The sequence below is a fragment of the Triticum aestivum genome, chromosome 7A, assembly GCF_018294505.1.
Source record: "Triticum aestivum cultivar Chinese Spring chromosome 7A, IWGSC CS RefSeq v2.1, whole genome shotgun sequence".
Classification (NCBI taxonomy): Eukaryota; Viridiplantae; Streptophyta; class Magnoliopsida; order Poales; family Poaceae; genus Triticum; species Triticum aestivum.
Window position 1 is genome coordinate 97,176,153 of NC_057812.1, and position 144,179 is coordinate 97,320,331.

Sequence of the window (144,179 nt, forward strand, 5' to 3'; positions counted from 1 at the left end):
AATACGCTTGATAAGTTTTTTCAATGAATACATACCTTGACAAGATTTTGAAGTAGTTCAAAATGGAACAATCAAAGAAAAAGTTTCTTGCCTGTGTTACAAGGTGTGAAGTTGAGTAAGACTCAAAGCCCGACCACGGCAGAAGATAGAAAGAGAATGAAAGTCATTCCCTATGCCTCAGTCATAGGTTCTATAAAGTATGCCATGCTGTGTACCAGATCTATTGTATACCATACACTGTGTTAAGAGAGGGAGTACAATAGTGATCTAGGAGTAGATCAATGGACAGCGGTCAAAATTATCCTTACTGGAATAAGGATATGTTTCTCGATTACGGAGGTGACAAAAGGTTCATCGTAAAGGGTTACGTCGATGCAAGTTTTGACACTGATCCAGATGATTCTAAGTTTCAATCTGTATACATATTGAAAGTGGGAGCAATTAGCTAGAGTAACTCCATGCAGAGCATTGTTGACATAGAAATTTGCAAAATACATGCGGATCTGAATGCGACAGACCCGTTGACTAAACTTCTCTCACAAGCAAAACATGATCACTTTTTGGGTCTTAATCACATAGCGATGTGAACTAGATTATTGAATCTAGTAAACCCTTTGGGTGTTAGTCACATGGAGATGTGAACCAATCACATAAAGATGTGAACTATTGATGTTAAATCACATGGCGATGTGATCTAGATTATTGACTCTAGTGCAAGTGGGAGACTGAAGGAAATATGCCCTAGAGGCAATAATAAAGTTATTATTTATTTCCTTATATCATGATAATTGTTTATTATTCATGCTAGAATTGTATTAACCGGAAACATAATACATGTGTGAATACATAGACAAACAGAGTGTCACTAGTATGCCTCTACTAGACTAGCTTGTTAATCAAAGATGGTTATGTTTCCTAACCATGGACAAAGAGTTGTCATTTGATTAACAGGATCACATCATTAGTTGAATGATCTGATTGACATGACCCATTCCATTAGCTTAGCACCCGATCGTTTAGTATGTTGCTATTGCTTTCTTCATGACTTATACATGTTCCTATGACTATGAGATTATGCAACTCCCGTTTGCCAGAGGAACACTTTGTGTGCTACCAAACGTCACAACGTAACTGGGTGATTATAAAGGAGCTCTACAGGTGTCTCCAAAGGTACATGTTGGGTTGGCGTATTTCGAGATTAGGATTTGTCACTCCGATTGTCGGAGAGGTATCTCTGGGCCCTCTCGGTAATGCACATCACTTAAGCCTTGCAAGCATTGCAACTAATGAGTTAGTTGCGGGATGATGTATTACAGAACGAGTAAAGAGACTTGCCGGTAACGAGATTGAACTAGGTATGGGATACCGACGATCGAATCTCGGGCAAGTAACATACCGATGACAAAGGGAACAACGTATGTTGTTATGCGGTCTGACCGATAAAAGATCTTCGTAGAATATGTAGGAGCCAATATGAGCATCCAGGTTCCGCTATTGGTTATTGACCGGAGACGTGTCTCGGTCATGTCTACATTGTTCTCGAACCCGTAGGGTCCGCACGCTTAAGGTTACGATGACAGTTATATTATGAGTTTATACATTTTGATGTACCGAAGGTTGTTCGGAGTCCCGGATGTGATCACGGACATGACGAGGAGTCTCGAAATGGTCGAGACATAAAGATTGATATATTGGAAGCCTATGTTTGGATATCGGAAGTGTTCCGGGTGAAATCGGGATTTTACCGGAGTACCGGGAGGTTACCGGAACCCCCCGGGAGCTATATGGGCCTAAGTGGGCCTTAGTGGAAAAGAGAAGGGGCAGCCCTAGATGGGCCGCGCGCCCCTTCCCTCCCTTGGTCCGAATAGGACAAGGAGAGGGGGCCGGCCCCCCTCTCTCTTTTCCCCCCTCCGCGAATCCTATTCCAACTAGGATTGGGGGGGGGGGGGGAATCCTACTCCCAGAGGGAGTAGGACTCCTCCTGGCGCGCCTCTCCTAGGCCGACCGCACCCCCCCCCCTTGAGCCTTTATATACGGAGGCAGGGGCACCCCAGAGAAACACAAGTTGATCCACGTGATCATATTCTTAGCCGTGTGCGGTGCCCCCTTCCACCATAGTCCTCGATAATATTGTAGCGGTGCTTAGGCGAAGCCCTGCTGCAGTAGTACATCAAGATCGTCACCACGCCGTCGTGCTGACGGAACTCTTCCCCGACACTTTGCTGGACCGGAGTCCGGGGATCGTCATCAAGCTGAACGTGTGCTAGAACTCGGAGGTGCCGTAGTTTCGGTGCTTGATCGGTCGGGCCGTGAAGACGTACGACTACATCAACCAAACGCTTCCGTTGTCGATCTACAAGGGTACGTAGATCATACTCTCCCCTCTCGTTGCTATGCATCACCATGATCTTGCGTGAGCGTAGGAATTTTTTTGAAATTACTACGAAACCCAACAGCACAGCCATACCTCTTCTACAAACATACAACAGCAATGAACACTTAGGTTCTTAGGTTCATATCATTTCATATATCAAGACAACATTAACCCGTAGCATAGATTTTTAAACAAAATCCATTTATGTTCAAAGGCTATAATTAACATCATTGCGGCAGAAGATTGAAGATAACAACAAGCCTCCCATCACGCTCTTTGAAAGTTATCAGTACCAAGCTGTTTACTTCAATAGACGATGCCTGGAGAAAATCACTGAAACCTTCCTGTTTGAACACCATTCTACTACCCAAGCCAATGAAGTAGGAGCAAGGAATGCTCACATATACATCATCATCACCAGATTCCAAAGTAACTTCAAGGGTTAAAACGTCAGTCCTAGGAAAAGTCACAAACTCCTTCAAACTCCTCACAACAATACCAGGAATAACCTGACAAAAACATCAAGTTATCAGAAAATAGAACAAAAATTTTAAACTATAAATAGAAGAGATAATAAAAATAAATAAATAAACAAAAACAAAGAAAAAACAGTGGAACAAAATCTGACCATATGATAACCATTAACATTCATGGAATTAATCCTGTGAACAAAAGGACAACACGACATGTAGACATCATCAAAGAGTTGACACCTCATGAAATACATCTGCTGATAATTAAGAAAAACACCACGGGTGTAATAACAACTCCCAACAAGTTCCATCTCAGAGTCGCTCAAACCATCAAGAGCTACAAAATATAATTACACAGGCTCAAGGGAAAAGAAAAATTATCATGTGCAATAAAACAAGCTAAAAACTTCCTTAAAAATAAACCTTACCAACACAAGGTAAAGGAGACAACGCATCTCCACGACCAACACGATAAAAATCAATACCAATCCATGTTCCATAGTGTTCAAGCATAATGGTCATTATATCATGAGGACGAACACCATAATCACTGACCAATCGTTCCCAGGAAGGACCATGGAATTTACTCCTCAACCGACCATGACTAAACAAAACACCATACAAATTACCCTCATTGCACTGAAAAGCAAGATCAGTATCTTCGTCACCCCTCCTTATGGCTAAAGCCCTGCACTCCTCGATGTAATGAGCAAAATGAGCTCTAACACTGCACGGAACATACTGCAGAACAAATCAAAATAAGGATCATAATCAAAACCTAGACAGCATGAGCAGCACCAAAAGAAATAAACGTGTGTGCCAAAAATTGAACAATTATAAAATGGTATTCTTACAACACGCCTCCAACAACGCCGATCAAGGACCACACTGAACCCATCTACAGAAGAATCAACAGAAGAACACGGGCCACCAGGCATACGGCAAAAAGGACAAGCCATAACTGCAAGGAACACAATGATTATCAAGAACTAATCACACAAAACCCAGTTGAAACTTGACATCTGATAGTGTTGGTAGTCCCCACCCGTAACTACCCCATAAATCTCCATATCCCGGAAATATAATGGGAACAAAAAGAGAAACGTTAAAGGGAAACAGGGAACCCACGAAGGCAACCGGTAGGGAACGGCGATCACGCGAACAGGGAAGCGCGGTCGACGCTAAAGAAGGACCGCCGTAAAACCAGGCAACAAGCGCGACGGCCGGGACAGGGGCCGCCGTAACCACGCGACAAGAGCGGCGGCCGCGACGGACAAAGACGACGGCAAAGAAAGAATAGTGCTCCACGACGGTTCACCCACACCAGAGAGAAAACAGATCAAAAGGTTTTACAAAACATTAAAAGTATAAGGACTAAAGTGAAAAAAGGAAAAACCAGAAAGGGAAACCAGAAACCGAAAAACACGGGAGACGCCGTACGCGCGACAAGTGTCGCGCGCGGAGTGCCTCGGAAAAGTCTCCCGACCGCTCCGCGCGTGACACTTGGCGCGTGCGGAGCGCTCCCCAACTAATCGTTGCGAGGAGCGCTCCTCAATTAGTGATTTCGCTATTCGCTCGATCACATTTGAAAAAAAGGAAGTCGTTGCCACAAAACGGAAAATATCATGAATTCAAAAAAGTTTCATGAAGTTGAAACAGTTCAGCAATTTTTAAAAAGTTCATCAAATATTTCAAAATTTCATCGAACTTGAAAATACTTCATTCAATAAAAAAATAATTAACGTAAAAAATCAAAAAATTTGAAAACTTTATTGTTTTTTTATAAAAGTCCATCGAATTTGAAAAAAAGCAAATCGAATTTTGAAGAAGTTCATCAAAATTGAAAATATTTTATCTAAATCAAAATGGTTCATAGATCTTGGAACCAAGTGCATCAAATTTTTAAAAAGTGTATGAAATTGAAAAACAGTTCATCTAAGTTTAAAAAGGTTCATGAATTTTTTATAAAACCCTGCTTTTAAGAAAACAGAAAAATTTAAAGAAAAAGAAAAGAAAAAGGTAAATAACAAACCAAACTGTAGAACGAAACGAAAGTAAAGAACTAAGTAAGCTTACACAAGAGGGTTAGATGGCCTGGTAGTTGCAGTCCTTCGTTTGGAGGGATGAGGTTGCAGGTAAGATCCCGTCGTTGCACCTTTTTTCTGAAAAATATTAACAGGTAAAAGAAGAAGGAGAATGGGCCGGCCGAGATCAGAGCAGTAGTGTGCGCCCGTTTGCGAATGTGGAAGAAACTGGCACCTGAAGCACTGAATAGGATATACCGCCGAGGTACTCTCACATAGAGCACTACATAGCCGCGGCCGGAAAGATAAAAGCAGCTATGTATCGGTTGACGTGAGACCAAAGCAGGTCTCGCTCAAGGTGCTCTCCGCGTAGCATTATTGGGCCGCCACAAGTAGCTTACTGCAGGTTATTTCATTTTATTGTTCGTATTATCAAAACAAATAATCAAATATTTATAATCCAAAAATATTATTCTAAAGATAAAAAAATAAAATTAAAATATTAACACAGTGTAATTAATATGTTAGTGTTCCTTTAAAAAAGTGGATAGAATTCAATAGTTTTATATATTTAAAATGTTTAACTATTTTTAAAATGTACATGAAATTTGTCAAAAAAAATTATACAAGGTAAATAAAAATGTTCCTATAATTCACCGAAAGGTATGGTACATATAAAAATGTTTTATCCAATGCTTATAAAATATTTTCTATTTTTAAAGAAAATGTGTCAATATGTATCTGAAAAATATTTAACACACATTCAAAAAAGTATTTTAAAACATGTATTTGGAAAAATGGTAAACATGTATTTGAAAAATGTCAAAATTGTACAAAAATATTTAAAATGTATATGAAAAAAATACAATGTGCATGAGAAAAAATAGACATCAAAAAAATATGTTTGAATGTTTCCTAATCATGTATTGAAAAATGTTAAATGTGTATGAAAAATGTCCTGATGTATACAAAAAATATAAGATGTGTATGAAAAAGTAGACATGTGTTGAAAAATAAAGAACAACACATCACTTTTTTTAGAAAAAAGTTAATAGGAAAAACAAGAAGGAGAATGTTGCGGATGTCGAAGAAACTGGCGCCTGAAGCATTGAATAGGATATGCCGCCAAGGTATTCTCACATATGTAGCCGCGCCCGGAAAGATAAAAGCAGCTATGTATCGCTTGATGCGAGGCGAAAGAAGGTCTCGCTCAAGGCGCTTTCCCGTTGCTATTATTTGGTCGGCACAAGTAGCTCCGTGCAAGTTAGTTTATTTTTTTGTTCATATTTCCAAAATAAATGCTGAAATATGTATATTGCAAAAAATATTTTTCTAAACATAAAAAATCGTCAAATTTGAAATATAAACACCATGTTATTAATTTGTTAGTCATTTTAAAAATATTGATAGCACCATAGCAGAATTTTTTTACGTGTTTTAAAAGTTTATGTTATTTTTTTTTCAGAAAATGTTTATACAAGGTAAATTAAATGTTATTGTAATTCATAGAAATGTATGGTACATTTGAAAAAAATGTTATATGCAATGTACAAAATTGCGCACACCACTTATAAAATATTTCCTGTTATATTAAAAAATATTTAACACACATTGAAAAAAGTATCCAAAAATGTATTTGGAAAAATAGTAAACATGTTTTTTTTAAATTGTACAAAAGTTACTTAAATTTTATATTAAAAACTTTTATTGTGTATGAGAAAAGCTAGAGATTAAACATGCATTAAAGTTTTGAATCATGTATTCAAAAATTGTTAAATGTGGTATTAAAAATGTCCTGATGTATATAAAAATATACGATGTGTATGAAAAAATAGGCACATGTAGAAAAAAGTTAAAAAGAAAGTAAGGAGAAAATCAAAGAAACAAAGGGAAAAAAAGAAAATGTAAAACAGAAGAAAACTAAAGGATAGCGAAAGAAAACCGATGAAAATAGAGATAACAGTTTTGAAAATACACAGAGTAAACAAGAAATAAAAACTCAAGCTAAATGCGCTATATTTCTGGGACGACCCATTCCCTTGCGTCTAGAGGCTAGACCGAGCTACATCTGGCATTTCCTAAATGGCACTTGAGGCACCCGTTCCTTCACTATTTGCAAAGGGGGCCACCCCCTCCCCTCCCGATGGGCCGACCCATTCTCCCTTCTTTTTAAATGAAAAAAAATTGCGCAAGGTAGTAGTGTGATTTGAACCAGCGATATCTGGTTCTATTAATTTCCTTATTTTCTTCTTCCTTTTTCCTTTTTCTTGGATTGGTTTTCTTTATATTTTTCTTTTGCTAAATTCGTTAACTTTCTTTAAAAGCTACGACATTTTTTTTTAAAAAATGATGAAATTTTTAAGAATTTCGATGAACTTGTTTTTTCCAAAATAGATTATTTTTTTCAAAATCGATGAGCTTTATTTAAAATTGATGAATTTTTCAAATTTGAGAACTGCTTTTTCAATTTTGGTTAACATTTCTAAAAAAATCGACAACTTTTTTCCAAAACTGATGAACTTTTCAACTTTGATGTTTTTTTTGATTTTTTAGTTCTTGTTAATTGTTTTCAAATACGATGAAAAAATTTCAATTTCATGATTTTTTCAAATTCGTGAACTTTTTCTGCAAATCTATGAACTTTTGTGAAAGTTCAATGGTCAACGGTCGCCCAGTTAACATAACCATTCAACTTTTTTTGAGGGGTACAAAATGATTTAACTAAGCGAAGGAGACCCGTGCAGCTTGAGCATGCGGTTCGAACGAATTTGGAGCACCTGGTCAGAAAAAGCCCTAGTGCAAAACGAAGGGCCTGGTATGGGAGGTTGCATTTCGTGGGTTCTGGGCTGAAATGGCGCAACATAGCTGTACTTCAATTTCAGGTTCTTTCAGGTTATTTTGAGGTCCTTTTGTATTGTTTTATTTTTTAGATTTTTTAATATTCATTCTTCCATTTGAAATTTCAAAAACATTTTTTGGGTTCACTATACTTTTTTTGAGAGCGTGCATATTTTTTAATTTTGCGGATTTATTTTCAAATTCGTTTTTTTTCTGTTTTGCGATTTTTCCCTTCCGTTTTGTTTATGAATTCGTGAACATTTTTGGAACATAATTCTAAAAGTATTACAAATATTTTTCAATTTTACAGATTTTTGAATTTGCAAACGTTTTTGCCCTTTTCACAACTATTTTCTTAATTCATGAACATTTTTGAATCTGTAATCTTTTCTAATTTAACTTATATATTTTGATTCATGAACCTTTTCGGTTCACAAACCATTTGTTGAATTCGTGACTTCTCAATTCATGAACATTTTTCAAATTCAGGAATATTTTATTAACTCATTGTTTTTAAAAATTTGTCAACACTTTTTTTGAACGTCAATACTTTTTGAATCACCAATCATTTTTCAATTTACCAACATATTTTGAGTTCACACATTTTTTTCAAATTAGATTTTTCTTAATTCATGATTTTTTTTTGAAATCATGATTTCTTTTTGAATTACAAACTTTTTGTACCTTTTCATAAATTTTCTAAAATAATTTATTTTTTTACTTTTTCTTGAAATAAGAAATACAAAAAAGACGAGGAGCATCAGACTGTGACCTGTCTGTGGTGCCAATCCCTGTTCAGCGGTTAAGGCATTGTTCCCTTTTGTTAAGTGACACATCGCTCACAGGCTTCCCATACCGGGCCGGCCCATATAAGCCTCTTGCAAGCATAGATTTTCGCAAGCTACTAGATATGCACCCCTGACAAAACTAGATACAGTTCAGTTTTTATGTCTTTTTTTCGTTTCATTTATTGGGAATATGTTTCAAATTCATGAACTTTTCTAAATTTGTGAACACCTTTTTGATTCCATGTTTTTCTGACATATGTTTTTTTTACAAATTCATGAACTTTTTCGTATCCGTGTTTTTTTAAACCCATGAACCTTTTTCCCCTAGATGTCAATGGTCGAGCGGTGAATTGTGAATCGACAGAGCGAGCAGCTAGCGTATTGGGTAGACCAATGCGAGCGGGGCGCGTGAGGGCTGCTTCGTTAGCTGGCACAAACGGGACCGAAGAGGATGTCTTTTTCGTGCATAGATAAAGCGGAAACCAGTCACGGAATGTAACAATGAACCATGGCCAGCAAACGAGGCCCACTACGCGTCGTCCAACACTGGGGTGTGTGTGTTTCCTCTCTATTGTTCGCGTTACGCGCGGAATAGGAGTTCTCGGTCTGAGACTAACATGATAAACAACTACACCACCCAGACATTTATTCGTCAGATAGATGTAGGGAAACGATGTTACATGTAAAAGGGTACCTATTAAGACTTCAGAGTTTAATGAGATTTGTAAGCTCAAGTGGACGCCTATATATTTTTATCATTGGAGATACTACAAAAACAATTCTTCATACCAAGCTACTATTCCAGATAGGAGATGCATGGGACGCTGATAATTATGGTGCAAATAAAAGAATTTGTCATGAACACTGTAATTATCTACTATTGCAGATAGAACATGCATGGCACGCTAGTATCTTCTAAGTTTCTAGATGAGGATAATTAATTTTTTCATTGTGGTCGGACTCTATTATGGATTTCTAACTACATTCTTCATATGTCCGTCTTAGATCTTCTTTCTACAATCTTGGATTAGGGAAGAAGGTGCAAAATTTAGTGATAGGATCACAACGCGTGTTACATATCCAAATAATCTTGTCATGGACTAAAATAAGTTATCATGAATTATAAAATAGAATACAAATATTTTTATAACTCCAGCTGTGATTCGACATGAGTGTTGCTCAATTATATAAAGCAACAACAATGATTTTAGTGTGAGTGGCTTAACATCCCCCCAAAGCAGTAAAAAGGAAGATTAATTATATATAACTCTTTAGTTCAACATAGTGGTCATTAAGGCCACCTCAATTTTTGAATAGTACAAGAGCGATATGATAATAATGTTTTATCACACCGCAAGAAAGTTGTCCAATGATCATTAAGATATATAATGAAACCATTTTTTACTATGACCATGTAGTGGATTATTAATAATGAGAAAATAATTTTAATGGCATGTCTGAAATAATGTAGGCAACATGTGTTGGTATGATAAGTTTGGCGGTGACATTGCTTGTACCTCGAGGCATATTTTTGGTGGATCTATTTATTCACGTATTAATTTTAATATTTATGTTGAGGAAGTAAGAACTATTTGATAGGAAATATAGGATTTTAAAAACAAAACGTTCGCCATGTTGACAGAAACGAAAATGACCCGACATAACGAAACCGGATCCTTAGTGAAGACCATATAAAAACTTGTATAAGAATTAGCATGCAAAATTCTCTACAAAATTAAGAAATTGATAATATCTCTGCAAATAATATTAGTTGTGAGGAAATTTGATATGTGTTCATCTGAATGTGTCGGTAAAAATATATATTGTTGTTATCTTTATCGTCTCTTGTTCGGGTATAATTTGCATTGTGTTAGTGTTGATTTATTAATGTTTGCAATAAATAATTTCCATGACAAAGGAGTAATTTTATCAATCACCAGTTTAGACAATAACTAATAAGATGACCAGATGCTAGGATGGTACAAACATTTTCCATTTAATCTTCAATTTATGTTGAGAAGACGCTACCACAAGTAGAACCGATTTATCAATATAGTGCTACATCATCATGTTGTGTAAGATCAATATAATGTTAGATGAATCAACACAATTACTCCTTTTACCGGACGGAGTGGAGATGTGATAAACATAAAATCGTTCTACAACATGATCGAGGGTTGTTGAGAAGTGGAACAAACCCAAAAAGTTATAATTTGTACACAACCCACATCCATTTTCATTTACTTTTGTTATTGGAAGAAGGGGAATTACGATGAAGATGAGTTAATCTATCACTATCATGACTTCTGGTAGAAGTATAAAATTTTCTGTAAGTTGCGACTACCTATTAATTAGCAACATACAAAGTTGTATTTAGTGTGAATCTATAAGCACCATAAGCTGGCACGTCAATTTCTCGTGGAAAAGTCATTAAACCTAGCCATGTAATAGTCACATAGAGATATAGTGAATTGGGCTGGTTTAAAGAAGATATTTCCCGGATAACTCAGGTTGACCATTACTAATTCTTAACCATTACTAAATGGATTAGACTATAAGAAAAATTACTAGCATGTTTTCTTTTTTGAAGTTTCTGAGTTTGTTCTAGGATCTGGTTGATAGACATAGTCATTCATATAAAATAGCGCTTTAGTTACTGAGAGCGGCTATCTGGCTCCCGAGTTCACCTGCACTCGGTAAACATTTTTTTAAACTAGAATTAAAAAAAAAATCCATTTTTTTGCATGGAAGATGTTTAGGTGCGTGAGGCCCATGCCAATTTTCAGCTCGTTCGGACATCCGAGTAGCTCTCAGCTTAGTTATATATAAATTTCATGAAAATATAGTTTTTTTGCTGCAAAGAAGGAAAATGTCCAGATAAAATTCTTGAATTCTACCAATACGCGTTTGCGGAAGGAAAAATGGGGCCTTAGACCATCAACAAATTTGACTACAAACGGAAAATGATCATTTGCAGATTTCTTAAATTACTTATAGGAGCTTAGCTTTCTATCTAGACCAAGAATTTTAATATCTAAGTCGATGATCCTGAATATTGATACACTAACATCGACGAGAAATTGAGTTTTTGTGTATTTCAGAAATTTTTATGCAACACTCCAAGCTTCGTGGTGTACAATTTGGACGTGTTACAACCTATATTTCTCAATTGACACTCAGACACCATAGAAATAGTAAATCTAATTATTTCCCATCACTGGTTTTGCCACTGATATGGGCCACTCGTAACTTGAGAAAACCAAGCCTCTTCAAATGGCATCTTCCTCCCCAGTTGTTGGCATAAACATTCCGCATGATCTAAAGTTATATTATCCAACCTTCTGATCAATCCCAATAAGTAAATAATTTGAGTGAAACATGACCTTGTGGAGTGCTGGACGCGATGATCAACGCGGAGACCCACACTCCCCATCCCTGGTCGATATATCTTATAAAATGACAAAAGCAGCCATGTTTGACGGCAAGTTGATGATAAATAAGGGCCAAAATTCACTGGTATGTCCCCGCGCTAGCTCAACTGCCGGCACACGCACGCATGCATCTGATTCATACATGCATAGGAGTTTCCATGACTTTTGATATTTTCTCCTTCCTTATTTTCCGTGATCATCACGATACAAAGTCTCAACATAAAAGGAGCCGGGACACAATCTCCTTACATACACCCATCGTTTGTGATCAGAGCGATTATGCCGATCAGAAGTGACTTCTGATCTTCTCCTGACACACACACCCAGCAGCTTGACACCGAAAAGGCACACTAGTTCGGCCAACACCTATGAATGCAACTCTGGCTATCCTCCTATCCTATCAGCAAACATGTGGAGAACGAAGAAGGACATGCATACGGGGCTATGATTGGGCATCGATGGAGTGAGAAACAAGCATCAACTTTTCCCGGTCAAAAGAAGAACAAACTTCAACTTTTCGAACCAAAAGAAGTCGAAAAATTTCGGAGCACGTACGGGACATGGTGTGAGAGACATGGGATCTATTCTACTTTCCGCGTTGTTTATTATCTGCATCATCTCACACACTACGAGCACCATCTCGATCATGGCGGAAGCTAGCCCACTCCCAAATATTTTAAAACGAGAGCAACGAGTTGGTTAATTAGGTTCTGTCAGCACACGATGGCTCACGCTTGCTGGATTATCTGCAGGCAGTCATTTCGATGGATTATACTAGACAGTTGAACAGCTTCTTCTACGTATACCGGATGCCACTACTCCAAGGAATAAGGAAGCAGAAAGAAAAAAAAACAAAACAAAAGGTGCAAGCATATGACCAGCAGAAGATGATGTTTTTCTTTCCTTTTCTATATGACATGGGGCCGAGGAGTCCCCTCCCTGGTTTTCTAAAATGACGGCCTTTGCATTTTCTTGGGTTTAATGAATTTGGGAAGTTCCGTGTACCAACAGACATACAAGCATGCAACTGTCGGGTGTGACACTTGATAGGTTAGTGCAAAAAGTATACGTAAAACAATTCATAATGTTATAAGAAAATGACATGGACATTCTTAAACTATAAATACGCTTACACTCTGTTTGGATGTTGATATTTAAGGCCATGAAATTGAATTGGGCTCAATATCAAATCTCCCTGACTTTGATATTGACATTGAACCCAAATTCTGTTATTCAGATGTGCAAAGAATTCTCACTTGGAATTCGTATGAGAGACTAAATTTTGAAGATTGTTTGGATGGCCATTCGACACATTGGAATTGCTCATTTCTCAGATGAACATTGTACTTGATGCAATATATGAATATTTTTGTGAATGCTTATATATCAAGAATACAAATCAAGCATCAAGTATTTGTATAACATATGAATCAACAAATTGTACAATCAATCAAGCATGAAAAGGACCAAAAGCAAAAAAATAATATCAACATCACACGGCCAACAGACCAACATCATGCACAACCCACATCAAATACTTTGGATCTGCCTGTTGTGGATCCATGCTCAAATCCATTGACCTGCAAAAGGAAAAAATCTCAGCATACAAGCACATACGGTGTAGTCACTACAAGTATGGATTAGAGGAGATTAGAGGATTAGGGTACGGTGGCCGTGGGGCTAGAGGAAGAAGCATCCATGTGGGGAAGAGGCTGTCGTGCCATCGGCCATGGGGGGCGGGGGCGTGGTGGTGGATCATGCAGATGGTGGCCAGCGGAGGTGAGTGCGCGTGGAGGTGGGCGCATGCGGGGGAGGGGTAGATCCGCCGGAGAGAAGAGAGAGAAGGAGGAGGGCGAAAAGGGACTGACCTGCACCGTCGGGAGCTCCACGTCGCACCTTTGTCCGTCTCCTCTCCTGCTCGTTTGCTGTTCCTTTCCCTCAACCACGATGAAGCGGTAAGTCGAGCACTCGATCCCGAATATTAGCCGAAGTCGAGCTACTGACCTCTGATTTCGGGAATAGCTACGCAGGCTGCGAGAGCGGGCCAGTGAATATCTCGGGCCTATTCAGCGACTCAATTCCGTGACCATTCAAACAATGGCTTAGGACATTTGGGAAGTAATCTATTGGTGGAGCAATTGTGTAACTACTCAAAAAGTGGTTATTATTAGAGAGAAGCTAGTGTTTAAGTAGTACAACAATAATTCGATAATTATGTTTGGCATGGTACTAGGCGAGAAGTAGTTTCTATTAAAAACCAGGAAACTTGCCTCATTGGACAACAAATCTACAATGAAGGCCAAGGATGAGAGGCGAATCCCTTACAAGCGCCTTAAACACCAATTAGCAAATAACCCCTATCTAAGAAGGAAGGAATTCTCACCTTGTGACTCATCGGTTCATCTTTGACTTGTGTACCATGATGGACTCACCCTCCATAGGTCATTAGTCTCTACGCCCTCTGTAAGTTACGACTAGACCTCCACTTAATGTAGCTCACCCTGCGCTTGCCACGATTTTTGACATGAAATTACCTCTACCTGGCCACGACAGGGACTCCGTTGGTTCCGCTTACCCTCCATCAGCTGCAAGTCACCCTACTGAGACAAGAGACCGTCTCCCCTCATAATTGAAGGTTGCACCTCCCCTATGTCCCCTGAGATGCCTTAGCCTCTTCATAGACATGTACATGTAAGCTAATGGATGGAGCATGAACCTGAACTTCTAATGCCCACAGTTTACTACCATTACGACGACAGGCAAGCATATCATTTTTCCCAATCTTTTCACAAGCTACATAAGAGAAACCATAGATTGATCACTAGGCAATGTTCCCTAGCATGTATTCTAATGCGACATGTTATTGTACTATTTCATGATAAAATTAGCAGGCTCCGTAACTTCAACACCACAATGGTGCCTAGCTTAAGTGACTGTAGAAGTGTCAGAGTATCATTAGGTTAGAGATGCATTAGGCATGAAATAGAGTGATGGTCATGAAAATGATGAGTTGTTGACATATGACATATCCACATTAGTGCTATAAGTATGTGGAAATTAGACTACGAGATGCTCATGTAAAGTCATATTTAGCAATTTACCGTACATAACATGGGATATTTGATGATTCTCGTTTGATACAAACTGATCATGCCAACCGCCATGATGTTGCATTATCGATTGAACATGAATTTGAGCTTGGCAATGATGGAGGGAGACATGATATGGAAATTTAACCTCCTTCGGTTGATTTGGACAACTTCATTACACTTAAAAAGAGAGCTACAAGTGGACCATTTCATGTGAGTATCATTTTCACCATAATTCGCTTAAAATTATATAACAATCACTGACTGGTATGAGTAATGAGTGTTATAACATTTAGAGTTCATCATGTAAACCCGATTGTGATGAGAACTTAAAGCTAGCTGTAGGTATGGCATTTGAGAGTGTGGAATTTGTCTAGAAGTTTTACAAGGCTTACGCACACAATGCGGGATTTTCAATATGAAATGGGCAGAACTGGACTGTAGATGATGTGGTGGTCTGAAGGCATTTTCTTTGTTGCAAAGCAGGTTTCCGAATGATGGAGGAGGAATGCAAGAAGGATTTAAAGCGAGAGATGATAAGAACACATGCAAGAAATATTATTGTGTGCTTTGTGAGGCCATGGTAACATTCAAGTGTATGCATGATGGCAAATACTCTATATAGTATATTTAATCAAGTATAACAAAGTCAACGAGGAGGCCAACACCACACTATTCACATATCATGAAGCTAGCATTGGCACATCTTTGGTAGTTATCATACACAGAAAATATTGGTTATGCTATTTCATAATTTGTTTATCCATTCAAACTACGATCTAGCTGGGTAACTTTAAATTTCAGAAAACAAAACATTTGCCCCTTTGCCGAGGCTTGCTGCAATAATAATGTGAAGATTTTATTCCCCAATTATAATGACAAGATCCACAGTTGTAACAAGCGAAAAGGATTTGATACACCATAGACTATTAAAAACTAGACGACATGACTATCAGGTAAAGACACTAGAACAAATTAAGAAACTATTAATGTTGTCTTTAAAAATGGTAATGGTTGTAAAGTGATTTGATGTATATGCATTTGAAATTGCCGCTAAATAATATATTATAGCTATCTTTATCATGCTCTCCTGTTCGAACGTACTTTACATTCTATTAGTGTTAACTTATTGATGTTTGCATCTTTTTCCAATTAAATTTGCCATAGAAGGAAGTAAAATATATCAATCATTAGTTTCTACCATATAAAGGTAACCATATAAGTTAGTGTGTTATATATTCACATTTTTCTTGTTAAATTTCAAAGTTGCAAATTGATGTTGAGAAAGACCTATCGTAGCTGGATCTGATTTATTTATAGAAGCACAAGTGCATTACATGGATTAAGATCAAGATACACGTCGGATGGATAAAAAAGATCTATTTGTGATCAACTAGTGGAGATTGAGAGCGATGTGAAAGACGTAAGATGATTCCGCGCTAGCTCCACTGCCAGCACACGCAAGCATCTGATTCAGGCATGCATAGTTTTATAACTTTCATTTGGGGTGCCGATCAAAGTGAGAACAACATTTGTCCCTTTTATGAATTTTAAGTTTGTTATGTGCGCGGAATGGGCCAGCAGGTGTACTGGTGAAAAGCCAAACGAGTTCGGCTGGTTCCTAACCTAACCTATCCTATCCGCAAACATGTGAAAGACGAACGAGGGCGAGACATGCATAGCCATGACCTATGAGGCTATGATTGGGCATCGATGTACTGAGAGACAGACATCAACTTTCTCCCGTCAAAAGAAGAACAAACATCAACTTTGAAACCAAAATAACCCCAAAAATTGGGAGCAACGCACGGGCACGGGACATTGATCGGGCCGAACTGCTCTCATATCGGCGTTCTTAATTATCCGCGTCTCCTCGCACACTACAATCGCCACCAACTTTAATCCACTTTATTCTCCATACCATACCACCACCACCACCACCACCACTGATCAGGTTATTAAACTTCGGGGTAGGGCTCGGCCACGCGTGCGGGGTCGCATGCCAGTAGCACGATCCGCACATACCCGATTGGGTGCAGGGAACGCAACACGCCAGCTGCCGATGTGCGCTAGCTTCGACTTCAAGTCTCCCACTATCCGGTTAAAAATAATAGTCTCCCACGTCCATGCTCGCTCGACCATTGCGGAAGCCCTGCCCACTTACAAATATTTTAAAACGAAGAACAGTTGGCTAGTTATTAGTTTTTGCCAGCACACGATGGCTGACGCTTGCTGGATTATCTGTTGGCACTCATTCCATGGGACTAGAAAATCAAACAATTGATCGAGTGGGGCAAAGATTCTTGTAATGGCCTTTTTATTTCACACGGCACACTACTGTATACCGGACGCTAATGCTCCAGGGAATAACGAAACGGAAAAGAAAAGCAAATGCAAAACAAAAGGTCCAAGCATATGAACATGATGTTTCGTTTCTATATGAAATGGGGCCGGGCCGCACCGGAGAGTGGATTTTTGGATCCCGAGCTCCATGGAGCTCGAAATTTAGAAAAATTCAAAAATCAATTTTAAAGTTTGAAAAATATAGAAAATTTACACATGTGTATAGTGATGTGTACTTCATCTCTGCAAATTTTCATGATGAAATACGTTTTGATTTGGTCTACAAAAAAGTAGATTCAAGAAGTTTTATGGTGAATAGTACATGTGTTAGAAAATCATTTTTTTGTAGCTCACGTCAGAATGTATTTCATCGTGAAAATTTAGAGATATGTAGTACACATCCCTATATACATGTCTAAATTGTTTTCAGATTTTTTTTTGAAACTTCAAAGGTTGATTTTTGAATTTTTCAAAAATCAGGCTCCATGGAGGCTGAGCTCTATTATCACTTTCCGGCGCTGGGAGTCCCCCGCCTGATTTTCTGCAGAGAAAAAAAAAGTTTAAACATATGCATAATGGATCAGACTAATAATATCGCTACTTGTTTCACTTATTTTAACTACTTGTTCTCTCGAAACAGGACGGACTGTACATGGTGTTGAGAAAATCCTCATACAAGCTAATGAAAGATAAAACTAGACTACACACAACCAACAAAACCAAAAAGGCACCATAAGTGCACTGCTGGATATTGTATGCGTGCCATCGAGTAGAAGTACAGGAGTAGTCGAACCACAACTAGAAGAAACCTAAGAACCAACACTCAGTGGTCTCGTGTCTCATGGAAGAAACTACCAGACTATGCCTCCAAGTCTCCAGCGAATCATTGCCGAAGAGGCCCCTCTATTCTCCCGCTCAGGATCGAGGAGCCCCACCTCTGCTAGCAAACAGAAGGGACCGACAAACTGGAAGATGCAGTTACATGTATAAGGGAGGAGACCAACAAGGATGCCCACCGCCAATGCCGAGGAAGCCTCAGCACATGATCCAAGACATCCCAGGAGGGATATGATGCAATCACGCTGCCCTCAAGTTTGTAGGCATGGATGTGGGATTTTGCCCGTAGTACGAACATAGAGAGCACATACATCTATGAAAAATCCCCAAGGGGGACGTGACACCCTGAAGGTGTCGCCGATGACAACACTAAAGTGCTGAGGTTTCGCTCGGGACCTCCAGCATACCATGTCGCAGATCCCATCCACCAAGCCAACCCTAAGGAGAGGCCTGCCATGATGGATCTAGGCCTCCAAACTGGTACCGGCAAGAAACCGGAACCCAGATCCACGCCTCAACATATCTGAGATGCAGTGCCATGCGTGGGAGCCTGAAATGCACTTTAGAGCATAGAGGAGTAGGGGAGGACGTGGATCTCCCCAGCTGCAGTCCGGTGACAACGAGGAAACATGGCCTGTTTGAGGGGAAGTTTAAGGGGCGGTTGACGACCGTTTCATGAGTTGCATGAGCAACCCATGAGCCCAGGGTTGTTTTCTCCTCGTGATCTCTAGTTTTAACATCGAATTGTAGTGAGTCAGTCTAATAATATTAACATGGTTCATTGCTCTCCCTTGTGCTCCTAATTTATTGGAGCTAAGGAACCCCACTAATCACTTGGAAACATGGAGTGAGTTCTTTCAGAAGGGTTTTCTAATCTAGTACATCATGGGATACTTGGATTTGAACCCATGTCATTTTTCGGAGGGAGAAGATCATGACTTATAAGGACGAGAGTAACCCCTCAATCATGGTAGTCTTTTGGGGGAGGATGTCTCTTATAACCATGTGTTGCTTGCTATGTGGTTGGGCATGGACATATAGACATGCTGGTAATGGGGACGTCTTGGTTTGGGGAAGTTACCTGATGGATGAACGAGATCATGGTTTGGGGAGGATATCCAATGCATGAGATACCCAATAGATGACTGGGGCCATGGTGGGGAGGATAACCGATGGATGATCATGTGCGGAACGGGGAGGGAGGGGGCTGTTTTGCTTAGTCCCATGTAGTTTTTTAGTGGTGATGGTGGTTTGCTAGTCTTTTTTGAATGAGTGAAAGAGCAAAAGAAAAAGGGTTTTGGTGTTCATGTTTAGAGTGTTTAGAGAATATTTCATCCGTTACATGAACACCAAAACCTTTCTTTTACTCTTTTCTTTATTTTGTGCACCAAGAAATCACTATGAAGGCTAAAAATGGTGAAAATGCGGTATGAACATTTCTAGCAAAAGTATTGAATGCATTTCTATTAAAAAATTAAAAGGATATATATATATATATATATATATATATATATAAACGAAAGTATGGCAAATGGTTTAAAAACAAAAAAGGAGAGTTGGAAAAAACATGAAAAGTAGAAGATATAAAAAGGCAAGAAGAAGATGAAAAAAAGGAAAGAATAATCACTTACTAAGGGTACGCCCAACAGGATTATCCCACATCACATCTAGTGGAGACACATGGAGCATTGCATGCTAGACACAAGTTGCCACTAGGTTGTATTGGTGGGATTTTTCCATCCAACCAGGGACAAGAGGGACTGCTCTAAGTGTTTCTTTTTCGGGAGTCAAATTTCATGTTGATATACTTTTGAACCGAGCATCAAATTAAAAATTGTTTTCACCATGGCGTTCTTTGCCGATGTCTTCAAAGCTACATATCATATTGATAGATTTTGATGAACGTTTTTGACAGAAGGTGTAGATCTCATCATAGTATACTTGTACTACCACTGAATATACTTGTACTTCTTATATTAGTTTGTGTACTTCCATGTGTTAGTGTGTTCACTTTTGTGAGTATATACTTCTCTTTCTGTTTGTGTGTACTTCTCGTGTTAGTATGTGTAGTTCCAAAATTAGTGCGCATACTTCCCATTTGTTTGTACGTGTACTTCTTGTGTCTGTGTTCATATTTGCCGCATTAGTGTTCGTAGTTTTGTCCAAGTTAGTGTGTGTACTTCCCAAATCACTCCGTGCACTTTCCATGTATTTGTATTTGTATGGTGTTTGTTTATTAATGTGTATTAGCAACATAGCACACATGTAAAATATAAATTTATTGCATAGGTAACGAGAACCAGAAATGGAAGGGTGAAAACGGGAAAAACTAAAGGTAGATGGTTAAAATTTAGAAAAAATAAAAAAAAACCAGGGAAACTATAGAAAAAGATGAAAGAGAAAGAAATACTATGAAAATTCAAAGAAACATACGGGGGAAACAGTTAAATACCCAAGGCAGAGCACTGCAATACAACACTCAGAAGCTACATGAATTGCTTCACATGCCCTCCCGCACCCTCCATAGAGGGCACCCTAGTTTGGTTGTCCCAAGGCAAATATGTATGCATAAATTTTTGATTGATTGGGTTGGCCCAAAATCCCAAAAATCTTGAGGTGTACACATATCGGTTTTATTACCCGCCATGAGCCGGGATTAAGATATCATATAAGCATCTATTAATTTATGGTTAGACTTGGACGAGCTTGTACATTGATAGAGCGAGCTTGTGACACGAAGAGGTTGGACACTAGTTTAGCGGCCTAGAATAGCGTAACACATTCTCCTTACATCCACAATGTAAGTGATATTTGTTTTGTCTCTAGGTCATAATGTTTGACCAAGCTTATTGAAGTACAATATCAACAATACAAAATGAATGGAATGAAAAATATATTTCATGATGTATCTGTTGGCATTAGTTTTGGTTTTCATTTATAGACGTTGGTGTCATTTTTTATAAACACGGTCAAACTTTAAAATGGTTGACTTAGAAACAAAGCAAATATACTTACATGTTCCTCTTTGGATTGAAGAAATTTCATTGAATTTTTTTAGAACTTCAATCCATAAAATCTTTTGGATCATAGAATTTTTTTCACCAGATTCCTATAGAATACATCTCTATGCCCTTTTATTCCATAATATGAATCTCAACATAATCTCTAACCTTATTTTATTTTTTTCTTTGAGACGTCTGTGACGCCCCCGATTTAATCGTACACTAATCATGCACGCAAATGTGTACGATCAAGATCAGGGACTCACGGGAAGATATCACAACACAACTATAAAACATAAATAAGTCATACAAGCATCATAATACAAGCCAGGGGCCTCGAGGGCTCGAATACAAGTGCTCGATCATAGACGAGTCAGCGGAAGCAACAATATCTGAGTACAGACATAAGTTAAACAAGTTGCCTTAAGAAGGCTAGCACAAACTGGGATACAGATCGAAAGAGGCGCAGGCCTCCTGCCTGGGATCCTCCTAAACTACTCCAGGTCGTCGTCAGCGGGCAGCACGTAGTAGTAGGCACCTCCGGTGTAGTAGGGGTCGTCGTCGACGGTGGCGTCTGGCTCCTGGACTCCAGCATCTGGTTGCGACAACCAGAAAGAAAGGAAAGGGGAAAAGGGGGGAGAAAGCAACCGTGAGTACTCATCCAAAGTACTCGCAAGCAAGGAACTACACTACATATGCATGGGTATATGTGTAAGGAGGCCATATCAGTGGACTGAACTGCAGAATGCCAGAATAAGAGGGGGATAACTAATCCTGTCGAAGACTACGCTTCTCGCAGTCACTCGTCTTGCATCAAGTAGAAGAGAGTAGATTGAAGTCCTCCAAGTAGCATCTCCAAGTAGCATCTCATAGCATAATCCTACCCGGCGATCCCCTCCTCATATCCCTGAGGTAGAGCGACCACCGGTTGTATCTGGCACTTGGAAGGGTGTGTTTTATTAAGTATCCGGTTCTAGTTGTCATAAGGTCAAGGTACAACTCCAAGTCGTCCTGTTACCGAAGATCACGGCTATTCGAATAGATTAACTTCCCTGCAGGGGTGCACCACATAACCCAACACGCTCGATCCCATTTGGCCGGACACACTTTCCTGGGTCATGCCCGGCCTCGGAAGATCAACACGTCGCAGCCCCACCTAGGCAAAACAGAGAGGCCAGCACGCCGGTCTAAACCTAAGCGCACAGGGGTCTGGGCCCATCGCCCATAGCACACCTGCACGTTGCGTACGCGGCCGAAAACAGAACTAGCCCCCTTAATACAAGAGCAGGCTTACGTTCCAATCCGGCGCGCGCCACTCCGTCGCTGACGTCTGAAGGGCTTCGGCTGATACCACGACGTCGGGATACCCATAACTACTCCCACGTAGATGGTTAGTGCGTATAGGCTCGTAGCCGACTCAGATCAAATACCAAGATCTCGTTAAGCGTGTTAAGTATCCGCGAACGCCGAACAGGGCCAGGCCCACCTCTCTCCTAGGCGGTCTCAACCTGCCCTGTCGCTCCGCCATAAAGATCCACACAGAGGGCCGTCGGGACAAAGGTCCTTTCAGCCCCCAATCCGTGAATCACTCGCGGGTACTCTTCGAGCTGACCCGACTTTAGTCACCATCTGTATAGTATGTATGTATGTATAGTATATACCCGTGATCACCTCCCGAGTGATCACGGCCCAATAGTATAGCAAGGCAGACTGACAAGAATGTAGGGCCAATGATGATAAACTAGCATCCTATACTAAGCATTTAGGATTGCAGGTAAGGTATCAACAGATGTAGCGACAATGTCAGGCTATGCATCAGAATAGGATTAACGAAAGTAGTAACATGCTACACTACTCTAATGCAAGCAGTATAGAGAAGAGTAGGCGATATCTGGTGATCAAAGGGGGGGGGGGCTTGCCTGGTTGCTCTGGCAAGAGAGAGGGGTCGTCAACTCCGTAGTCGAACTGGGCAGCAGCAGCGTCGGTCTCGTAGTCTACCGGAGAGAAGAGGGGGAAGAAACAATGAATACCAAGTAAACAGATGCATATCGATGCATGACATGTCAAGAAGCGATGCTAGGCGTGCCCTAACGTGGTATGAGGTGGTACTGGTTAAGGGGGGAATCATCCGGGAAAGTATTCCCGGTGTTTCGCGTTTTCGGACAGATGAACCAGAGGGGGAAAGTTGCGTGTTTGATATGTTAGGGGTGTGTGGTGGACGAACGGGCTGCGTATCCGGGTTCGTCTCGTCGTTCTGAGCAACTTTCATATAGAAAGTATTTTCATCCGAGTTACGGATTAAAAGATATGATTTTCTAAAGATTTAAATCATTTTCTGATTTTATTTAGTTATTTAATTCCAACATTATCCAAAACAGTGAACGATGACGTCAGCATGACATCAGAGTGATGTCAGCAGGTCAACTGGTCAGTTGACCAGTCAAACCAGACAGGTGGGTCCAGTGGGACCCACATGTCATTGTCAGGGATATTAACAGAATTTTAAAACTAACTAAATTGGGTTAATTAGTGGGTGGGGCCCGGTAGTCAGTGAGAGATTAGTGTTTAATTAATTAATTTAATTAATTAGCAATTTATCTCTTTATTTTTATTCGTTTTAAGACATGGGGCCCACATGTCAGTGGCAGTGGCTGCCACATCAGCGTAGTTGACCCGGTCAACTTGGCCAGTTGGGGCCCCAGGCCCACAGGCAGTGACCCAGGGGGTGAACCCCACGCACGCCACATCAGCCGGCCGGCGTTTAGACGCCGGCGAGTCCGTTTTCGTGGCGGCGCGGCTCGGGAGAGTGGCGGGTTTCGCCCATAGTGCACCAAACCGAGCGGGACCGGTCGCGTTCGAACGGCAAGACGACGGCGAAGCGAGTGGGGGTGGTTGTAGAGGCGGTGGTGGCCGGAGTCGAGCGCCACGAGCTTGCCGGCGGTGAGGTGGTTCGGGCGCGAAATGAAGATGGCGACACCGCGCGCTTCGGGGCTAGCGGGAAGGCCAGGGGGAGCTGCGCGACGCGCTGAGCACAAAGGACTCGGCCCCGTGACCATTTGGTCACCGGAAGGGCGCCGGCGACGCGTGCAGGCGGCGGCGCGGTCGGGTGCTTCGGCGGTAGCTAGCTAGGGCACCGTGAGGCGAAGAAGGAGAGGGGGAGAGGACGGAGTGGAGCTCACCGAGCGGTCAAGAAAGACCCGTGGTGGCTTAGGAGCAGCAGAGCTCGTCGGGGAGGAAGGGGATCGCCGGCGGCCGTCGAGGAAGCAGACAACTCAATCCGTGGCCTGCGGTGCTCCCCGAGCTCGATGGCGAGGCGTAGCCGAAGCAGAGGTCGTCGGCGCGTCTCGTGGACGTGCAAGCGAGGCGCGGGGTGGCCGGTGGCCGCGGTTATGGCGCAGCCATGGCGACGGCGGCGCTCGGTTACGGAGGGGAAGGAGGGGGAGATGGATCTGGAGGGGAGAGGGAGAGGCGCGGGGGCCGAGGGCGAGCGTGGGGGCGAGTGGGAGGGGAGACCGAGGGGGCGCGGCGTCGGCGTCCTTATCCCCACGCCTCGTCGCCGGCGAGGTGGGTTCGGCTGGGACGCGCCCTGTTCCGACCCGAGTCGGGGGAACAGGGGAAGGGGACGCTGTGCGGGGGCTGGGCCGGCTGGGCCGGCCAGGCTGACTGCGGGCCAGGGGGTTGGGTGGTGGCCGTGCGGGTGGTTTGGGCTGCCTGGTCCAGGGGGCTCCCCCCCCTTTTGTTTTTTTTTTCTTTTGTAATCTCTTTCTTTTATTTATTTCCCTTTCTGTTTTATTTAGTTTTAGGGCATTTAGGCATTTTATAAAATGGTGTTTGCTTCACCATAATTACCAGTGCAATATTTGGCAACCCCCGAACATTTTCGCTTTGCCTTTTGAAAACTTAGGGTGTTTGTCACTAATTCATATTTTGAATTGCAATGATTTTGAACTACCATTTGATTAGCAACAGTAACACGGATGACATGGCATCATTAGAAGAGTTTTACTGTAGCCTAATTATCCGGGCGTTACAAATCTCCTCCACTACAAGAAATCTCGTCCCGAGATTTAGGAGGTAGAAGGAAACAGTGCGGGGTATTCATCACGCAGGCGATCCTCACGTTCCCAGGTGGCTTCATCTTCAGAATGGTGCGACCACTGGACTTTGAGGAACTTGGTCGCCTTCTGGCGGGTGCGGCGTTCAGCTTGGTCGAGAATGCGGACCGGATGCTCTTTATAGGAGAGATCCTGTTGCAATTCGAGCACTTCATGATCCACTGCCCGGATTGGGTCCTTGAAGCAGCGGCGGAGCTGTGATACATGGAACACATCGTGAACCTGAGAAAGGTTCGGCGGAAGCTCCAGTTGATATGCCACTTTTCCACGCCTTTCCAGAATAGTGAATGGGCCAATATAGCGAGGAGCTAGCTTGCCCTTGATCCCGAAGCGGTGAGCACCCTTCATTGGTGTAACGCGAAGATAGGCCTTTTCGCCAGGTTGATAGACCATGTCTTTATGATGACGGTCATAATTACTCTTTTGGCGTGACTGAGCAGTCTTGAGATTCTCGCGAATAATGCGGACTTGCTCTTCGGCATGTTGGATAATATCCGGACCGAAGAGTGGACGTTCCCCAGTTTCTGACCAGTTCAGAGGGGTTCGGCACTTTCGTCCATATAACACTTCGAAGGGGGCCATCTTCAGACTAGCTTGATAGCTATTATTATAAGAGAACTCAGCATACGGAAGAGATTCCTCCCATTTCTTGCCGAAGGAAATAACACAAGCTCGAAGCATGTCTTCGAGAACTTGGTTGACACGTTCAACTTGCCCTTGTGACTGAGGATGAAAAGCAGTGCTGAAAGACAGATGAGTGCCCATAGCTTCTTGGAAACTTGCCCAGAATCTTGAAGTGAATAAACTGCCACGGTCTGAACTGATAACCAATGGAATACCGTGAAGCGAGACAATTCTGGTCATGTAGAGGTTGCCAGCTGACTAGCAGTGATCGTTTCCTTGACAGCCAGAAAATGTGCAACTTTAGAAAGTCGGTCAATGACGACAAGAATAGCATCATTACCCTTTTGCGATTTGGGAAATCCAGTAACGAAGTCCATCTCGACATGGTCCCATTTCCATTCAGGAATAGATATAGGTTGCAGAGTTCCAGCAGGCCTTTGATGTTCTGCTTTGATACGACGGCAAACGTCACATTCAGCAACATAACGAGCAATGTCTTGCTTCATGTTAGACCACCAGAATCTCTGACGAATGTCTTGATACATCTTCGTACTACCAGGGTGGATACATAGAGGCGTATCATGAGCTTCTTTCATAACCTCCTGAGTCATATTCAGGTTTTCCTTCTTACACGGCACCACTAGGCGGCCTTTGAAGTACAAGGCGCCATCATCAGCAATAGTGAAGGATGAGGAACTTCCTTCTTTGAGGTCTTGCTTAATCTTGTAGACTTCAGAGTCAAATCCCTGCATTGTCTTTATGGTGCCCACGAGATCGGGTTCAACAGCCAGGGTATAGAGAGAACCCTGGGAAACAACACGGAGATTCATCTTGCGGAACTCCGGAGGAGGGGGAGCGAGTGCACCCGGAGGAACAATATGGAGGTTTAGCTTTCTGAATTCTTCAACAAGTGAGGGCTGGACTTTGTGAACCTGGAGGTGGTTGCAGTAAGACTTGCGGCTCAAGGCATCAGCCATTACATTAGCCTTGCCTGGGGTATAGGAAATACCCAAATCAAAATCTGCAACAGTCTCCATCCATCTCTGCTGACGGAGGTTCAGGTCTGGCTGAGTAAACAGATACTTCAGACTTTGGTGGTCAGTGAAGATCTCGCAACGATTACCGAGAAGGTAATGTCGCCACTGTTTTAGTGCATGAATGACAGCAGCAAGTTCGAGGTCGTGAACTGGGTAGTTCTCTTCGTGAGGGCGCAATTGCCGAGAGGCATAAGCAACCACTTTGCGCTCTTGCATTAGGACACAGCCTAGTCCTTGACGGGAAGCGTCGCAGTAAATGACGAAGTCCTTCTTAGTATCAGGAGGAGCTAGTACTGGGGCAGAAGTTAACTTGTCCTTGAGTGCCTGGAAACTTTCCTGACATTTATCTGTCCATTGGAACTTGACGCCCTTATGCAATAGGTTAGTCAGAGGCCTGGCAATCTTGGAGAAGTTCTCGACGAATCGACGGCAGTAGCTGGCGAGACCGAGAAAACTTCTGACTTGCTTAACGTTCTTCGGAGGAGTCCAATCGAGAATAGCCTGAACTCGTTCAGGGTTGACGGCAATACCATCCTTAGAGATGACATGCCCGAGATAGGTTACTTCGGGAAGCCAGAATTCACACTTGGAGAACTTGGCATATAGCTGATGCTCTCGTAGCTTTTCCAGCACAAGACGAAGATGTTCAGCATGTTCTTCTTCATTCTTGGAAAATATCAGGATATCATCCAGATAAACCACGACGAACTTGTCGAGGTAATCCATGAATATATAGTTCATCAGGCGAGAGAAGGTGGCTGGAGCATTGGTTAAGCCGAAGGACATGACGGTGTACTCGTATGAACCATAACGAGTCACAAATGCGGTCTTGGGGATATCCTCCTTACGAACACGGATCTGGTGGTAACCCAACCTCAAGTCGAGTTTAGAGAACACTGATGATCCAGCCAATTGATCATACAGATCATTGATCCGAGGAAGAGGATACTTATTCTGAATGGTAGCTTGGTTTATAGGACGGTAGTCTTGGACCAATCGGTTTGTCCCATCTTTCTTCTTGACAAAGAGAGAAGGTGCTCCCCAAGGAGAGCAACTTGGGCGAATGAAACCACTTTGAAGAGATTTATCGATTTCCTCCTTAAGCTCAAGGAGTTCATGCGGCGGCATCTTGTAGGGTCGCTTGGCTATAGGAGTGGTGCCTGGTTTCAAGTCGATGACGAATTCGACAGCTCTAGCAGGGGGAATCCCTGGGAGTTCTTCAGGAAAGACGTCTAGGAATTCACGCACGACGGGAATGTTTTCAATGCCCTTGAGTGGTGCAACGTTCAATGCGTTTAAGGCATAAAGCCTGGCCTCGGCATTCCGAACCAGATGAGCATCATAGCTAATTATTTCATCAGAAGGGTGTAGCAGATGGACGGTCTTAGTGGCGCAAACGATAGAAGCAGTATGCGCCTTTAACCAATCCATTCCCAGAATGAGGTCAATGTTAGACGACTTCAGTATAATGGGCGAGGCACGAAACTCCAACCCTTCGATTTCCACTGGGACGTCGATGCCAACCATGGAGGTCTGACATTGTCCCGCGGGGGTTTTTACCACTACCGAAGTGTTCATCTGCTCAAATTTAACATCGTGCTTGTATGCAAATTCTTCTGACATGAATGAATGCGATGCACCTGTATCAAATAAAACGGATGCTGGTACTGAATTTACGAGGAGTGTACCCATCACAGTAGCAGGCTGGTCTTGAGCTTCATTCAGATCAATGTGGTTGGCATGAACACGACCATAAGACTTGGCATTGTTGTTGCGGGCCTGGTTGTTTCCACGGCCAGTAGCTGGAAGGGCCAGTTGATTCTGATTCTGAAAGCAATCCCTAGCACGGTGACCTGGTTGACCACACTTGTAGCACAGGCCATTATTGGGAGTGGGAATAGGAGCTTGGGGTGGCGGAGCTGGAAGCCTTGGCTGCCTAGTTGGAGCAGTAGGCAGACGAGGTGCAGCGTAAGACTGCCTTGGGGCAGGTGCATTAGGACGGTACATGCTGTTCGGGATCCATATCTTACGCTTCTGCGAGGGCGGGCCCGAAGATGAGCCCGTGTCACGGTTGCGCCTTTGAGAGCTCTGGTGTTCTTGCAGACCCGTCTCGACATTGATGGCCTTGTTCACCAAGGTGGCGAAATCGGCAAAGTCATGCACTAGAAGTGCGAGCTTGATGTCAGCTTGAAGGCCTTCACGGAACTTCTCCTGTCTGCGAGCATCAGTTGCAATGTCTTTTTCAGCATAGCGGGATAAGTCCAGAAACTCTCGCTGATAAGCTTCAACAGTCTTGTTGCCTTGGGTGAGGTTTCGAAACTCACGCTTCTTCCGGTCCATGACTCCCTGAGGAATGAAGCGGGCACGGAAGGCAGCCTGGAAGTCTGGCCAGGTGATGATTGTTCCAACTGGCAGAGTACGCCTGTGGCTGTCCCACCATTGAGCTGCGGGTCCCTTCAGGAAGAAGGAAGCAAAAGTGACATAGCTGGCAGGGGCTACATCAGCAGACTCCATCTCATAGGTGATGTCACGGAGCCAGTCATCAGCATCCAGCGGCTGGGTTGAGCTGCGGTACACACTTGGGTTGAGGCGTATGAAATCCTGCAGAGTTGTTGTGTTTGGATGCTGGTTCATATTGGGGCGAGGAAACTGAGCCATCACGTTTTCCATGAACTGGCGATTCATCTCAAGCTGTTGGATCATACCAGCCATGTACTCAGGCGGTGGTGGGAAGTTGCCACCACGACCACGACCAGCTGGTCTAACCATCCTGTTAATATATAACAGGGGTAGTTCAGTATTGAGAAATTTGCATAGACAAGAGTCATTCATGATGAAACATGCATAATGAAAGGAGCACGACAGATACCACATAGCTAGTCGGCATAACTTACAAAAGGGGTCGGACATAGAGTTCAGTACACAGAGTTCAGTACATAGATTAAGTCATCATAGGCGGCATGCAGGCTCGCGAGTGCATCTAAGACTAATGAGCAAGACTACATCAGTCCCAGGAGGTACTGTGAAGGTAGCTGTAACCTGACAGCTGGTAGTGAGGCAACGGATAGTCCTCCACGTCAGTGGCCTGGGGGCCGCGGATACTCTGGTGTAGAACCCGACGCTCAGGTGGCAGAAGAGGACCAAGTGCGGGAGAGTAGCCTCCCACCTCTGGCCATCCGACACCGTGGGGCATCACGGTCCTGGCTGGGTAGATCGCGGAACGCGGCAGCTGTCCAGACCGGACAAAGGGGTGCAACCGCGTCAGAGCCCTGTAAAGATGCTGACGAGTGGTGTACAACTCGTGGCGAAGAGCTCTGTTGGCTCGGTCCAGCCCATCAGCATGCATAACCAGGCGCTGATGGTGGAAAGGCTCTCGGGTGACGGTGGAGTAGGCGGCAGTGTAGTATCCCTCCGCACCAACGTCAGATGCGATAGGAATGTGCCTGAAAGGGGAAGTGTCCAATGCCTGATACTCTCCACGAAGACGTGTTAGAGCAGCATGAGCAGCATCGTGGACTGCCATCTCGATGGTCACTCCAACACCATGAGCGGTGTGCAGCACGGTAGTGGACTCATACTCCCGAGAGTAGAGGTGGACGATGGCACGGTACTGCTCCTGGTTAAAGTCCTGGTACTCCTCGTAGACGGTGTACTCAGGGTGCCAGCGATAACCCAGATAGGTCATCATATCAGCTAGCACAGCAGGTGATCCTGAGGCACCAATGGCCGCAGTGGTGGCGCACGACCTGCCTCGTGGGTTCCATCTGAAAACAAAGATGTTTCAATGGAGTCAAATGACAACATGGGCACTATTCAAAATGCTATCCTACAGAATAACTATGGCTTATCCAACTTCGGGGTGAACGTGGTAACGGGATCCTAATGTTAGAGTTAGTAAATTCGTTTAACCCGAGTAGAAAAGAGTTCAGAGTCCCAGAGTAAAGGTCGAGGAGTAAAAGATCCTAGTACCACTCGATGGCGACGTGGGCCCGTAAGGCACACAGCCAAGTTAGTAAAAGTTTTTGTAATGTCTAGACTCGACTTCGGCCAAGGAGTGTGGAAGGGGGATTCCTACAGGCAATCGGCTCTGATACCAACTTGTGACGCCCCCGATTTAATCGTACACTAATCATGCACGCAAATGTGTACGATCAAGATCAGGGACTCACGGGAAGATATCACAACACAACTCTAAAACATAAATAAGTCATACAAGCATCATAATACAAGCCAGGGGCCTCGAGGGCTCGAACACAAGTGCTCGATCATAGACGAGTCAGCGGAAGCAACAATATCTGAGTACAGACATAAGTTAAACAAGTATGCCTTAAGAAGGCTAGCACAAACTGGGATACAGATCGAAAGAGGCGCATGCCTCCTGCCTGGGATCCTCCTAAACTACTCCCGATCGTCATCAGCGGGCAGCACGTAGTAGTAGGCACCTCCAGTGTAGTAGGGGTCATCGTCGACGGTGGCATCTGGCTCCTGGACTCCAGTATCTGGTTGCGACAACTAGAAGGAAAGGAAAGGGGGAAAAGGGGGGAGAAAGCAACCGTGAGTACTCATCCAAAGTACTCGCAAGCAAGGAACTACACTACATATGCATGGGTATATGTGTAAAGGGCCATATCAGTGGACTGAACTGCAGAATGCCAGAATAAGAGGGGGATAACTAATCCTGTCGAAGACTACGCTTCTCGCAGTCACCGTCTTGCATCAAGTAGAAGAGAGTAGATTGAAGTCCTTCAAGTAGCATCTCCAAGTAGCATCTCATAGCATAATCCTACCCGGCGATCCCCTCCTCATATCCCTGAGGTAGAGCGACCACCGGTTGTATCTGGCACTTGGAAGGGTGTGTTTTATTAAGTATCCGGTTCTAGTTGTCATAAGGTCAAGGTACAACTCCAAGTCGTCCTGTTACCGAAGATCACGGCTATTCGAATAGATTAACTTCCCTGCAGGGGTGCACCACATAACCCAACACGCTTGATCCCATTTGGCCGGACACACTTTCCTGGGTCATGCCCGGCCTCGGAAGATCAACACGTCGCAGCCCCACCTAGGCAAAACAGAGAGGCCAGCACGCCGGTCTAAACCTAAGCGCACAGGGGTCTGGGCCCATCGCCCATAGCACACCTGCACGTTGCGTACGCGGCCGAAAGCAGAACTAGCCCCCTTAATACAAGAGCAGGCTTACGTTCCAATCCGGCGCGCGCCGCTCCATCGCTGACGTCTGAAGTGCTTCGGCTGATACCACGACGTCGGGATACCCATAACTACTCCCACGTAGATGGTTAGTGCGTATAGGCTCGTAGCCGACTCAGATCAAATACCAAGATCTCGTTAAGCGTGTTAAGTATCCGCGAACGCCGAACGGGGCCAGGCCCACCTCTCTCCTAGGCGGTCTCAACCTGCCCTGTCGCTCCGCCATAAAGATCCACACAGAGGGCCGTCGGGACAAAGGTCCTTTCAGCCCCCAATCCGTGAATCACTCGCGGGTACTCTTCGAGCTGACCCGACTTTAGTCACCATCTGTATAGTATGTATGTATGTATAGTATATACCCGTGATCACCTCCCAAGTGATCACGGCCCGATAGTATAGCAAGGCAGACTGACAAGAATGTAGGGCCAATGGTGATAAACTAGCATCCTATACTAAGCATTTAGGATTGCAGGTAAGGTATCAACAGATGTAGCGACAATGTCAGGCTATGCATTAGAATAGGATTAACGAAAGTAGTAACATGCTACACTACTCTAATGCAAGCAGTATAGAGAAGAGTAGGCGATATCTGGTGATCAAAGGGGGGGGCTTGCCTGGTTGCTCTGGCAAGAGAGAGGGGTCGTCAACTCCGTTGTCGAACTGGGCAGCAGCAGCGTCGGTCTCGTAGTCTACCGGAGAGAAGAGGGGGAAGAAACAATGAATACCAAGTAAACAGATGCATATCGATGCATGACATGTCAAGAAGCGATGCTAGGCGTGCCCTAACGTGGTATGAGGTGGTACTGGTTAAGGGGGGAATCATCCGGGAAAGTATTCCCGGTGTTTCGCGTTTTCAGACAGATGAACCAGAGGGGGAAAGTTGCGTGTTTGATATGTTAGGGGTGTGTGGTGGAAGAACGGGCTGCGTATCCGGGTTCGTCTCGTCGTTCTGAGCAACTTTCATATAGAAAGTATTTTCATCCGAGTTACGGATTAAAAGATATGATTTTTTAAAGATTTAAATCATTTTCTGATTTTATTTAGTTATTTAATTCCAACATTATCCAAAACAGTGAACGATGACGTCAGCATGACATCAGAGTGATGTCAGCAGGTCAACTGGTCAGTTGACCAGTCAAACCAGACAAGTGGGTCCAGTGGGACCCACATGTCATTGTCAGGGATATTAACAGAATTTTAAAACTAACTAAATTGGGTTAATTAGTGGGTGGGGCCCGGTAGTCAGTGAGAGATTAGTGTTTAATTAATTAATTTAATTAATTAGCAATTTATCTCTTTATTTTTATTCGTTTTAAGACATGGGGCCCACATGTCAGTGGCAGTGGCTGTCACATCAGCGTAGTTGACCCGGTCAACTTGGCCAGTTGGGGCCCCAGGCCCACAGGCAGTGACCCAGGGGGTGAACCCCACGCATGCCACATCAGCCGGCCGGCGTTTAGACGCCGGCGAGTCCGTTTTCGCGACGAAATGAAGATGGCGACACCGCGCGCTTCGGGGCTAGCGGGAAGGCCAGGGGGGAGCTGCGCGACGCGCTGAGCACAAAGGACTCGGCCCCGTGACCATTTGGTCACCGGAAGGGCGCCGGCGACGCGTGCAGGCGGCGGCGCGGTCGGGTGCTTCGGCGGTAGCTAGCTAGGGCACCGTGAGGCGAAGAAGGAGAGGGGGAGAGGACGGAGTGGAGCTCACCGAGCGGTCAAGAAAGACCCGTGGTGGCTTAGGAGCAGCAGAGCTCGTCGAGGAGGAAGGGGATCGCCGGCGGCCGTCGAGGAAGCAGACAACTCAATCCGTGGCCTGCGGTGCTCCCCGAGCTCGATGGCGAGGCGTAGCCAAAGCAGAGGTCGTCGGCGCGTCTCGTGGACGTGCAAGCGAGGCGCGGGGTGGCCGGTGGCCGCGGTTATGGCGCAGCCATGGCGACGGCGGCGCTCGGTTACGGAGGGGAAGGAGGGGGAGATGGATCTGGAGGGGAGAGGGAGAGACGCGGGGGCCGAGGGCGAGCGTGGGGGCGAGTGGGAGGGGAGACCGAGGGGGCGCGGCGTCGGCGTCCTTATCCCCACGCCTCGTCGCCGGTGAGGTGGGTTCGGCTGGGACGCGCCCTGTTCCGACCCGAGTCGGGGGAACAGGGGAAGGGGACGCTGTGCGGGGGCTGGGCCGGCTGGGCCGGCCAGGCTGACTGCGGGCCAGGGGGTTGGGTGGTGGCCGTGCGGGTGGTTTGGGCTGCCTGGTCCAGGGGGCTCCCCCCCCTTTTGTTTTTTTCTTTTGTAATCTCTTTCTTTTATTTATTTCCCTTTCTGTTTTATTTAGTTTTAGGGCATTTAGGCATTTTATAAAATGGTGTTTTCTTCACCATAATTACCAGTGCAATATTTGGCAACCCCCGAACATTTTCGCTTGGCCTTTTGAAAACTTAGGGTGTTTGTCACTAATTCATATTTTGAATTGCAATGATTTTGAACTACCATTTGATTAGCAACAGTAACACGGATGACATGGCATCATTAGAAGAGTTTTACTGTAGCCTAATTATCCGGGCGTTACAGTCCAATGCACTTGCACGTTATCTCTCTACTTTCTCTCATCAATTCCGGAAACTATATATGTTTTTTCCAAAGACACATATTTATAAATTTCTATATTTTGAAATCTTGTAGGAATTCAAAGTACATTTTTCCGAAAAGGAGGATGGCCCCGGGCCTTTGCATGTAGCCATAGGAATTCACAGAACATGACATCACAATCGCGGGCTTTCCCTATTCCTATGTTTTGCAACTTCCTGCAATGCAATCCAAAGAGGCCCCAAGGATGGAGGGAGTGTCACTTTATGACTTTTATTCCATCATGCGTTGTATTTTACCGACCCATGATTAACTTGTCCATCGCATGAATCACGATTGGGCAGGAAAGTAACCTGATTTCTAGCTGTCCCCTCACGAAAGAGACTGTAGTATGTGAAAAATGAAGGAGGAGACATGGCTTCCATCGATCAAGCAAGAGACAAAACATGAATGGCCAAAAGAAGGTTCATGGCGTATGTCAAGTCCAATGTACATGAAGGTTCGACGCACGGACGAATTCAAAGTGGTGGAGAATATTCTGTTGGGGATTGTAGCAGAAAATCAAAATTTTCCTACGTGTCACCAAGATCAATCTATGGAGAGACTAGCAACGAGAGAGAGGAGTGCATCTTCATACCCTTGAAGATCGCAATGCGGAAGCGTTACAAGAACGCGGTTGGTGGAGTCGTACACGCAGCGATTCAGATCGCGGTCGATTCCGATCTAAGCGTCGAACAATGGCGCTTCCGCGTTCCACACACGTACAGCCCGGTGACGTCTCCCATGCCTTGATCCAGCAAGGAGAGAGGGAGAGGTTGGGGAAGACTCTGTCCAGCAGCAGCACAATGGCATGGTGATGGTGGAGGAGCGCGGTACTCCAGTAGGGCTTCGCCAAGCACTACGAGAGACGAGGAGGGAGAGGGGTAGGGCTGCACCAAGAGAGAGATCAAATCACATATGTTGGGCAACCCCATACCTCAAGTATATATATGGGAGGGGAGGGGCTGCGCCCCCTGTAGGGTTCCCTCCCCAAGGGGAGGCGGCAGCCCTAGATCCCATCTAGGGTGGCGGCTAGAGGGGAGAGGGAGAGAGGGGGGCGCCCTAGGGTGGGCCTTAAGGCCCATCTGGACCTAGGGTTTGCCCCCTCCCACTCTCCCTGCTCCTTGGGCCTTGGTGGGGGGGGGGGTGCACCAGCCTACCTGGGACTAGTCCCCTCCCACACTTGGCCCACGCAGCCTTCTGGGGCTGGTGGCCCCACCTGGTGGACCCCCGGGACCCTCCCGGTGGTCCCGATACGTTACCGATAGCACCTGAAACTTTTCCGGTGACCAAAACAGGACTTCCCATATATAAATATTTACCTTCGGACCATTCCGGAACTCCTCGTGATGTCCGGGATCTCATCCGAGACTCCGAACAACATTCGGTAACCACGTACATACTTTCCCTATAACCCTAGCGTCATCGAACCTTAAGTGTGTAGACCCTACGGGTTCGGGAACCATGTAGACATGACCGAGACAACTCTCTGGGCAATAACCAACATCGGGATCTGGATACCCATGTTGGCTCCCACATGTTCCATGATGATCTCATCGGATGAACCACGATGTCAAGGATTCAATCAATCCCGTATACAATTCACTTTGTCTATCGGTACGATACTTGCCCGAGATTCGATCGTCGGTATCCCGATACCTCGTTCAATCTCATTACCGGCAAGTCTCTTTACTCATTTCGTAACACATCATCCCGTGATCAACTCCTTGGTCACATTGTGCACATTATGATGATGTCCTACCGAGTGGGCCCAGAGATACCTCTCCGTTACACGGAGTGACAGATCCCAGTCTCGATTCGTGCCAACCCAACAGACACTTTCGGAGATACCCGCAGTGCACCTTTATAGCCACCCAGTTATGTTGTGACGTTTGGTGCACCCAAAGCATTCCTACGGTATCCGGGAGTTGCACAATCTCATGGTATAAGGAAATGATACTTGACATTAGAAAAGCTTTAGCATACGAACTACACGATCTTGTGCTAGGCTTAGGATTGGGTCTTGTCCATCACATCATTCTCCTAATGATGTGATCCCGTCATCAACGACATCCAATGTCCATGGTCAGGAAACCGTAACCATCTATTGATCAACGAGCTAGTCAACTAGAGGCTTACTAGGGACATGGTGTTGTCTATGTATCCACACATGTATCTGAGTTTCCTATCAATACAATTCTATCATGGATAATAAACGTTTATCATGAACAAGGAAATATAATAATAACTAATTTATTATTGCCTCTGGGGCATATTTCCAACAGTCTCCCACTTGCACTAGAGTCAATAATCTAGTTCACATCACTATGTGATTGTAGAGAATCCAACACCCATGGGGTGTGTTCATATCTTGCTTGCGAGAGAGGTTTATCAGTCAATGGATCTGAACCTTTCAGATCCATGTGTGCTTTACAAATCTCTATGTCATCTTGTATATGCAGCTACCACGTGCTACTTGGGGCTATTCCAAATAACTGCTCTACTATACGAATCTGATTTACTCCTCAGAGTCATCCGGATTAGTGTCAAAGTTTGCATCGATGTAACCTTTTACGAAAAACTCTTTTACCACCTCCATAATCGAGAAAATTCCTTAGTCCACTAGTTACTAAGGATAACCTTGACCACTGTCCTGTGATCCATTCCTAGATCACACTTGTACCCCTTGACTGACTCATGGCTTGGCACACTTCAGGTGCGGTACACAACATATCATACTTTAGAGCCTACGTCTAAAGCATAGGGGACGACCTTTGACCTTTCTCTCTATTCTGCCGTGGTCAGGTCTTGAGTTTTACTCAATACTCATACCTTATAACACAGCCAAGAACTCCTTCTTTGCCGATCTATTTTTGAACTCCTTCAAAATTTTGTCATGGTATGTGTTCGTTTGAAAGTACTATTAAGCGATTTTGATCTATCCTTATAGATCTTGATGCTTAATGTTCAAGTAGTTTAATCCAGGTTTTCTATTAAAAACACTTTTCAAAATAACCCTGTATGCTTTCCAGAAATTCTACATCATTTCTGATTAACAATATGTTAACAACATATACTCATCAAAAATTCTATAGTGCTCCCACTCACTTCTTTGGAAATACAAGTTTCTCATAAACTTTGTATAAACCCAAAATCTTTGATCATCTCATCAAAGCGTACATTCCAATTCCGAGATGCTTACTCCAGTCCTTAGAAGGATTGCTGGAGCTTTGCATACTTGTTAGCATCTTTCAGGATTGACAAAACCTTCTGGTTGTATCACATACAACCTTTCCTCAAGAAAAAAACGTCGAGGAAACAGTGTTTTTGACATCCTATCTGCAAGATTTCATAAATAATGTAGTAACTGCTAACATAATTCTAACAGACTCTTAGCATCGCTACGAGTGAGAAAGTCTCATCGTAGTCAACTCCTTGAACTTGTCGGGAAACATCTTAACGACAAGTCGAGCTTTCTTAATGGTGACACTTATCATCATTGTCCGTCTTCCTTTTAAAATCCATCTGCACCCAACAGCCTTACGACCATCAAGTAGTTCTTTTCAAAGTCTGGACTTTGTTTTATACATGGATCCTCTCAGGGATTTTATGGCCTCGAGCCATTCGTCGGAATCCAGGCCCACCATCGCTTCTTCATAGCTCGTAGGTTCATTGTTGTCTAGCAACATGACTTCCAAGACAGGATTACGTACCACTCTGATGTAGTACACATCCTTGTCGACCTATGAGGTTTGGTAGTGACTTGATCCGAAGTTTCATGATCACTATCATAAGCTTCCACTTCAATTGGTGTAGGTGCCACATGAACAACTTTCTGTGCCCTGCTACACACTAGTTGAAGTGACGGTTCAATAAACTCATCAAGTCTCCACCATCCTCCCATTCAATTCTTTCGAGAGAAACTTTTCCTCGAGAAAGGACCCGTTTCTAGAAACAATCAATTTTGCTTCCGGATCTGAAATAGGAGGTATACCCAACTGTTTTGGGTATTCTATGAAGATGTATTCATCCGCTTTGGATTCAAGCTTATCAGCCTGAAACCTTTTCACATAAGCATCGCAGCCCCAAACTTTTAAGAAACGACAACTCAGGTTTCTCTAAACCATAGTTCATACGGTGTCGTCTCAACGGAATTGTGTGGTGCCCTATTTAAAGTGAATGCGGTTGTCTCTAATGCCTAACCCATAAACGATAGTGGTAATTCGATAAGAGACATCATGGTATGCACCATATCCAGTAGGGTGCAGTTGTGATGTTCGGACACACCATCACACTATGGTGTTCCAGGCGGTATTAGTTGTGAAACAATTTCCACAATGTCTTAATTGTGTGCCAAACTCGTAACTCAGATATTCATCTCTATGATCATATCATAGACATTTTATCATCTTGTCACGATGATCTTCAACTTCACTCTGAAATTACTTGAACCTTTCAATAATTCAGACTTGTGTTTCATCAAGTAAATATACTCAGCATCTACTCAAATCATCTGTGAAGTAAGAACATAACGATATCCACTGCGTGCCTCAGCACTCATTGGACTACACACATCAAAATGTATTACTTCCAACAAGTTGCTTTCTTGTTCCATCTTACTGAAAACGAGGTCTTTCAGTCATCTTGCCCATGTGGTATGATTTGCATGTCTCAAGTGATTCAAAATCAAGTGAGTCCAAACGATCCATCTGTATGGAGTTTCTTCATGCATATCTACCAATAGACATGGTTCGCATGTCTCAATCTTTTCAAAAATGAGTGAGTCCAAAGATCCATCAACGTGGAGCTTCTTCATGCGTTTTACACCAACATGACTCAAATGGCAGTGCCACAAGTACGTGGTACTATCATTACTATCTTATATCTTTTGGCATGAACATGTGTATCACTACGATCGAGATTCAATAAACCATTAATTTTAGGTGCAAGACCATTGAAGGTATTATTCAAATAAACAGAGTAACCATTATTCTCCTTAAATGAATAACCGTGTGGCGATAAACATAATCCAATCATGTCTATGCTCCACGCAAACACCAAATAAAAATTATTTCGGTTTAACACCAATCCCGATGGTAGAGGGAGCGTGCGATGCTTGATCACATCAACCTTGGAAACACTTCCAACATATCGTCATCTCACCTTTAGCTAGTCTCCGTAGCCTTTTATTTCGAGTTACTAACACTTAGCAACCGAACCGGTATTTATTACCCTGGTGCTACTAGGAGTACTAGTAAAGTACACAATAATATAATGTATATTCAAAATACTTCTGTCGACCTTGCCAGCCTTCTCATCTACCAAGTATCTAGGGTAGTTCTGCTTCAGTGACCGTTCCCCTCATTATAGAAGCACTTAGTCTCGGGTTTGGTTCAACCTTGGGTTTCTTCACTAGAGCAGCAACTGATTTGCCGTCTCATGAAGTATCCCTTCTTTCCCTTGCCCTTCTTGAAACTAGTGGTTTTACTAACCATCAACAATTGATGCTCCTACTTGATTTCTACTTTCACGGTGTCAAACATCGATAATTGCTCAAGGATCATCATGTCTATCCCTGATATGTTATAGTTCACCACTAAGCTCTAATAGCTTGGTGGCAGTGACTATGGAGAACTATCACTATCTCATCTGGAAGATTAACTCCCACTCGATTCAAGCGATTGTAGTACTCAGACAATCTGAGCACATGCTCAACGATTGAGCTTTTCTCCCTTAGTTTGCAGGCTTAAGAAACTTGTCAGAGGTCTCATACCTCTTGACGTGGGCACTAGTCTGAAATCCCAATTTCAGTCTTTGGAACATCTCATATGTTCTGCGACGTTTCAAAAAACGTCTTTGGTGCCACAATTCTAAACCGTTAGTATTACGCACTGAACTATCACGTAGTCATCAAAACGTGTATGTCAGATGTTTCCCAACATCTACAGACGACGCTCGAGGTTCAATGCACTGAGCGGTGCATTAAGGACATAGCCCTTCTGTGCAGCAATGAGGACAATCCTCAGTTCACGGACCCAGTCCGCATAATTTCTACTGTCAACTCTCAACTAAATTTTCTCTAGGAACATATCTAAAATAGTAGAACCAAAGCGTGAGCTACGACATAATTTGCAAAGACCTTTTGACTATGTTCATGATAATTAAGTTCATCTAACCAAATTATTCAATGAACTCCCACTTAGATAGACATCCCTCTAGTCATCTAAGTGATACATGATCCGAGTCAACTAGGCCGTGTCCGATCATCACGTGAGACGGACTAGTCATCATCGGTGAACATCTTCATGTTGATCGTATCCACTATACGACTCATGTTCGACCTTTCGGTCTTCCGTGTTCCGAGGCCATGTCTGTACATGCTAGGCTTGTCAAGTTAACCTAAGTGTATTGCATGTGTAAATCTGGCTTACACCCGTTGTATGCGAACGTTAGAACCTATCACACCCGATCATCACGTGGTGTTTCGGAACAACGGACCTTAGCAACGGTGCACAGTTAGGGGAAACACTTTCTTGAAATTTCAGCGAGGGATCATCTTATTTATGATACCATCGTTCTAAGCAAATAAGATGTAAACATGACAAACATGACATGCAAATCATAAAGTGACATGATATGGCCAATATCATCTTGCGCCTTTTGATCTCCATCTTCGAGGCGTGGCATGATCACCTTCATCACCGGCATGACACCATGATCTCCATCATCGTGTCTTCATGAAGTTGCCTCGCCAACTATTACTTCTACTACTATGGCTAACGGTTAGCAATAAAGTAAAGTAATTACATGGCGTTTTCATTGACACGCATGTCATAAATAAATTAAGACAACTCCTATGGCTCCTGCCGATTGTCATACTCATCGACATGTAAGTCGTGATTCCTATTACAAGAACATGATCAATCTCATACATCACATATATCATTCATCACATCCTTTTGGCCATATCACATCACATTGCATACCCTGCAAAAACAAGTTAGACGTCCTCTAATTGTTGTTGCATGTTTTACATGGCTGCTAGGGGTTTCTAGCAAGAACGTTTCTTACCTACGCAAAATCACAACAGTGATATGCCAATTTCTATTTACCCTTCATAAGGACCCTTTTCATCGAATCCGATCCGACTAAAGTGGGAGAGACAGACACCCGCCAGCCACCTTATACATCAATTGCATGTCAGTCGGTGCAACCAGTCTCACGTAAGCATACGTGTAAGGTCGGTCCGGGCCGCTTCATCCCACAATGCCGCCGGATCAAGATAAGACTAGTAATGGTAAGAAATTGAACAAATCATCGCCCACAACTGCTTTGTGTTCTACTCGTGCATAGAAACTACGCATAGACCTAGCTCTGATACCACTGTTGGGGATCGTAGCAGAAATTCAAAATTTTCCTACGTGTCACCAAGATCAATCTATGGAGAGACTAGCAACGAGAGAGAGGAGTGCATCTTCATACCCTTGAAGATCGCAATGCGGAAGCATTATAAGAACGCGGTTGGTGGAGTCGTACACACAGCGATTCAGATTGCGGTCGATTCCGATCTAAGCGCCGAACAACGGTGCCTCCGCGTTCAACACACGTGCAGCCCGGTGACGTCTCCCACGCCTTGATCCAGCAAGGAGAGAGGGAGAGGTTGGGGAAAACTCCGTCCAGCAGCAGCACAACGGCATGGTGATGGTGGAGGAGCGCGGTACTCTAGCAGGGCTTCGCCAAGCACTACGAGAGACGAGGAGGGAGAGGGGTAGGGCTGCACCAAGAGAGAGATCAAATCACATATGTTGGGCAGCCCCATAGCTCAAGTATATATAGGGGAGGGGAGGGGCTGCGCCCCCTCTAGGGTTCCCTCCCCAAGGGGGGGCGGCAGCCCTAGATCCCATCTAGGGTGGCGGCTAGAGGGGAGAGGGAGAGAGGGGGGCGCCTAGGGTGGGCCTTAAGGCCCATCTGGACCTAGGGTTTGCCCCCTCCCACTCTCCCTGTGCCTTGGGCCTTGGTGGAGAAGGGGGCGCACCAGCCTACCTGGGACTGGTCCCCTCCCACACTTGGCCCATGCAGCCTTCTTGGGCTGGTGGCCCCACCTGATGGACCCCCGGGACCCTTCCGGTGGTCCCGGTACATTACCGATAGCACCTGAAACTTTTCCGGTGACCAAAACAGGACTTCCCATATATAAATCTTTACCTCCGGGCCGTTCCAGAACTCCTCGTGACGTCTGGGATCTCATCCGGGACTCCGAATAACATTCGGTAACCACGTACATACTTTCCCTATAACCCTAGCGTCATCGAACCTTAAGTGTGTAGACCCTACGGGTTCGGGAACCATGTAGACATGACCGAGACAACTCTCCGGCCAATAACCAACATCGGGATCTGGATACCCATGTTGGCTCCCACATGTTCCACGATGATCTCATCGGATGAACCACGATGTCAAGGATTCAATCAATCCCGTATACAATTCCCTTTGTCTATCGGTACGATACTTTCCCGAGATTCGATCGTCGGTATCCCGATACCTCGTTCAATCTCGTTACCGGCAAGTCTCTTTACTCGTTCTGTAACACATCATCCCGTGATCAACTCCTTGGTCACATTGTGCACATTATGATGATGTCCTACCGAGTGGGCCCAGAGATACCTCTCCGATACATGGAGTGACAAATCCCAGTCTCGATTCGTGCCAACCCAATAGACACTTTCGGAGATACCCGCAGTGCACCTTTATAGCCACCCAGTTACGTTGTGACGTTTGGTGCAGCCAAAGCATTCCTACGGTATCCGGGAGTTGCACAATCTCATGGTCTAAGGAAATGATACTTGACGTTAGAAAAGCTTTAGCATACGAACTACACAATCTTGTGCTAGGCTTAGGATTGGGTCTTGTCCATCACATCATTCTCCTAATGATGTGATCCCGTCATCAATGACATCTAATGTCCATGGTCAGGAAACCGTAACCATCTATTGATCAACGAGCTAGTCAACTAGAGGCTTACTAGGGACATGGTGTTGTCTATGTATCCACACATGTATCTGAGTTTCCTATCAATACAATTCTAGCATGGATAATAAACGTTTATCATGAACAAGGAAATATAATAATAACTAATTTATTATTGCCTCTAGGGCATATTTCCAACATATTCGTCAAGGTGGAGTTTGTTAGAGTTGTGTCGAATATTATTGTACAAAGTAGGTTACAGTTGGACTTGGTTTTGGACTGTGTGTAGACAGGGTAAGAGTTGTTTTCCTAATAGGATACTTGTATCCTAGGCCTCTCATATATAGGAGGTAGACACACGATGTAATCTATGCTAACATAATAGTACGGGCACGCGGGGGAGCTGGCGGCGTGTGCCGGCGCTCGGGTGGCCGGTGTGCGGTATTACGACGGTGTCATGGGGAGGAGCGCCCATAGTCAGGCCCCGGGGATGTAGCCATATCAGTGAACCTCGTTAACAAATTTCAGTGCTGTGCTCGTGTGATTGCTTGGTCCTCGGATGATCGACGGTATGCCTCAGATTTATTCTAACATGCACACTTCCCATTTGTTTGTACGTGTACTTCTTGTGTTTGTGTTCGTATTTACCGCATTAGTGTTCGTAGTTTTGTCCAAGTTAGTGTGTACTTCCCAAATCACTCTGTGCACTTTCCATGTGTTTGTATTTATCGAGAGCAATATCCGTTGACAACTTATCTCGCATCTAACCTTCGCCCCCGCGAGGCGACGGGGACGCGCTCTAATCCCGCCGCCGCCAAGCCCCCCTCCCCATTTCCTCCTCCCTCGCTGCCGCCGCCACAGAGCGCGGCCGGGCAAAGCCCCTGTTGGCGGCGGCGGCGGGGATCGATTGTCCCCTTGTGCAAAGGGCTGACGCGGGCCGGTTCTTCGGGTGAGGGCTTGACTTTGCAGGGTGTCAGGGCGTGTTCATCAATCGGCGCTTTGCATTTGGTGCGGCAGAGATGCGGCGGACGACATGGCATGAGGCTGGAACCCGGCTGAGCGACGATGTGGTTGTGGTGGGGCGCCTCCGGAGGCCGGCCGATCTGGCGCTAGGCTCCAGGGCGCGGAGCCGCTCAGGGCGTTCTGGACCTGGCTGCCCGATCTTCCCTTTTGGCTTAGATCTGAGTGTGTCGGGTCCAGCCAGGGCTGACTATGGTGGTCTTGTTGTGGCCTTCGGCCACGATGGCGACCTAGAGTTGGGCACTGGTCTACCCCGTTGTTGCTGTCGTTCCTACTGAGTGTGGTCTTGCAGCGTCGGGGCCGCGAGGCTTCAGATTAATGGCGGCGGTCCTAGGGTTCCTCTCACGTCAAGATGAAGATCTGCCTGACACCGTCCTCCTGATCTGGCCAGAGTGTCGTGTTCCGAAAGGCTCCGCTAGCGAACTCCCATGGGCGTGTTATGCCTGGAGATTGCTGGATCGGGTGGGATTCGGTCGTGCCCACTGGTCCTCTGTTAAGGAGGGAGCGGCACGGAGCTTTGCTATCTGTTGCCATTAGGAGCTACGTTTTGCTCCATGGTGAAGTCAGAGGCGGAGAATGTCATGGAAGCCGAGGTTGGAGGACTAGTAACGGTGATTGGAGCCTACGACGTTGAGGAACTTGCTTCGAGTTTCGGGATTTGTAGCAGCGGCATGTAAGTGGGGGGCGACAACACATGTGAAGTTCAAGGTCTTACCTTTCAGGGTGAAAAATCCAAGGCCTAGCCTTAATTGGTTGTGTCTGGCAATGGCCTTGTTGAAGACATTGTTTTGAAAGCGGGGATTATCTCCAGGGTGAAAACCCAAGATTTAGATTGGGCGACGACGGCGCTGGTGCATTGTATCCTTCTTGGAGGCGTCGCCTTTGGAGAACTTGGATACCAGGTGTTGTCTTGGTGGTGGTTGTGCTGCAGTTGCATGGACTGCAACTCTGTAGCGGGACTTTTCTTTGTTTAGCTTCTTCTTCTTTTGTTTTTGGCTATGTGCATCCGTCATGCCTTTAGGGCATTGCGTTGTTGCAGAGGCCGGGTGTAATTGGTATCTTCGCGATATTAATATATACTCGTTATCGAAAAAAATGTATGGTGTTTGTTCATTAATGTGTATTAGCAACATAGCACACATGTGAAATATAAATTTATTGCATAGGTAACGAGAACCAGAAATGGAAGGGTGAAAACGGGAAAAACTAAAGGTAAATGGTTAAAATTTAGAAAAAAAAGTCAAAAAAAAAAACCAGGGAAACTATAGAAAAAAAACGAAAGAGAAAGAAATACTATGAAAATTCAAAGAAACATACAGGGGAAACAGTTAAATACCCAAGGCAGAGCACTGCAATACAACACTTAGAAGCTACCCCCTCCGTTTTTATTTACTTCGCATATTAGCTTCGCTCAAAGTCAAGCTTTGTAAACTTTGACAAAGTTTATAGACAAAAATATTAACATATACAATAACAAATCAATACCATTAGATTCATTGTTGAATGTACATCCATATCATATATATTTGTTATGGTAAATATTTATATTCTTTTCTATAAATTTGGTCAAACTTTACAAAGTTTGACTTCAGTCAATTCTAATATGCGGAGTAAATAAAAACGGAGGGAGTACATGAATTGCTTCATATGCCCTCCCGCACCCTCCATCGAGGGCACCCTAGTTTGGTTGTCCCAAGGCAAATATGTATGCATTAATTTTTGATTGATTGGGTTGGCCCAAAATCCCAAAAATCTTGAGGTGTACGCATATCGGTTTTATTACCCGCCATGAGCGGGGATTAAGATATCATATAAGCATCTATTAATTTATGGTTAGACTTGGACGAGCTTGTACATTGATATAGCGAGCTTGTGACACAAAGAGGTTGGACACTAGTTTAGCGGCCTAGAACAGCATAACACATTCTCCCTACATCCACAATGTAAGTGATATTTGTTTTGTCTCTAGGTCATAATGTTTGACCAAGCTTATTGAAGTACAATATCAACAATACAAAATGAATGGAATGAAAAATATATGTCATGATATATCTGTTGGCATTAGTTTTGGTTTTCATTTATAGACGTTGATGTCATTTTTTATAAACATGGTCAAACTTTAAAATGGTTGACTTAGAAACAAAGCAAATATACTTACATGTTCCTCTTCGGATTGAAGAAATTTCATTGAATTTTTTTAGAACTTCAATCCATAAAATCTTTTGGGTCATAGAATTTTTTCACCAGATTCCTATAGAATACATCTCTATGCCCTTTTATTCCATAATACGAATCTCATCATAATCTCTAACCTTTTTTTCTTTGAGACGTCCAATGCACTTGCACGTTATCTCTCTACTTTCTCTCATCAATTCTAGAAACTTTATATGTTTTTTTCAAAGCCACATATTTATAAATTTCTATATTTTGATATCTTGTAGGAATTCAAAGTACATTTTTTCCAAAAAGAAGGATGGCCCCGGGCCTTTACATGCAGCCATAGTATAGGAATTCAAAGAACATGACATCACAATCGTGGGTTTTCCCTATTCCTATGTTTTGCAACTTCTTGCAATGCAATCCAAATAGGCCCCAAGGAGGGAGGGAGTGTCACTTTATGACTTTTATTCCACCCAAGGAGGGAGGGAGTGTCACTTTATGACTTTTATTCCTGATTTTAAGTGGGGGGTGGGGGATGCTTTGTGATTTATGAATGCCACGTGTCATCCATTAGAATGGGTCTCACGTGAGACCTGGTCTCATAGAATTTTTTTTCATTGCTTTTTACCGACCCATGATTAACTTGTCCATCGCATGAATCACGATTGGGCAGGAAAGCAACCTGATTTCTGGCTGTCCCCTCACGAAAGAGACTGCAGCATGTGAAAAACGAAGGATGAGACATGGCTTCCATCGATCAAGCAAGAGATAAAACATGAATGGCCAAAAGAAGTGCGTATTCCAAATTTTCAAAGGAAAATAACCCCTTTTTTTTGTTGGACTAAGTTCGATCGCGACATCAACCAAACCATCGTTGTTGTTAATTCCCACGTTCTTATCGCCAGCTACCATCGATCGATCGCTCGCTATCCACTAGTACTATATATAATCACCATTGGTGAGCATAACAAGCAACAACCAGCTGCTCCAACAGTCGTACGCATAGTGGTCGTGGCTAGTGGCGGCACACACTGCACTGCACTGCACACCTAGCGATCGAGGGGTAGATATCAATGGCGTCCAGCTCCGATCAAGAGGGCAGCGGGAGCGGGCGGCGAGGGAGGCCGCTGGTGTTCGACGAGCTCAGGTGGGTGGTGCAGATCCGGGAGTCCCTGACGGAGGACGGCGACGACGAGGACGACAACGGCATCCCGGTCTCGGTGTTCAACGTGCCCAAGCAGCTGCTGGTGCACAAGCCGGAGGCGTACGTGCCGCAGTTCATCGCCCTCGGCCCCTACCACCACTGGCGCCCCGAGCTGTACGAGATGGAGCGGTACAAGCTCGCCGCCGCCCGCCGCGCGCAGCGCCGCCTTCGCCCCGCGGGGCTCAAGCTCGAAGCCCTCGTCGCGGAATTCGCCGACCGTCTCGAGCGCAAGATCCGCGCTTACTACCATCGCTACCTCGACTTCAGCGGCTTGACGCTCACCTGGATGATGGTCGTCGACGGCGCCTTCCTCCTCGAGTTCCTGCAGATCTACGCTGCCGCCGAAGACTGTGGCAAGCCGGCGCTGCGGAGGGTGTCGTCGAGGATGGCGCACCTGGTGGACTTCGCCGGGAGGAAGTCGGCGCACGGGCTCATACTGCGCGACATGCTCATGCTCGAGAACCAGATCCCGCTCTTCCTCCTCCGCAAGATCCTTGAGCCGCAGTGCGCGTCGGCCGACGAGGCCGGGGTGCTGCTCACGAGCATGGTCACCGGGCTCGTGAAGGAGCTCTGTCCGTTCAAGATGATGGACGGCGCCTTCCCGGCCGTCGACGTCGCCAAGTACGCGCACCTGCTCGAGCTGCTCTACTACCTTCTCGTGCCCAAGCCGCCGGCGGAGGACACTACGGCAGAGGCACAAGACCATGACGAGAACTACGACATCGAGGAACAGCCGACGGACGGCGACGGCGAAGAGAAGCCCTCTGGCGGCGGGTCCGAGTACGTGTCGCAGCTGTTCGCCGCGCTGTGGGGCTTGGCGTCGAAGCTCGGGAAAGGCCCGCTGCACTACGTGATGAGGCCGATCGCTTTCGCTGTCAAGGCGCCGTGGAAGATGCTCACCGTCGTGCCGGGCATGTCTGGCATGAAGTACCCCGTCGAATCATTCTTCATGTCCGGGGCCGACGGCCGCGGCGACCCGTCGTCTTCGTCCACGGCGGGCCACCTGAGCCGGCCACCGCTGATCGAGGAGATCATGGTGCCGTCGGTCTCCGAGCTCGTCAACGCCGGCGTGCAGATAGCAGCCACAACCGGCGACCTGTCCACCATCTGCTTCGACTGCAAGACGGCGACGCTGCACCTCCCGGTGGTGACACTCGACGGCAACACGGAGGTGATGATCCGAAACCTTGTCGCCTACGAGTCGTCGGCGGCGTCCGGCCCGCTGGTGCTCACCCGGTACACGGAGCTGATGAACGGCATCATCGACACCGACGCCGACGTGGCCCTTCTGCGGCAGCGTGGCGTGGTGCTGAACCGCTTGAAGAGCGACGGCGAGGTGACGAAGCTGTGGAACAGCATGAGCAGGTCGACGCGGCTGACGAAGGTGCCGGCGGTGGACAGGGCGGTGGAGGAGATGAACCGGTACTACGACGGGCGGTGGCGCGTGAAGACGAAGCGGTTCATGCGGAGGTACGTGTTCAGCTCGTGGCAGCTGCTCACCTTCCTCGCCGCCATCATGATGCTGCTGCTCACGACGCTCCAGGCCTTCTGCTCCGTCTACACATGCTCCCGGTGGTTCGGCGCCGTCACTGTCACGGCGGCGTCGGGGGAATGATAACCCGTTGAAAATTGAATTTTGGATGGGTGATCTGCATCTGCATGCGTGCCTTTCTGGATTCGGCTACGCGAGATAGATTGGCATGCATGTGTTTGGTTTGGCATTGGTATTTTCGGAGTGGATGTGCATTTTTTGTTTGATTTTTGGGTTCTAGTTGATGCAAGTGAGATTGTTTATAGCTTCATATGAATGCCATTGGTTTGTAAACATACTAACTATGATTATTTTCCATTAAAATTACCGAGAGAGGTATATACATGTAAGCATTTGAATATAAATTGTCAAGCATCTCAGAAGATTTGAAATCTCGGTTGGAATCTAGACCATGCAATTTCTTGGGGCTCCGTGCTCTAGTTGCCTCGGTTCATAGGATAGGATTATCATAGGAATAGGAATCTTGTAGGAAATGAGATGACATGTATCTCAAATCCTATGAGTAGAAATAGGAAACAAGATGTCATTTGGTTGACACCAAAGGAATTTTTTCATTGAGTATAGGCTCTTTTTTATTTTCCTATGAAATGTGGAGGATAGGAACCAATCCTATGTAGGAATAGGAATCCATTCCTATGAACCAAAGGGCTCTAAAGGAATCCTATCCTCTAGAATTTCTATGAAATTCCTCTAAACCAAAGGAGGCCTTAGGGTTTCAAACTTGTACTGTGGCGGTTATAAGATAGTGTTGGGGTTTTGACACCAAAGAAAAAACCCAAGCCGCCTCACCCTGCCCCCAAAATCTAGAGGGATGGTCGATGCTCGAGCCGTAGAGGCAACATGGTAACTGCTTCAGCCAGCAGTAGGATAGATGCCGGTGAGCGGAGTCGGAGAGCATTGTAGGTTGTGATGAGGTAATTGGGAACGAGGATGATTGGAAGTAAGGAAAAGGCTGGGTTAGGGAGAAACGGGGTTATGGTTGTCGAAAGGAAGGAAATATTGTGAGGCATTCGATATAGATTCATTGGCTAGGCGGGAAGGGGGAGGGGAGGTGTGGTTGCGAGATCACAACCACAATGGAATTTCTTTATGTATATGTAGATGTGATTTTTTAATGCAATGTAATGCAATGATGTACAAATCTTCTGCATATTCTCAAAAAATAAGACATAAAAGAAGTCAGGAAGAGAACTGGAGAAATGGGCCATGCTCCAGATCTCCCAGAAGGCGCCTTAGTTGGACAATCAACATTAACATGAGAACCAAGTATCCTTTATGTAGAAAAAAATCTTTACTGTCTAGCTAGGAATTCAACATGATTCGACATAAATGAAAAAAAAATTTTTATGCCCACATGAGATTCTTCCACGATCCACATTGCATAATTTAGAGACAACATGATGTTCACCATCATCACTACCATCACCACCATCCGTCATCCTTAAATCGCTCACTGTTAAACACTCTGTAAAGCAGGAAGGGCAAAATCGCAGACAAATAAACTGAGTGTCCAAGCTGTTCTCGGTTTTCGTACAAAAGAACACTGTTTTGAGTCATTTGTTGTTGTATTGTACTCCCTCCCTAGAGAATATAAGAGTATTTAGATCACTATTTTTATGATCTAAACGCTCTTATATTCCTTTACAGAGGAAGTAATTGCAAGGCTCATGAAATAGTGTCACCGCTGGGATGAACAAATAATGCATCTGATAAATGATAGGTGGTACCTCGATACGAGAACGTACATATCTGCTAGCTGATACCAAAGCTTGGGTAGTGCAAATACGAGGGGACATGCAATTTACCTACCAAAACGTCTAATATTTTGAGACGGGGGTAATACCATTCAACATAATTTTTTAGACAGTATTACCATTTAGCATAATTTTAAGATCAGATTTGATCTGCACTTTAAGAAACAACAAAAGTGCCAAGAGCAGGAAAAAATATGTCGTAGGATTCCAAGAAAAAGATGGTCCGTACTATGAGAAAAATACAAAATTGAACCCAAAAAGAATGTCAAATAAAACGGGAAAGAAGAAGAGTGATCTGGTTCAATAATTCGACCAATCCACTCCAGATCGATGCTGGAGAATCATTGCCACTCGATCGACCGACTGATTTTCTAATCCATCAGCAAATAGCTGCCCGCTGCCCGGACATAATAATAGTACAGCAAGTGTGTCCCACGGACCATAATTAAGGCCACATGCGTGCTGGCAAAACTTAGGCCTCCTTTGGTTCATATGATAGAAATGTTATAAGAATAGAAAAATCATAGGAAGTGAGATCAATTCCTATAGTGAAAGAGATATCATTTGATGCATAGGATAGAAATTTTTTCATTGAGTGTTAGCTAATGTTTTTTCCCTTCAAAATGTGAAGGATTGGTTCCTAGGAATAAGAATCCATTCCTACAAACCAAAGAGCCTCAAAAAAAAAATTTTCTATGCAAATCCTATCCTATAGAAATCCTATGAGATTCATACAAACCAAAGGAGGCCTTAATGTATTATTCTCGTTTGAAGTTACTTGGTGATAGATCATGGCGTCCACCGTGAGACACTGATTTGCATAGAAGAGTAGGGGCAGTTTACCAGACCTGCTGACACACTTGACTGTCGCCATGAAGACGGCCGAGCATAAGACTGCTGTTTTTTATCAGGAAAAAAAGTGGAGCAGATACATTGAAAATACATCGCCACAGGGTTAGCCATGCGCGTTGGCTAAGCAGGCTGGACTAGACGCAACTTGTCGGTCTGGCTCTTTGCCCGAGTTCAATTATTTCCCGGTTATTCTGTGATATTGTAATACTGGTTCTTCCGATTTGAACTTTTATATTTGTGCTCACAAGAAGAAGAAGAAAAGGTTATTCGCAAAAAGAAAAAGGGTTGCAAGTGGCCAAGTGGGCGTGGCGCATAGTAGGCTGGCATGTTTTTTTTTTTGCATGGTAATACGTGTCTCATTCATATCATAAAGATCAAAGTACAAGCCACGTAAGGACCGACATGACAAAACTGAAAAGATAGCAGAACATCTCTGAGCTTGATACCAACGTCCGTCACCTGCCTCCGGCACCACCACAACAGCCACCAAAGAAAAAAATGGCGGATCACCTCCTCACCCGAGCTTGACGCGGCTCCATCGCTAATATGCAGCTTTGCGGACCTCCAAGGTGGCTCAACCAAAAGTGAAGCCCTTGCCGTTGAAAGAATCAGACCGGGGCAACACCCTGGACACGCCATCGAACTACAGATCTGGCACCCCATCACGATCAAGACGCCGAAGGAGCAAATCATATCTGTCATCCACGAATCACGAACCCAACACACGTTCTGGTAGGAGCTAGGGCCCTACCGGATCTAGGGCGTAGGTTGTAGGGGAAGGAGGGGGAAAGGCGAGGGCTAGTGCACGACGGCTGGCGGCATGGCGCCGTCCTTGCGACGGGAGCAGCGGCGGCGAAAGCAAGAGGCGGCTAGGGTTTAGGTCTCCTAGCTCCCTAAGGGAAGCCGAGCAAATATTGATTGCTTCTTGCTTGATTAGATTGATACATCTCCCCTCCTTATATAGAGGGGTTTACTTGACTCCTAAACAAACGATCCTAATACAATAAAATAATTGGGCTAAGCCCCTAATTAAGATACTTGGGCCATAACCCACTGGGCTAAGCCCCTATGCTGGTCATAACACTTCTCCCCGCCTGCACAAACAGCTCGTCCTCGAGCTGTAAGGTGGGGAAGCACTTGCTGAACTCCTCGAGGTGATCAACCAGCGTCAAACACCTTCGCGACAGCTGGGGCGGCAAGGTCGGCGGCGACGGCGTCCTCCGGAATGTAGTCTGCAACCTCCAGGTAGAAGAGTCACGGGCAGGCGTGGCCGGGCATGTAGGGCTCATCGCAATTGAAGCACAACCCTTGGCGGCGACGCTTGAGTAGCTCGGCCAAGGTGAGCCGGCGGAACGGGCGCGCCGCGGTCGCGGCGAGGGGTGCCCCGGAAGCCTGAGCAGGCCGAACCTAAGCGGGATCTGGCCAGGTTAGCGACCCAGTGTCTCGGGACGGTGACTCCTGCTGGACGGCCACAGCGTGGCGCTCGAACGCGCGGGCGTAGTACATGGCCGTCTGGATATCCTGGGGTCCCCGAAGCTCCACGTCCACGCAGATGTGATCCGGAAGTCCACCGACAAAGAGGTTGGCCCGCTGCTACGCCGTCACGCCCGACGCGTGGCATGCCAGGGCCTGGAAACGGTCGGCGAAGTCCTGAACCGTGGAGGTGAAGGGAAGGCGGCCTAGCTCCGCCAGGCGGCTCCCGTGGATCGGGGGCCCAAAATGAAGGAGGCAGAGCTCGCGGAAGCGCTCCCAAGGGGGCATGCTGCCCTTGTCCTGCTCGAGGGCGTAGTACCAAGTCTGTGCCGCGCCGCGGAGGTGGTAAGAGGCGAGCCAGGTGCGCTCCGAGGCGAGGGTGCGCTGCCCGCAAAAGAACTGGTCGCACTGGTTGAGCCAGTTGAGGTGGTCCTCCGTGCCGTCATAGGTGGCGAAGTCGATCTTGGCGAACCGCGGCGGTGTCTGGGTCGGAGCGTCGTGTCGATCTGGCTCGAAGGTGTGGAGCAGCGCGGCGGGTGGCGCCTGGTCGGAGTACTCCAGGTAAGGACCCGCGGAGCTGGATGGCCCACCGAATTGCGGAAACGGGGTCGGCTGCTCCGGAGCCGTGGTGTAGACTGGCGATGGCGAAGACCCAGCCGCCCAAGCTGGTAGTGGCGATGGGGAGGCGGGAAACCTGACCTGATGTATCGGAAGGCCGGCCGGCGAGGACGCCCCTGAGCTGGGCAGAGGTGGCGCCAGTGGTTGTAGCGTTGGCAATGGAGGGTGGGCGGGTGCGTCGGTTACCGCGGGGGAAGGTGGCTGCAGATGCCAGAGGGGAGCCGCAGCTGGCGGTGGCGGCAGATGCCACAAAGGAGCCGCGGCCGGAGTGGTCTCGTCGGGGAAGCCCGCTGTAGGCAGGCGCGCCCTGGGACGACCATGGCAGCATGGGGTGGCCGTAGGCGGCGATCGGCGCAGCCGGCGGAGGTGCGTACGGCCCGGCCATGTACGATTGGTACTGGTTCAGAAGGCGTCCTTGGACGGCCATCACGAGATCCCGCAAGGTATTGGTGACCTGTTCCGACGTGAAGACAACGGTCGTTGGCGGCGCGAAAGTGATGGGGGCCGGGGGCGGTGAGGAGCCCGCGGTAGTGACTGGGCCCGACAGCGTGGAGGCCCCGGCGGTGGTCATCGGGGCGGACGTCATCGGCGCGGAGGTGGAGACGGGCGGCGGCGGCGATGGTGTTGACGAAGACATGATCGGACCCAAGTCTCTGGATACCAAATTGGTAGGAGTTAGGGCCCTACTGGATTTAGGGCGTAGGTTGTAGGGGAAGGTGGGGGAAAGGCGAGGCATGGTGCGCGGCGGCTGGCGGCGTGGCGCCGTCCTTGCGACGGGAGCAGCGGTGGCGAAAGCAGGAGGCGGCTAGGGTTTAGGTCTCCCGGTTCCCTAAGGGAAGCCGAGCAAATATTGATTGCTTCTTGCTTGATTAGATTGATACATCTCCTCTCCTTATATAGAGAGTTTACTTGACTTCTAAGCAAACGATCCTAATACGATAAGTTAATTGGGCTAAGCCCCTAATTAAGATACTTAGGCCATAAACCACTGGGCTAAGCCCCTATGCCGGTCATAACACGTTCCCTCTTCCAGATGTCGTCGATTCAGACCACAATTTGTATTCGTTCCTGGACTACCTCTCAAGCTCCGCGCTGACGCTAGAGCAAACGCCGCCGCAACGGCGGAGCCCGAGGACACAGGTCCACCATAAGGATGCCGCCTCCACCACGCCATCCTTGCTTGAACAGGCTGGTTTTTAGATTCATCCCCAACCATAGAATCGATGGCCTCGTCAGGAAAGGATCCGAAGAATCTTTATTTAACGCCTTCATCGTCGCCGTCGAAATCAAGACGATGTACAACCTAAAAACATAGACTATGAAAGAGTAAAACGATCCACGTGTGTGGATCCGGCGACCCCTCTTAACACCGACAACCGAGGTCGCCGGCGGAGGGGAGCCGCCAGAGGACGGCGCTGGAAGATTGGCCTCCTAGCAGCGACTAGGGTTCCAGTCGTTAAGACGAATGGAAATCGATCTGTATCGTAGGCTGGCATGTGCAGTGAGTTTCATGCACCGGAAGTTTCACATACTGACAACACGTGAGCTTTATAATCAGACACCGTGACTAATCGTAAATGGATTTGGATGTATTTTTGTTTCTCCATACAGTCGAGTGTTAAGTAACACTCCCTCCGTTCCTAAACATAAGTCTTTTTAAAGATTTTAATATAAAGACATCCATATTGAAATATCTGAAAAGGCCTATATTTAGAAACGGAGGGAGTAAAAGCATTGTATAGAATAGAACATATTCCATGTATCTTGTATCCTGTGTGGTACATGAGATGATGAGTCAACCCACTCTTTTACCCTTAGTGAGGCAAATCCCTCAAAGCTTTTCCTCTCTTTCCATCGTTGAGAATGCTTCACAAACTAGTATCTACTCCATCTACTGTCTATCCCTCACGCATCGTGCGAAGCAACCTATGGTTGGATGGTTAGGAGGACAGTAGCATTCCCAGCCCAATAAGGTTCAAGTCCTAGACTTAACATTGGTGCTCGCATTATTTCTGAATTTATTTAAAATTTTGGGCGATGTTATTCAGTGGAAGGAGACGTTCCCGTCAACTGCGATGCGTCTATTGTGACTTCGTAAATTCTCAAGATGCTATGCTGGCTCAGTCTCTCGGAGGTGAGTGTATACTTGTGTATGTGAGCGACTTCGATTGAACTGTGCTAAAAAAATAAAAATAAAATGTCCATCCCTCACACTAATGTTTATTTATCTCAATAGGCTAATTATTAGACTAACAAAATGGAGAGCAACATAACATTATTTTTATTTACTCTACATATTAGTATTGTTCTAAGTCAAACTTTACAAATTTCGACCAAGCTTATAGAAACGAGTATAGATATTTACAATAACAAATATATGTGGTGAGAAAGTATATTCACAACACTGAATCCAATAGTATTGGTATTGGTATTGTATTGTATATGTTAATGATTTTTTTCTATAAATTGATGAAAGTTTGACTTGAAATGAAGCTAAGATATAGAGTAAAAAAAACACACGGAGTACATCTATAAATTGTCCATTCAACCATGTTAATCAGCACAATAAAGTAATTATTCATCGCATATCAAAGGATCCACAACAAGATTTATATAGATGATCAAAACAATGTAGGAAGCTTATCTGACTAAAAAAACTGAAACACGTAGAAAGATCCTCTACATAGCCACTACTATGAACCAATAAACATGTTCGGTTTTTCCAAATTTATTTTACCTTATGTGGCGAGTTTATTTACTTTGTTCCTTTTACTACATTTTATTACTTTTATTAATTTCTGTTTCTTCTCTTATATTTCATTTCATTTTATTATTATCCTTAATTTTACTATTTATCTTTTTTTATATTCCTTATTATTTTACCTTTTATACTTTATATTTTTTGAAAGAAAATGTAAAAATAAAGGAATATTTTTTCAATGCACGAACCCTTTCTAAAACCACATGAACATGTTTAATAAGATATAAATTACGAGAATAAGTTTTTTTATCATCTTGTCATTCAGTGAACAGTTTTCAAATGCGCAAGCACTTATAAAGACTACATGAAGATTTTTAAAATGTGTGAACACTTTTGAGACAACATGAACATTTTTGATAAGAAAAATTGAATGCCTGAACACTTTTTAAGACTGCATGAACATTTTCTAAAATATGTGGACATCTGTTCGAAAATTACAAGTAAAAATTCTTCAAATACGTGAACATTTTTCTTGTTACATGAACATTTTTCAAAAATACGTGAACACTTTTTTAACTACACATTTGTTTTCAAACATGAAAACTGCTTTAATAAAAAAAGCAATTAAATTTAAATAGATTTTTTATATGCTTTGAATAATTCTAAAAATTTATAAACACATTTAAAATGTCATGAATTTTTTAAAAACATATTAAACATTTTTAGTGGGCTAATAATTTGTTAAATTAGATGAATAATTTTATAAGATGTAACAAAATTTTATTAATTTCATGAAGACATTTTAAAATACGCAAGCACATTTAAAATATAGGAGATTTTCAACATTATATTAACATTTCTTAACAATACAAACACTTTCATAATTTGATAACAAAAATATAATTTCACTTTTGGCTTATATACACAAAATTAAAATAATTATTTTAATATATATATTTTAGGGGAATTGTTTTAGCATATATGTAAAATTGTGTTTTTCATGGACCCATTCGAGTCTAGTTTTTAACGTAAACAAGTTTGTTATCATCAAAATTAATGGCGCGATAAATGGGCATGCCCAAGGATGAGCGGCACGGTGTGTAGGACCGTGTTCTTCGATATGATGCTCGTTGCATCATAGATCCTGGAAAGCATAGGGCGCCCTTTATGTTTTTTTCTTCAAATTCAAAATAATAGTCATGAATTTTATTAAATGCTCAGGAGTTTTAAAACTGTTCTCTTTTTAAAAACTATATATGATAGTTTTTCAAATGTGCTCATATTAGAAAAGTGTTCTCTTATTTTGAAAAATGTTCACAAATTAAAAAATCAACAAATCTACAGACATGTACATGATTTTTAAAAAAATCGCGCGTACTAAGAACATACCTGAATTTTAAAAATTACGAAATTTAGAAACTAAATATGAGTTTCTACAAATTTTTCAAAAAAAATCTTTCATTACTATAATTTTTAACACATTAAAAAAGTTCCTGATTTTGAAAAAATGGTCATGTTTGTGGAAAATTGTCATGAATTTCGATAATGTGCATCAAAGTTAAGAAGAAATGTGAAAATTCAAAAGGTTAAACGAAAATAACATAAAAGGGAAAAAGGAAATAAAAGAAAAAGATTGAAAAGTGAAAAGAGAAGAAACCAGAAGAAGGAAAACATACAAAAGAAAAATACCAGAAACCAAAATCTGTCCTTTTTTTTGGCAAAGAAACCATAATTTGTAGAAAAAAGAAGAAAAAATCAATGGAAGAAGGAAGAAAAGAGAAAATATCGGTCAGACAAGGATTGCAACTTGGGTCAGGCCACTGCGCCTGTGTGCGCGCGCGCGCGCGAAATTTTGATGAATGATGTCATATAATAGTTACCTGTAGCATCACCTACCCACAGTCAGAAGTGAGCTACGTAGTACACACCTCCTCCCCTCTCTCCTTGGCTTCTATGTCAACAAGTGCTGCTCGGATGGGTACCCGGGGCAGGCGGCTGACCCTTGCGCCACCGCCGGCCTCTGCCGGGCCGGCGACGTCGCCGGCGTCGAGAAGCTTGTCTGGCTCAAGATTCTCATGCCTGAGATCGGATGTTGGCTCCTCCGACGAGGAGGATGCTGTCACGACCAGTACAGCGGGCACCAACGAGACCAAGGGCTATGACCTTGGGGCCCCAGCAAACGGCAAAACAGGCGGGCAGGAGGAGAAGAAGACGCTGACGAGTGGGCCAGGCAGCGAGTGAGAGCGTGTGTGTGAGCTGGCCTGCGTCCCGGACAAGTATATTATGAGGCGTGCGTTAGCAAGTGAAGGCATCGAGAATTATTGTAACCGAATATTCTATCGAGAAGCTGATCTTCTCTGGCCTCCTCCTTCTCCTCCCTGCTACCTACTCCTCCTTCCCCAGATCTAGATCGAACCCATTACAGTTGGTATCAGAGGTCAGCCGACCTGGAGACGGCGTACCCCCGACCGTGCTACACCACCAAGCAGGCGCTCAAGACGGCGGCGATGGAGGAGCAACTCACGGCGTTGATCAAGTCGGTCAAGGAGGGTCGCGCCGCCAACGACGCCAAGCTGGAGGCGATCCAGCAGTCGCTGGAGCTCTGGCGACCGGCGGTCCAGAACCTGCAAGGTCAGATCGACGAGCTCCGAACTCAAGTGGGTTGGATCGCGCTGCATCCCGTTCTCGTGGATCCGGCGGCCACCGAGGAAGAGACCGCGCGGGCGTCACCGCCTGCCGCGTCGGAGCACTCAGGGCCAAGTGGCCACGGCGAGATCGATGACTCCGGGGGCTTGGTTCACGGGGTGGTCACCACCCTGGTACCGCCTCCGGTCAAGGGTGCGTTACCTTCTTCCTTCTCGGCTAATCCAGTACAAGGGGATCTGGAGTTGGTTCGTGGGTCGACGAGTGAGGGGCCGCAACATCACGCCCAGCACGCGTCGCTCGCGCATTGGGCTTTGACCAAGCTTGATTTTCCACAATTCGATGGGGATAACCCTCAATTCTGGAAAACTAAGTGTGAGAAGTATTTTGATGTCTATGGAGTCAGTAAGGATGTGACTGTGTGCAGAGGACTTTGTGTGGCTGTGTGCATCTTAGTTATGCAGAGGCTGGGTGTAATGCTTAAACCTTTTAAGTAATAAAGCGCCCCTTTTCGAAAAATATTCAAGAACCCTGATTTTTTCTGAGTAACCATTCAATAACCCTGATAACACTGCATAGTTGAGGAAACTCGCATGCTTGGTTTTCTAGGCCTGGCCGTAAGCGGTTTTCAATCATTTCATTATCTGTTTTGTAGAAACATCTTTTTATTTTAAAAAACAGGTCAATCAATTCTAGAAAATTGACACAAGTATATTGTGGAAAATTCTAAAGATTTTCACGTAGACAATAAAAATGTCGTATATATAAAGTACAATGTTCATTGCCTATTTAAAAATCATGCATGCTAAAAGATAATCATGTATTTTAAAAATACGCATTTGTAAGAAAATATGTAGAAAAACCATCAAGGGTCCTAAAAGTATTTGTTGTGTGCAAGTTGAGGCTTATAATGGTAAAAATTGTGCATTTGAGTTCTAAAAGTGAATAAACGGTTCAATGCAGTTTCTATTTAGATGATCCACGCACTCTATTTTGCAAACGAAGAAGAACCTAAAATTACATTTTTTTAATTTCGTTGGCCTCATCTTCCCATCAATCTTCAAATTAAAAACAATGACTTATGCCTGCAGGGGTTGACGTCATTGTTCAGCTAGAAGTTCTACGACGGGCCACTCGGCCACCACGCGTGTGAATCATGGGCAAGATGTATAACCAGCTCATCACAAAAAACAGTATGACCACCGACGCCGGCAGATCGACCTCGTGTTGAGGGCCGGTCCTAAGGTTTTGGAGGCCCGGGGCGAACGTACAACTCGGGGTCCTTAATATACACATCATAGTAATAGCAAATGATATACGTATATATATAGTGTTATCAATAATATTTAAATGCATCCAAAATCAATACGTGTATCAAATAATTTATACGTCAAAATTACCTTAAAATTTTCTTATAACACTCCTCGATGCAAAGTCACTTATGCTGGGGTAGATGTCAATCTCATCCAATAATTTCTTCTCGATGTAAATCTCATAATCTTCAATTCGGAAATAAGATCATATACGTCAACATCAGATGAACCATCAAGAGAGAAAGTTTCTGCAGGTTTTGTGCAACACTCTTCAAGTTCATTATCACTTAGTGACTTCAGGGTGCCCGAGCTCAGTAAAAATCCAAATATATCTTTAAACACCATGAGTTCTTCAAATCTATCCTTCGCCATATCAATCAAAACATTAAAATATTTAACTCGGAAAGCCTTCTCAACTTCTATAATTTCTTGAAATTTTTTTGATGCATCGATTTATCCACTTCCTTTTTTTCCTTTTCCTTTGGTGGCTACCCGATGGATATGTCCTATTTGCTGGACGACATGATAACAACACAATGTTGAAAACAAAACAGTTTGTTGCATCAATCGTTGAACGGTGCCAGCTATGCAACCAAGGAAATTATTGTATCAATATTATATGAATATACCTCAATTCCTGATCCTGATGGTCAAACTTCGGTGCGTCTTGTCTGCCTATACAGCGCGGTAGCAGCGCAGCGCGAGTCTGCAGAGGATTGAGAGAAGAGCAATTGAGCAAAGGTCAAATTGTTGTTGACGATGGTGCCCCAGAATTGAAATAGGCGGCTGACATAATCGGATTAGTAAGGCAATTACCAAGGGACGACGGCGAGGCTGGAATACATGTACGGAGTAGGGCGTCGGCGGCATAGGGCGGCGTCTGCGTGATGGAACAGAATAGGAAGTGAACCGTCAGATTCAGATTGAGCGCTGATCGCTCCTTTTCTTTTACTTTTTACGTGATCGCTCTCCTTTTTTTATGCGAAGGAAATCGGAATAGCTCGCTGCCTGGTGCTTTTCCGAGAAAACGAATCGCTCACTGGGATCAGGCGATCGACCTGTGCTACTCCCTGCGCGCGTCTGCCTGCAGTATGGGCCATAGGCCTAACCTACCTACATACCTGGGCGGGGGGCCCTGAAATTTGGGGGCTCGGGGCGGCCGCCCCCCTGCCCCCCCTCAGGGCCGGCCCTGCTCGTGTTCGATGTCGACCAAGCATGTGTGTTGTATTACTGCCGGAGCTGATGGCGCCACGACATTGCTGGTGCGCGAGACGGCCTTGAGTCTCGTGTGCATCACGAATGATGTAAAAAAATCATGGATGTTAGGGAAATGCTTATATATATGAAATAAAATATTCATCACATTTTGAAAAAAGTAATTGCATTTTTTAAAAATTACACATAATATATATAAATACTCATGTATTAAAAAGTTTTCTGTAATTTTTAGATAAATGAAAGAAAGAAATGTGAAAAAGAATCAATTATTTGGATCAAAAGAGGACAGAAAAATCGAAACAAAAAACAAAAAATGAATCAAATATAAAGGAAAAGCCTCTGAAATCAAGAAAAAAGCTAGAAGAAACAAACGAAAAACAAAAGAAACCAGTGAAAATTTGATAAAGAAATAAAAAAGACAAAACGGATTGCAAACCGGCGAATGGTGCATGCCCATTATGTGCATGGGCGATTGGCGAACTATTCCATGGACTAGGCACGGACTACGGTCAGGAAAAAAGGGTGTCGAGTAGGTTTTGTGCATCAGAAATGTTTTTTAACTCAAATTTGGTTATACTAGAAAACTAGTAGAATACCCGTGCGTCGCCACGGGCCAACAACTAAATTTGTAAACAATCCTCATTTTTCGGGCCACAACTAAATTTGTAAACAATGCTCATTTTCCTCACATAATGTTCAACCACAATACAAATGCAAAGCATCTTCTCTATTCTTACAAACACCGCACAACACAAATGCAAGCATCTTCTCTCTATTCTTACAAACACCACACACCCTCTAGATGCTCTTTCCTGTTGAACTTGTCGTCTGTCCACCTTCTCTCATCATTCATCCTCGCAACCTATTGCCCCTAACTCTGCATATAGCTTCCATGTCATTTTGTTGTTGTCTCAAACAATATGAGAACAACCCTTCCCGGTCTATTCCTAGCTGAATGCCCGTGTGTTGCCATGGAAGAACAAACTTATCTATGGAAGCTAAATCTAGCTGAATGCCCGTGCGTTGCCATGGACGAACAAACTTATCTATGGAAACATATATCAAAATATCATTATATTTAGTGGGTACATCACATATTTATAGTCATGTTGCAACAAATAGTTCTTGTCTATCTCTTGCTTTCCTCTAAATATGTTTCTCCTAGCATGCATTTGAATTTCCGCCTTGGCCAGAATATCTATTTCATGTACTCCTTCAACCCAACAATTGTCTTAATCTCCGCCAATCCACAAGATTCCCTTTCCATCGTTGTGTTGCACATGTCATCTTTAAAAACAAGGCAATCGAATGGCATCATCAACATTAGTCATCTGCATTGGGCACTCGAGAAGAAGGTACAATCGGCTTCTCTGACCAGATTCTGTCTGTGTTACTCTTCGATATTGGCGAGTTCCGTATCAAGAGAATTCTAGGCTTTCTCCTTTTCAACACAAGCACAAAAATTGAGATGCAAAACTTGAAGACATACATAATCTGTGATTTCGTACAAATAATTATAGTGAATATATACTACTACTACCACCACTACCAACTACAACTTGTGACTGATCACATAAAGATATATATTTAGAAGGATGTGTGTTGCTTCGACTTTTAAAGTGATATATCATTACCGTGTTTTGTCTCTTCTCACTTTTTTCCTCTCCTCCTCTTGCTGGCTAGTCTTCTCTAATTATTTGTTGTCAATTGTTTTATCAAGGTTATGCAAAAAGAAAGTTCAAAATGCTCACATCCAATATAACTCTCTATGAAAATTGATTATTCAAGAGTGATGATGCAAATTAAAAGATGAGACACCACCTTGATGAAAAAAAGGCAAATCCACTTGTATGGCATTGGAATATGTTATCCAGTGGGTTTCTTGTTCACTGGAGTAAAGTTCAGCACTTTCATGGAATTAATCAGTAGAATTATTGTAACACCAAGCATGTACAAGTATCCCAAGATGATCACAAGTGAAATTTCTACTATAGTGCATACTAAACATACCTGACCTTTTTCTTCTTGAATCCATCAAATTTTCATTTCATTTAGAGCATCATAATGTTGTGAATACAACTTCAAAACTATTCCTCAAAACTTCTAAGTCTGAAATCATCTATATAAATGATTTGTGTAGCAATTCATAAATTGCAGTCAGTAGACAAATTAGTTAGATTTCACATGCATGAGACGATGGATTGTGTAGATGATCCCTAAGATGTAGAACAACACAACCAGAGAAAATAGCATCCAAAGGGACGAATTAGCTAGCTAGATTGTGGTTGCATGCATGAGTCAGCCGACGCAAGGGAAGTTGCGCGGAGCGCCACGACGAGCTCGGGGTCTGGGCCCGAGCCGTTGCACCTCCGCAGATAGCTGTTTGTTGCCGGGTAGACGCCACGGCCGACAGCGGCCAGCACAACCGCTGGGTCGCCAGTGTCCACCGCACTGCTGAATCAGCCGCCAATTGTAGCCACTGCATACAGTGTCCGCGCCTGCATGATGTGTGCCCGGCGAGGACGACACAGGGCAGCGGAGTCGTGCTAATCCGATAGTGAGATTGAACAGCGAGGCAAGGTGACCGACGGCGAGCGGGCAGGGCCTGCGGCGTTAGCTGCCGATCTCCCAGAACAGAGAGAAAGAGAGAGAGGGACAGACTGAGGAAGGAGAGGCAGGGTGCAGGAAGAGAAGAGGGCGTGGTGGAGGATTCTGGTGCCCATGGCGAGGCCTCTGTTGTCCCTTCCACCCGCAAACCTCCATGGCTAAGGTGCACCTACACACTAGCATGACCTGACGGTGAACTGGTTCGCGTGACGAGCGCGGGGTTGGCCATCACCGCCTCCTGGTCCTCCTCGCTGCTGCATAGCAGGCACGAATCGCTGCCTGGGTGGAAGAGTTGAGCTGGGAGGAGGAATCAACCGGCAGCGGTGCAACCTCTCTTGAGCAACCCTACGCGTGTGTGGAAAGGAGTGTAGAAGAAAGAAAATAAAGGAGAGGAGCGGCTTGTATGGCGGGGGCCTAACCATGATAAAAATCGGTACAACCCATGGGAGGTGGAGACCGAATGTATAGCTCATGATTCAATTGAGATATGATAGGGGAGGAAGGAAAACTGTGATTCAGTCGGTCGAAGTTTTGGAAAGTTCTAATTCAGCTGAGAAATAGATGGAACTAATGCCCGAGGGTGATTAGGAGGTCGGATATGACAAGGAGAACTTTTTTTTTGGAAAGTTTTGATTCTGCCGAGAATGGAGTTTGAGCGTTAGGAAAGGCCACCAACTGTATTTAATTTATGGTTGCTGATAATGATTAGGCCGGTGGTTGGTGAGGAAAAATTAAACCGGTGGTGGGAGGTGGGAGGAAATAAACCGGACGAAAATAAAACCGGTGTACCAGGCTACCAACTGAGGTGGAAAACAAATGTATAGCTCATGGTTCGATCGAGATATGATAGGGGAGGAAGGAAAATTGTGATTCAGTTGGTCAAAGTTTTGAAAAGTTCTGATTCAGCCAAGAAATAGATGGAAATAATGCCTCAGGGTGATTAGGAGGTCCACGATTAGGATATGACAAGGAGAACTTTTTTTGGAAAGTTTTGATTCTGCTGAGAATGGAGTTTGAGCGTTAGAAAAGGCCACCAATTGTATTTAATTTACTGTTGCTGATAATGATTAGACCGGTGGTTGGTGAGGAAAAATTAAATCAATGGTGGGAGGTGGGAGGAAATAAAACTAGAAGAAAATAAAAACGATCTATTAGGCTACCAACTGCTTCATTAGAAGTAGAGATTAGGAGTAAAGATAAAATGTTGCATACAATCAAATATGGGGTAACTGAACCCGACACAAAACGACCATAAGTGAAGAAGAGATTATAACTAGGACTTTATGCCTCTAAATTCTTGCTGAATCCACAACTGAAATTCTCCTGTTGTACCACCATTGTTCCGATAAAGGGTTTCCCCCCACTTTATATATAAAGCAATATCCGATACAGCCAGCTCGCTAGGGCCACCGTACAAACAAGCCCAAACGAAAAAAGAGAGAGAAAAAGAAAGAGAAAAAAATGCCAACAACGGTAGATCAACCAAACGAAGATGGCCTGCAACCGCTCCACCCTCCGAAGAAGTACCACCACGCACCCAGCACTCCGAAGCATCGCGTACCAAGCAACATCTTCAAGAAGGGGAAGACGACGATGTCGCTGTTTCCTGGACTAGTCCTAGGGTTTCCCCCGGTACGCGGGGGCAGTGGGGGAGGGTGTACCCGACACTCTTCAGGAAGGTCCGGCGGCACCCGCTGGCGTTGCCGCGTCGGGGCCGGACGAGCCGCCAGAGATTTCTCCTGACCCAACCCCCCCCCCCCCACCCGAGACGATCCATAGTGCACCGCCCAGCACGCCGCCCACCAACATGTGCCACCATGGTCACCGAATCAACTTCGCCGTCTCCCTGAGGCCACCGACACGAGACCTGGAGGATGAGAGAAGAGATAGTGGGCTCGAGGGCATCGGCAACGCATCCGACGTGAGGGGACATCCACCACCGCCACCGCGGAGCCGACCGGACGCACGGACAAGGGGCCTACCAGGCGTTGAGGCCCAACCAGACCCCAAAAGGGTCCGGACAACCCCTGCCGTCGCGCTGCAGCTCGCCGCCAACGAAGCCGCCACCACCTCCTCGCCACCAACACAAGGGAGCAGTGTCGCCGCGCACCGAGCTGCCGGCCCACCCTAGCCCAGATGGAGCCCAAAAGGGCCCAGATCTAGGCCGCGCGGGCGCCGCTGACCACCAGCACAGCCACGCCGCCGCACGACCAACGGTCGTGCCGCCGCATGAAGGACCCCGAAGCCGGCGGGAATCCCGCCGCCGAGCCACACCGCGGCCGGCCGAGCTGCACCGCCGTCATTAGGAGGCCCCTGCGCCCCCATGTGTGCATGGAAAGGAACGGTTCGCCGCCGCCAGCACCGCGCGGGCAGGGCCCGACGGACCAAGTCGGCGACGGTTGGGGGGAGGGAAGGACTGGAAGAGGGACGGAGGAGAGGGAGTGGCAGGGGGTCCGCCCGTCGCCCGGGGGGTGGGGGGCGAGCGAGTGGACGGGGAGGACGGGGGAAAGGGTTGGGCCGAGAGGGGGAGAGGGAGGCGGGGCGAGGCGCGGGCGGCCGGCGACTGGCAGCGGCGGGAGGGGAGGGCGGCAGATGGCGGCAGGGTGGAGCGGGGCGGAACCCTAGCCTAGCGCGTAGGTGGGGAGGGTCCTCTTGATCAACTTCGGTCTCTGGAATGAACTTTGGATCGGGTTACGTCGTACCACCATTGTTCTGGTCGACAATGTAAAAAATTCAGAAATCCAACCTCTAAAATAACTGCAAAGACTTGCAAAGGATCAGAACTCGTTGAACTGACGCAATAATAGACCGTCGTAGTCGAGAACTTCCCCGCGGAAGCGTAGGGTCATTGATACTTCATTTTCGTGTGTGTATGCATTCCTACGATTACTTTGCTATTTTCTGAACCTAGCAATCTGATGGTGGACAGGCTGTGGACAGTACATTGCAGGCACATTGGCATCCTGAGGAAGCACGGACTGCAGATCTCGCAGCCGGGGCTGGACACCACCAGGGGACGACGGCATACAAGGTCTCCGTCAAGAGACACCGGCGACATGCAAGCAGGCGGCCGGGCAGGCATGATCATGCATACAATCAATCTTGAACATTTTTGATGGGTTATACTATATGACTAATGGATGCGTCACGCATCAACGATATAGGGCGGATGAGGAACCAACCTGTGAGTTGGATAATTAAAGGGATAGTGATATTTTTAACCCATCAAGGTTGAAATCCTGATGCTCACATTTGTTCCTAGATTTATTTCTGGATTTCCGGCGATGCGCGTTTAGTGGAAGGAGACGTTCCCGTCGACGACGAGGTGCCTACGGTGACTTTGTAAATTTCAAGATGGTATGCCAGCTCAGTCTTTCGGAGGTGCTCATAAGGATAGGTACGCATGTGTTCGTTCATACGGGTGAGTGTATGCGCGAGTATATGAGCGCTTGCGTCTGTACTATGTTCAAAAAACGATACATGGCGGATGCAGGTGGGCAGCATCAAGGTTTTGGTTACCGAATGAGGCAATTTTACCGAGGGGGACTGATAAATGTGATTACCGTGGTTACCGAGAAATACCGACAAATACTGAGAATATTTCGAGCGAATTTTATAGTTGAATTTTGAATTCAAATAAGTGAATGAATAAATATTCAATCTAGAGACCTCTCAAAACAGAAACTAGGTTGCTACCAACACACCATAACCAACTCTCATTGCATTAATTAGATCCTACATACTTTATTGTAAATCAAGTGTTTAAATTCAAAAATTTCAAAAAAAGATATTTTTTGCTTGGTATGATGATTTACCGAGGGGCACGGAAATATGTGGTAATCATAATTTTTTTTGAAATTTCGACTGGTAACCAAAACCTTAGGCAGCATTACTCGAACGTGCACCAACGGCGGCCGTGCACGTCGCGACCGTGAAGAATGGCTAGCTTTAGTAATTAACTACTTTGCTCTACGAACTGGTTGGACCATGAAGATCAAGTTGGGATCGTGGACGCACAATATGTTGATGTCATGCAGTTCCCACACCCAGCAATAAATTTATCGAGTGCTTAATTTATCATGTCGACTCAATTGCATGCCCTTATTTCCACAACAATTTTACTACGGTTGGGTCTTATAGCATGTTTATATTTAGAAAAGATTTTTAGCAGCAAAAATTTGAACTTTCACTAGTAGGGAGGACCGTGCTGCCGTGCCTGCTTGACTGAGCACCAATATTTAGAAGTTGCTGTGGCGGGTTAATAATTAACATTAAATTATCTAAGCATTGATATTTTTTTTAGAAACACAGTAAAAACACATAAGTTCAAAAGACACTCACCCATATGAATGCAAATATACATACCCTGCACCTATGCGCATCTATGAAAGAATGAGTTGACAAACCTGAAATTAACGAAGTCATCACAGACAGCTCATAGCTGACTGGAATGTTGCCTTCAACTGAACAAATATTACCGAAAATCTTAAAATAAATGAAGGAAAATGTGAGTACACATATTAAGTCTAGGACTTGAACCCGGAAAGGAGGGCGGGGGGACTAACCATCTTAGTTACACCCAGTTCACCATCATTGATAAATACATGGTGCTTTCTCCTATGGTGGGAATGTATAAGTCTGACTCTTTCTAATTCCTGGTGGATAGAGTTTGTAGTGTTCTTCATGGATGGGAGGAAAACAGCCTCTATTTTTGAGGAAAAGGTACTTATAATAGTAGTTGCTGGAGTTATTTCGTCATATGTAATGTCAATTTTCAAGCTACTGGCATAGATACGCAATGTCAATTTTCAAGGGGTAATTACTGATGAAGCTATATACCTAGGGTAGGGTTATGGACCTGTCCTAACTGCTCTACTCAAGGACATCTCTAGAAGAAATCACCTTTCAATCGACTTGGAGGTGTTTCACTCGACAGACTCGAAGACACTCGACCAAGAAGCAATCACTTGACCAAGATCCAACCACTCGACGGCCAGGAGACATAAAGTCACTCCGCACGCTAACGATCGGTTATTAAGTAGCTTTTATGGTCATCATAGCACTTTATTAGGGGCGTTACCAGCAACGCCCGACCTTAATGTATTTAAAACCTTGCATAACTGAGGGCCGGAGGGGTTTGGCGAACTCTATATAAGCCACCCCCTCCTCAGTGTAAAGGGTTCGCACCCCTGTAATTCATAAACACATAATCCAGTCGACCGCCTCCGGGCTCCGAGACGTAGGGCTATTACTTCCTCCGAGAAGGGCCTGAACTCGTAAACCTCGTGTGCTTACAACTACTCCATAGCTAAGATCTTGCCTCTCCATACCTACCCCCCTACATTACTGTCAGACTTAGAACCACGACAGTTGGCGCCCACCGTGGGGCAGGTGTCTTAGCGATTTGTTGGAGGAGTTGCAATCTTTTCCGATCCAAATCATCATGGTTTCTGGCGGAGTTTTGGTGGAAGGCCGCGAGATCCGTCTCGGCTTGCTCACGTTCATCGCCGACGACTCCGCTTGGCTCCAGGAGGCTCCGCTCGACGTCGACGCACTCCCTGTCCGCGGGGCAACGCACTTTCGCGCGTGCGTTCGCGGCGTCCTCTTGCGGCAACCGTCGACCCATTATCGGTCGGCCCCTGTGTTGTCCTCCTTCCCTGTTTCCAGCCGGCGCAAGCGCTCCGGTCGGTCGAGACTTCAACGGTGGGTGAGACACGCTGTGGCACGCCAGTCGGCCACCCCTCAAGTCGCGGCGATCGAGCCCGACGAATCCGTCTACGGCCTGTTCGACCTGTCGACTGGCTCCGCAGAGACCGCATCCGAGTGCGACAACAGTGATCCGGCGGCGGAGGTTCTGATGGTCGATGGACCGCACAGTCCTCCCAGTTTTTCCCGCACCGATGGAGGCGCAGGTGGAGGCGACCCGTCGAATCCCCATGAGGAATATCTCCCCGAGCCTCTCACGTCGCTGTAGAGAGAAGAACTTCGTCTCCGGAACATGGATGCACTGCACACTCCTATCGTTGAAGAAACCCCCGAGGCTCGTGCCTTGGAGGACGCGCGCCTGGCAAACTTGGCTGAGCGCACTCGACTGGAGAACCTCCAGCGAGCACTCGACGAGCGTGCGCAACAACGGGTTCCAGAATCCAGTCGACGTCAACTCTTTCCGCCCCCGCAGGTATATCGAACTCCGATTCAGAATTTAGCAGCTGCAGCCCGTATAGCAGAGTCGATTCAACCTTCCCAGTCAGAGGCTGGCAAAGGCTTGCTGCAGATCAGAGCGTTACTCCGGGCAGCAGGAGACCAGAATTCCGCTGTTTCTCAGTCGTGGAACAGGATTCATAGCAGATCCATTGTTGCAGACACAGTCCAGTCGGCTCATAGCCCAAGATCGCCCCCGAGGCGTGAGGGACGTGGGGACCGGCGTGATCAGTACGGAAACCGTGAGCAGTATGATCATCGATTCGATCGTGACGATCGACATCGAGTGCCCACCCCTCCCCCAAGGAGTGGATCGTATGTGCCTCGACAGTAGGATGACAGGCGCCCTCATAGTGTTGGGCGAAGGATTCCAGCCGACCCCAGGGAACCAGGCTTTGATGCGAGATCCATTCTCGTTCAAGGTTTGGTCGACAGGAATAGAGCTCACCGAGAAGGTCACGACAGAGATGCACCTACCAGCAGTAGAGTACATGTTTCGGGGCCAGAGTGCTTTAGTAGAGCCATCAGGGCCGCTGTGATTCCTCCCAACTTCAGGTTGGCGACTGGAGTCAGTAAGTTCACTGGTGAGTCCAAGCCCGATACTTGGCTTGAAGACTACCGAGTGGCTGTCCAGATTGGCGGTGGCAATGATGAAGTGGCCATGAAGCACCTGCCTCTCATGTTGGAGGGCTCGGCCAGAGTGTGGCTGAATCAGTTAGCACCCAGCAGCATTTACACTTGGGAAGATCTCGCCCGAGTGTTTGTCACCACATTTGAAGGAACATGCAAGCGACCGGCAGGTCTGAAGGAACTGCGGTCTTGCGTGCAGAAGCCGAATGAAACTTTGAGGGATTACATCCAGAGATGGATCACGTTACATCACACGGTAGAGAATGTGCCTGATCACCAAGCAGTCTGTGCCTTCAAAGAAGGCGTCAAGTACAGAGAACTGAATCTGAAATTCGGTCGAACCGGAGACATGTCTCTGAATCAGATGATGGACATTGCCACCAAGTACGCTACACCCAGCCGGTGCTTGCTGCTCCAATCAGCAAAGAGCCTTTGCTGCTTTACATCGCAACCACGGGACAAGTCGTCAGTACGGTACTTACGGTCGAGCGGGAAGAAGAAGGAAAAGCCTTCAGAGTTTAGCGCCCAACATATTATGTTTCTGAAGTTTTGACCCCGTCGAAGCAAAGATATCCTCATTATCAGAAGCTTGTATACGGGATTTATATGACCACAAAGAAGGTTGCTCACTACTTCTCTGATCATTCCATTACAGTCGTCAGCGACACTCCATTGTCAGAGATCCTGCACAACAGAGATGCGACTGGTCAAGTGGCAAAATGGGAGATTGAACTCCTTCCTCTAGATATCAAGTTTGAGGCAAAGAAAGCTATCAAGTCCCAAGCAATAGCAGATTTCGTCGCCGAGTGGATTGAACAACAACCGCCGACTCAGGTCCACTCGGAGCATTGGACCACGTTCTTCGACGGTTCCAAAATGCTGAATGGTTCCGGTGCCGGGGTAGTATTAGTCTCCCCCCGAGGAGATAAGCTCAGATATGTTCTTCAAATCCACTTTGATTCCTCCAATAACGAAGCAGAATATGAAGCACTTTTATATGGGTTGCGCATGGCCATTTCACTCGACGTTCGTTGCCTCATGGTCTATGGCGACTCAGATTTGGTGGTTAACCAAGTGATGAAGGAGTGGGACGTCAGAAGTCCGGCCATGACTGGTTATTGCAATGCAGTGAGAAAGCTGGAGAAGAAATTCGAGGGGTTAGAACTTCATCACATACCCCGACTGAAAAATCAAGCAGCTGATGATTTGGCAAAAATAGGTTCCAAAAGAGAAGCCATTCCCAGCAATGTGTTTTTGGAACACATCCACACACCATCAGTTTAGGAGGATCCCTACACTGAAGAAGCCCCATAGCCAAAAAGTGCCACAGATCCGATTGAAGTTGAAGTTCCAGCTGTGGTCGACCTGATCATGGAAGTTTTGGTCATCACTCCCGACTGGACGGTACCGTACATCGCGTACATCCTAAGGAAAGAACTCCCAAAGGATGAAGAAGAAGCTCGACAGATTGTCCGTTGATCCAAGGCCTTTACAGTCATAAAGGGACAGTTGTATAGAGAAAGCGCGACTGGAGTCAGTCAGAAGTGTATAACACCGGAAGAAGGTTAGATGATCCTTGATGATATCCACTCGGGGACCTGTGGTCATCATGCGTCCTCTTGGACCATTGTGGCTAAAGCATACCGAGCGGGATTCTACTGGCCAAGGGCGAATGAAATGGCAAAAGAGATAGTCGACAAATGTGAAGGATGTCAGTTTTACTCCAATATGTCGCACAAACCGGCGTCAGCCCTGAAAACCATTCCACTCGTTTGGCCCTTCGCTGTTTGGGGACTGGACATGGTTGGACCACTGAGAACGGGCAGGAGCGGCTTCACTCATGTGCTAGTAGCAGTCGACGAGTTCACCAAATGGATTGAAGCTAAGCCTATCAAGAATCTTGATGCTTGCATTGCTATCTGTTGGAAATATGCCCTAGAGGCAATAATAAATTAGTTATTATTATATTTCCTTGTTCATGATAATCGTTTATTATCCATGCTAGAACTGTATTGATAGGAAACTCAGATACATGTGTGGATACATAGACAACACCATGTCCCTAGTAAGCCTCTAGTTGACTAGCTCGTTGATCAATAGATGGTTACGGTTTCCTGACCATGGACATTGGATGTCGTTGATAACGGGATCACATCATTGGGAGAATGATGTGATGGACAAGACCCAATCCTAAGCCTAGCACAAAGATCATGTAGTTCGTATGCTAAAGCTTTTCTAATGTCAAGTATCATTTCCTTAGACCATGAGATTGTGCAACTCCCGGATACCGTAGGAATACTTTGGGTGTGCCAAACGTCACAACGTAACTGGGTGGCTATAAAGGTACACTACAGGTATCTCCGAAAGTGTCTGTTGGGTTGACACGGATCGAGACTGGGATTTGTCACTCCGTGTAAACGGAGAGGTATCTCTGGGCCCACTCGGTAGGACATCATCATAATGTGCACAAAGTGACCAAGGAGTTGATCACGGGATGATGTGTTATGGAACGAGTAAAGAGACTTGCCAGTAACGAGATTGAACAAGGTATCAGGATACCGACGATCGAATCTCGGGCAAGTACAATACCGCTAGACAAAGGGAATTGAATACGGGATTGATCGAATCCTCGACATCGTGGTTCATCCGATGAGATCATCGTGGAACATGTGGGAACCAACATGGGTATCCAGATCCCGCTGTTGGTTATTGACCGGAGAACGTCTCGGTCATGTCTACATGGTTCCCGAACCCGTAGGGTCTACCCACTTAAGGTTCGATGACGCTAGGGTTATAAGGAATAGATATATGTGGTTACCTAATGTTGTTTGGAGTCCCGGATGAGATCCTAGACATCACGAGGAGTTCCGGAATGGTCCGGAGGTAAAGATTTATATATGGGAAGTCCTGTTTTGGTCGCCGGAAAAGTTTCGGGGTTTATCGGTAACGTACCGGGACCACCGGGAGGGTCCCGGGGGTCCACCAAGTGGGGCCACCAGCCCCGGAGGGCTGCATGGGCCAAGTGTGGGAGGGGACCAGCCCCAGGTGGGCTGGTGCGCCCCCCCACCAAGGCCCAAGGCGCAAGGGAGAGTGGAAGGGGGCAAACCCTAGGCTCAGATGGGCCTAAGGCCCACCTAGTGGTGCGCCCCCTCTCTCCCCCCTTGGCCGTCCCCCTTAGATGGGATCTAGGCTGGCCGCCACCCCTAGGGGTGGAAACCCTAGGTGGGGCGCAGCCCCTTCCCTTCCCCTATATATACTTGAGGTTTGGGCTGCCCATCACACATGAATTCTTCCCCTGTTGGTGCAGCCCTACCCCTCTCCCTCCTCGTCTCTTGCGGTGCTTGGCGAAGCCCTGCTGGAGTACCACGCTCCTCCACCACCACCACGCCGTTGTGCTGCTGCTGGATGGAGTCTTCCTCAACCTCTCCCTCTCTCCTTGCTGGATCAAGGCATGGGAGACGTCACCGGGTTGTACGTGTGTTGAACGCGGAGGTGCCGTCCGTTCGGCACTAGGATCTCCGATGATTTGGATCACGACGAGTACGACTCCTTCAACCCCGTTCTCTTGAACGCTTCCGCATAGCGATCTACAAGGGTATGTAGATGCACTCTCCTTCCCCTCGTTGCTGGTTTCTCCATAGATAGATCTTGGTGACACGTAGGAAAATTTTGAATTTCTGCTACGTTCCCCAACAGTGGCATCATGAGCTAGGTCTATTGCGTAGATTCTATGCACGAGTAGAACACAAAGTAGTTGTGGGCGTTGATTTTGTTCAATATGCTTACCGTTACTAGTCCAATCTTGATTCGGCGGCATTGTGGGATGAAGCGGCCCGGACCGACCTTACACGTACTCTTACGTGAGACTGGTTCCACCGACTGACATGCACTAGTTGCATAAGGTGGCTAGCGGGTGTCTGTCTCTCCCACTTTAGTCGGATCGGATTCGATGAAAAGGGTCCTTATGAAGGGTAAATAGCAATTGGCATATCACGTTGTGGTTTTTGCGTAGGTAAGAAACGTTCTTGCTAGAAACCCATAGCAGCCACGTAAAACATGCAAACAACAATTAGAGGACGTCTAACTTGTTTTTGCAGGGTATGCTATGTGATGTGATATGGCCAAGAAGAATGTGATGAATGATATGTGATGTATGAGATTGATCATGTTCTTGTAATAGGAATCACGACTTGCATGTCGATGAGTATGACAACCGGCAGGAGCCATAGGAGTTGTCTTTATTTATTGTATGACCTGCGTGTCATTGAACAACGCCATGTAATTACTTTACTTTATTGCTAACCGGTAGCCATAGTAGTAGAAGTAATAGTTGGCGAGCAACTTCATGGAGACACGATGATGGAGATCATGATGATGGAGATCATGGTGTCATGCCGGTGACAAGATGATCATGGAGCCCCAAGATGGAGATCAAAGGAGCTATATGATATTGGCCATATCATGTCACTATTATTTGATTGCATGTGATGTTTATCATGTTTTTGCATCTTGTTTACTTAGAACGACGGTAGTAAATAAGATGATCCCTCATAATAATTTCAAGAAAGTGTTCCCCCTAACTGTGCACCGTTGCGACAGTTCGTTGTTTCGAAGCACCACGTGATGATCGGGTGTGATAGATTCTAACGTTCACATACAACGGGTGTAAGACAGATTTACACACGCGAAACACTTAGGTTGACTTGACGAGCCTAGCATGTACAGACATGGCCTCGGAACACAAGAGACCGAAAGGTCGAGCATGAGTCGTATGGTAGATACGATCAACATGAAGATGTTCACCGATGATGACTAGTCCGTCTCACGTGATGATCGGACACGGCCTAGTTGACTCGGATCATGTAATCACTTAGATGACTAGAGGGATGTCTATCTGAGTGGGAGTTCATAAGATGAACTTAATTATCCTGAACATAGTCAAAAGGTCTTCGCAAATTATGTCGTGGCTCGCGCTTTAGTTCTACTGTTTAGATATGTTCCTAGAGAAAATTTAGTTGAAAGTTGATAGTAGCAATTATGCGGACTAGGTCCGTAAACTGAGGATTGTCCTCATTGCTTCATAGAAGGCTTATGTCCTTAATGCACCGCTCAGTGTGCTGAACCTCGAACGTCGTCTGTGGATGTTGCGAACATCTGACATACACATTTTGATAACTACGTGATAGTTCAGTTAAACGGTTTAGAGTTGAGGCACCGAAGACGTTTTGAAACGTCGCGAAACATATGAGATGTTTCGAGGGCTGAAATTGGGATTTCAGGCTCGTGCCCACGTCAAGAGGTATAAGACCTCCGACGATTTTCTTAGCCTACAAACTAAGGAGAAAAGCTCAATTGTTGAGCTTGTGCTCAGATTGTCTGAGTACAACAATCATTTGAATCGAGTGGGAGTTGATCTTCCAGATGAGACAGTGATGTTTCTCCGAAGTCATTACCACCAAGCTGCTAGAGCTTCGTGATGAACTATAATGTATCGGGGACATATATGATGATCCTTGAGATATTCGCGATGTTTGACACCACAAAAGTAGAAATCAAGAAGGAGCATCAATTGTTGATGGTTGGTGAAACCACTAGTTTCAAGAAGGGCAAGGGCAAGAAGGGATACTTCATGAAACGGCAAATCAGCTGCTGCTCTAGTGAAGAAACCCAAGGTTGAACCCAAACCCGAGACTAAGTGCTTCTGTAATAAGGGGAACAGCCACTGGAGCAGAATTACCCTAGATACTTGGTAGATGAGAAGGCTGCAGTCGATAGAAGTATATTGGATATACATTATGTTAATGTGTACTTTACTAGTACTCCTAGTAGCACCAGGGTATTAGATACCGGTTCGGTTACTAAGTGTTAGTAACTCGAAATAAAAGCTACGGAATAAACGGAGACTAGCTAAAAGGTGAGATGACGATATGTGTTGGAAGTATTTCCAAGGTTGATCAAATATCGTACGCTCCCTCTACCATCAAGATTGGTGTTTGCGTTGAGCATAGACATGATTGGATTATGTCTATCGCAATACGGTTATTCATTTAAGGAGAATAATGGTTACTCTGTTTATTTGAATAATACCTTCAATGGTCTTGCACCTAAAATGAATGGTTTATTGAATCTCGATCATAGTGATACACATGTTCATGCCAAAAGATATAAGATAGTAATGATAGTACCACCTACTTGTGGCACTGCTACGTAAGTCATATCGGTATAAAAAGCATGAAGAAGCTCCATGTTGATGGATCTTTGGGCTCACTCGTTTTTGAAAAGTTTGAGACATGCGAACCATGTCTATTGGTGTATATGCATGAAGAAACTCCATGCAAATGGACCGTTTGGACTCACTTGATTTTGAATCACTTGAGACATGCAAATCATACCACATGGGCAAGATGACTGAAAGCCTCGTTTTCAGTAAAATGGAACTAGAAAGCAACTTGTTGGAAGTAATACATTTTGATGTGTGCAGTCCAATGAGTGCTGAGGCATGTAGTGGATATCGTTATGTTCTTACTTCACAGATGATTTGAGTAGATGTTGAGTATATTTACTTGATGAATCATGAGTCTGAATTATTGAAAGGTTCAAGTAATTTCAGGGTGAAGTTGAAAGATCGTCGTGACAAGAGGATAAAATATCTATGATATGATCATAGAGATGAATATCTGAATTACGAGTTTGGCACAGAATTAAGACATTGTGGAAATTGTTTCACAACTAATACAGCCTGGAACACCATAGTGTGATGGTGTGTCCGAACATCATAACTGCACCCTATTGGATATGATGCATACCATGATGTCTCTTATCGAATTACCACGATAGTTTATGGGTTAGGCATTAGAGACAACCACATTCACTTTAAATAGGGCACCACGTAATTCCGATGAGATGACACCGTATGAACTATGGTTTAGAGAAACCTAAGCTGTCATTTCTTAAAAGTTTGGGGCTGCGACGCTTATGTGAAAAAGTTTCAGGCTGATAAGCTCGAACCCAAAGCGGATAAATGCATCTTCATAGGACACCCAAAACAGTTGGGTATACCTCCTGTCTCAGATCCGAAAGCAATAAGGGATTGTTTCTAGAATCGGGTCCTTTCTCGAGGAAAAGTTTCTCTCGAAAGAATTGAGTGGGAGGATGGTGGAGACTTGATGAGGTTATTGAACCGTCACTTCAACTAGTGTATAGCAGGGCACAAAGAGTTGTTCCTGTGGCACCTACACCAATTGAAGTGGAAGCTTATGATATTGATCATGAGACTTCGGATCAAGTCACTCCCAAACCTCGTAGGATGACAAGGATGCGTACTACTTCAGAGTGGTACGTAATCCTGTCTTGGAAGTCATGTTGCTAGACAACAATGAACCTACGAGCTATGGAGAAGCGATGGTGGGCCCGGATTCCGATAAATGGCTCGAGGCCATAAAATCCGAGAGAGGATCCATGTATGAAAACAAAGTGTAGACTTTGGAAGAACTACTTGATGGTCGTAAGGCTGTTAGGTACATATGGATTTTAAAAGGAAGACGGACAATGATGGTAAGTATCACCATTAAGAAAGCTCGACTTGTCGTTAAGATTTTTTCCGACAAGTTCAAGGAGTTGACTATGATGAGACTTTCTCACTCGTAGCGATGCTAAGAGTCTGTTGGAATTATATTAGCGATTACTGCATTATTTATGAAATCTTGCAGATAGGATGTCAAAACATTGTTTCCTCGACGATTTTCTTGAGGAAAGGTTGTATGTGATACAACCGGAAGGTTTTGTCAATCCTGAAAGATGCTAATAAGTATGCAAAGCTCCAGCAATCCTTCTAAGGACTGGAGTAAGCATCTCGGAGTTGGAATGTATGCTTTGATGAGATGATCAAAGATTTTGGGTGTATACAAAGTTTATGAGAAACTTGTATTTCCAAAGAAGTGAGTGGGAGCACTATAGAATTTCCGATGAGTATGTGTTGTTAACATGTTGTTGATCGGAAATGATGTAGAATTTCTAGAAAGCATGCAGAGTTATTTGAAAAGTGTTTTTCAATGGAAAGCCTGGATTAAGCTACTTGAACGTTGAGCATCAAGATCTATAAGGATAGATCAAAACGCTTAATGGTACTTTCAAATGAGCACATACCTTGACATGATCTTGAAGGTGTTCAAGATGGATCAGTCAAAGAAGGAGTTCTTGCCTGAGTTGTAAGGTATGAAGTTAAGACTTAAAGCTCGACCACGGCAGAAGAAAGAGAAAGGACGAATGTCGTCCCCTATGCTTTTGTCATAGGCTCTATACGGTATGCCATGCTGAGTACCGCACCTGATGTGTGCCTTGCCACATGTCTGGCAAGAGGGTACAAAGGTGATCCAGGAGTGGATCACTAGATAGCGGTCAAAATTGTCCTTGGAGTAATAAGGACATGTTTCTCGATTATGGAGGTGATAAAGAGTTCGGCGTAAAGGGTTACATCGATGCAAGCTTTAACACCTATCCGAATGACTCTGAGTAGCAAACCGGATACGTATAGTGGAGCAACCATTTGGAATAGCTCCAAGTGGAGCGTGGAAGCAGCATTTATAATATGACCTAGAGATTTGCGAAGTACATACGGATCTGAATGTTGCAGACCCGTTGACTAAAACCTCTCTCACAAGCAAAACATGATCAAACCCAGAACTCATTGAGTCTTAATCACATGATGATGTGAACTAGTTTAGTGACACTAGTAAACTCTTTGGATGTTGGTCACATGGCGATGTGACCTGTGAGTGTTAATCACATGACGATGTGAACTAGATTATTGACTCTAGTGCAAGTGGGAGACTGTTGGAAATATGCCCTAGAGGCAATAATAAATTGATTATTATTATATTTCCTTGTTCATGATAATCGTTTATTATCCATGCTAGAATTGTATTGATAGGAAACTCAGATACATGTGTGGATACATAGACAACACCATGTCCCTAGTAAGCCTCTAGTTGACTAGCTCGTTGATCAATAGATGGTTACGGTTTCCTGACCATGGACATTGGATGTCGTTGATAACGGGATCACATCATTGGGAGAATGATGTGATGGACAAGACCCAATCCTAAGCCTAGCACAAAGATCGTGTAGTTCGTATGCTAAAGCTTTTCTAATGTCAAGTATCATTTCCTTAGACCATGAGATTGTGCAACTCCCGGATACCGTAGGAATACTTTGGGTGTGCCAAACGTCACAACGTAACTGGGTGGCTATAAAGGTACACTACAGGTATCTCCGAAAGTGTCTGTTGGGTTGGCACGAATCGAGACTAGGATTTGTCACTCCATGTAAACGGAGAGGTATCTCTGGGCCCACTCGGTAGGACATCATCATAATGTGCACAAAGTGACCAAGGAGTTGATCACGGGATGATGTGTTACGGAACAAGTAAAGAGACTTGCCAGTAACAAGATTGAACAAGGTATCGGCAAGTACAATACCGCTAGACAAAGGGAATTGAATACGGGATTGATCGAATCCTCGACATCGTGGTTCATCCGATGAGATCATCGTGGAACATGTTGGAACCAACATGGGTATCCAGATCCCGCTGTTGGTTATTGACCGGAGAACGTCTCGGTCATGTCTGCATGGTTCCCGAACCCGTAGGGTCTACACACTTAAGGTTCGATGATGCTAGGGTTATAAGGAATAGATATACGTGGTTACCGAATGTTGTTCGGAGTCCCGGATGAGATCCCAGACGTCACGAGGAGTTCCGGAATGGTCCGGAGGTAAAGATTTATATATGGGAAGTCCAGTTTTGGTCGCCGGAAAAGTTTCGGGGTTTATTGGTAACGTACCGGGACCACCGGGAGGGTGCCGGGGGTCCACCAAGTGGGGCCACCAGCCCCGGAGGGTGCATGGGCCAAGTGTGGGAGGGGACCAGCCCCAGGTGGGCTGGTGCGCCCCCCACCATGGCCCAAGGCGCAAGGGAGAGTGGAAGGGGGCAAACCCTAGGCTCAGATGGGCCTAAGGCCCACCTAGTGGTGCGCCCCCCTCTCTCCCCCCTTGGCCGCCCCCTTAGATGGGATCTAGGCTGGCCGCCACCCCTAGGGGTGGAAACCCTAGGTGGGGCGTAGCCCCTTCCCTTCCCCTATATATACTTGAGGTTTGGGCTGCCCATCATACATGAATTCTTCCCCTGTTGGTGCAGCCCTACCCCTCTTCCTCCTCGTCTCTTGCGGTGCTTGGCGAAGCCCTGCTGGAGTACCACGCTCCTCCATCACCACCACGTCGTTGTCCTGCTGCTGGATGGAGTCTTCCTCAACCTCTCCCTCTCTCCTTGCTGGATCAAGGCATGGGAGACGTCACCGGGCTGTACGTGCGTTGAACGCGGAGGTGTCGTCCGTTCGGCACTAGGATCTCCGGTGATTTGGATCACGACGAGTACGACTCCTTCAACCCCGTTCTCTTGAACGCTTCCGCATAGCGATCTACAAGGGTATGTAGATGCACTCTCCTTCCCCTCGTTGCTAGTTTCTACATAGATAGATCTTGGTGACACGTAGGAAAATTTTGAATTTCTGCTACGTTCCCCAACACTATCAGTTTCATCAGAGAGTTGATATTCAGATATGGAGTTCCGCACAGCATCATCAGTGACAATGGGTCAAACTTCGATTCTGACAAATTCAGAGCCTTTTGCGCCTCTCAAGGCACACGAGCCGACTATGCTTCAGTCGCTCACCCCCAGTCGAATGGACAAGCGGAAAGAGCAAACGGCTTAATTCTCAAAGGACTGAAACCCCGACTGATGCGCGATCTCAAGCACGTAGCAGGTGCATAGGTCGACGAGCTTCCATCAGTTCTTTGGGGATTGAGGACAACCCCGAACCGATCGACTGGAAGAACCTCATTCTTTCTGGTCTATGGAGCCGAAGCAGTTTTGCCGAGTGACCTGCTTCACAACGCACCCTGAGTTGAGCTCTACTCTGAAGATGAAGCAGAACAAGCCCGGCAGGACGCAGTTGACCTCCTGGAAGAAGAAAGAGAAATGGCCATGATCCGATCGACCATCTATCAGCAGGACTTGCGTCGATTTCATGCCAGAAATGTGAAGAGTCGAGCCTTCCAAGAAGGAGACTTGGTCCTCCGAGTGGATCAACAGAAACCACACAAACTCGCTCCTACTTGGGAAGGCCCCTTCATAGTCACCAGAGTCCTCCACAATGGAGCTTACCACCTTTATAATGTCGATCGCCAGATTGATGAGCCACGAGCCTGGAATGTGGAGCTGCTCCGCCCCTTTTATACTTGAATTCTCACTCGGATGAGATGTAATAAGAAAAACTTCTGTAGTTTATTTATCAAAGACAAGAGCGTTATAATTTTCCCAGTGTTTGTTATTGTTTTTGTTTGCGTGAGAAATACCCCAGTGGGTGGCTTAGCTGCGAATTTGTTTCGCCTAAGTTTGTAAAAGTAATTTCCTACCGAGAGGTGAGCCAGCCTCTCACTTGGAGGCTTAGCTGCGAACCTGTTTCGCCTAAGTATTTGAAAATCCTACCGAGTGGTGAGCCAGCCTCCCACTCGGGGGCTTAGCTGCAGTCCAGTACTCGCCTAAGTATTTGAAAATCCTACCGAGTGGTGAGCCAGCCTCCCACTCGGAGGCTTAGCTGTAGTCCAGTACTCGCCTAAGTATTTGAAAATCCTACCGAGTGGTGAGCCAACCTCCCACTCGGAGGCTTAGCTGCAGTCCAGTACTCGCCTAAGTATTTGAAAATCCTACCGAGTGGTGAGCCAGCCCCCCACTCGGGGGCTTAGCTGCAGTCCAGTACTCGCCTAAATTTGAAAATCCTACCGAGTGGTGAGCCATCCTCCCACTCTGGGGCTTAGCTGCAGTCCAGTACTCGCCTAAGTATTTGAAAATCCTATCGAGCGGTGAGCCAGCCTCCCACTCAGGGGCTTAGCTGCAGTCCAGTACTCGCCTAAGTTTCAAAATCCTACCGAGTGGTGAGCGACCCTCCCACTCGGGGGCTTAGCTGCAGTCCAGTACTCGCCTAAGTTTGAAAAATCCTACCGAGTGGAGAGCGACCCTCCCACTCGGGGGCTTAGCTGCAGTCCAGTACTCGCCTAAGTTTGAAAAATCCTACCGAGTGGAGAGCGACCCTCCCACTCGAGAGGCTTAGCTACAGTCCAGTACTCGCCTAAGTTTGAAAATCCTACCGAGTGGAGAGCGACCCTCCCACTCGGGAGGCTTAGCTGCAGTCCAGTACTCGCCTAAGTTTGAAAAATCCTATCGAGTGGAGAGCGATCCTCCCACTCGGAGGCTTAGCTACAGTCCAGTACTCACCTAAGTACGAAACACATCCCAATCCGCAAGGACGACGAGGTGCAGGTCGACTGCCACCTTCTCCTTGGGAGCTTCGCCACAAATACAACGTGTGCTCCATCCCAATCCGCAAGGACAACGAGGTGCAGGTCGACTGCCACCTTCTCCTTGGGAGCTTCGCCACAAATACAACATGCGCTCCATCCCAACCCGCAAGGATGACAAGGTGCAGGTCGACTGCCACCTTCTCCTTGGGAGCTTCGCCACAAATACAACGTGTGCTCCATCCCAATCCGCAAGGACGACGAGGTGCAAGTCGACTACCACCTTCTCCTTCGGAGCTTCGCCACAAATACAACGTGCGCTGCATCCCGACCTGCAAGGACGACGAGGTGCAGGTCGACTGCTACCTTCTCCTTCGGAGCTGCGCCACAAATACAAAAGTTGTCTCGATTGAAGAACGAGTTCCACTCAACGGAGAATTCGTAAAGATATTCAATGAATTCAATGATAAACCAAGTTCAGATAAATCCTAAAGGTTCCAGACTGCAGATCGAAGTGCTCGGGCGTTCAGCCCGAAAGATTTTAATGCTTACAAAAACCACTCGGCATTCCGAGGCAAATTTAAAGTTTGTTCACTCAGCAGGAGGAGGACTGGCAGGCTGGACGAACTCATCCAGGTCGACGCCGTCGGCGATCCGAGTGGCTGCAGCAATAAAAGTCTCCATAAAAGATCGGAAGTCATGCCTCTGGGTGTTGGCGACCTTGATTGCTGCCAGCTTATCTTCTCGCGCCTCCTTGCAATGGACACGAACCAAAGACAGAGCCACATCAGCACCACACCGGGCAGAGGATTTCTTCCATTCTTGCACTCGGTCAGGGATCTGATTCAGTCGAGTCATCAGAGATTCCAGATCATTCTGAAGCGTCGCCCCCGGACAAAGCGTCGAGTTGATTCGAGAGACAAGCTCCTTCAGGCGTGTGAGGTAGCTTGTGGCGCTGGTGATACGGGACTCCAGTCAGAGCACGTTCATCGTAGTTTCATCACAGACCGGGGAAGCGATAGGGTCCAGACCCGTCTCGACCCTTCCAGTTTCTTCATCAAAGTCTTGAAAAGTTCTGCAGCCAAAAGTCAGTTCAATCCACCGAGAAAAATCCGATGGCAGGCATCAACATAGTCGGATTAAAAGAAATACCTCCCAGCACGAGATAAAGCATCTTGGCAAGGGTCCTCAGATAAGCTTCTGTGTCGTTCCTCTTGCGGATCGCAGACTCCAACTTTTCGTTCAGGGCGACCTTATCCTTCTTCAGGCTGGTCACTTCGCGGTTAGCTTCATTAAGACAAGATGCCAGTCTAGTCATCTCTCCTTCAAGCGTTTCGACTGAAGCAAGCTTCTCGTCCGCGAGAACGGTTTTGTCTTGGGCTGCTTTTTGCGCGGCGGCGAGGTCCGAGTCCTTCTTGTCCAGAGCCAACTTCATTTTATCTACAAAAGAAATAATCGAATCAAAGAAGAGACCAAAGAGATATATTGAAGTTCAGTCGGCAATCAGTTACCTTCCATACCAGCGGTCTCGTCTTGAGCTTTTTTCAGATTTTGTTGAGCCAATTCCAAGTCAAGGTTTAGCTGGGTCTGCTGTTTCTCCAAGTCAGCAAAGCGAGCTCCAAGATCACAAGATTTCTGCAATCAGGGAGGGGAAGTTATTTTACAGGGAAAAACGACAAAGACAATAAATACTAAGACTACGGTCGACTGCCCGCAGCCCACCATAGTCTCGGGGACTACACCCAGTGGGTGCACTTTGCGTTCCCCCACCGGTTTGGTTTACACTCGACACGGCCAGACCAGATCGAGCGAAAGAATCAAAATACAAAGACTACAGTCGACTGCCAGCAGTCCACCGTAGTCTCGGGGACTACACCCAGTGGGTGCACTCAGCCTGCCCCCACTAGTCCAAAAATTCAATCGACGCACCCAGTGGGTGTACAGATGCAAAGATTTTTGAAAAGAGAGTCTTCAGATAGCATATCCTAACAGAACAAGCGGTGACCAACTAACCTGAACATTGCTTTGGAGAGCCGAGATGGCGTCATAGGCGGCCTGACTGGCGTCCCGCACCGCCTTCATCTTCTCCATCATAACGCCCGCCTTGTGTATGGCTTCCTTGGCAGCATTCACTTCGTCCTCTGGGACATGATGGATCGCAAAAACTAAAGGTGGGTCGGCAGGAGCTTGAGCAGTCGACGAAGAAGGCAGGGCACTCGACAATGGTATGGCAAAGGTAACAGAACCCCGATTGGCATCACCAGCGTCCTGAATGACTGGTTCCGCCATCGGCGTCGACTGTGGCACCTTGCTTGCAGGAGCTTTCCTATTTTTCCTCGTCAAAGGCCTCTCAGGCTCTTCATCATCATCATCATCGGGGAGGTCAATAATGTTAGGAGCTGTTCAAAGATCAATCGCCAAAATCACATCACCCAATGGTACACATTGCAGTTGAGTCGACCAAATAAAGACAGAATGACAGAAATCATACCCAGATTGGAAGTGACTGCGTCCTCCATTACCTCATCCTCATCCTTGTAAGCCGAGGTCCCGGAAGTAGCAGCGCTGCCAGTTCCAAAGTTCGTCTGGTTAAATCAAGAAAAAGATAAACAACACGGAGCATCGAGTGAATACAAAGGGAGACATTCACGCAGAAGCGACGGGGATGTCAATCTTAATCTTCAGCAACGCCTTCCGAGGCTTCTGCTCTGCAACTTTGGGATGCTTTGATGCTTTTTCAGTTGGGGTTGGTGAAGATGTCCGAGGACGCTTTGAAGACTGACCAGTCTGAGCAATCGCCTTCTCACGGGTGCTTGGTCATTCTTGGTCAAGCTTGGATCGCCTCTCCCTGCGAGGAGGCGACTCGACTTCTTCTTCGTCACTTGGGTCATCGCTTTCTTCGTCACCTTCTCCGTCAGAATGCCATTCGCCACTGTCGCTGCCGCTCGCCTCTCCTTCCGGGTCTTGCTCTTGCTCTCCGTTGGGCATTGAGTACATTTCGATAAGGGCCTGAAAGAAAGCAGGAAGAATAAAGTCAGTCGATGCAGTATAGACAGCTGCACGAGTGAATTCAGATTATAATCGAAAGCTCAGAATCGGGCCTTTTCTGGTTCATGGGACTGGTCGAATGGAGGAACTCTCCTGGCTCCCCTGGGGTTGTCCTTGTTTCCGGTGATGCCCGACAGCCACCCCTCCAGTGTGTCGTCATCGACCTCCTCCGGGTGAATCCGAGTGGTGTTGTCAAGACCCAAATACATCCACATAAGATGGTCTTGAGCTTGAAGAGGCTGGATGCGCCCCGAAGGAGAACCTCCAAGAGATCCATACCAGTGACCCCGTCACGGATAAGCTAGACCACTCGTTCGACCAGCACCCTAACCTGCGCCTTCTCCTCCGGGATCACCTTCAAAGAGGAGGGTTTCCTCACTCGGTCCATGGTAAAAGGAGGGAGGCCAGTCGACTGCCCTGGCGTCGGCTGGTCTTTGCAGTAAAACCAGGTCGACTGCCATCCGCGGACCGAGTCGGGAAGAATCATGGCCGGAAAGGAACTTTTCCCTCTCATCTGAACACCAAGACCCCCACACATCTGAATCACTTGCGTTCTCTCATCACTCGGATTGGCCTTTTTTTCACCGTCTGAGAACGACAGGTGAAAATGTGCTTGAAAAGACCCCAGTGAGGCCGACAACCCAAGAAATTCTCGCACAAAGACACGAAAGCAGCGAGATACACGATTGTGTTGGGAGTGAAGTGGTGGAGTTGTGCAGCAAAGAAATTCAGAAATCCCCGAAAGAGAGGGTGAGGAGGCAAGGAAAATCCACGGTTGACATGAGTGGCAAGGAGAACGCGCTCACCCTCCCGAGGTTGTGGCTTGGATTCCTTCCCTGGAAGCCGCGTTGATCCATGGGGGATTAGTCCTCCGTCGGCTAGGTCGTCGAGGTCTTCTTGGCGGATCACCGAGCGGATCCAGTCGCCCTGGATCCAGCCCTTCGACAGGCCGGCTCGTGAGGAAGATCCACCCCGACTGGTCGCCATCCCCTTCGCCTTTGCCGTCGCCTTCTTCGCCCGCTCCAGAGCCACCGTCGTCTCCTTCCCCATCGTCGCCGGCGAGACGCGTACGGAGCGTCGGCGCTGGGGCGAGAGCGAGCGCGACGAAGAAGCCTGAAGAGGAGAAGAGGAAATGAGAACGCACTGTTCAAGAAACCCCGGTCCGACGCCTTATATGAGGTCGCTTCCGAGTGGCTGACTGGTAGGCCTGGACGATCCTGTCAAATCCCGTAACAATCGCGCGCGCGATACATGGCGAAAAAGGTGGCGTGGAGATCGAGGCAGCTCCGCCCTATCCCATCCGATTACTGCGGCCTCCCCCGTCCCGCGCGCTTCCCAAAATTTGAATCCCGCGAAATCTGCGGGCAGCAGAACAACTTGTCAGACAGAAGATCTCCTCCACACCGTCACTCGGAGCTTTTCAAGTAAAGAAACTCACTCGACAAAAAAACTAAGAATGGATCAAGGTGACTGAAAAGGAAGTTGCTGTCATCACTCAGGTTCATTGATCCGAAACAAGATATGCTCATGGCATGAAAAATGAGTCGGAGAAGTTCTCAACTCCTTCCCCACTCAAACCTCGATCCATTCGGGGGCTAATGATGAAGCTATGTACCTAGGGTAGGGTCATGGACCTGTCCTAACTGCCCTACCCAAGGACATCTCTAGAAGAAATCACCTTTCAATCGACTTGGAGGTGTTCCACTCGACAGACTCGAAGACACTCGACCAAGAAGCAATCACTCGACCAAGATCCAACCACTCGACGGCCAGGAGACCTAAAGTCACTCCGCACGCTAACGGTCGGTCATTAAGTAGCTTTTATGGTCATCATAGCACTTTATTAGGGGCATTACCAGCAACGCCCGACCTTAATGTATTTAAAACCTTGCATAACTGAGGGCCGGAGGGGTCTGGCGAACTCTATATAAGCCACCCCCCTCCTCAGTGTAAAGGGTTCGCACCCCTGTAAATCATACACACATAATCTAGTCGACCGCCTCCGGGCTCCGAGACGTAGGGCTATTACTTCCTCCGAGAAGGGCCTGAACTCGTAAACCTCGTGTGCTTACAACTACTCCATAGCTAAGATCTTGCCTCTCCATACCTAACCCCCTACATTACTGTCAGACTTAGAACCACGACAATTACTGCACTTGTACCCCTTCACACTCATAGGCGAGGGCCTAAGCACTAGGGTTTCTTGTGCCTCCCTTCGACGCCGCCGCCGCTCTATCTCGTCTTCTATGTTCTTAGGGCCATGGAAGCACAGTGGATCCCGGCCCTTGCCAATAGGAGGGCTTCGTTTTTAGATGGGTTTTTGAGTTTTTTAGGGTTTGTGTCCTTCTCAGAGAGGCGAGTCGGCATCAGCTCTCTGAAGATTGAATAAGGTCCTCCCCGTCTAGCCCCCTTCCCGGTGGTGTTTCTAGCATCCCCGGAGGATGTGTGGAGGTTTTTCTCCGCCGGATATCGCAAGATTAGGTCAGCATTTGTCTTCGAGGGATCCATGTGGATCCATCTTCGTTCGTCTGTATTCATGTGTCTACAAGTTGGATCCTTCTGATCTACCCATCTCTTCATCAATGACGGTTGCTATCCTATTGTGCTGGTCCTATGGGGCCTTAGCACGATGACTTCTCGGCTGTCTACTACAACAAGGTATGCCCGACTCTGATGAGGGAGGGGCGATGACGCCGCCGCGCCTTCGGCTTGCTCCATTGCTTGTAGTCATCGCTAGGTGGTCTACGAACATTGATGTATTTTTATTTCTGGTGTTCTTTGTACTACCTTGACAGTTGATGAATAGATAGGAAGTTTTTCTTGCAAATTACTGCAATATCCCAACACTTAGGAGATGAAGATCAAGAAGCATATGTATTGGTTAGTTTGGTGGAAATTGTGCACCCCAGAGAAGCAAGGTGGCATGGGGTTTAGGCTTTTGCGATGTTATAATTTGGCCATGTTGTCTAAGAAATGTTTAAGCCTTCTAGCAAAACCAAATTCTCCTTATGCCAGGATTTTAAGAGCAAAGCATTTTCCAAATGGCGACTTTCTTAATTGAAAATTAAATAAACGTAACTCTTTCACATGGCAAAGCCTAGCAGGTATTCAAACATTTAAGAGATCTCACATATGGAAAGTTGGAGATGGTTCAAATATAAACATTTGTGATGACCCATGGGTTCCTAGCAGCCCAACAAAAATAATTACAACAAGGAGAGGTAATATTGTTCTTACGAATGTTTTAGAGTTGATAGACTCAGATACGGGATATTTTGGGCCTATTGACGCTAACCGGATTATGAAAATCACTCTATCCCTTGGCATGATGGAGGATTTCATCTCTTGACATTATGGTAGAAATGGAATTTCCACAGCTAATCATCATATCAATTACTCCTTCCATTCCTTTATGTAAGGTGTATTATTTTTGGCACGGTGACCAATGCGCATAAATATTGAGGTGTTAGGACAAAATTACCCTTGGAAAATTTGTTGGTTAGTGGCAAGTAAATCAGTGAGTGCAGGAAAGTAAGAGATACATGCAATCGAGGGAGAGATTCTTTCCTTCTTTTGCTACAAGGAGAGATGCATGCAATCAGGAGATAGAAGCTTTCCTTTTTCTGGAGGACTAAAAAGGGAATTAGGAGGATTTAGAAGAAATGCACCTTACATTATGGAATTTTATCAAAAAACAAATACACCTTATATAAAGGAACAGAGGGAGTAGATTGAGACAAGAAGCATGGGAGGAAGTTGAGATGCACACAGCAATGCATCAACTCAAGTACAAGTCATGTTTGGAGTATCGTCTGGTAAACGTAGGTGCCAGCGAAGATTAAAATCAATTGATGACGAGTGTTGCGATCACTTCCTGATATCCTGACTAATAATGTACTGCAAAAAACAGAATATCCATTGGGACCTGAAGAGCAAGGGTATGCAATAATTGAAGACCTTCCTCATGTGAGAACGAATCTATCATTCCATGCAGTTCTCCTATGAGCCAATGATCAGCCTTGCATTCAACTAACTGTTTTTATCTTGGCCATGAACTTAGTTTCAACCTCACTAGCTTTTCTACATACAAGGATTAATACATTCTTATGTAGGTACATGAATTTTATTTAAGCATGTAAAATATTTTATAATATTCTCATAATACTAATACATTAAAAAAGAGCTGTATTTATGAAGAACAAAGGACCGAGATATATAATTTCACTAGTGATATCTCCTGAAACAACATATACATGATAAACAAATTACAACTGCATATCGGTTAATTGCAGCTTTTATGTTTGATCATACATCTCATGATTGCATATAGGCATAACGTCATTATGTCTATAGACCACTATTTGACATGGATCTATAGATAATACTCCACCAAAATACCACTCATAAGCATGCATCTCTAAGTATTAAGTAAAACACAATATTGAATTAAGCAACGTGGCATGATGTAATAGTATATTATATTTACGTCCAGCTCATCATCAAGAAACCATGTAACTATCTTTTGATTCATAGTCACTACAAGCTTTTCCTTTTTGTCACTGAGATAGATTACTTGCGAGGTTAAACATGCAACATGCATGACTCCCTCATGAAGACCATTCATCTAAACGTAAATAGGCCACTGAAAGTGTGCATATATAAACCATGCAACAAAGAACTCAAACAAAACAAAAACTGCGTATATAATTTGATCATAACATGAAAATTCACACCACAATAAATAAAACAAATAATGCATATATTGAAGGAAATATGCCCTAGAGGCAATAATAAAGTTGTTATTTATATTTTCTTATATCATGATAAATGTTTATTATTCATGCTAGAATTGTATTAACCGGAAACTTAGTACATGTGTGAATACATAGACAAACAGAGTGTCCCTAGTATGCCTCTACTTGACTAGCTCGTTAATAAAGATGGTTAAATTTCCTAGCCATGGACATGTGTTGTCATTTGATGAACGGGATCACATCATTACAAAGTGATGTGATGGACAAGACCCATCCGTTAGCGTAGCATAATGATTGTTCAGTTTTATTTCTACTGCTTTCTTCATAACTTATACATGTTCCTCTGACTATGAGATTATGCAACTCCCGAATACCGAAGGAACACTTTGTGTGCTACCAAACGTCACAATGTAACTGGGTGATTATAAAGGTACTCTACAGGTGTCTCCAATGGTGTTTGTTGAGTTGGCATAGATCGAGATTAGGATTTGTCACTCTGAGTATCGGAGAGGTATCTCTGGGCCCTCTCGGTAATGCACATCACTATGAACCTTGCAAGCATTGTGACTAATGAGTTAGTTGCGGGATGATGCATTACGGAACGAGTGAAGAGATATTCCGGTAACGAGATTGAACTAGGTATTGAGATACCGGCGATCGAATCTCGGGCAAGTAACATACCGATGACAAAGGGAACAACATATATCGTTATGCGGTTTGACCGATAAAGATCTTCGTAGAATATGTAGGAGCCAACATGAGAATCCAAGTTCCGCTATTGGTTATTGACCAGAGATGGGTCTCGGTCATGTCTACATAGTTCTCGAACCCGTAGGGTCCGCACGCTTAACGTTCGGTGACGATCAGTATTATGAGTTTATGTGTTTTGATGTACCGAAGGTTGTTCAGAGTCCCGGATATGATCACAGACATGACGAGGAGTCTTGAAATGGTCGAGACATAAAGAATGATATATTGGACGGCTATATTCGGACACCGGAAGTGTTCGGGGTGATTTCGGGAAAAACCGGAGTGCCGGAGGGTTACCGGAACCCCCCGGGGAACTAGTGGGCCTAGATGGGCCTTAGTGGAGAGAGAGAGGGGCTGCCAGGGCAGGCCGCGTGCTCTCCCTCCCCCTTGAGTCTGAATTGGGCTAGGAGGGGGGTGGTGCCCCCCTTTCCTTCCCCTCTCCCACTCCTTCCTTTCCCCTCCTAGTAGGACTAGGAAAGGATGAATCCTACTCCTACTAGGAGGAGGATTCCTCCTCTCCTTGGGTGCCTCAAGGGCTGGCCGGCCTCCCCCTTGCTCCTTTATATACGGGGGCATGGGGGCACCCTAGAACACACAAGTTAATTGTTTCCAGCCGTGTGCGGTGCCCCCCTCCACCATAATCCACCTCGGTCATATCGTAGAGGTGCTTAGGCGAAGCCCTGTTCCAGTAGCATCATCATCACCGTAATCACGCCGTCGTGCTGATGAAGCTCTCCCTCGACACTCTACTGGATCATGAGTTTGTGGGATGTCACCGAGCTGAACGTGTGCAGATCACGGAGGTGCCGTACTTTCGGTGCTAGGATCGGTCGATCGTGAAGACGTACGACTACATCAACCGCATTGTCATAACGCTTCCGCTTATGGTCTACGAGGGTACGTAGACTATACTCTCCCTTCTCGTTGCTATGCATCACCATGATCTTGCGTGTGCGTAGGAAATTTTTGAAATTACCGCGTTCCCCAACAGTGGCATCCGAGCCAGGTCTATGCGTAGATGTTATAAGCACGAGTAGAACATAAATGAGTTGTGGGCATGGGTATATACATATTGCTTGCCGTCACTAGTTGATTCTTGATTCGGCAGTATTGTTGGATGAAGCGTCTCAGACCGACATTACGCGTATGCTTACGCGAGACTGGTTCTACCGACGTGCTTCGCACACATGTGGCTAGTGGGTGTCTGTTTCTCCAACTTTAGTTGAATCAGATTCAATGAACATGGTTCTTTCCGAAGATCAAAAAACAATCACTATACCGCGTTGTGTTTATTTGATGCGTAGGTAAGAACGGTTCTTGCTCAACCTGTAGCAGGCACGTAAAACTTGCAACAACAAAGTAGAGGACGCCTAACTTGTTTTTGCAGGGCATGTTGTGATGTGATATGGTCAAGACGTGATGAGATATAAATTGTTGTATGAGATGATCATGTTTTGTTAAAGTTATCGGCAACTAGCAGGAGCCTTATGGTTGTCTCTTTATTGCATAATATTGCAAGCGCCATATAATTGTTTTACTTTATCGCTATGCGATAGCAATAGTTGCAAAAGCAATAGTTGGTGAGACGACCATGTGACGACACATTGATAGAGATCAAGATGATGGAGATCAAAGGCACAAGATGACGATGGCCATATCATGTCACATATTTTGATTGCATGTGACATTTATCCTTTATGTATATTATTTTGCTTAGTTCGGCGGTAGCATTATAAGATTATCTCTCACTAAATTTCAAGATATAAGTGTTCTCCCTGAGTATGCACCATTGCGATAGTTCATCGTGCCGAGACACCACGTGATGATTGAGTGTGATAAGCTCTACGTTCACATACAATGGGTGCAAGCCAGTTTTGCACACGCGGAATACTCGGGTTAAACTTGACGAACCTAACATATGCAGATATGGCCTCGGAACACTGGAGACCAAAAGGTCGAGCGTGAATCATATAGTAGATATGATCAACATAGTGATGTTCACCATTGAAAACTACTCCATCTCACGTGATGATCCGACATGGTTTAGTTGATTTGGATCACGTGATCATTTAGATGACTAGAGGGATGTCTATCTAAGTGGGAGTTCTTAAGTAATATGATTAACTGAACTTTAATTTATCATGAACTTAGTCCTGATAGTATTTGCATAACTATGTTGTAGATCAATAGCTCGCGATGTAGCTCCCCGTTCATTTTTGATATGTTCCTAGAGAAAAACTATGTTTAAAGATGATAGTAGCAATGATGTGGACTAGGTCCGTGATCTGAGGATTATCCTCATTGCTGCATAGAAGAATTATGTCCTTGATGCACCGCTAGGTGATGGACCTATTGCAGGAGCAGATACAGACGTTATGAACGTTTGGTAAAGCTCGGTATGATGACTACTTGATAGTTTAGTGAACCATGCTTTACAGCTTAGAGTCGGGACTTCAAAAATGTTTTGAATGCCACAGAGCATATAAGATGTTCTAAGAGTTGAAATTGGTATTTCATACTCATGCCCGTGTTGAGAGGTAGAAGACCTCTGACAATACTTTGCCGATGATACGTCCATTTTGCATCATGCTTTTATATCGATATTTATTGCATTATGGGCTATTACTACACATTATGTCACAATACTTATGCCTTTTCTCTCTTATTTTACAAGGTTTACATGAAGAGGGAGAATGGCGGCAACTAGAATTCTGGGATGAAAAGGAGCAAATATTAGAGACCTATTCTGCACAATTTCAAAAGTCCTGAAAGTTCACGGGAGCACGTTTTGGAATATATAAAAAATACTGGCGAAAGAATTAACCAGAGGGGCCCCACACCCTGGCCATGAGGGTGGGGGGCGCACCCTACCCCCTGGGCGCGCCCTGTCTCGTGGGCTCCCTGGCAAGCCTCCGGTGCCCATCTTCTGCTATGTGAAGTCTTTCGTCCGAGAAAAAAATCATAAGCAAGCTCTCGGCACGAAACTCCACCGCCACGAGGCGGAACCTTGACGGAACCAATCTAGGGCTCCGACGAAGCTGTTCTGCCAGGGAAACATCCCTCCGGGAGGGGGAAATCATCACCATCGACCCTCTCAGCGGGAGGGGGTCAATCTCCATCAACATCTTCACCAGCACCATCTCCTCTAAAACCCTAGCTCATCTCTTGTATCCAATCTTTGTCCCAAAACCTCAGATTGGTACCCGTGGGTTGCTAGTAGTGTTGATTACTTCTTGAAGTTGATGCTAGTTTGTTTATTTGGTGGAAGATCATATGTTAAGATCCTTTATGCATATTAATACCCCTCTGATTATGAACATTAATATGATTTGTGAGTAGTTACGTTTGTTCCTGAGGACATGTGAGAAGTCTTGCTATAAGTAGTCATGTGAATTTGGTATCCGTTCGATATTTTGATGAGATGTATGTTATCTTTCCTCTAGTGGTGTTATGTGAATGTCGACTACATGACACTTCACCATTGTTTGGGCCTAGAGGAAGGCATTGGGAAGTAATAAGTATATGATGGATTGCTAGAGTGACAGAAGCTTAAACCCTAGTTTATGCGTTGCTCCGTAAGGGGCTGGTTTGGATCCATATGTTTCATGCTATGGTTAGGTTTACCTTAATACTTCTTTTGTAGTTGAAGATGCTTGCAATAGGGGTTAATCATAAGTGGGATGCTTGTCCAAGGAAGGGTAGTACCCAAGCACCGGTCCACCCACATATCAAATTATCAGAGTAACGAATGCGAATCATATAAGCGTGATGAAAACTAGCTTGACAATAATTCCCATGTGTCTTCGGGAGCATTTTCCTTTATATAAGAGTTTGTCCAGGCTTGTCCTTTTCTACAAAAAGGATTGGGCCATCTTGCCGCACCTTATTTACTTTTGTTACTTGTTACCCGTTACAAATTACTTATCACAAAACTATCTGTTACTGATAATTTCAGTGCTTGCAGAGAGTACCTTACTGAAAACCGCTTGTCATTTCCTTCTGCTCCTCATTGGGTTTGGCACTCTTATCGAAAGGACTATGATAGATCCTCTATACTTGTGGGTCATGAAAACTCTTTTATGGCGCCGTTGCCAGGGAGTGAAGCGCCTTTGGTACGTGGAATTTGGTAAGGAAAAATTTATATAGTGTGCTGAAATTTACTGTCACTTGTTACTATGGAACATAATCCTTTGAGGGGCTTGTTCGGGGTGTGTTCACCCCGACCAGTAGAGCAAAGAGTTTCTCCTCAACCTACTGAACCTACTGAAAATGTTTACTTTGAAATTTCTTCGGGTATGATAGAGAAACCGCTAGCTAATACTTTCATAGGTGATGGAACATTACATCCCGATTTGCACCTAATCTATGTGGATGAAGTTCGTGGATTATTTAAGTTTGCAGGTATGCCCGAGGATGTTATCAAGAAGAAGGTCTTCCCTTTATCTTTGAAGGGAAATGCATTGACATGGTTTAGGCTATGTGATGATATGAGATCATGGAACTACAACCGATTGAAATTGGAATTTCATCAGAAGTTTTATCCTATGCATCTGATTCATCGTGATCGTAATTATATATATAATTTTTAGCCTCGCGAAGGAGAAAGCATCACTCAAGATTGGGGGAGGCTTAAGAAAATGTTATATTCATGCCCCAATCATGAGCTCTCAAGAGAAATTATTATTCAAAAAATTTATGCTCGGCTTTCTCTCAATAATCGCTCCATGCTCGATACTTCTTGTACTGGTTCTTTTATGATGAAGACTGCTGAATTCAAATGGGATTTATTGGAAAAAAATAAATGCAACTCTGAAGATAGGGATCTCGACGAAGGTAAGGAGTCAGGTATAACACCTAAGTTTTATTGTGTTAAATCTTTTATGGATACCGATGTTTTCGTGAATTTAGCACTAAATATGGACTTGACTCTAAGATAGTAGCTTCTTTCTGTGAATCCTTTGCTACTCATGTTGATCTCCCTAAGGAGAAGTGGTTTAAATATAATCCTCCCATTGAAGTAAAAGTAGTTTCACCTATTAAAGTTGAAGAAAGGACTATCACTTATAATGTTGATCATGTTGTTCCTACTGCTTATATTGAGAAACCACCTTTCCCTGTTAGAATAAAGGATCATGCTAAAGCTTTAACTGTGGTTCATAAGAGTAATACTAGAACACCTACACCCCCTGAGAAAATTAAAGTTGAACCTAGTATTGCTATGGTTAAAGATCTCTTGGCCGATAATATCGATGGGAATGTTATTTACTTATGTGATGAAGCTGCTAGAATTGCTAGACCTGACACTAAAAATAAACATAGACCTGTTGTATGCATGCCTGTTATTTCTGTTAAAATAGGATATCATTGCTATCATGGCTTATGTGATATGGGTGCTAGTGCAAGTGCAATACCTCATTCCTTATACAAAGAAATTATGCATGATATTGCACCTGCTGAGATAGAGGAAATTGATGTTACAATTAAGCTTGCCAATAGAGACACTATTTCACCAGTTGGGATTGTTAGAGATGTTGAAGTCTTGTGTGGGAAATTTAAATATCCTACTGATTTTCTTGTTCTTGGTTCCCCACAAGATAACTCTTGTCCCATTATATTTGGTAGACCCTTCTTGAATACTGTTAACGCTAGGATAGATTACAAAAAGGATGTTGTTATTATTGGTTTGGGGGATATGTCTCATGAGTTTAATTTTGCTAAATTTCGTAGACAACCCCATGATAAAGAATTGCCTAGTAAAGATGAAATTATTGGTCTTGCTTCTATTGCCATGCCTCCTAATGATCCTTTAGAACAATATTTGCTCGACCATGAAAATGATATGTTTATGAATGAAAGAAGGGAAATAGATGAAGTATTCTTTAAACAGGGACCTATTTTGAAACACAACTTGCCTGTTGAAATCGTAGGGGATCCTCCTCCACCCAAGGGTGATCCCGTGTTTGAGCTTAAACCATTACCTGATACTCTTAAATATGCTTATCTTGATGAGAAAAAGATATATCCTATTATTATAAGTGCTAACCTTTCAGAGCATGAAGAAAAGAAATTACTGAAAACTCTGAAGAAGCACTGTGCTGCTATTGGATATACTCTTGATGATCTTAAGGGCATTAGTCCCACTCTATGCCAACACAAAATAAAATTGGAGAAAGACGCAAAACCGGTTGTTGATCACCCACGACAGTTAAATCCTAAGATGAAAGAAGTGGTAAGAAAAGAAATACTAAAGCTTTTGGAGGCAGGTATAATTTATCCCATTGCTGATAGTCAGTGGGTAAGTCATGTCCATTGCGTCCCTAAGAAGGGAGGTATTACTGTTGTTCCTAATGACAAATATGAATTGATCCACAAAGAATTGTTACATGTTATAGAATGGTAATTGATTTTCGGAAATTAAATAAAGCTACTAAAAAGGATCATTACCCTTTACCTTTTATTGATCAAATGCTAGAAAGATTATCCAAACACACACATTTTTGCTTTCTAGATGGTTTTTCTGGTTTCTCTCAAATACATGTGTCAAAAGAGGATCAAGAAAAGACAACTTTTACTTGACCTTTCGGTACCTTTACTTATGGACGTATGACTTTTGGTTTATGCAATGCACCTGCTACCTTTCAAAGATGTATCACTGCTATATTCTCTGACTTTCGTGAAAAGATTGTTGAGGTTTTCATGGATGATGTCTCCGTATATGGAGCTTCTTTTGATGATTGCTTAAGCAACCTTGATCGAGTTTTGCAGAGATGTGAATAAACTAATCTTGTCTTGAACTGGGAGAAGTGCCACTTTATGGTTAATGAAGGTATTGTCTTGGGGCATAAAATTTCTGAAAGAGGTATTGAAGTTGATAAAGTTAAGGTTGATGCTATTGAAAAGAAGTCGTGTCCTAAGGACATTAAAGGTATAAGAAGTTTCCTTGGTCATGTCGGTTTTCATAGGAGGTTCATTAAGGACTTCTCTAAAATTTCTAGGCCTCTCACTAATCTCTTACAAAAATATGTCCCATTTGTGTTTGATGATGATTGTGTAGAAGCATTTGAAATACTTAAGAAAGCCTTGATTTCTACACCTATTGTTCAGCCACCTGATTGGAATTTACCCTTTGAAATTATGTGTGATGCTAGTGATTATGCTGTAGGGGCTGTTCTAGGATAAAGAGTTGATAAGAAATTAAATGTTATCCAATATGCTAGTAAAACTCTAGACAGTGCCCAGAGAAATTATGCTACTACTGAAAAAGAATTTTTAGCAGTTGTATTTGCTTCTGATAAGTTCAGACCTTATATTGTTGATTATAAAGTAACTGTTCACACTGATCATGCTTCTATTAAATATCTTATGGAAAAGAAAGATGCTAAACCTAGACTTATTAGATGGGTTCTCCTACTACAAGAATTTGATTTGCATATTATTGATAGAAAGGGAGCTGAGAACCCCGTTACAGACAACTTGTCTAGGTTAGAGAATGTTCTTGATGACCCACTACCTATTGATGATAGCTTTCCTGATGAACAATTAGCTGTCATAAATGCTTCTCGTACTGCTCCATGGTATGCTGATTATGCTAATTACATTATTGCTAAATCTATGCCACCTAGTTTCACATACCAACAAAAGAAAAAGTTTTTCTATGATTTAAGACATTACTTTTGGGATGACCCACACCTTTATAAAGGAGTAGATGGTGTTATTATACGTTGTGTACCTGAGCATGAACATGAACAGATCATACACAAGTGTCACTCCGAGGCTTATGGAGGACACCATGCTGGAGATAGAACTGCATTTAAGGTATTGCAATCCAGTTTTTATTGGCCTACTCTCTTCAAGGATGCCCGTAAGTTTGTCTTGTCTTGTGATGAATGTCAAAGAATTGGTAATATTAGTAGACGTCAAGAAATGCCTATGAATTATTCACTTGTTATTGAACCATTTGGTGTTTGGGGCTTTGATTACATGGGACCGTTTCCTTCCTCTAATGGGTATACACATATTTTAGCTGTTGTTGATTACGTTACTAAGTGGGTAGAAGCTATTCGAACTAGTAGTGCTGATCATAACACCTTTATTAAGATGCTTAAAGAAGTTATTTTTCCAAGGTTTGGAGTCCCTAGATACTTCATGACTGATGGTGGTTCACATTTTATTCATGGTGCTTTTCGTAAGATGCTTTCTAAGTATGATGTTAATCATAGAATTGCATCTCCATATCATCCACAATATAGTGGTCAAGTAGAACTAAGTAATAGAGAGCTTAAGTTAATTTTATAAAAGACTGTTAATAGATCTAGAAAGAATTGGTCCAAGAAACTTGGTGATGCATTATGGGCTTATAGAACAGCATATAAAAATCCTATGGGTATGTCTCCGTATAAAATGGTTTATGGAAAAGCATGTCACTCACCTCTCGAACTAGAACATAAGGCATATTGGGCCATTAAAGAGCTCAATTATGATTTCAAACTTGTCGGTGAGAAGAGGCTTTTTGACATTAGCTCACTTGATGAATGGAGAACCCAGGCTTATGAAAATGCCAAACTATTTAAAGAAAAAGTTAAAAGATGGCATGACAAAAGGATACAAAAGCATGAGTTTAATGTAGGTGATTATGTTTTGCTATACAACTCTCGTTTAAGATTTTTTGCAGGGAAACTCCTCTCTAAATGGGAAGGTCCTTACATTATCGAGGAGGTCTATTGTTCCGGTGCCATAAAAATCAACAACTTCGAAGGCACAAATCCGAGGGTGGTGAACGATCGAAGAATCAAACATTATATCTCAGGTAGTCCTATAAATGTTGAAACTAATGTTATTGAAACCGTAACCCCAGAGGAATAAATAAAGGAAACTTTCCAGAATGTTTCAGACTCCGAAAAGGAATAGGTATGAGGTACGGTAAGTAAACCGACTTCAATACAGTTCTAATAGAAAATTTCTCTGTTTTGGAATATTTAAGAAAATAGGAAAATAAGAAGTAGTCCGGAAAGGACACGAGGCTTCCATGAGGGTGGAGGGCGCCCCCCTGCCTCGTGGGCACCTCGTGTGCCCTCCGGACTCTGTTTTCTTGCACGATACTTCTTTTGGTCGGTAAAAATTCATTATATAATCTCCCGAAGGTTTTGATCACCGTACCACACAAATATCCTCTATTTTTGTTCCGAGCTGTTTTTCTGATAAATCTAGACCACCATGATGTCTTCAAGTGCCCCCAAGGACAAGTTCTTCGAGAAGGTCATCAACCCCTACCTCGCAGAAGTGCTGCAACATCCTCAAACCATTGACATGCGTGAGGGGTTGCTGCACATCCACGATGTTGAGGGACCAAGGAGGACCGGAAGCATGGACACAAGGCTTGAGGAAATGGAGCAACAAGTTTTCAAGTGCCAGGAGATGGTGGAACGTGGACTCGACATCAATCATATAATGATCATAGAGTTCACCAACAACCACAAGCTAGATGCCAAGAACATTGGGGAGGCCATCTTCAAGCTTCACGAGAAAATTGAGCGCCTCCAAGCCCAGATCTATGACCTGCAAAACCAAAACCGTGAGTATGAATATAGATTCAAGAAGATGAGTTTGGCTACAGATTTGAGGATCCCGGAGACTCGATCATCCTTTTACGATGGTGAGCCTATGCCTTGGAAGACGGACGACAAGCCTACATCATCAACAAGTCCACCATCACCACCCCCGAGGAAAGAGATATAAACACATGGGTATGGGCACTCCCCTTGGAAACTGCCAAGCTTGGGGGAGTGCCCTGGTATGGTATCACCATCACACTCTTATCTTTACCGTTTTTCTTAGTTTGATCCTTTTAGTAATATTTTGATCTAGTAGAATAAAGTTTTAGTAAGATCTAGTTTTGAGTTTTTCTTTATGATCCTTCTATGTAATCGAGTCCGTGAGCTATATATAATACAGATTAGTTCCGAGTCAAGGGCTTTGATTATCTTACTATGATCTTGAGGGAATAAACGAAAGAATAAAAGAATTAAAGAGATCATATTGATCTTATGGAGAGTAATGACTTCACATATAAAGAGTATGATGAATAAAAGTTGTTGAGAGTTGACAAACATAGTTTTGGTCTTCTTTGCCATTAAAAGGAAGTAATAAAGAAAGAGAGGTTTTCACATATAAAGATACTATCTTGGACATCTTTTATGATTGTGAGCACTCATTAAAATATGACATGCTAAAAAGTTGGCATTGGACAAGGAAGACAATGTAATGGGTTATGTTTTCTTACATCTGAAATAAATTATATTGTCATGGATCATCCAACATGTTGAGCTTGCCTTTCCCCCTGATGCTAGCCAAATTCTTTGTACCAAGTAGAGATACTACTTGTGCTTCCAAATATCCTTAAACCCAGTTTTGCCATGAGAGTCCACCATATCTACATATGGATTGAGTAAGATTCTTCAAGTAAGTTGTCATTGTTGCAAGCAATAAAAATTGCTCTCTAAATATGTATGATTTATTAGTGTGGATAAATAAGCTTTATACGATCTTGTGATGTGGAAGAAAGAAAAGCGATGGACTGCATAATAAAGGTCCATATCACAAGTGGCAATATAAAGTGACGTTCTTTCGCATTAAGATCTTGTGCATCTAACCACAAAAACACATGACAACCTCTGCTTCCCTCTGCGAAGGGCCTATCTTTTTTACTTTTGTCTTACACCTTATACAAGAGTCATGGTGATCTTCACCTTTCCTTTTTACATTTTATCTTTTGGCAAGCACATTGTGTTGGAAGGATCCTGATACATATATCCAATTGGATGTAAATTCACGAGAGCACGTTTTGGAATATATAAAAAATACTGGCGAAAGAATTAACCAGAGGGGGCCCACACCCTGGCCACGAGGGTGGGGGGCGCACCCCCTGTCTCGTGGGCCCCCTGGCAGGCCTCCGGTGCCCATCTTCTGCTATATGAAGTCTTTCGTCCGAGAAAAAATCATAAGAAAGCTCTCGGGACGAAACTCTGCCGCCACGAGGCGGAACCTTGGCGAAACCAATCTAGGGCTCCGGCGGAGCTGTTCTGCTGGGGAAACATCCCTCCGGGAGGGCGAAATCATCACCATCGTCATCACCATCGATCCTCTCAGCGGGAGGGGGTCAATGTCCATCAACATCTTCACCAGCACCATATCCTCTAAAACCCTAGCTCATCTCTTGTATCCAATCTTTGTCCCAAAACCTCAGATTGGTACCTGTTGGTTGCTAGTAGTGTTGATTACTCCTTGAAGTTGATGCTAGTTGGTTTATTTGGTGGAAGATCATATGTTCAGATCCTTTATGAATATTAATACCCCTCTGATTATGAACATGAATATGATTTGTGAGTAGTTACTTTTGTTCCTGAGGACATGGGAGAAGTCTTGCTATAAGTAGTCGTGTGAATTTGGCATTCATTCGATATTTTGATGAGATGTATGTTGTCTTTCCTCTAGTGGTGTTATGTGAATGTCGACTACATGACACTTCACCATTGTTTGGGCCTAGAGGAAGGCATTGGGAATTAATAAGTAGATGATGGGTTGCTAGATTGACAGAAGCTTAAACCCTAGTTTATGCGTTGCTTTGTAAGGGGCCGATTTGGATCCATATGTTTCATGCTATGGTTAGGTTTATCTTAATACTTCTTTTGTAGTTGAGGATGCTTGCAATAGGGGTTAATCATAAGTGGGATACTTGTCCAAGGAAGGGAAGTACCCAAGCACCGGTCCACCCACATATCAAATTATCAAAGTAACGAACGCGAATCATATGAGCGTGATGAAAACTAGCTTAACGATAATTCCCATGTGTCCTCGGGAGCATTTTCCTTTATATAAGAGTTTGCCCAGGCTTGTCCTTTGCTACAAAAAGGATCAGGCCATCTTGTTGCACCTTATTTACTTTTGTTACTTGTTACCCGTTACAAATTACCTTATCACAAAACTATTTGTTACCGTTAATTTCAGTGCTTGCAGAGAATACCTTACTGAATACCGCTTGTCATTTCCTTCTGCTCCTCGTTGGGTTCGACACTCTTACTTATCGAAAGGACTACGATAGATCCCCTATACTTGTGGGTCATCAGCCTACAAGATGGAGGAGAATAGCTCAACTAGTTAGCATGTGCTCAGATTGTCTGGGTACTACAATTGCTTGAATCAAGTGGGAGTTAATCTTCCAGATAAGATAGTAATTGACAAAGTTCTCTAGTCACTATCACCAAGTGACTAGAACTTAGTGATGAACTATAATATGCAAGGGATAATGAAAGTAATTCCCAAGCTCTTCTCAATGCTGAAATCGGCGAAGGTAGACATCAAGAAATAGCATCAAGTGTTGATGGTTAACAAGACCACTAGTTTCAAGAAAAAGGGCAAAGGGAAAGAAAGAGGAACTTCAAAGAAGAATAGCAAGCAAGTTCTTGCTCCCATGAAGAAGCTAAAAGCTGGACCCAAGCCTGGAACTGAGTGGTTCTACTGCAAAGGAAATTGTCACTGGAAGTGGAACTGCCCTAGATACTTGGCAGATAAGAATGATGGCAAAGTGAACAAAAGTATATATTTGATATACATGTTAGTGATGTGTACTTTACTAGTGTTTATAACAACACCTCAGTATTTGATACTGGTTCAGTTACTAAGGGTAGTAACTCAAAACGGGAGTTGCAAAATAAACAGAGACTAGTTAAGGGCGAGGTGATGATGTGAGTTGGAAGTGATTCCAAGGTTGATAAGATCACCATCGCACACTCCCTTTACCTTCGGGATTAGTGTTGAACCTAAAATAAATGTTATTTGGTGTTTGCGTAGAGCATACTATGATTGGATCATGTTTATTGCAATACAGTTATTCATTTAAGTGAAGGATAATTGCTATCACTACAACAAAAAAGACACATCCGTGACATTTTGGGCCGAACAAATTTTTTTCCTGTCATACATATGACACTTCTATGACGATAATTGTGACAAAACCCAGTATAATCATAGATGTGGTGGGCTCCTACTTCTATGACAAAAAATCATGACAGAATAGGATTTTCATCCTGGGCGGGCCGGAGACACAGCTGCATGACATTCTTTGGGCCGTCCATGACGGAAAAAACCATGGTAGAAGCGAGGGCGAGGAAAATTTCGGGGAGTTCCCGGTTATGGTGGGAGGTCGAGGGCCGAGCGATGCGCGTTTCTCTCGTACACGTACGCGCGTGTGTGCGAGGCGTTGGCTCTAATTGAACCCAAGCGAGGTGTCAGGCTCTAACTGAACCCGAGCGATTGCACTGCAGGCTACGCATTACTGAACCCGAGCAATCGGGCATGGCTGTTAACTGAACCCGATCGAGCGATTCCTTCGCTACTGCTGCTAACTAAAGCCGATCGATGCTGCCTCTGGGAGGAACAGTGAGCGTTGCGGGGGGTTTTGGATGAACATTGAGTGGTGGCGTTGCCTCTGGATGAACAGGACCCCGTGGTGTGGAGGGCTGGATGAACAGTAGGCGGTGGAGGGGTGGTTGAACAGGACTCCGTGGTGTGGAGGGCTGGATGAATAGTAGACAGTGGAGGGGTGGTTGAACAGTAGCCGGTGGAGTAGCGCACGGTGGAGGTTGGATGAACAGGAGCCCGTGGAGGCTGGAGGAGGTTGACGGTGGAGATGAACAGTATCCCATGGAGTCCCGTTTTGCGGTGCGCCACACCCCCCCGATGAACAGGACCCCCGTTTCAACCGTAGGAGGTCCGTTTCGTCCGTTTTGCGGTACGCCACACCCCTCCCGATCAACATGACCCCCGTTTTGACCGTAGGAGGTCCATTTCCTCCGCTTTGCGGTACGCCACACCCCTCCGATCAATAGGACCCCTATTTCGACCGTAGGAGGTCCATTTCGTCCGTTTTGTGGTACGCCACACCCCTCCCGATCAACACGACCCCAGTTTCGACTGTAGGAGGTCCGTTTCCTCTGTTTTGCGGTACGCCACACCCCTCCCGATCAACAGGACCCCGTTTCGACCGTAGGAGGTCGGTTTCCTCCGTTTTGCGGTACGCCAGGCCTCGTTTCCATCGCCTGTTCCGCCCAAGCCCTCCCGATGAACACGACCATCCATTCCGTTCCGACCCAGCCAGTTGGCTCCCACGCGTTCCGTTGCCTCCCGATGAACACAAGCATTCCGTTGCCTCCCGATGAACACGACGCATTCCGTTGCCTCCCCATGAACACGACGCATTCCATTGCCTCCCCATGAACACGACGACGACGCTGTTTCTCCGTTCCGACCCAGCCATGTACACGAGCCCTGGCCCTACGTATGCGCAAGTAGGCGTTCGAGACCCTACCCGTATGTACACATACGTGGCCATATTTTCTTTCTTGCACCCTGGCCACTGTACGGACGTGTACATGCTACGTGCACGCCTCTACTACGACACGTGCGCGCCTCTACTACGACACGTGCACTCCTCTACATCGACCAGTATGTACGTACACGTTCGCGACCAGAATGACAACGCTATGTACGCTTCGACCAGGTGGGTCCCGACTGTCAGGCACTTCCTTGCCTGTGAAGATGTAGCTAGTGGGTCCCAGCAGTCAGGGGGGCGAATCATTTTTTTGCCCAGACGCACTTCCTTGCGTGCGAAGGTGTAGCTGCCGGGTCCCAGCAGTCAGGGGGGTGAATCGTTTTTTTGCCCGGACGCACTTCCTTATGTGCGAAGGTGTAGCTGGTGGGTCCCAGCAGTCGGGGGGCGAATCGTTTTTTTTCGGACGCACTTCCTTGCATGCGAAGATGTAGCTGGTGGGTCCCAGCAGTCAGGGGGCGAATCGTTTTTTCTGGGACGCACTTCCTTGCGTGCGAAGATGTAGCTCGTGGGTCCCAGCAGTCAGGGGGCGAATCATTTTTTTCGCGAAATATGGTGGCCCATCCGGTGGGTCCCCGCATCAGGTGGAGGAGTAATTATTTTGCACGTAGTAAGGAGGCACTTCCTTACGGCTGCCGTGGACCCAGCTGTCAGCCTCTCCATGTATAGTCCACGTCCGATGGAAGTCGTTCCTTGACCATGCTGACCATGCCGCACCGGGAGCACCAGGGCGGTGGATGACGGTGAGGCCTAGGAAGGGGACGACGCGGAGCCGGGGAAGACACGGTAGTGGATGCACACGCGGAGAGGAGTACAAGGGTTCACTGATTCGGCTGCGCTGCCACCGTTGCAGAATAATAGGGGGTGTGGGTGAGTGGAGGGATGGCCTGGCCAGCGGTGGGAGTAGTAGGGGGCGGTGAGGCCTCCGCGGAAGCACAGCCGACCACGGGAGGCAGGAGCAGGCGGCACAACCGGCACTGCTTTGGGCGGCTGGAGCAAGAAGACCAGAGGTTGAAGAAGCACGATGGCCGTTGGATGACACGTACAGTCACTGCAGCTAGAATCATTTATATTGACTAAGTTGACAAAGCCCTTGGTACGTCAACTTAGTAGGCCCACAGGTCAGCTTCCAAAACGGTGCGCCCCAGATGTCTGGGGGAGGAATCATTTTTGGGCGGGTGAAGCTACAATATCCGAGATTGAAGAAGAAGCACGACATCCGTTGGATGGACATCCAACGGCCACTGCTGCTAGAACAGTGGGTTGACTATAAGTTGACAAAACCTTGCATACGCGTCAACTCTGTTTTTTAGGGGACGCGTCAACTTAGTAAGGCCAGAAGTGTGTGGCAGAGAACTTATAGCCCATTTGAGATTTGTAGGAATGTGTAGCCCATTTTTGAATTCTAATGGAATTTACTATAACCCATTTACAGTTTGTTAAAAGTACAGCCCATTTCAACCAACCGTTCAAAACAGAATTCAATAAAATTTCCCACATTTTGATGGGATCCAAAATATTTTTATCCCGAAATTTCTAGTCAGATTAAATACAATTTCAATATAAATTTATATTACGTAAAAATCCAAGGAAACATTGCGCTTGCAACAATTAATGAAATTAAAAATTTCAATATCCAAAAATAATATTTTATAAAGTAATCACGTGGTTGGTGCAATTTTTTATAGTTACTGCCCAGTTTTTATAATTACATCCCATTTATTATTTCTTAAAGCCCATTTTATTGTTAAACCTAATGCATCCCTCCTAGGAAAGATTTGCAGCCCAGCGGGGCGGAGAATAACAACTTGACCTTGCCTGGGTATTCCTAAAAAAAGTATAGCTGGGCTAGCCATTTTCAGCTTGAAAAAAATTAATATCTAGGCTGGATATCTGGCCTGGGCTAGACGGGCCACAGCCCACCCAGTTAATACCTGCAACGATGTTTTCGTTGTTGTTCAGAGGAGGAAAATTAATATCTGGGCTAAACATCGAAAAATTCTGCAGTGCTCACACCTCAAAAACACAAATACTGCTCGAGCTGCTTGGTCTCAGCTGTCGGCTGCTTCTTGTGCAATTCTCTCATTTATTGACTACTACATAGGTTGACAAATGGTGTGGGACCGTGATGTCAGGAAACCAGGAGGAAGCAAAATAAATTATAGTTATATATATATATATATATGTATGTATATATATAAAATAAGGAGGCACTTGCGTACGTGAGGCTATGGACCTGGTGGGTCCCCATTGTCATCCTCTCCAAGTAAAGTCATCTCCTCGCCCGCGCGCGCTTTCCGCCCGAAACAGTCAGCGCTGCCCGCCCCGCTTCCTGGTGCAGGCGATTGCTCCGCCTTCAAACGACACAAGTGTCGTCCGTCCGTCCATCTGCCGCCCACATTAATAATACGCGGTTGCCGAGGTGGCCACTCCGGCGCCACACGTCCGTCCCTCCACCCGCCCACCATTGCTATATAAACTGCTGCGCCTGCCATAGCCGCAGTCATCCGCATCCGTTCTCTTTCTCCTGTCCACACCACTCCTGCCCACCATGGCTTCCTCGCGCTCCAGTGCTCTTCGGGACGGGCGGAAGACGGACCACAAGGAGATAACAGCCATTGCTATAGACCGGCTGGCCGACAGGCAGCCGGAGGACGACGACGTCCCAATGGAGAACATGGTAGTCGATGATCCGGCGCCAACCCCCTCCTCCGCGCCATCCTCGCCGGTGCATTGCATCATGATCATCGGTGAGGCATGTTCCCAATATATGGACAGGGTGAGGCAGATGCGTGAGGAGCAGTTCTGGGAGGCATAGGCCGACGCAGCCTACAACCACCATCTCCTCCAGGAGCACCTGCAGGCGGAGGAGCAGATCACCACGGAGCGGGCGGAGCAGGAGGTGCTACTTGACTCGTACCACTCTGCCCGCAAGGGCCGCCTCGAGCGCTGGCGGTACTGCATGCGGGTGGGGGAGGCTGCGGCCGCCTACAAAGAGGCTAGCAAAGAGGGCGATGAAGCAGGCGAGGCGCTGTTTGGCGAGACCGAGGACGAGGCAGAGGACAATGCCGGCTCCGACGAGTCCCCGCTCCGCTTGCGTCGACGAGGCCCTGCTCCGCCGAGGCCCTGCGACACCAACAACGAGGCAGAGGACACCGTCGGCTCCGCTGAGGCCCGGCCCTGCCAACAGCGAGGCAGAGGACATCGCCAGCTCAGCCGAGGCCCCACCCTGCCGGCAATGTGGGGGAGGATTTCCACCGCTCCGCTGAGGCGCCGCCCACCGGCAATGAGACAGAGGACATCGCCGGCTCCGCCGAGGCCCCGCCCCGCTGCCAACGAGGCCGCACCACACAGAAAACGAGGAAGAGTAGAACACGGTAGGTCGCCGCCGCTCGGGTCCAAGTAAGGCCACCGTTGCTACCCTCCGGTTGAATCCAAGCTAGGCGGGTTGACCATTGACGGCCGGTTAGCTTCTTGGCGACGACGTGGAGTCGGAGAGCTGCGCTGGAGAAGAACCGGTATTTGAAATGCGATAGTTGCTAATATTTTGCCGGAATGTTGATTCATTTCCGTTTCAGCGAGAATTTTGGCATTAAGCATTCTTTTTGGTCCTATTTTTAGGGAAAGTCATGCCAAATTTTTTCTTGGTTCTAAAATATCCTTTTGCTCTACCCCGCAGGCGACCATGGTCCGCACGATGACCGAAGGCATCGTGAATAGGTTTTTGAGGTACGCGAAGGCCGAGATGCTTCAAAAGAACGAGACGGAGATAAGATGTCCGTGTCGAAGATGCAAGCTGAATAGCCTTATTGCGGACCCGGATTCCGGGCAGGTGCGGGACCACCTGCTCTTGCGTGGTTTCATGGATGGCTATCGGTGGCAAGGTGATGAAGATGACTACGAAGTCGTTCATGGGGGCTGGGCAAGAAATGAGGAAGGGCAGCAAGACAACCACCGCGGCTCGGGGGGGGCGAGAAGACGAAGAATCCCCAGGAGATGATCACGACGGTGATGCTGTACACAGTCATCATGTAGAAGATGAAGGACATGATGATGATGCCGGCGGAGCAGACGACGTTGGACCATCGATGGGCTGGGTGCAGGACCCTCATATTCAAGAGCTGCTTCTCAAGCAGACGGATAACGCAAGAGCTGCCGCCCGAGAGAAAGCCAAGATGGATCAACTTGAGTTAGACGCGGTTACTCCATTGTATGAAGGATGCAGGCCCGAGGATACCCGCCTGAAAGTAACGCTCATGGCTCTGGAGATGAAGGTAAAACACAAAATGACCGACGCATGCTTCGACGAGAACATGTCATTCTGGCACGAACGTCTTCCCAAGGGGAACAAGTGCCCGACCAGTTTGGAGGAGGCAAAGAAAATCGTGTGTCCTCTGGATTTACCGCACGTGAAATACCATGTGTGCATGAACAATTGCATCATTTATCGGGACGAGCACGCGGAGTCTACAATATGTCCGGTGTGCGGTGTCACTCGATACAAGAAGAGGAAGAAAGCTCCTTGAAAAGTGGTGTGGTACTTTCCGATCACTCCTCGTCTGCAGCGGTATTTTGCGGATCCTAAGGTAGCAAAGCTCCTGCGTTGGCACACGGATAGGGAGGAGAAGAAGCGAGAAGATGACGCAAATGATCCGGAGATAGATAAAAAAGACAAGATGCTGAGTCACCCTAAGGATGCGAGCCAGTGGCAAGCATTGAACTTCGAATACCCAGAATTTGGGAACGATCCAAGGAACATCGTGCTGGGCGCGAGCACCGATGGAGTCAATCCGTTTGGCAGCCAGAGAAGCACACATAGCACCTGGCCTGTGTTTGTGTGGATGTACAACCTTCCCCCCTGGTTGTGCATGAAGAGGAAGTACATTCACATGAGTATGCTAATTGAAGGGCTGAAACAACCAGGGAACGACATCAATCTGTATCTGGGGCTGCTGAAAGAGGAGCTTGACACGCTGTGGAAAACGCCAGCCAATACGTGGGACGCCGCAGAGAAAGAATATTTCCCTATGAGAGCCGCACTGCTCACGACGGTGCACGACTATCTCGGTTACGGATATCTTGCGGGGCAGGTAGTCCACGGATTTTCTGGATGCGTAAGGTGCATGGATGACACAACGTATCGCCAGCTAGATAGAGATCCCGGGTCTTCGAAAACCGTGTTCATGGGACATCGAAGGTGGCTTCGCGACGATGACCCGTGGAGGAAACGCAAGGATCTGTTCGATGGTGAAACCGAACCCCGAAAACGCCCGTGTACGAGGAGCGGAGAGGAAATAGACAAGCTGTTGAAAAATTGGAAAGACTGCCCACTGCCGGGAAAGAAGCAAAAGGTGCCAGAGCCGGGAAAGAAGCGAAAGGTGCCAGAGCCACTGCTGAAGGTATGGAAAACGAGGTCTGTTTTCTGGGACTTGCCGTACTGGAAGATCCACCGTGTGCCTCACAGCCTTGATGTCATGCATATCACGAAGAACGTGTGCGAGAGTCTGCTTGGTACCCTGCTCAACATGCCAGAGAGGACCAAAGATGGGCCGAAAGCAAGGGCAGACTTGAAATCAATGGGCATCAGGCAGGAGCTTCACGCTATATATGATGATGATGATGATGATGATGATGATGATGATGATGATGAGGCGAAGCAGGACACAGAAAGTCGTCGCAAAGTCAAAAAGGCCAAGAAGACCGGAAATGACTACCCTCCCGCGTGCTTCACTCTAAGTCAGGAGGAGATCGAGCAGTTTTTCACCTGCCTCCTAGGAGTAAAACTTCCTTACGGTTACGCGGGGAAGATAAGCAGATACCTAGACCCAGCGAAGCAGAAGTTCAACGGGATGAAGTCTCACGACTGTCACGTGCTGATGACGCAGATACTTCTAGTTGCAATCCGTGGGATCATGGACGCGCACGTCCGTGAAACGCTATTTGGCCTATGCAACTTCTTCGACGTCATCTCTCGGAAGTCGATTGGCGTGAGGCAACTCAGAAGGCTACAGGAAGAGATCGTGGTGATACTATGTGAGCTTGAGATGTACTTCCCGCCCGCATTCTTCGACGTTATGGTGCATCTGCTGGTCCATATAGTGGAGGATATCATCCAACTCGGGCCGACGTTCCTGCACAACATGATGCCGTTCGAAAGGATGAATGGTGTCATCAAACGATACGTTCTCAACATGTCACGTCCAGAAGGAAGCATAGCCAGGGGCTTTCTGACCGAAGAGTGCATCTCCTACTGCACGAATTATCTAGGCATCGAGAACCCCGTTGGTCTGCCTGTCAACAGGCACCTCGGCAGGCTCGCTGGATGGGGTCACCGTGAGGGTCGCCGCGAAATGCATGTCGACTTCGAGGGTCGACTCACCGACTTTGAAAGAGCAAACCTAGTCGCGCTACAACACATAGACGTGGTCGATCCTTGGGTGGTAGAGCACAAAACCTTTATTAAGAAGACGTACGATGACCGACGCCAACAGAGGACGGACGGAGATATACTCAAAGAGCACAACTCATGTTTCACGCGTTGGTTCAAGCAGAAGCTTCTGTCGTACCCTTTACACGAGGATTCTTCCGCGGAAGAACAACTCATATTCGCCTTGTCACAAGGCGCCGAGCACAACCTGATGACCTATGAGGCGTACGATATCAACGGCTACACATTCTACACCGAGGCCAAGGACATGAAGAGCGATGGTTATCAGAACTCCGGGGTAACGATGGAATCCTACACCGATAACGACAAGGACAGATACTACGGAAGGATCGAGGAGATCTGGGAGCTGAGCTACGCTGGAGAGAAGGTCCCGATGTTCCGTGTTAGATGGACCAAGAACGTCATAAAAGAAGACCGGTATTTCACCACCATGGTTATACCCGAAGCCAAATCCAAGACCGCGGGCGCAAACGTCACCGCGAAAAATGAGCCATGGGTACTGGCTTCCCAAGTGGACCAATGCTTCTTCATTACCGACCCGCCAAAGCCCAGTCGTGTTGTCGTGAGGAGAGGCAAAAGGAAGATCATCGGAATGGATGGAGTAGCCAATGAGCAAGACTTCGACAAGTACGGCGACCTGAGGATCGAACATGACGACGATGATGAAGTAGCAGCATACACCACAAGAAGAAGCAGGACCACCCTACCTAAAGGACGTCCGTTCCACAGAAGAACTCCATATGCGAAAAAGAAGGGCAAGAAGATTGTGAACAGATAGCTAGCTAAGATCGATTGTATTTAAATCGTAGCCTTCATTTCTCGATTGTATTTCATGGGTACTTTTTGAACTATCATGAATATTTTTAAATTTCATGGACACTCGATCTCGATCCCGGCCCCCTCCATCTCGATCGCTATCCCACCTCGCCAGATCCGGTCCCCCTCGCCGCCGAGCACCCCCCCAGTCCACCGGCCGCCGCCGCCGACCCCCCGCACCCTCGATTCCCCTACTCAACCGTCGCCGCCGACCCTCCGCACCCCGCGCACCGTCTTATAAAAAAAATAAGTATCAAACAACTTTTTAAATGCTACTGTCTTATAAAAAATATTACTGTTATTATTTAAACAAGTTTGAACATATTTAAACACAAATAAGTATGAAACAGCTTTTTAAATGCTAAAAAAAATTGTGGAGCCTGGGAGTCGAACCCAGGACCTCCTGGTGTGAGAACTGGCTGCTGACCAGTCGAGCTAGTAGAGGGGACTTGATGTGGATCAGTTCTGGTGGTACATAACCTGTTGGCTCGAGTTGAAATAAAAAAAATACTAATGGCGCACCACGGTGAGGTGCGCCATTAGTATGGACATGCTAATGGCGCACCACGGTGAGGTGCGCCATTAGTATTGTGCCCCTTCGCCCGATCCCCCTTCCCTCTCCCCCTTCGCCCGATCCCCCCTTTCCCTCTCCCCCTCGCCAGTTCCCTCTCCCTCTCGATCCACCGCCGCCGCCGCCGCTGCCCTGACCCTCCCCCTCGCCCTCGCCCTCGCCCTCTCCCTCCCTCGCCCTCTCCTCGCCTTCCCTCTCCCTCGCCCTCTCCCTCGCCCTAGATCCCCTTCCCCTCTCCTCTCCCGACGCCGCGGCCACGCCGCCTCGACGCTGCCCCGCCGCCCTGACGCCGCCTCGACGCCGCCCCGCCACCCCGACGCCGCCCCGACGCCGCCTCGACCCCGCCCCGACGCTGCTGCCCCACCACCTCGACGCTGCCCCGCCGCCTCGACGCGACCCCGCCGCCCGGACGCTGCCCCGTCCACACCACCGTCGCCGGAGCACCACCACCACCACCCGTCGCCGGAGCATCCTTATCCTCTCCGACCGCCTCCTCCACCCCGGCCCGCTCCTCCAAGGTAAGCTACTGTTCTGCATTAGAGAAGTTAAGGGGAGTTAGAATATTCTGCTGTTAGATTTGATCGGTTTCTACCAATTTATAGCTGAACTAGCCTAAGGCTTAAGTAAAATGCTACTGTTTGATTCTCTCTGAAGAAGTAAATTACGTGAAATATCAAGCAAACAACTTATTACTTTTGCAGACAAGAGTTAGCTTAGGGCTTGATGGAATGCTGTTTAGGGCTTTAGGCTACTTCATAAGTGTTATTTAGTATAGTGTGTGCATACAAAATTCCAGCAAATATCATAGATATATGATATATCATGTTCCAGCAAATGAAAGGAACTCCCTGCCTTGCAAAAGAAATTGCAGTATTTCTGCCATTCTGTTTGGTACTTTGTAAGTAGAGATCACATATGTTTTCATATTTCATTTCAAAGGAACTATTTGGTTCAGTCCTCACATCATAATATTCCACAAATTATGCCTACGCAAATTGCCTATTTTCTTGTATTTTACCTTATATTGCTTCATGTGAAATTTGAAAATGCGACTCGGTCATCTTCACACACAGAACAATACAAATAAAAGAAAAAAAAATCAATCCATCTTAACAAAATTATGGAGCTATATTTTGATTAGTACAAAATTTCGTTCCTGCGTGCACTGGGCCCAGACATGCCAGACCTAGGTCAAAAATCTGCTTCATTGTAGGCTAAGGGACAACTCAGATGAGTAAGGTACATATCATATTCCTGGGGAGATAATCTTGACAGAGCTGCCATGGTGGAAGACCAGGCAACATCTGTCAACCAAGGGATCGGATGTATTTATCTTCATGGTCCCAAACTCCCAAATCAAACCAAAAGCAAGGCAAAATTAACAGAAACCACCAAAAGGGAACTGACAAGATGCTATGCATAGATCTTAAAGAAACAGAAATAAACAATGAAGCTCAATAGTTATTTCACAAGACACTAGCCATGATCTCTACTTGTTTGAACAGAATGGAGTGAATCAGAACAAAGTATATGTAATATTCACAGAGGCCTAGACCAGCTTCTCGGCACAACTAAACAAAGCTGCACCATGAGTACCCATGTAAAAGCCTCATCATAAGTACCTGTCACATTTCATCATTTTCATCTCCATTCCACTAGACATAACAAAGCTAGGGCAAGAGCAAAACATCATGTTTACAAAGGCAGTAATCCTGAGGACTGAGTTTGCAGTCCATGCACCATGATGTGTAGGCATGCAAAAATCATTTATGCAACTGTAAGAGTACCAACCAGATTACACAAATCATTTTTTCTTCAGAAGTGTGTCATAATTTCCCTGTCCTAATTGTTGTTTTGATTCAGAAATGATGATTTGCTACAACCAGTGCATGCATGCCTTTTTTCTTCTTCATTTTTAGTAAAGTGCTCTGTTCTGGGTCATGGACTTTGTGCCATGGACCAGTGCATGCATGCTGCTGCTGCTGCTGCTGTACTACTTGTCAAGTGATGCTGCTGCTGCTATCTGCGAGCTGCTGCTAGTTGTGATTTTGTCAAGTGATGCTGCTGCTACTTGTGATCTTCTAAAATGACCCCTTTCTCCTGAAACGTTGATTAATTTCCGTTTTGGTTGAGAAATGGGGCACTCCAAGGTCAAGAAAATTAGCAAAGGTCATGCCCAATTTTCTTGACCTAGAAGGTGCCCGATTCTCAACCGAAATAAAAATTAATTTGCTTTAGTGGTTGGATTAGTTTAGTATTTTTTGTCCATATAATACTATTTTGTTGCTTCATACTTGTACTGCTCCTGCTGTTAGTGTACAGTAGAATAAGAATTACTCCTACGAAGGAGTACAATGTTGATTGCTTGCTTGCTTACATATGTGATTAATTAATTAATGGCCAAGATGTCTTTGAGCCTAGTCTACAACGTTGATTACTCTGCTCTGTTGCAAACGCGTAGAGCATACTTGCGCCGGCAAGCAACTGGTTTGAGAATACTCATACTTTTTCTATTTATTTAACCGTCACTTGTTGCAACTAGTAATGTTATAATAAAACTGTTAATGATGCTATTTACCATTAAAAACGCCTTCTGGTTGTCTTTGGACTTTGGTTGTAGTATAGGACCTTGTATTCGGCGGGCAAACAATAATTGAGAATAGTATATATCGTGCTGCTTTTGGTCTTGATAATGTTTCTCATGTGGCATTGATCGACAAGTAACAGTTTGCCCGGTCACAATTGCAACAAAGGGAAGCGACACAAAAAATTGTTACATGAAAATGGATCGGATAGACATGTCTGTGCGGGTAGCGGACTGATGGATATCCTTGGTTGTATACATCTTATTCAGCTCGCAACCAATAACCGCGGAATGGTTTGACAAATGTATTATGCTCTTTCTTGTCTCGATAATGTGTCTTGGGGTCATATCGAGCTAAACTTTAGTAGTATACTCATAGCAAATGCCTCGTCATTTCACGTGGTGTTGAGTCAAGAAATAACGTACCGGGCGGCTGAATACGAGCATGCGGTGTGTCCTCTCGACCCGTCGACCCCCTTTTCCAGTTGTCCTGACCCTTTAGCTCAACATCAATTCGACCACAAAAACAAGAACAAAAAGTGTTGCCTATGAACAAAAATAGTATTCTTATTCTTTAGTGGTTGGATTATCATGCAACAGTGCCTTCAAGATCCAAGGCAATATCACAAACATCATAGGCAATTTGACCAAACTCACAACCTTGTATCTTTGCAGCAACCAACTTTCTAGACACACCCCTCAAGAACTAGGTTACCCTGAGAACGTGGACTTGGACCTTAGCAACAACACACTAACAGGTTCTATCCCAAAACACCTAGGCAATATCACAAACATCTCTCAATTGTTCCTTGACAATAACCAACTTTTTGGCGACATTCCTCGAGAATTAGGTTATTTGGTCAACTTAGAGATCTTGTTCCTTGACAATAACCAACTTTTTGACCAAACTTTGTTTCTATTTAGAGAGAAACACGGCCCACAATGATGAGGCCGGGGGTTCGGGCGGCAAGGCATTCTGGGAGCTGTTCCCAGGAGATGGAGGAACAACCTCACTTCTATGAGGACGCCGCCTTCCCCACCGATCCTAATACCATAGATGGTGCCGCCGAGGATGACCACACTGATGCCACCACTGATGGTGCCGCCGAGGATGCCACCACTGATGATGGCGGCGCACGCACAGATGGCAGCCAACCGAAGAGGCAACGGAAGGACCGGCGCCCGATCGTGCTCCGCACCCTCAAGGAGGAAGTTACTGAAGTGGACTCCAACGGGAATCCAACGGCGCCCGAATGAATAGTCAAGGGGTACTCGCTTCAGCTCGGGTGCATTGTCCGGAGCACCGTCTCGATCAACACCGAGAACCTGAGGCATCCTGACCGAGGGAATTTGCGCCACCTCCTCTTCACGAAGTTGCACGAACGATACAAGTTCCCTGCTGAATTTGAAAACACAAGCCTCAAAGGGAATAAAGTGAACAATGCTGCCCTCACGAAGATGAGCAAGGCCCTGTCTACTTGGAAAAGCAATGTGAAGAGAATGATCGAGAAAGGTGAGAGTTATCAGAGGATCAAGGAGAAAAATCCTTCGATCACCGAAGATGACTACAACGACTTCAAGATCAATTGCTCGAGCACCGCAAGCTCCCAATCAAGTGAGTGGGGGAAACAAATGCGGGAGCTGAACATAGGGGAACACACACTCGGTCCCGGCGGTTACAGAGTGGCGGAGCCTATATGGGACAAGGAGGAGGCGGACCGTGCTGAGCAAGGCCTACCGCCCCTCTTCGATAAATACGGTGACAAGCACACCAGGAACTTTGTTAGGGCCCGGTACAAGAAGGACCCAAAAACAAAGGAGCTTACCACGGATCCGAAGACCAGGCAGCTTGAGCTTGTTCTGGTAAGGAATACACCCCCGCATAATTAGCTCCATATGGTTGCATTCTAATTAATGAAGCCAAATTTCTAAATGGTTCACATTCCTTCCGCAGGCGACTGAAAGCAGTAGCGCGGGGTCGAATAAGAGCAACCCTTGGGACACCACTCTAAATAGGGGGTTGAATGTAATGAAGAACAAGGATAAGCTCAGTAAGCCGACGTCAGCTAGTCATGTGGCCGGCAAAGGCTTGTCGACAAAATGGGGGTCATACTATACCGCTGGTGTGCGGAAGGAGAAAAAGACCAGCTCAGAAAGCCAGGCGCGAGAGGTTCAAGAACTCAAGGCACAGGTGGCGCGGATTTCGGAGATTATCCAAGAGCAAGTGGAACAACGACTCGGAGCGACGATCACCGCCCTTGTGCCTACCTTGATCTCGGGGTTGAGTGCGTGGATTGCGGGCGGCCAACAGGGGCCGCCCCCGATTCCTAGCTTCACGGCCAGCAACTCGCATAATGCGATGGCGGGGCCATTGGTGCCTCCGGCGGAGGCGGCATTGGTGTCTCCGACGCCGGCACGGGAGCTTAATGCACCCGGGTGTACGCCGGCCGGCACCTCTTCAGCAAGCGGCCGCTCCGTCAACTGCACGCCCGCCGTTGGCGGTGCCTCGACATTAGCCGAGCTCGACGCCATCATCACGGTAACTAATTAAGCCTCTCTCGGCCGAGGACTTCATCTCCTTGCCTTTGACTGGGCATCCCTGACGCCCTACATGTTTTCGCAGGGCGCCGCCGACGTTCCGTGCACTCTCCTCCACTTCGTGAACAACGAGTTGGTCGATGTCGCCAAGGGCAAAATCGTTCAACCGGGCAACCCCTTGTTCCACGGTACCCAGATGCCACCCAACTTGTTTAGGGTTCAACTGGTTCGGGTGCTGCCAGGCTGCGACGACTTGTTACCTCCGATTCGACCCATCGGGGCCGACGATGAAGACGTGATGACCCTCAGCGCCTGCCTGAGCTGGCCCCTGCTTTGGCCGAAGAGCCAGATTCGTTTGGGGGCGGGGGACACCACCCCAAAGACAACACCGCCAGTCGTGCCGGCGCCAAGTCGGCCCCATGGCAAGACCGCCGTAACGGTGCCGGACATCCCTAAGCCACTGGATCCAAACATGCATATGGCACAGGATCAGAACGACGACGACGACGACGATGATACATTTGGCAACGTCGATCAGTACTTTGACGAGCATGGGTACGATGGCGACTTCATGGGGCCTCCTTCTCAAGAACCAAACCCAACAAAAGACGTGTGCGATCTAGCTCGTACCGCGGAGAAGCCAAGTTGCAACAGGCGCCGTCTGGTGTTCAGCTCTCAGGAGACGCCTCCAGCTGCCGACTTCACCGAGCCTCAGATAGGCGAGGTGTGAAATATTATCAGCCCCAACACACTCAAGAAGGCGGTCTGTGAGCAGAACTCGGTCCCATTACAGGAGAAGAAGAAGGCACGCAAAATAAAGACTAAGAAGGGTGCGAGCCAGCCGACACCGAGTACGATCCGTGCTCAGGACGGGCCACCTTCACCGCAGGATATCTCGAGGAGGGTGCATGTGGCGGGTAGGGCGATGCTACCGACAAATATGCTCAATGCTGCAACCGGTGCTATGCGGAGTCTGCATGACAGTGTTCTTGCTTTGGAGAAGCGGCGTCTCAGGGAGAAGGATGTGGCATACCCGGTTTTCGCGGCCAAGGTGCCAGAGGGCAAGGGCTTTGTGGATAACTCCATCGGGCGTACGATCGTCCTGCGTTTTGATGACATCCACGCTATGTTGAACCTTCATCCGCTGCACTACACCTTCGTTCGGCTATTTTCGCTGAGTATGGAGATGCGGATCATTCGCGACAAGACCCCGGACATCGTGATAGTCGACCCCTTCTACATGCGTGCCAAGATCTTGGGCAGCGCTGGGGACCGGCAAGTCGCGAGTTCTTACCTCGAAGGCGTCATTCTGGCAAACCAAGATAAGGATAACTTCCTCGTGCCTTACTTTCCCGAGTAAGTCCTCCCCTCAACCGGCCCGTAACATATGAATTCTTACTTTTCGATCGTTTTTCTTTTAACATTCCGTGTTTTCTGCAGTGACACACGTTGCACGCTCATCCTCCTAAGCCCCAAATATTCCATGGCCACGTATTTCGACCCGGACCGTCAGTCGAACGTAGACTACACAAATGTCAAGAAGGTTCTTGATGATGTTCTCCCCGGCTATGCCCAATCTGGAGGCACCTTCACCAGGCCTATTCGTAAGTACGGCAAGCACGTGTTCTCCCACAATACGACGTTCTGCTGCGTCAAGCAGCCGCCTGGCGGTCAGAAGGGTGCCTACTACGCCATCCATCACATGCGGGCGATCGTACGGGACCATCATCAACTTCTGCTACCGAGTAAACTCAAAGATTGGGCCGCGAGCGTGTCGGCAATCCAGGACGCGGACCTCCGACAAGAATTCTTTCGCATCCAGTCGGAGTTTGCGGAAATCATCCATCAAGATGTCCTTCGTACCTCGGGGCAGTTCTACCTCAGAAATCAACCGTCCAACAGTGACATCGGCACAATGCTACAAATGCAGGATGACAACGCCCGTTCTTTCATGACTCCCACGATAGACGGCGGCTTCATCCATGCTCCGGTCCCTTGAGTCGAGTTGTCTAGTTCTGAAACATCGATTGGCTCATGTTGTAATTAAACTTTAATGAACTTGTAGTATGTCTCTTTGGTTTCGAGAGTCGTTCAACTTAGATGTAATCGATGCTATTAATGTCTTCCTTTTCTCTTTCGATCGTTCTGTTGCATAATTATATATTGCTTATGTATTGTCTGTGAATTGGTACTAACGTTTCGTTTGGCTAGTGCATAGCGATGCCGACGTATGTCGTGTACAAGGGTAAGGTTCCTGGAGTCTACGATGACTGGGAGGAGTGTCGGAGACAGGTTCACCGATTCAGCGGTAACAGTTACAAAGGGTATACCACTAGGGCCGAGGCCGAATCTAGATACGCCCGCTATCTAGCGGGAGAGGGGAGGGAGCGTTGGAGGAACCGGATGAAGACGAGTTTCATTGTGATGATGCTCATCGTGATGACCGCAGCTCTCTTCTATGTTATGGTAGTTTAGATGATCGATATCGACTTGTAATGTGAAGACAAACTCGCTACTCACGGTCTCGAGACTTGTAATATAATGTTCTATCTTTGTTTGGTCTTTTTAATTCGGAGACTAATATGATGAATTGTATTCGGAGACTAATATGATGAATTGTATTCAAAGACTAATCTTCTATTGTATTCGATGAATCTGTTGTTGATGTGTGCTGTCTATATTTTGTCAAACTATACATTTTGTAACCTGTGCAAAAAACAGAAAATAAAAAGATAAAAAAACCCTAATATTCATACTAATGGCGCATCACAGGACAGTGCGCCATTAGTATGACAGTGCATACTAATGGCGCATCACTGGGTAGTGCGCCATTAGTATGCCGCGGTTACTAATGGCGCATCCAGTGGTGGTGCGCCATTAGTATGCCAAAGCACCTGGGTATACATGGCCCCTGGGAGGCATACTAATGGCGCACGCTGGCCTATACTAATGGCACACCCGCGGTGCGCCATTAGTATACCAGATACTAATGGCGCACCAGGTGGTGGGCCATTAGTAAAAATTACTAATGGCGTGCTGTTAATGGCGCACCACAGATGCGCCATTAATGGCCATATTAGGTGCGCCATTAGTAGGGGTTTTTCTAGTAGTGACATGGCACCTCGTGCTAAATAAACCAGCTATTCTTTTTGTGCAGTTCCACCAAAATCAACCAAATTCGCGCGTAGCTTGTATGATTTCGCCCTTATATGTTGCAACGCCTTGAACTTATCGGCACCTCCTTTCTTGTGGTGGAAATGAATGATTCGATGTATTCATGAACATTTTGTGCAGTTCCCATTCAAATCAAGCTGAGCACCCCTGTTTGCACCAATACAAAAAAGTGATTAGTATAAAGCAAATTGTACTATGAAATGACAGTTTCAACAGGCACATACATGGTCCATGTAGAGCACACATTTAGAAAAATGGAACTCACCAGAAAGAATCCTAGAACAACATTGTACTCGCGCATCACAGCAAAAATGGAGATTTGCCAGTCCTTCTGAGCTGAAGTTAGTTTGGTCTTGTGGGGAGTAATGTAACCATCCTTCAACTGCTCCTTTTGATGAGAAGATAGATAGGGCTTCTTCATCCTGGCATAATCGGAACTAGTCACTTCACATACTCCATATTCTTCTTCAGAGGAAGATGATCCTGTTGTGCAAAGACAAGAGGACTACTAAATGCTAGCATCCCTGTTTGCTCGAAAAAAGGAAAGGAAATATTTAAAACATCATAGATGAAGCACTTCTCAAGGACAATACCACTTTTTCATGACAATATCTAAACAGTAGCACAACACCAATAGAGATGACAAAGCTCAATCATATGGATGAAATCAGTGGGTGAGTACCAACCTTTGTTAGGAGGTTTATTGTGTAGAGCATATAGATGAAGCACTTCTCCGGAACCATCTGTTGCTATCTACGGTGGTGGCCATGCTTACTATATACTCCTCGATTAGTTTAATGTTTCCAACATCTTCTTGTGCTGTTCCACTAAAATATATGGTATCTTCAAAGAAGATCCCTGTTTGCACAAGTAGAGATAATTACATATTACATTAAGAGTGGTGTCGGTGTCAAAACCGGCGGATCTCGGGTAGGGGGTCCCGAACTTTGTGTCTAGGCCGGATGGTAACAGGAGGCAAGGGACACGAAGTTTTGCCCAGGTTCGGGCCCTCTCGATGGAGGTAAAACCCTACGTCCTGCTTGATTAATATTGATGATATGGGTAGTACAAGAGTAGATCTACCACGAGATCGAAGAGGCTAAACCCTAGAAGCTAGCCTATGGTATGATTGTTGTTGTGTATGTCGTCCTACGGACTAAAACCCTCCGGTTTATATAGACACTAGAGGGGGTTAGGGTTGCACAAAGTCGGTTACAATGGTAGGAGATCTGCATATCCGTATCGCCAAGCTTGCCTTCCACGCCAAGGAAAGTCCCTTCTGGACACGGGACGAAGTCTTCAATCTTGTATCTTCATAGTCCAGGAGTTCGACTAAAGGTATAGTCCGGCTATCCGAACACCCCCTAATCCAGGACTCCCTCAGTAGCCCCTGAACCAGGCTTCAATGACGATGAGTCCGGCGCGCAGATTGTCTTCGGCATTGCAAGGCGGGTTCCTCCTCCAAGAACTTCATAGAAGATTTTGAACACAAAGACAGTGTCCGGCTCTGCAAAATAAGTTTCCACATATTGCCATAGAGAGAATAATATTTACACCAATCTAATCTGCTGACGTATTCCGTAGCGTGACACACCACGGCCAAGCCTTTATCCGAGTCGTTTCATTATCCCACCTTAGTGCGTCATGCGAGGCGGTTTCCTTGGCACGTCTTGTTAAAGCAGAGATCGTGTCCCCTTATTCTGGGATTCTCATCAATACGGGCGTGGGTAACCCAACCGCGCCATTGATTTACGGTGCTTGGAGATAAGAGAGTTTTACCAGGCTGGTGGGGACATGTAGTTGTGTCCACCCATATAAGGGGATAAGGATCCATGTTTTCACCTATGCCTTCTTCCTCCTTCGCCTATCCATTCTTGCGCACTCGAGCTCCAGCGCCCAAGTCCGCACTCCCCACCTCAACCTTCTCCAGCCATGTCCAGAGCGGGAGGCAAGTGGATGGTCTCCTCCGTCACGGAGGGACACATCAAAAAGCTGAGGAAGGCCGGATACCTGTCTAACGACATCGCGTACCGGCTTCCCGAAAAGGGGCAGCTCATCCCCACCCCTAGGCCCCATGAGAGGGTGGTGTTCCTCCCCCATTTCCTCCGCGGACTGGGCTTCCCTCTCCACCCATTTGTCCGGGGCTCATGTTCTACTACGGCCTGGATTTCCATGATCTGGCCCCGAACTTTGTCCTCAACATCTCGGTGTTTATCATCGTGTGCGAGGCTTTCCTCCGCATCCGCCCCCATTTCGGCCTGTGGCTCAAGACTTTCAACGTCAAGCCGAAGGTGGTGTGCGGCAACCAGGCGGAGTGCGGAGGCGCCATGGTGGGAAAGATGGCCAACGTCCTATGGCTCGAGAGCTCCTTTGTGGTGACCCTGAAGGGGTGGCAATCGGGGTGGTTTTACATCACCGAGCCGCGCGACGCCAAATGGGTCGCACCCCCCGAGTTTCGATCCGGACCCCCTACGCGGCTCACCTCCTGGAAGGAGACGGGCCTTTCGTGGAGTAAGAAACGAGAGCTGACCGGACTCCAAACATGCATCCAAACCCTGGTGGACAAGAATCTCAAACTTGTCAACGTAGTCCAGGTTATGCTCATCCGCCTAATCCTCCCGTGTCAACAACGGGCTTTCAACCTGTGGGAGTTCGACCCGGCGCGGCACCAAACTCTGAGCAGGCTCTTTCACACGACGTACGAAGATGCCTGGAAGGTGCTTTTCAAGGGCACCGAGGCCCCCCGCATCCGCTACCGAGGATCGCAGATTCAGTACGCAGCGTCACGCTCATGCGGTAAGCTGTTTTTTCCTTTTACAGGGTATCAGTTTTTCATAGTTTGACTCCATGCGGGATCTAAGCTCCCTTACCTTTGACATGATTGGCAGGTGACATCCAGACAGATCAACTGTCCGGCTCCTTTGCCCGAAGGCCCAGCGGACGCTCGCTTTGCGAAGCTGCTGGTTTCGACACCCTATGTGGTGCCAGAGAAGAAGGCCGCAAAAAAGGCCATGGGGACTCGAAAGAGTGCCCGGTGCCAGGAGGTGTCGGATCCATCATCCGACGGTTCCGAGGTGCATTCCTCCCGTGAAGACGAGGATGAAGAAGAAGAGACCTCTCCCCCTCCAGCGGGAGGGGAGAAGAAAAGGAAGGCTGCCCTCTCTGGGGAGGCCGGAGGGTCCAAGAAGGGGAAAACCCTTCCTCCGGACTACTCCACCGACGCCGACGACGGCGGAGAGGAGTGGCAGCCCAGGGCCAAGCCCTTGGCAAAACCGTAAGTATCCGGATACCAGGGTAATTCATAGTATTCGTTTATTGCACAGGTTTCCCTTACGTCGAATATGTTTATGCATCCCACCCAAAGACCAGCTCGACGCGTTGTTGAGCGGTTCACTGGACTCGTCGGATGTGAACTCGCTTCTGACGGTTCCTCCCCCCGCCCTACGAACGACACCAAAGTGTTGTCCCAACAGGTTCCAAGCCGAGAGGAGGTGGTCCTGGAGGTGCCGCAAGGCGACCTCCCGGACTCCAGGAGTAAAGGGGATGAAACCCCCCAGGGCTCCAAGTCCGGCTCTAGGCCGAACACCGCTCCAGAACCTTCAAAGGTTCTAGAGTCCGGCGGGGGACCTCCTTCCAAGAGGAGCAAGCCCACCGTCCCGGTGGCCCCCGTCAAACCGGAGGCGCCGGACAATATGTTGGAGGCGCTCCAAGGCGCCTCCATCGACGAGGAGCACCGCACTATTATGAGTGCGGTGGTCCAGAAGGTTCAGTCCGCCAAGAGCAGACTGACTGAAGCTTGTACTAGCCTTTTAACATGCTTTGAGGTAAGTAAAGAATGTGTAAATAATATTACCGCATAGACAGTAGCCCCTGATGCTCTGTTTGGCGTTCGGGAAGAAAAGCCGAATAGAGGATCAAATAAAATTCGCAGGAGTCTAACAAAAATGAGTCAATATGCATATGCAGGCTTCTCTGCTTGCGTCCGCCGCACTGACTGCGGAAGTGGACACGCTATAGCAGAACCTCGAGCGGTCCGCGCAAGAGCTCGGGCGTGCCAAGAAGTAGCTCGAGGTCAATGAAGGTAAGAAATACCTTGTTTTTAAATATATATAAAAAGGTGCAATTGCAAAGAATGACAGGATTGTCGTGGCTATTGTAGGGGCCACGTCTGAGGTGGCGACCCTTAAGAAAGCGCTCGTCGAGGCCGAGAAGAGGGCAGCCTCGGAGCACACCGAGCGGGAGAAGTATGAGGCCGAGGTTGGCAAGGTACGGCAAGAGCTCCAGGCTCTCATGGAAAAACATGAGAGTTTGGAGCTTGAATCAAAGACGCGAGCGTCCGAGCTCGCGGTGGCTATTGAAAATGCCACGTCTGCCAAGGACGAATCCCAGAAGACCCTCCAGGAGTTGGATGAGGTGAAGAAGATAGCGGCGGGTAAGGCATTCTTTATGCAAAGCAAACACATAAACGTGAGTTACTTGTTACTTACCCGAATCCGGAGCTCTCCAGGAGCGTTTGCAGATCTTCCCCAGAGTGTGTCTGATGCCGCCGCATTCTATCGAGCCGAGGAGGGCAGCTCGACAGAGAAGGTGTTCTGGTCTCAGTATGCTGAGGCCGGACACCCCGTGCCCCTGAGCGACCAGCTGAAGCAACTGGTCGAGCTCCACAAGGCGGCCGAATAGGCCATGAAGGGCCTCATTGTTCGGCTGTTGCCTGGAGGGGCTCTTCCTGGGAGCTATTTCGGGCTGGTGCGGCGGCTGGTGGAGGCCTGTCCAAGGCTCGAAGTCATCAAGCGCTCCGTCTGCATTGAAGGTGCCCATAGGGCCCTTGCCCGTGCTAAGGTGCGCTGGGGCAAGCTGGATGCTGAGAAGCTTGTGAAGGATGGGCCACCGCCGGGGAAAGAGCATCGCAAGCCCGAGAATTACTATAAGGATGTTCTGAAGGGTGCCTGCCTTGTGGCAAATGAATGTTCTAGGGATGTAATTTTTGAGTGAAATTTGCTCGTTTTGTCCTGTGCGCTGAAAACTTGTTCATATGCGCTAAGCAATGCTGTTGGAATTTAAAATATTACCTTCTGTGTGGCTATTTATCAATTCTGAGAGATGGAGAGTCATCGTCTTCTGCCCCCGTGCCGCTAGTGCTGGGGTGTTCGGGGATAAACCTGAGCGCTCTTTTCCCCATGTTTGGGTCCTTCGAGGGAGGCGCTCAGCCCAAAGAACAAGGCAATCAGACTATAATGCGTAAACACTCTCACTTAGACATAGAATTCTATAATTTTAAATTTCGGCGAAGCCCCTGGTATTCGGAAGACTGAGTTCGGGGCGCTATCCATGCCTTGGCCGGACATAGCCGGCTCCTCGCCCTAAGCGGCATAAGTCTTTAGGGAGTCAAAAAACCTCTCGAACAGCGACCAACTCTCGCTTCATCATGACAGTCAGTTTTAGCTTTCTCCACTGAGGTGCTCGACCCAGCTCAACTAGGGCACAATCGCAGTGGTTCTCCTAGTGCTACCTTAGATGATATAGCGGAACGTAAGGCACCAAAACATAGGAGCCGGGTAAACCCAACTATTGACCCAAGACATGATTCGGAGCCGATGCATATAATGCTATAAGTTCGGGGTGCCGCACTTGTTAAAGTGTTCGGACTTCTCACACCATATTGAGGGGTACTAAAGCCCCTGGCGTATTTTGGCCGTACCAACGTGTACGGGTGCAACATGTCGTTAAGGAACATATATAAAGAAAAAAGGTAATGCAAAAATAGACGAAAGCTATGCATTGTTTATTAAAAAGGGCTGCGATCAAAGCAGAACGATACAAATAATGCGATAAGTGAAAGGTTGGACTAGTTAACATGTCCGTTCCAGGGGCAAGCTACGGAATAGTATGCGGAGTAGGTATACTGCTCGTGATAGAGACCACCTGGGAGTTCCATAATGCGGCGTGGCTTGTCTGCTTCCCTGGTTCTTGCATCGTTTGTGCGGCAATTGAACTGCCGAACAGGCCTTCCTGAAAGTGCGTTATATCGACTAGAGGGTGAATAGGCGATTTTTTTAAAGTCTTCAGAACATAGAAGTTCTGAAGACAAACGATAAAATTAAACCTATTACCATGCAGCGGAAGGTAGACTACACTAGGCAAACCATAGTCAAGTATTCAGTGAAGTGAAAGCACAAAGACTAATAGCGGCTAGGTAGTAAGGATCAGGTAGGAAGATATTGTGAAGCCAAATAGAACACGCAGTCACTCAGTGAAGACAAATGATAGAGCAAACATACAATGACTTCACAAGGAGTAACAATAAGTAAAGTGAAGTGAAGATGAAACCAGTGACTCGTTGAAGACAATGATTTGTTGAACCAGTTCCAGTTGCTGTGACAACTGTACGTCTGGTTGGAGCGGCTAGGTATTTAAACCTTAGGACACACAGTCCTGGACACCCAGTCCTGAACACGCAGCTCAGGACACCCAATCCTCACCGTATTCTCCTTGAGCTAAGGTCACATAGACCTCGCCCAATCACTCTGGTAAGTATTCAAGGTAGACTCCCAAACCTTCACAGACTTCGTTCACCGACAATCCACAATGTCTCTTGGATGCTCAGAACGCGACGCCTAACTAGCTGGAGGATGCACAGTCCTCAAGTGTAATAAGTCTTCAGATCACGCAGACAAGAAGACTTAAGTGATGCCCAATTCTCTTTGGCTCTGGTGGTTAGGGCTTTATCCTCGCTAGGAATTCTCTCTCAAAGGCTTCAAGCTGGGTTGCTCTCAAACGACAAAAGCCATACTTTCAATCTGAGCAGCCAACCGTTTATGGTTGTAGGGGGTGGGCTATTTATACCCACTTGGCAACCCGACTTGATTTGTCCGAATTGACCCTGGGTCACTAAGGAACTGACACATGTTCCAACGGTCAGATTTCAAACTCACACGACAACTTTACTTGGGCTACAAGCAAAGCTTACTTGTCCGACTCTGGACAAGATTCGCTCTCATAGTCTTCACTCGAAGACATAGGTTTTTTGGTTTAGGCATCACTTCAGTCATTCTGACTGGTTCTCTTGGACCCCACTTAACAGTACGGTGGTTCCTATGACTCAACACAAAAGAAAAAGAACTACGAAAGATCTAAGTCTTCGAGCTCCATAGGCTTCATATCGTGTCTTCTCTTGTCATAGTCTTCAATGTGAATATCTTCATATACCACATTTGACTTCAATGTCTTCATACATTTTTAGGGGTCATCTCTGGTAGTAAAACCGAATCAATGAGGGACTTCTACTAGTGTTATCCTGCAATTCTCACAAACACATTAGTCCCTCAACTAGGTTTGTCGTCAATACTCCAAAACCAACTAGGGGTGGCACTAGATGCACTTACAATCTCCCCCTTTTTGGTGATTGATGACAAACTAGTTGAAGTTTTCAACGGGGAATATAATCTGTGAAATTGTGAAGAATAAGGAATTGTCTTCATAAGTTGCAAGGGCTCCCCCTGAAGATGTGCGTATGAGTTAATTTGCTTTTGGAATGCAAATGCACATGGCAGGTTGTACTTGTGGAGATCCACTTCAACTTATGATGACAATCCACTATGCATGTGAAAGTATATGAAGATAATGACACGCATAACGGAAAATGGACGTCTGCAGAATGATCTAAGTGCGGAATTTATCGTCGCACATGCGGAATTTGTCTTTGCAAAACAAGGTGACAAATAAGTAGTAGACGACCATCTAGTTTAAGTGTTACAACTCATAAGAACCAAATATAGCAAAAACGAGAGTTGTAAGAACGAAGCAATAATATAAAGCACCCGCCCATATGGACCCGCTTGAAGACTATCAATCTCATATGCTTCTCCCCCTTTTGTCAGTAATGACCAAAAAGGTTTGAAGACATAGAGCCTCTACTCGTTCCCATGAGGAGTAGGTGAAGTAGCAGGGTTGTTGGTGTTGTTTGGCGGTGCAGAAGAGCTTGGAGGTGTTGAAGGAGGTGGCGATGAAGTAGCATCATCTTCTTCCTCAATAATTCTGGCAGTCACTATGGCAGCAGAGGAAGAGAACTCGGAGTCTTCAAGGGATGGAGTTCCTAGCAGCACAACCCTTCGAGGAGGTGTGGAGTCAAACTTGAATCTCTCAGTGAAGCCATCCTCTTGAAGATCAGCTTCATTGTTGGTTGTGGCAGCCTCAAGATTTTCATCCTCCACTTGACTAGCTGGAGGGTCGGTCACAGGCACGTTCTCCTGGAGAACTGCTTCTTGGTGGAACAGGGGAGTGGGATCTTGTGGTACTTCTTCTTCTGCGGCTGATGCTTCAACAGAGACTTGAGGCCTTGGACCTTTGCGAAGCCTGCAGAACGCAGACGACGCCTGTGGAGTTGGTGTGGGCTGGGCCTCATAGTCTTCTTCCTCTTGTGGGCGATCCGCCCATGAAGCATCCTGTGTAATTGGCGTCAGTGGACGACCAATGCTGATGAGTTCACTGTTTTCATGCTGAGGAAGGACTGCATCATCTTCTACATTGTCATGTTGACCAATGTCTTCAGCAGCGATGGGATCAGCTGCTGGAATGTCTTCAGCTTCAGGAGCCTCTGTGGAAGCAGGCTCATGAACTGTCAGTTGACGTTCTGCGTCGGGATGAACCATAGAAATGGGTTCAACTATCAAGGGTTCTATGGGAGCAGCCCGAGCTTTCTTGGTCTTTCTCTTTTTCTTGGTGGGGGCAGTAGGAGAGGCTTCAGAGTGTTTCCTCTTCCTGGCTTCAGCCACAGCAGTTCTTGTCTTCTTGAGCTCTGAAGCTGTTGACCGGCTTTTTGGCTTCGAGCCAGTCAGTCTAGTTGGGAAGACAATCAGAATTGCTTCTTGCCTGGGTGCATCAGGTTCAGCCGTAGCAGGCTTCTTCTTCTTCTTTGCGGCCATCCTGGGGTCGATGCCAGGACGCCCAAGTGCCTTGCGCTTCTCAGCCTCATTATAGGCTTGCACACATCTGTCAGCCAGAGTCTTCATGCGCTCACGCAAACCCTGAGCTTCTGCATGCTTCTTCACAAAGGCTTCCTTGAGCTCGTGCATCATTGTCTTGAAGTTCTTCACTTCTTGCACGCTGAGCTTGGCCATATGCTTCTTGAACTGAGCCTATGTTCAACAATGCCCTGGGCAATAGCAAGTTCTGAAGCAATGGCGCCTTGGAAGGCGACACTGAGGCCAATGGGTAGTTGCAGATCTTCAAAGCTGATGTTTGGCGTGTCAAACCACTCGTCAATGAAGTTGTGGATGATGGTGTCATCAAAGAGAGGCAAATCATTGAAGATTTCTGCTTCTTCTTTGCTCTTGATGAGTTGCTTAGGAGCGTCATCTGCAAGATCTTCATCACTTGACAGATCAATGTCGTCGTTGCGCAGAATGGCAGCAGCTGTTAGCTCTTTGCCAGTGTGAGACAGAGGCATCTTGGCCTTCTGGGGCTTGGAGACGCGTGATAAGTCTTCAGACTGCACACTGTCTTCAGGAGGTGCAGTTGCCAATGGCTTCGCCCTTGAGATTTTTGGTGAAGGGGCCGGCTTTGATGCTTTTGGCTTCTTCAACTGCTTTGGCTTCAGAACTGCAGGCGCGTCATCAGACTCAGTGTCAGCTGCAGGCTCATTCACTGCAGTCCCTTGAACCAAGATGTAGGTGATGAGGCCTTCAAGGTTGGCGAAAGGACCGATGACATTGGGTTCTGTATGTCGTGTGCCATCTGCCCTTGGAGATGAGGGACCAGAGTTGAAGTCTAACCCAAAAGTCTTCTTGTTCTGCTTCGCAGAGTTTTGAGCAAACTGGAAGTTGCGCTTGAACAGATTGTCATCACGACACCATAGCAGTGACGATGAGTGTGCATCAGCAGGCTGTGGTCCACGGACCATGCATGGATAGAAGCCTTGAGCAATGGCTTCATCTCTGGACCTGGGTAGAAGATTCTTGAATAGGATGTCTCCCCACGGTCTCTTGATGGTGTTTTTCTCAGCATACTCCTGGGTCACAAATCTGTATTTGAACCATTGTTCTGCCCAATATCTTCGAATCCATTGGATTCGGGTCTTGCGCTGACTGTAATCCTCTTCAGGATCTGTCTTGTACATTTTTGAGAGTTCATCTGGCAGATCTCTGGAGGTCTCACCATGATGCTTTCTATCACCCTTCCTTGCTGCTTTCTCTGAAGCCATGAACTTTAACTTGAAAGGCTTCAAGATGTTCAAAGGCTTCAAAGGTTTTCGTTTGCTGGACCAATAGGAACTGGCTTCGGGAGAATTTATGTTATGCTGTAAGAATTCTGCAAATGAATGCAGACTATGAGAACCAAAGGATTCTCCCACAGACATGTACCTGTGACAGCATTAAGGTGCGAGGGAAGGGTAAGAGGTCATATGCATTCTCAGAAGATTTTGAAGATAAATCAGTTTAGAAGACATTGACCTCATCATGCAAAGACATTCACTCATAGATAAGAAGTTGGTTCCAGATTTGTATGAATCCACAGATCAGTACAAGTGAGGAATCTAACTACTTTGTGAAGCACAAGTGAATATACTAGGCATGTTATGACATGCAGTATGAGAGAGATCTAGCTTGTGTGAACAAAAACTGCTTGTGGTAGAAAGTGACAAATCCATAGGATCAATGGTGCTGTAAAAAGAGGAAGTTTTATTTACCACACTAAGAACTGCTAGACGGAGTGTAAGATGAGGCCGAGCAGTTCGATCTCCCGCGCCCTAACTTGGTGACGGAGGACACCTACGGCGATGGCGGAGAGGATGATGTCCACGATCGGCGTGAAGACGGCGCCGGAGAGGTTGCGGCAGCGAAGCGCTTCGTCGCCGGTGTCGTCGAGGGCTAGCGGTGGCGCTAGGGTTCGTGCGAGGGTGGAAGAAGAGATAATGACTGCTGTGAGTGTGTATTTATAGGTACAGGAGCGGCACTGTGCTATTACACAGGTGCCCCTGGCGATTCGCATCTAAGGAACATGTGGCCATTATGCGGAATTTTGTGGTTTGTTCCACGTCCCACGCACGCCGGGATTGTCGGGTGGTCGTTCCTACTTCTCCGGATTTCATGTGGAGGAATGAGCATTGAAAACGGACTTAATGGTTGTCTCTATATCTTCTGCTGACAAGGACGCAGAGAAGACATTCAACAGTTTCAATAGAATGTATATGACTTGGGGAGATAGAGTTTGAGATAGAAAGCATAGAGAGATTAGGGTCCGATCACATTCACTTAGTTCAAAAGATTCAACACGAAGACATAGCTATAAGTGAATGCTGTAGAGGACAGAACACTAGTATATATATATATATCTATAATCAACATAGTGAAGATAATCATGAAAATATGTTGAGATCGAAGCCAAACCAAATGTGAAGACATTGCAAGGTAACGCCATGAGTGAAACACTTCAAAATAGAACGTTTGGTGGTGGCGTTACCCACCGTATAGGAAGTATTAGACCCAGACACGGCACGCAATTATCGTGGCGCTCTGAAGTCAAATTCCACATTAATGTATTCACACGTAGAATGTATGTCTTCATTGGTTGAAGATATACTTTACTTCGTGTGTTGCACATCTAAGTCATCAATATGCATAAGGGTTAGGATGTGTGCCTGATCACAGGACATTTGAGGATTCCAGGATATTTAGCTCACACCGTAACTTGCAAAACATCTTCTCATCCAAGGGCTTGGTGAAGATATCTGCCAATTGCTCTTTAGTGTTGACGTGTATGATATCAATGTCTTCCTTCACAACATGATCTCTGAGAAAGTGATGAAGAATTTCAATGTGCTTTGTCTTCGAGTGCTGAACTAGGTTGTTGGCAATCTTGATGGCGCTTTCGTTGTCGCAGTAAAGTGGCACTTGCTTCAGATGAATGCCATAGTCCTTGAGTGTTTGCTTCATCCACAGAAGCTGAGCGCAGCAAGATCCAGCAGCAATGTATTCAGATTCAGCAGTGGAGAGAGATACACAGTTCTGCTTCTTTGAAGACCAACATACAAGTGATCGTCCCAGAAAGTGACATGTGCCTGATGTAGACTTGCGATCAACTTTGTCACCAGCATAATCAGCATCCGAGAATCCAACCAGATCAAACTCTGAGCCCTTTGGATACCATAATCCTAGAGTTGGGGTGTGAGCCAAATATCAAAGAATTCGCTTCACAGCTAAGTGATGCGACTCCTTTGGTGCCGCTTGAAATCGAGCACACATGCAAACACTAAGCATAATATCTGGCCTAGATGCACATAGATAAAGTAAAGAACCAATCATGGAGAGGTATACCTTTTGATCGAACTCTTTACCATTGTCGTCAGGACCCAGATGATGTTTGGCTGGCATTGGTGTTGTGAAGCCTTTGCAGTCTTGCATACCGAACTTCTTCAGGCAATCTTTGAGATACTTCTCTTGAGATATGAAGATGCCATTGCGTTGTTGTCATATTTGAAGACCAAGGAAGAACTTCAGCTCCCCCATCATGGACATCTGATATTGCTCTTGCATCATATATCCAAACTCTCCACTGTACTTCTGATTGGTGCAGCCGAAGATAATGTCATCCACATATATTTGGCACACAAACAGTTCACCATCATATGTCTTCGTGAAAAGAGTGGGATCTAGGGAACCAGGTATGAAGCCTTTGCACTTCAGGAAGTATTTGAGTGTGTCATACCAGGCCCGAGGGGCTTGTTTGAGGCCATACAGTGCCTTGTTGAGCTTGTATACCATGTCAGGATGTTTTGGATTTTCAAAGCCAGGCGGTTGTGCAACATACACTTCTTCTTCAATCTTGCCATTGAGAAAGGCACTCTTCACATCCATTTGATATAGAAGTATGTTATGATGATTTGCATAGGCCAGCAGTATGCGTATGGCTTCAAGTCTAGCCACAGGAGCAAATGTTTCATCGAAGTCAATGCCTTCCACTTGAGTATATCCTTGAGCAACGAGACGGGCTTTGTTTCTGACAACTTGACCATGCTCATCTTGCTTGTTGCGATATATCCATTTGGTGCCTATTATATTGTGCTTCCGTGGATCAGGACGCTTAACTAGTTCCCATACATTATTCAGCTCAAACTGTTGAAGCTCTTCGTGCATAGCTTGAATCCATTCAGGTTCCATGAAGGCTTCTTCAACTTTCTTGGGTTCTGATATTGAGACGAATGCGAAGTGCCCACAGAAATTTGCTAGCTGAGTTGCCCTTGAATGAGTGAGTGGACCAGGTGCATTGATGCTATCAATTATTCTTTCAAACTGCACTTCATTGGCAATGCGAGGATGTACAGGGCGAAGACTTTGCTCTTGCTGTTCATTGTCGTTGTTAGAAGGAATGTCTTCAGGCTGAGCATTGTCTTCATGTTGATCAGGTGCTGAAATGATAAGTTCTTCTTCAGGATGAGCTTCAGAAGGTATAATTTCTCCAGTTCCCATTAGCTTGATTGATTCACTAGATGGAACTTGATCTAGCACATTTGGCAGCTGCTCTCTTTGTGAACCGTTGGTCTCATCGAACCGCACATCCACTGTTTCAACCACTTTGTAATGAAAGAGATTGAAGACTCTGTAGGAGTGCGAATCCTTTCCATATCCAAGCATAAAACCCTCATGTGCTTTTGGTGCAAATTTTGAGGTGTGATGTGGGTCCTTGATCCAGCACCTTGCGCCAAATAATCTAAAGTAACTGACATTTGGCTTCTTGCCAGTAAGGAGCTCATAAGAGGTCTTGTTCAGTAGCTTGTGAAGATAAACACGATTGATTGTATGGCATGCAGTATCAATGGCTTCGGGCCAGAATTTTCTTGGGGTCTTGTATTCATCTAGCATCGTTCTGGCCATCTCAATTAGTGTTCTGTTCTTGCGTTCAACGACGCCATTCTGCTGTGGCGTGTACGGGGTAGAGATTTCATGTGTGATGCCCAAGGTATCAAGATATGTATCAAGGCCAGTGTTCTTGAATTCAGTGCCATTGTCACTTCTGATGTGCTTTATCTTGGCGCCAAAATTGTTCATAGCTCGATTGGCGAAGCGTCTGCAGACATCCTGCACTTCAGTCTTGTAAAGGATTATGTGCACCCAAGTATATCTAGAATAATCATCAACAATAACGAAGCCATAGAGGCAAGCAGTAGTAGTTAGAGTTGAGTAATGAGTGGGACCGAAAAGATCCATGTGAAGCAGTTCGAAGGGTCGAGTAGTAGTCATGATTGTCTTCGAGGGATGTTTGGCCCTCATCATCTTCTCTGCTTCACAGGCACCGCATAAGTGGTCTTTCTTGAACTTGACGCCCTCGATGCCTATGACATGCTTCTTCTTCGCAAGGGTGTGGAGGTTCCTCATGCCAGCATGTCCAAGCCTCCGATGCTAGAGCCATCATTCTGAAGCCTTTGCTAGAAGACATACTGCAAGCTGTGGCCCTGCTGAGAAATCTACCACGTACAAATCATCTTTTCGATACCCTTAAAACACTAGAGACTTGTCAGATTCCATTAGTACAAGGCAACGATATTTTCCAAACATTACGATCATGTTCAAATCGCAAAGCATTGAGACAGACATTAAGTTGAAGCCAAGGGATTCAACAAGCATGACTTTATCCATGTGTTGATCCCTTGAGATTGCAACTCTACCTAGACCCAATACCTTACTTTTACCAGTGTCAGCAAATGTGATGTGGCTCTTGTCGGATGGACGTAAGGTTGAGTCCATAAGAAGACTTCTTTTGCCAGTCATGTGATTTGTACACCCACTATCAATAATCCATTCTGAAGACGCTGGTGTCGTACCCTATAGTGCAGTTAGGGGGATAGGCTTCACCAAGAGCATTATGAAGCAAAAACATTTGACGAACCAGTGGGTTATGAAAGCTTAGATCCAGGTTAGGACTAATAGGGAGAGTAGCAAGCGATTCAGGTACGAAGTACATTGTAAGACCATTTGGGCATTTGATCTTGCACCCTACAAGATGTTTAAGGTCCCCAGCAATAGCGTCAGACGATTTTGGTTTTTTGCTGGAGATATTTCCCTGCAAAAGAGAGTTAAGCCTTCTTAACCACCCACATCTTCAAGGTTGGCTTAGAAGCAATAAGTCTAAGTGCAGCATCTGAGAATTTTGGCTTTGAAGCCTTAGCAAACAGTCTTGCAGGCGGACAATAGTACTCATAAGAATAAGCAGAATAGTTCTTGGTCTTATGAACATGGAGGTTTGATGAACCGCTCTCATATTCATATGCCTGAGTATGATTTCCCTGCAAAACATTTGCGTTAGTGCGACTCAGGTGACTCCTCTGTCTCTATGAAGCCTTTGGACCGTATGAAGCCTTTGGTCTAAGGTTTGTCTTCTTCACGTGAGGTGTCATGATGACATTCACAGGAAGACTCTCCAGACACCTTTTCGGAACCCAAATCTTCTTCATAGGCGGTCCATTCCTGCAGTTAGTACCAATGTACCTGACAAATACTTCACCATTCTGATTCTTAAACAGTATATAGTTTGTATCAAAGGATTCATCAATGATAATGGGGTTAGCACAAGTGAAGCCAGATAGATTGGATGGATCTGCTAAAGGTTCCTTTGCAGCAACCCACATGGTTTTGGGGTACTGCTCAGGTTCCCAGTAAGAGCCATCTGCATTCATTTTCCTTACGAACCCTACACCCTCTTTCCTAGGGTTTCGGTTCAGAATCTGCTTTTTCAGGACATCACATAGCGTCTGATGCCCTTTAAGAATTTTGTACATCCTTGTTTCAAGCAATGTCTTCAACCTAGCATTCTCATCAGCAATAGCGGTGGTATCCTCAGCAGAGGGGTTAGTTCCCACATCAACAGTTGAAGATATTGCAACAGCAGTAGCAGTAGAACATTCAGCAACAGAAGTAGCATTATCACGCTCAATGCATTTAAGACATGGTGGTTCAAATCCTTCCTGAGCGGGACTGATCTGTTTGGCATGAAGTGACTCGTTTTCCGTTTGAAGATCTTCATGAACCGCTCTCAATTTCTCAAGATCTTGATTCCTTTGAAGATAATCACAGGAAAGCTTTTCATGAGTTGTTGAGAGAGTTTCATGACGACTTTCAAGTTCCTGATACTTAACGTGAAGATTTTTTATGTCTTCAATTAAGGATTTAGATAGAGTCATTTCAGCACCTAATAGATCATCGCTTCTGTCTAACAGTTTTTGAATATGTTCCATAGCTTTCTGTTGTTCAGTTGCAATTTTAGCAAGTGTTTTGTAGCTAGGTTTTGAACCACAATCAGAGTCATCGTCACTAGATGTTTGATAGTGAGTAGTGCATGTGTTTACCTTGGCACCGCGTGCCATGAAGAAGTAGGTAGAAGCAGAGTAGTCCTTGACATTTGCATCGGTGTCGGTGATGAAGTCATTGTCTTCAGTGTTGAAGATGGACTTGGCAACGTATGCTGTAGCCAGACTTGCGACGCCCGAGCCGGATTCCTCCTCAGACTCCACCTCCGCCTCCTCAGAAGCAGACTCCTCCTCTGAATCCATTTCCTTGCCAACAAACGCACGTGCCTTGCCAGATGAGCTCTTCTTGTGTGATGAAGACTTTGAGGAAGACTTGGAAGAAGACTTTGAGTATTTCTTCTTCTTCTTCTTCTTGTCGTCAGAGTCATATTCCTTGCTCTTCTTCTTCTTTTTGTTCTCATTGTCCCACTGTGGACACTCAGAGATGAAGTGGCCAAGTTTCTTGCACTTGTGACATGTTTTCCTCTTGTAGTCATGAGCAGGAGCTTCATCATTCCTTGAACTTGATCGGGAAGACTTTCTGAAGCCTTTCTTCTTGGTGAATTTTTGGAACTTCTTGACAAGAATAGCAAGTTCCCTTCCAATGTCTTCAGGATCATCAGAACTGTTGTCAGATTCTTCTTCAGATGAGGAGACAGCTTTTGCCTTCAAGGCACGAGTTCGCCCATAGTTTGGACCGTAGATATCTCTTTTCTCCGAAAGCTGAAACTCATGTGTGTTGAGCCTCTCAAGTATGTCAGACGGATCGAGTGTCTTGAAATCAGGACGTTCTTGAATCATCAGGGCCAGGATGTCAAACGAACTATCAAGTGATCTCAGCAGCGTCTTGACGACTTCATGTTTGGTAATCTCAGTGGCGCCGAGGGCTTGAAGCTCATTTGTGATGTCAGTGAGTCGGTCAAATGTGTGCTGGACATTCTCATTGTCATTTTGCTTGAAGCGATTGAAGAGGTTGCGAAGGACACTGATTCTCTGATCTCTCTGGGTTGAGATGCCTTCATTGAACTTGGAGAGCCAGTCCCAGACCAGCTTGGATGTCTTCAAAGCACTCACACGGCCATACTGTCCTTTGGTCAGATGACCACAGATGAGATTCTTGGCAGTAGAGTCCAGTTGAACGAATTTCTTGACATCAGCAGCAGTGACACCTTCTCCAGCCTTGGGAACGCCGTTCTCGACGACATACCATAGGTCGACATCAATGGCTTCAAGATGCATGCGCATCTTATTCTTCCAGTAGGGATATTCAGTTCCATCGAAGACGGGGCACGCAGCGGAGACTTTAATTATCCCTGCAGTCGACATAGCTAAAACTCCAGGTGGTTAAACCGAATCACATAGAACAAGGGAGCACCTTGCTCTGATACCAATTGAAAGTGCGTTATATCGACTAGAGGGGGGTGAATAGGTGATTTTATAAAAGTCTTCAGAACATAGAAGTTCTGAAGACAAACGATAAAATTAAACCTATTACCATGCAGCGGAAGGTAGACTACACTAGGCGAACCATAGTCAAGTATTCAGTGAAGTGAAAGCACAAAGACTAATAGTGGCTAGGTAGTAAGGATCAGGTAGGAAGATATTGTGAAGCCAAACAGAACACGCAGTCACTCAGTGAAGATAAATGATAGAGAAAACATACAATGACTTCACAAGGAGTAACAGTAAGTAAAGTGAAGTGAAGATGAAACCAGTGACTCGTTGAAGACAATGATTTGTTGAACCAGTTCCAGTTGCTGTGACAACTGTATGTCTGGTTGGAGCGGCTAGGTATTTAAACCTTAGGACACACAGTCCCGGACACCCAGTCCTGAACACGCAGCTCAGGACACCCAGTCCTCACCGTATTCTCCTTGAGCTAAGGTCACATAGACCTCGCCCAATCACTCTGGTAAGTCTTCAAGGTAGACTCCCAAACCTTCACAGACTTCGTTCACCGGCAATCCACAATGTCTCTTGGATGCTCAGAACGCGACGCCTAACCGGTTGGAGGATGCACAGTCCTCAAGTGTAATAAGTCTTCAGATCACGTAGACAAGAAGACGTAAGTGATGCCCAATTCTCTCTGGCTCTGGTGGTTAGGGCTTTATCCTCGCAAGGAATTCTCTCTCAAAGGCTTCGAGGTGGGTTGCTCTCAAACGACAAAAGCCGTACTTTCAATCTGAGCAGCCAACCGTTTATGGTTGTAGGGGGTGGGCTATTTATAGCCACTTGGCAACCCTACCTGATTTGTACGAAATAACCCTGGGTCACTAAGGAACTAACACGTGTTCCAACGGTCAGATTTCAAACTCACACGGCAACTTTACTTGGGCTACAAGCAAAGCTGACTTGTCCGACTCTGGACAAGATTCGCTCTCATAGTCTTCACTCGAAGACATAGGTTTTTTGGTTTAGGCATCACTTCAGTCATTCTGACTGGTTCTCTTGGACCCCACTTAACAGTATGGTGGTTCCTATGACTCAACACAAAAGAAAAAGAACTACGAAAGATCTAAGTCTTCGAGCTCCATAGGCTTCATATCGTGTCTTCTCTTGTCATAGTCTTCAATGTGAATATCTTCATATACCACCTTTGACTTCAATGTCTTCATACAATTTTTAGGGGTCATCTCTGGTAGTAAAACTGAATCAATGAGGGACTTCTACCTGTGTTATCCTGCAATTCTCACAAACACATTAGTCCCTCAACTAGGTTTGTCGTCAATACTCCAAAACCAACTAGGGGTGACACTAGATGCACTTACACTTCCGAAGGATGGAGTCCTGAAAGTAAGAGAAAATTAAAAAATCGGCAGCCCCTGGTACGGTTTAAGCCGTGTTTCGGGCGTGCCGTGATGGTGCCCCTCCCCCTGTACCCATGGTATCTCTAGAGCGTAGTTATGTACGCGAAGTACTGGCGTCGCCTTATTGCGAGGGTTGGGGTTGGGGCTGCATTGCTACGCCTGCTCGGATCGTGCCAGGCGGTCTTGTTGTAGGTTACTACGGGCGTGCTTGACGGTGTCCGGTCGTTTAGTGGCCGGACTGGAGATCTGCCTGGAGAGGCTGCTTTGTACTTCCGCTGCAAGGGCCGCCGTGTGCTCCTCCGTTCGGAGGGAGCGTTCGGTGTTCCATTGACCGTAATTACTCCTCGAGGGCCTGGCATCTTGAGCTTAAGGTATGCGTAGTGCGGTACCACATTGAACTTGGCGAATGCGGTTCGCCCGAGCAGTGCGTGATAACCACTACGGAACGGGACTATGTCGAAGATTAACTCCTCGCTTCGGAAATTATCCGGAGATCCGAAGAGCACTTCAAGTGTGACTGAGCCTGTACAATTGGCCTCTACACCTGGTATTACGCCTTTAAAGGTCATTTTGGTGGGCTTAATCCTCGAGGGATCTACGCCCATTTTTCGCACTGTATCTTGGTAAAGCAGGTTCAGGCTGCTACCGCCGTCCATAAGGACTCTAGTGAGATGAAATCCGTCAATAATTGGGTCTAGAACCAATGCGGCGAATCCGCCATGACGGATGCTAGTGGGATGGTCCCTTCGATCAAAGGTGATCGGGCAGGAGGACCATGGGTTGAACTTTGGGGCGACTGGCTCTACCGCGTATACGTCCCTTAACGCGCGCTTCCGCTCCCTTTTGGGGACGTGGGTTGCGTAGATCATGTTTACCGTCCGCACTTGTGGGGGAAAACCCTTCTGACCACTGTTGTTCGGCGGCCGGGGCTCCTCATCGTCATCGCTATGCAGCCCCTTGTCTTCATTTTCGGCGTTTAACTTGCCTGCCTGCTTGAACACCCAACAATCCCTGCTGGTGTGATTGGCCGGCTTTTCGGGGGTGCCATGTATCTGGCACAAGCGGTGGAGTATTCGGTCCAAACTGGACGCCCCCTAGGATTCCTTTTGAATGGCTTTTTCCACTGACCGGATTTAGAGCCTCTGAATCCGGCATTAACTGACGTATCCTCAGCATTGTCGCTGTTAATGCGACGCTTCTGTTTGTTGCGACGCGACTTGCCACTACTGTCCGTGGTGTCCGAATTACCAGGGTTCTTGGTCATATTGTTGCTACGAGCAAGCCGGCTGTCTTCTCCCGCGCAAAAGCGGGTCATGAGTGTCGTGAGTGCTGCCATAGATTTCGGCTTTTCCTGTCCAAGGTGCCGGGCCAGCCACTCGTCACGGATATTGTGCTTGAAGGCTGCTAGGGCCTCAGTGTCCGGACAGTCGACTATTTGATTTTTCTTTGTTAGGAACCGTGTCCAGAATTGCCTGGCCGATTCCTCTGGCTGCTGAATTATGTGACTTAGGTCATCGGCATCTGGGGGTCGCACATAAGTGCCCTGGAAATTGTCGAGGAATGCGGCTTCCAGGTCCTCCCAACAACTGATTGATCCTGTTGGCAAGCTGTTAAGCCAATGCCGAGCTGGTCCTTTAAGCTTGAGTGGGAGGTATTTGATGGCGTGGAAATCATCGCCGTGGGCCATGTGGATATGAAGGAGATAATCCTCGATCCATACCGCAGGATCTGTTGTGCCATCATATGATTTGATGTTTACGGGTTTGAAACCCTCAGGGATTTGATGATCCATTATTTTGTCTGTGAAGCATAGTGGGTGTGCGGCGCCTCTGTACTGGGCTACATCATGACGTAGCTCCAATGAGCTTTGTCTACTTTGTTCGGCCGTGCCGAATTTGTTGCCGGCGTGACGGTTACCGTCTCGAGCCGTGGGGCGCCTCCGTGATCCGTAGATTGATCTTGTTTGCCTTGCCT

The 144,179-nt window shown here is 45.9% G+C and overlaps 1 protein-coding gene across 1 annotated transcript; it reads left to right on the forward strand.

Moving 5' to 3' along the window:
- Positions 1 to 47,927: 47,927 nt before the first annotated feature.
- LOC123150782 (putative UPF0481 protein At3g02645) lies at positions 47,928 to 49,979 on the forward strand. Its single transcript, XM_044570611.1, has one exon. The coding sequence runs from the start codon at positions 48,013 to 48,015 to the stop codon at positions 49,756 to 49,758; it is 1,746 nt and encodes a 581-aa protein (XP_044426546.1). The 5' UTR covers positions 47,928 to 48,012; the 3' UTR covers positions 49,759 to 49,979.
- Positions 49,980 to 144,179: the final 94,200 nt, after the last annotated feature.

Coding starts and splice junctions, on each gene's coding strand:
- LOC123150782 (XM_044570611.1), top strand. CDS start 48,013: ATGGCGTCCAGCTCCGATCAAGAGGGCAGCGGGAGCGGGCGGCGAGGG.